The 144,179-nt window shown below is 40.2% G+C and overlaps 1 protein-coding gene across 6 annotated transcripts; it reads left to right on the forward strand.

Moving 5' to 3' along the window:
- Positions 1-62,606: 62,606 nt before the first annotated feature.
- pbx3b (pre-B-cell leukemia homeobox 3b) lies at positions 62,607-117,483 on the forward strand (the record flags this gene model as incomplete). 6 transcript variants are annotated; one of them, XM_079222689.1, is made up of 10 exons in its annotated part: positions 62,607-62,854; positions 63,467-63,540; positions 106,227-106,468; positions 107,468-107,658; positions 108,717-108,852; positions 109,647-109,676; positions 113,521-113,686; positions 114,817-114,929; positions 115,762-115,851; positions 117,391-117,483. In XM_079222689.1, 10 exons carry the CDS (start codon positions 62,607-62,609, stop codon positions 117,481-117,483), a joined length of 1,383 nt encoding a protein of 460 aa, XP_079078815.1. The 6 variants fall into 6 exon arrangements, with proteins under 6 accessions (XP_079078815.1, XP_079078818.1, XP_079078816.1 ...); XM_079222692.1 differs by lacking the exons at positions 114,817-114,929; positions 117,391-117,483 and adding an exon at positions 114,277-114,354 and having other exon boundaries at positions 115,762-115,808; XM_079222690.1 differs by lacking the exon at positions 109,647-109,676 and having other exon boundaries at positions 62,658-62,854; positions 108,717-108,873.
- Between the last annotated feature and the right edge of the window lie 26,696 nt (positions 117,484-144,179).

The following is a 144,179-nucleotide window of genomic DNA, read 5'->3' on the forward strand; positions in this document are numbered from 1 at the left end:
TATTAAATCTACACCCAATCGAGTTGACAATCACATCAGTCAAAACAGAATGACAGGGAGGCTCCGCTAAACCTTCCGACTGTAGGGGCCATTTGATATTAATTTTCTTCAACTGTCGCATGTGTTCTCAGGCGAGCTTTGTCGAATGTCCGGTTTTTGTTAAACGCTTGACACAACGTTCTGTCTCGCGCCGTTACGTTCTCTACCAGGCTGTGATCTTCTCCATGCATGTACAATATAATAGCTCATCCTGTAAACATGAGAACAGATTGAATAAAGAATACTTTGCTTTCCCTTGGCCCTGGAAAACAGTTCTGTCATGTGCTGTCCACGCTCATCTCAGCTCTGGGCTGGCTTTGGCGCCTTTATTCAATGTGACAGAGGAGAACTGGGGACTCTTTCTCCTGGCACCCCGGTACGCGGCACACTGACACTCTCCTCTGAAGTGCCACATTAATTCTAATAAAGCGCCGCCTTACCAGGGCCCATGAAGACCAGGGCTGCTGGGGCGGGGGGGGGGAGGTGCGACGCTCGTATAAATACCAGGCTTAATGAAGGGAGGCAGTGGTGGCGCAGGTGGTGTGGCAGTGCAGGTGGCACCTCTCGCCCCCGGGCTCCTGGGTGAGTCCGCTGCCACTGCCGCTCTAGGGGGCACAGCAGCAGAGATTGCATTTTAATTACCAGGTACACCTTGTCCTCCTGATGGGTCACCGCCTTGGTGGGAGTGAGTATGCAGACGTTCCTGTTTTCAGACCTGCTTTATCTGTACCTGCATGTTTACAATGAGATACTCTCCCAAACGTTGTAACGCAATGCTCAAGCGTGAATAGGGATCGTATTGTTCATGCTTGGCCTGTCACCACTCAACATAACTAATTCTGTGTATGGGAGAGGCCGGCATCCTCCCTGAATTATGTGCACCTCTCTCCCTGTGGGGAGGTATCCATCCAGCCCCAGTCATTGCTAACCCTCCCCTTGAGGAGCTCTATCCACAGGGAGGTCCACACCTGTTTCCTCCCTCCTCCTCCTCCTCACTCTAGAAAAACCATCTCTCGCTTTCTTCCAGTGGTAACTCAAAACTGTTGACATTTCAAATGCTTCTTTTGTTGGGGATCGAGTTTTGTGCAAGTGGCGCACCTGGGTGAGAAATGGATCATAGTTTCCCGGCACCCATGCCTTCTGTGCGTCGAGACCCTGTACAGATGGGCGATGTGAGGGCTTGGATTGGGGGAAGGGAGGGTTGTATGTCCAGGACATGTGAAGACACCACCCCACCACCACCACCCCTCCTCCCTCTCTGGGGATGCCTCTGTCAGCACACACCAGCACTCAGCAGCACAGATGTTGTTGCATTGTCTGGAGCTCCAAAGCCCGGATCAGCCCAACTGGGAGCTTCTACTCATTAGCTATTGTCTCTATGTGTCTGACTAGGCCTTTGATGAATGCAGCAGTTAGCCGAAGATCAGACACCAGACAGAGAACAAAAAACAAACCATCTATCCCTCTGAAAGAGGCAGTTAAAAAAATAATACCCCACTATGTTCAACATCTTCAAATGACCATTGTTGATTTCACGTTTATTTAACATTTACATTTTCTCATTAAACGCAAACATAGTTGAGGTGGATATCCTTGCTCATATAGTTTGTCTTGTAGCTTTTTCTGCACTCAGCAAACATAATATATCATCATAAGCTTTGTGTTTACCATAAAGAGCATGAGCTGTAAGCTCCGGAAAAATAAAAGGGCACCGTGTCTGCCACATGGAAGCTCTGCTTCCCTCTTTGCTTACTCAACCCAGAGAAAGGCCGTGCTATTATTTATTTATTTCCCTCTCCCCTTCCCTTCTTCTCTCTTTCTGTGCATGCACCCAGCCACCCAGCCAGCCGGGCTATGAACACATTGCGGGGCCTGAGGGCAGTACTGTGGACAACCTGCGCTGTGTTCACATGGCTGAGCAGAGAGCGAGTGAGGAAGACTGGCACGCTGAAACCAAACAGGTGTATGATTCAGAGGCGTGAGCTGTGAAGGGTACATTTTTTATACAAGTCGATGTTGCTTTTGGAGCAAACAGCGGCTTGGCGCTGTCCCAGGAAACATTTACACGCATTATGACTTTTTCCTCTTGTAAGCCAGAAAGCGTTTCTATTGTTTCATGGCAAGCTCATCAAAGACCGTGAGCAATTTTGCATCCATGATCTTACTTTATGATTAAAAGTAAATGGCTTAAGTGCATTCATCAATGTGACAAGTACATATATAAGTAATGACATGCCACCTAGAATCTGGATGACGCAAGTAAGTGGGCAGGGCTGTGTTGTCCTGTGATATCTGTGGGTTTTCTCTCGATAAGTTCTCACTTTGTGTAGGTGGGCCTCTTTATTTAGCTTCACACAGCATCACTGCTTTTGTCACCGTTCTATTTATTTATTTCTTGCTGACAAAAAGTCATCACTTCCTGTGTATTAGTATGTGGAGAGATAGAGCCAACACTGGATACTGGAGAATTTCAGAGTTTCACAATGTCACATATTTATAAGCATACGTGTTGCTTGTCAGCTCTTTGGGATGGATTTTCAGAGCAGCTTCCTCTGTGAACTGGCGCAACATAACCGGAGTTCACGTTGAACAGCAATAAAGTCATACAATTTAAATGCAGCCTTTTTACTACCCCACTTCTATTCCATGACAATCAAAGAAAGTTAAAGAATCAGCCGTTTCATCCCCTTTTCACTGCACTTCTACGAAAAGATTTCACCGGAAAGCGCAATATTTAATAATGTGGTTTAACAAGAAATCAACTACCTCTCCACACTTTGGAATACAGAAATGACACAATGCCCCGGAGGAGTCACTAAGGAAGCGGACATAAATCTCTGCACAGTCAGTCCTTGAAGGCTAGACCTTGAGGTTAAGATAAGAGACCATGTTAGTGGTTATTAAGTGAAAGTTTCCAATCGATAGCCAGAGAGACGTAATCAGGGAGGGTTTAATTGCAGAGGGGAAGACATCTATTCACGTTATTGCAGCAGCTGTCCAGAAAAGCTTAATTTTTTGCCCCAGAGTCTCCCTCCCACATCTGACACCAACTGACCTCCTGAAAGGCTACCGCTCGCACCGCATAGAGGCGTCAGATATTCAGTGATTTCACTCTTGTTTTGTCACATTTGTATGACTCATCTCTCGACAGTACAACAATGTATTAATGACGTCAATGCTTTGCAAAAAAAATGTTTTCCCTAAATCATTATTGTTAAAAACATATTGTGCTTAATTCGTAATTTTGCTTTTGATGCATGCTCTTGAAGATACTGCATATAATACAAATGTTCTTTTCTTTGTCACGAAAGTAAGAATCTAGTGAGCATTGGGAGGAAGTTTATATTCGCTCCAGAAGGAAAAGGAAAACTTATGAATGCAACTCCTTTTTTTATGACTCTGAATTCTCTAAAGCATTAACCTTTAAAGATTAGATTTACATCTGCATTTGTCAACCTCCACCGGCTAAACCTGGCAATAAACACCTTAGAGACTCTAAACATCTCCCATGACCTCAGAAAATATTTGACTGTAGCTATATATCCACCATCAATTACCAATCATGCAAAAATGAATCACGGAATACAACGGTTATTCCTTTGCTACATACTGTCCAGTACATCAGCACAGGAAATAAAGTACAAACCGAAGGATTTAAAAAAAATGTAACATCAATCACTGGAAAAGCCCTTGTATTTCTTGCTAATAGGGCTCCACTCAATAAGGTGCTTAAATATAAGGATTCAGCGTTACAGATAAATTGGATTCTGGCAAAGAAAATTGGGTGCATTATTCAGTGCAGTGGTTGTCTCCTTTCTTATTTAAAAAGATTCTGCTACATTATGTTGCATGATCATAATAAGAATAAAGATCCATCCATTTCTTCACCAGCCCTGTTCCTGGTTCTGCAGCAGCCTGTTCATTTCTGGCTCCATGTGCTGCTTGATCACCAAAATCCAAAGGCGACTTATTGCAGGGAATTTCATGGCATGAAATGATGATGATGATGATGTGAATGGATGGCTGATGCCGCGTCAAATCCAGTAGATGTCAGTAAATTGGAACATATGTTACTTAAACTATAACATCATGATAATTCTCCTCCAAGATGGCTCATAAAACTGGAATTTATTAGGCTAAATCTAGGATGATGATAACATAGATAATTTTTAATGGAAGGTTAATGCGAGAATCAAAAGATAAAAATGGACCCTTTGGCCTTGTATCAGCTGGATCCGACAGTGGCGTGTTAAAATCGGAACAATTTTTATGCACCGTGGGGTGTTCCCCTTTCATTACATTTTATAGCTTAAAGCATAAAAATATACGGAACGTTTTCATGGGTAATAAAATCCCAGATCTTTACATGATAAGCACAATGGAGACACAGTGTAAAGGAAATCTAGCTTCTGCAAAATATTCCCTCTGCTATGTGTCCCAATGCTGTCCCACCAGAATGAGGAGTGTGTTCAGCTGCTCGCGAGCCATACCTCCTCCCAGCGGGGACCGGAGAGCCTGCTCCGACACAAGCACAGAGCGCTGCTTCTATTCCCTCAGACGCACTTTTAAAATAGGCCACATTGGAGAAAACATGACTTTTCACTATTCTAATAAATGGGAGCCTGCCTGTTTATTATTAATGACATCCCAGCACACTTTTCAGATTTGGTTGGTGTTACGCTATGTGAGTAATTTATATTCATGCCAGCGTAAGAGCCTGCGTGTGTATGCTTACTGTCTTTTACTGTCAGCTATGTGTAGTAGTTCCATGAAATTTTAATGTTTACCAGGTCAGTTCTGACCTTCTTAATCCTCCTGGTTATTAATATGGTAAAGCCAACACAGAGGAACAATTAATCAAAAGCCCCTCTTTTCTTCCCTTTTTCAGCTTTCATACATATTAATTATACAGCTGCCTTGGGCTGAGGAGTGCATTAACATGTATGCACCAGCACAGAGAAATAAGTCAAAAAGCAGAGCAACTCAACGCTAGGTACTTCCCCAGGATTAGCCTTATGAGGCTGAGTGGCAGGAACTTGAACATGACAGAGCACTGATACACTTTCTTGTCCAGACAATTATCTGTGCCCTACTTTTAAAGCTAATTCTACACGGGCCCCCCAGGTTGTGTATGAAGCATCCTGGTGGGGGGGCAGCAGTGGAGGGTGTCAGTCACAGGAGGACCAGACTGCCCCGGAGCAAAGCTGCGGGTCCCTTCTCAGAGGGTGGGGGGGCGGGATGATTGAAATAGAAGTTGAGATGTAGGACACATAAATAAAGCGATTTTTTTTCCTGGAATACACTTCCCTCTCCTCACATTTACATAATACTCTACCATGCACACCATCACTTTTATCAGCCCCAAGGTTTATGGAGTCATGTGATGATGCATGTAGCTGCAGGATTGGCCATGCAGTAATTCACATCAGCTTCTTAAATATTAGCAGAACAACTCAAAACATCATGTTTTTTGTCGCAGTACCTGTTCCTAATTATTCTTTTTTTGTGCTCATCATATTCAGAGGATGAAGGCCTGTGTATGCTCTTGCTGTTGCTATTGTACTTGCACACTGCATGACCTCCAAGGAGAGATGGGAGACAATGCAAGCGTGCTGGATGAAAGGGCATCGGAGAGCGGCTGCGTCCATGGGTGGGGGAACAGGGAGGATGGGAAGCAGATGGCAGTGGCTCCGTCCCATCAGCACAACAGAAGGGGGACTCAAGATGGCCACAGGCCCCCCTCACATTAACAGCGTTCAGGGAGACGCCTTATCATCCCGCCAGCGTGATACGTTTTTAACAACATACAACCTCCTCCCCCCCCCCCAAAACCTTCCTCGCACTATACTGGATATGCTGAATCAATCATCTGGGTACTTACAGTATAACATTAAAGTCAAGGGTAGAGGCTATCGCATATAGCCTAAAAATGGGATCTAGGTGAGGAAATATATTCCTCAAAATGAGACAGAATAAAATCAGCTTTAAGATGACGGGGCACGACCTGCCTGACGCGCCTCGTGGTCGACTATGAATGAGGCTGCAGCGCCTATGAGCAGCTTGTCTGGGAGATAACCTTCAGCAGCCTCCCATCCCTCGCTTCTCCTCACAGTGTGAAGAGCATGTACTGAATAGGTGCTAATTAAGCTTCGAGAATATAGAGAAGATGCCATACTGATGCGGCTAGCAAGAACACACACTAGTACACTTAGTAATGCACAGTGCGCAGTAATGCACAGTCTTTCCACTCAAGACATCACAGTTCACTCAGAACATCTAGTAGTACTGGACAGATTTATTTTCGTGCATTTCCCTAAGTTGAAAGATATTATTTTTACTTGAGAAATGTATATGTATATAGACACAGTAAATCAGAGGTTGAATCTAAATTGTTCATCTGATGACTTTTCCCCACGCAGCATAGTTCATCATACAGGCCAGAGACGGAGGAGCAAAAAAAAAACAAAGATTCATGCATCTTTGCGAGTAGAAATTAATAAAAACAGTATGTCAAGGAGCCAGAAAAAATGGTTTCTCCTAATGGATTTTCCACAGAAAACAGCTTTTATACAATCAATCTTTTCTTTGAAAGCCCAATTATTTAAGTAATTGTTCCTCACAATTGCCACAGGAATTTGTCCTCTGGATGCTGTAAAAGTAAGCATCTTTTGTCACTCTTTTATTGTAGTCATTTAATTTCTGTGACACATTTCTACTTAACACCCTTTGTCTACATTTATAAAACTGTTCATTCTCTATTTGTCAAAGAAACCACACACACACACACACACACACACACACACACACACACACACACACACACACACACACACACACACACACACACACACACACACACACACACAGGGTTTGTTGTGTTGTTATGGCATAATCAAAAGTCATACAGAGTGCAGTGTCACTCAGATGTGGAGCTTTTGTTTACAGTCTGCAATAAACACCTGTTGACTGACATATTGTCATTTCTACAGTATATGGTAATGACTTTGCAGCATGATATCTTATCGATAAACTGGCAATGTTTGATTTAACAGTACCATCATTCATTCAGCCTTGATAACGACACAGATGATGGTTACACATTGAAATGGAATGACTAAACATTGAACAATAGAAATATTTAATATGTAATAATAAAGATATTATTGCATCCAGTACAGTTTTTTTTATTTATGATTTTTTTTTTACTTTTTCAATCTCTTCAAACAGTTATTAACATGCAGTTTGGCAGTTAATATATTTGTATGTAAAGTATGTTATTAATGCCTGTGGATAACATTTATTTTTAAGACCTTTTCATTTTAAACATCTCTCTCTCTCTCTCTCTCTCTCTCTCTCTCTCTCTCTCTCTCTCTATATATATATATATATATATATATCAAAATGGCAAAAGTCGCCTTACTCCCGCAAAATAAATATAATAACAAGCAAAACACATTTTTACCTCTCCCAGAAATATGTAGTATAGGTCTTCTTAAAGGCTTTACTTGCGTCATTATTATAATTTTGTTTTGCTTGTTAGTGTCCAGGTTACTGACAGCGTGCAAAATACTGCTACAATTAGGCCTGGCAGCAGTGCCAGATGTTTCTCCGAGAGGAGAGAGGGAGATGTCAAAACACCTGTCTGATCACCATGGTGCACATGCTGGTGCAACCAGCAGCACTGAACCAGTCCTTGTTAGTTTAGTCTCCTCTTCAAGGCCCAGTCTTGGACTATACAATGGAAACCTCTGCTGACAAAGACACTGCAGATTTTTTCTCAACATTACTGAACATGAGTTAACTTTTTGCTTTTTCTGACCGTGACACATTTATTGGATTTTGTGCTTTCTGGGTGTGCAATGCAGAAGTTGACAATATATATATATATATATATATATATATATATATATATATATATATATATATATATATATATAAATAAAATAACTGGGTAACAGCATATTAATACCTGAACTAGTAACAGGTTTTTCTACCTGTCACCAGCATGTCGTCACACTGAGATGTCAATGTAAAAACATATATAACAAAAAAACTGCAGGCTACACTAGACGATAAGCATTACTCAGTGTTTCAGCTGTTTTCTGGCAGAGGAAAAAATACACATGCGTAATTGTAAAAACAGTAATACTAAGCAATGAACATTATAACCGCATTAACCTAACATTACGTCAGGCTTTTATTGGTCTATGTGTTCAATAAATACTTCTAGTAGCTTGTGGGCCAATATATTATGTAGTGTTACTCATCCTTCCAAGTGTTCAGGTCAGTTACTATGGCAACCTGTACAAACTGGGGATGAGATAAGGGCCGGAGCCATGGCCTTGAGGGAGTCGTTAAGCATCTGTCTCCTGACTCCCCCCTTCAGTCTGTGTATGGAGGAGGCTGCCAGGGAGGCAGCACATAAACAACAAAGGTGGCTCACCCTTGCTCCCTCTCCAAGGGCTGACCATCATCACGCTGCGTTAACAGTGCCACCCATCACCGCTGAGTCCGACTGGGATAAAGGAGATAGTGCTGGGAAATCAGGCGTTGGATGTTTTTCTGCACTTGTTTGGACATTTAAGGTGCTTTCTTTTTTTTACATAAAAAGATAATGTTTACTCACAGGTTCACCTTTGAAATCCCTCAAGTACACTCGCGTTTATTCATTTTCCAGCTCTCAAAAAAGTTCACATTCAAACCATAGAAGCAGAAGACAGAATGAAAGATGATCTTGCTTTTTTCAGTCACACAATCACACAATGAGTAAAAAGAGCTACTTTTCACACTGAGAACAAGTGAGAGATATTACTATGGATACTTCGGGTGGCCAGGATTGGCGGTTAACTGCTCCTGAACTCGTGACTGAGGTATGCGTGCTGAAAAATGAAATATTGCTTTAAATTATTCTGACTCCATCGCTGTACAAGTGTGAAGACAAGAGAGATGTCAGAGGCTAAGTTCATCAGTGGATTCTGATGAGGTTGGTGCTGCTGCAGCAGCGAGCGAGCACGCCTCACTGAGTTTCAATGCAGCTGCGCTTTTCAAGATGTTCCAATCAAGATGTTACCGTCTCCTTTAGAAAAAGTGAGTTTTGTTACGAAACCAAAAATTGCACAAAAAAGTCTTAATAGTGTGGTTTGGGGCAAAACATTGAAATGTAGTATTGGAGTCTTTTCAAATGGACTTTAACCAGATGTTTAACTGTCCTCTGGTATTATTCTCACTCTGTAGAAGTCCGGTGACCCACAAAAGACATTTCAACATCAGGGTGGAAATAATATGTATTATTTTAATATTATATCAAAGACTTTTGACATAAAGGCAATATATACTTGTGCTCACAGTCTCCTTTTTTTCCACTCGTCAGCATGTGTTTGTGGACTGAATCCAGCTTTTCTCCTTACTGAATGAATTAATCATTCTCTAAACACACAAAACAGCAAGAGTCAGCTAACAAGAGGCCCCTGCTGGTTGACCACAGCATGTCAATGTCAATAACAGCAACATTTACTGGACTCAACACCACCACACAATGAGGACAACAATTTGGAGGCCTGCTACTCTTTAAGATACTGCCACTCAGGATCGTACAGGGGTACCTCTTATGTTAAAGTGTCATGTCGCGGCCTCGCTGCTGTTTAAGCTCGGAGCACAAAGCATCAAGGCTACCGTCCACCTACAGCCTCACCTAGCATGAGGTGGACCTGGAGCAGCCAGCCTTGCTTTAGAAACAGATGATAAATAAATCAAAGTGCACTAAGCACTGCTTCCACATGGCAATCGCCTCCTTCATAGCGTCTGCACCTCATCAATCACACCATTGTCTGCTTGAAAGGCGAGCCTTGTAAATGTCATATCCACTCAAACCCAAGGAGAGGCGGATCAGAATGCGGCTCAGTTTTTTTTTCTTTTTTAATTGGATAGTGTAATTAAACTAAAAAACCTTGCTAGGCTGCCTTTTGACAGGACAGATGAAGACCCCTTTTAAAGGGGCTATGAAACATATTTGTTAAAAGGATGAGGCAATATGTACCATATGATTGGGTGCCCTTATGTGTCATATACTTTTCATTTATGATTAAAACGGCAAAAAGGTTTTTTTATGAAAAAAGAGAGATTCTTAAAAGGTTTCAATACATAAGAATAATTAATAAAATTTGCCACCCAAATTATAACATTTCTTGGAACCAATTGAAAAAGAAAGCCCTCGTATATTATATACACCAATCAGATGCATATATCAAAGCATATGTTCAGCTGCATTTGTGAAACATTCATCTTGGGACCAAGCGATTAAGAGAGGTAGAGCTTGTTCTTGATTAAAGTAACAACCGAGAGAGGCCAAGCTATAATATTGATTACATGCACAAACGGGATACGGGTCACTTTGCTACCCACACATGCTTTCTATTTAATTTCATTAGCGGCGTTCTTTCCTGATGTACTAATGTTACACAAACACCAGAGGAATACATGCACGCATACACACACAAAAAAAGGAAAGGAAAGAAAGCAGCCACTAGCTGTCACTTGTTTTGGGTCATAAAAGCAGTGACACACACATATGCATGCACACACGCACACGAACACACACGCACATGCAATATGCCGATGCTTTAGAGTTGATTTTGATGGTTGCCGGTGAAAACCTGGCTGAGAGGGCTCTCTTGAGAGGCAAAGTAAGGCCTCCGTAGGAAAGATCGATAGGACAGGGGTGCACAAATAAATCAGCGTGCTCTAGTGACGTCTGTCATAAAGCTCCCGCCACAGTTGCAGCTCTTAAGTTTATGGCGGCGTTGAGTGTTATTGCAATCTTTTGATAGCCTTGGTTAATTTATCTGATTACAAGAGCACCCAAAGAACAAGCTTCAGGCAACCTCAAGTGTTGCATCAAAGCAGTTCTGGGGTTTTAGTGTATCCAAAGCCATCAATGGTAAGCAATGAGGTGAGCGTTTTCCTTTTTCTCTTACAAAAGGACTTCCCGAGCTGGCTAAATGCACCAATGTTGTATAACTTTCTAGCTGCTGGATCTATTGAATATGTGCAATGTAAAAGATTTAGGAAACAATACCACTTAGTTCAGTCGAGGAAAAGAGTGTGATTGACGTTACTTTGACTGACTAGCAACTCATGTGAGTCACGTGACTAGCCACAATGCTACCTAGCTAGCTCCAAACACTGTGAGCTAGCGGCTAATTAGTGAACATAGTCAAGCATTTAACTGCTAATATATCCTTAAGGAGTTGGCAGAGACCAAAAGCAGAGCTAAAAGGAGAGTGAATACCCAAGTGGCAAAACAACATTGATCCAGAAATCTTTTATTTTTTTTATTTTTTTTACAATGATTGTCACTTTACAGCTAAATATGCTGGTCAGAACCTTTAACACAGGTCAACAGGTGATGCCCTCAGTATAGAAGTGAGATTGGAGTTCTGTGTTTTTTTTATACCTGTTTTCACAGAGAATATCTTCTGCTTTATCATTTCACTGGTGCTATCAGCAATGAAACCTTTCAGACATTATTGAAGTGAAGATGGTCGACCTTATCCAAAGGGAGCTTTTGCTAGAGTGAATGAGCATTTCAGCTACTTGGTTTTAAATGAAACTGCATAAAGGGCTGCCCTGCCATTCTATCTACTGGCAGCCAGTGAGAATTGTGCTAGAAAATCTATTCTGGAGAGCCGAGCCCTTTCAATTCAAAGGGAAAAGACTGACTGCTGTAGTGACATCAATCAAACTGGGACGCTGCGCTGGCTTTGCTACACAAGTGGAAGGTCCAGAGTTCACGGGTTAAAACAGGCAATATAAAAAAAGGTAGAGAGGGACGGCTGAGCTTAGGGCAGACTGTTGTTGGTCTCTGCTATCTCTTCAGTGGAAGTGTTGGAGAGGTACCCCCCTCCTGTATTAGCTGGACTTCATTAATCTTCATGCCATCTTCTTTAACTAGTCATGTAGAACGGCTCAATAGAAAGCCGTATAATGGGGAAGGCCCAGTGCCAATTACTAGGTTAACATAGTGTTCAGCCCCAGTGCAACAAAGGAATGAGATGGAGGAGGAGAGCTGGCTCACAGGGAAAGATGCACAGCATTTGAATTGACAAGAGATACAAAATGGAAGTTCTTTCGGTCTTATTTCACCTAAAGAAAGCTCAAAGGTGCCAATAAAAATATCTTAAAATAGCATGTATATATTTCAATGTCATTCCTTTCCAAGAAATCACATTACTAATAGTATAGTCTGGCATTCATGTTTGACATCACATTGATAAGCCAGAGGTGATTCAATGGCAGACTACTCTGCACATAACTGACACAATTTTGTAAAAATACAATATAGTCTCTCCTGCTCTTGCATTTGTGACAAGGTGGATTGTTTGCATTGTAAAGCAGCAGAGGTAACAGACAACAGTTTTTACGTCTCAGAATAACACATACACAAATTAAATGGAATCAACTTTTTTTAATAAAATTAAAGCATATATTTAAGTTGAATTAATTAACTATTCCAACATCAAATTACTAGTTTTGAATGTCAGACAATGTCGGAACTTAAAAAATGAGATGTTCTGGCTTGATGTCTTTTGACTATAAGTTATTTTTACGTTTAATTAGTGTACCGCTGAGTGTCCACTCAGCTCATTAATCGATACTTCTATAGTACTGTAACAATGCATCAAATTATATTGTGAAAGCAATGAGTCTGTGAAAGGGGTCACTTATAGCAATGAACTTACAGAGAATTATCACCCAACTCCACAGTGGTAGAACTGTAGTAAGTTTCAGCTCGTTGTTTAGATATGTAGCTGTTTATCAGCAGACAGACACACAGTTAGAGACTTGATACCATTATAACACAGAGGAATATGAAGCAGCTAAAGAGACCTAAACAGAGCTAAAAGAGTGTACATTTTGTGTAAATAAACTGTAAATAAAATGTTTGCCATAGTGTGAGTTAATGGGGGATCTCTAACTCACACGATCGAGTCCTTGACGGGGATCCATTTGGACTCTCGCTCTTTTGCTCGGTCTCATCCCAACAGAGACCCTGCTTTTCGTAGTTTGAAGAAAATGTATATTATGTAAACTTGCTTAGTGTTTTTATACATGTTAAGAATCATAAAAAAACAAATCACAACGAAGATTAGTATTTGACAACGCATCAGCTGACTTACTTTAATAGTCAACTTAAGTTCCGTTACTTCCTATTTTAAGGCAACAGGGAAACATACATTTTTAAGCTGAACTGGCTTAAAGTATTTTACAGCGCATGTTTGCAGAATTGTTTTGTCTATGGTGTAGTGTGGTAACTCTGCTCTACAACAATAAAGTCAAATGACTTCAATAATTTACATAATAATAATGTTTTTTTTATTTCACTATAGTTCTCAGACAGTAAGTATCACTCATGTCATCCTCATCCTCCATTTACTTTTTTTCTTTTCTATTTGACTAGGGGGGAAGTTTGCTGTGCAAACGACTTGTCATGACTGCTGTCAGAACAAGTACAGTGTTAAACTGTAGTTATTTAATTCCATGTGATTAAAATGGGACTGGGTCAGTTTGGGAAGGGCCTGTAGGCTACAGCTTTATTCAGAGGACCAAGATTAAACTCGAGTAAAATGGAAATGTCACACCGTCATGGAAGATGCTGCGGGAGTTGTGAGAAGGATAATATTATTGTGATGTGAAGTGATAATTCCATCCTGTCCACCCTCATTATCCAGCAGCCTTGTGTATTTCTAGCTCGCAGCTGTATGTGTAAGTGTGTGTGTGCTGATGCCCTTTCCCTTCTCCACACACTCAAATTCACAAAACAGGAAACACGGGGAGAAACATTTGGCATCTTCAAGTTTTATTGTTGTCAAGGCTCCCAAATTGGGGCAGAGGTAGGACATGTTTATATGAGTGTGTGTGGTCGAATAAAGGGTGTGGCCTTGCATGAGTGTGTCTTGTGTGCGTTTGGATTGGTGATGATGTTGTGTTTGCATAAACTCAAGTATACTCAGTATCAAACATAGTTCCCCTCACTACCCTCACCTCCACAACAACAATGGCACAAAACAAGGCAGAAGATCCCATTCTGAATTACATGCAGAGGAGCAACACAACAGCCAAAATAACAGCAAGCATCGACAAACAGCAACAAACCATCCACATGCAACACAAAGAAATTGAACAAGAGGATGATCCGGAGAGGCTCCACATTCTTGCAGACCCTAGCAGTCCAAGATAAGGTATATTTTTGTCGGGCAAGATAAGGGAGAGAAAGCAAACATATTACAGGGCTCAAAATTCTATATCTATAGCTCCTTTTCGTGAGTCCAATAATTCATTCATTCATGGCCTCTGTTTCCTCTGCCTCTTGGAACATCTGCCTCATACATACATCACTGCACTGATAAAGATCGCAGACAGAATTGGTAATACACTGTGAATGGAAGACTGCAGCGCTGATTAAATAACTTCGGTGGCACACTAAAATTGAAGCGGCCATGGGATGAAAGGGGACTTATCGGGGGCTTTATTACAGGCAGTGGAGGATGATTTTCGGTTTAGGGTGATGTACACAATTTAAGACACAATGTCCGGCAACACTGCCAGGGGATTTAAACGAGAAAACAAAAATGGCCTTTTTAACCTCTGTCAATGTATTTCCCCCCGACATACACATAAAGGGGGAGAGAGTATTATCCCAGATGTGCCGGGAATGAAAATAAATCTAAGGTTAGAACATGTGGGGGAGAAGTTTTTGTTGAGAACTTTATATCATCAAAAAGTGTTGTGCTTGAGAGTCTCGTGGATTTTTGTTACTTTATAACTGTGTTCCTTCTCAAAAATAATTTTGAAATTATATTTTTCCTGATAAAAGTGTTAACATCTTCTATGGTTTACTTTCTGTGGCACTTTATTCAAAAGTAAGGGTGCAACTTCATCTAAATCAAGTCATACTATCTCTCCTGAGTAGCAGATTAATTGTTCCTGGCATATTATAGTTGGACATAATGAGAACAGGGTTTACCAGCAGTATCTAATCTAGTCTGGTAAGGACTCTTTTAATAAATCACATTGTTTTCTCTATAAAACACAGAATAACGTGTAAAAGATAGCATTGTCTTGCACAATTGATGATGGTAACAATACACAAAAATTAAATAAAACATTGTCATTAGACCACATATGGGAATATTTCATGTTTTATGTTATATGGGTTATGCATGGACAAATATGTATTTATTTGTTTGCAAAAAATAAATAGGGTAATTTTACTTGTGTTTCCAGCCAGATGTAATAAAAGTCCAATAACAAAAATCCAATCAGAGATTTGAGAGCAAATCAATCCTTATGTTTTACATCTGGCAACTCTGAGACTCCAAACTGAAGTCACATTTTCTGTTTTCTTAAACATCTGTTAAAAATCCTGTTTTTTAAGCAATTTTCACAAACATGGGGAGAGTCTTGATGTGTAAAGATGATAAAACCATGTAAAGTATGTGTTTTAGCTGTTAGAGATGGCCTTGCGTCTCCAAGACATAACATTACAAACAATATACATCGGTTTCTTGTTATTTCCTGTATGGTATACTGTTAATGCTTCAGCCTACAATTCACAAATTTCCCCTCAAGGGCTTTACAGTCTGTGCAGCATATGACTCTCGCTATCCTTAGACACTTGGTTTGTGTAAGGATAAACAGAAACCCCAAATAACATGTATTGAGAAGAGAAAAGAGGCTGCATGTTTAGTAGATATGCATATGCATATGCATATATGAAGTACTAGACATTGGGACACAGCTGTCAATTACCGTAAAGTGAAATGGTCAAAACGTTTTATTTTGCTACAGCTTTTAGTAAAACAGTTTGACTCTCAAACAACTCTCAAAGCACTTTTACAGGAGGTTTAACAGGAGGTTTCTTGTTGTCTTTCTTCTGTATTTTTTTAATTATATAGGAACACTTCCTTGCAGAGTTCCTGACAAACCATAAAAGTAAGAATTTTATGTTTCTATTTTTGCCTGCACTTGTAAAGATTTCACTCGATTCAGATTCTATTTACATGCGACTCAGAGAAAGCCTCAGTGGAATTTACCCGGAGCAGTTAATCCACCCTGATGGTCTAACAGGGATTGTCTACACAGTATCTCCACAGCCAAATCATACAGTATGAAACTGCATCAAATGAACAGATGGCAGTGACACGAATTAAAAGCACAGAACAATAGTAGAATATAAACCAGAAATGACACCCAAAGTGGCTGTTGATTTATAGCCGTAGCGAGTTTGGTACTGGGCTTCCATGTATATTAGTGCTACAAATCTGGGTCCATTTAGCAGGGAGATGCTCATACATACATCACCGACTCCTGCTCCAAGCCAAGGTCAGTCCTTATTGCATCAATCTTTTCAACAGAGGCTACTCCACAGAGCAGCAGTTTTGTAACTGTCGCAGCTGTAATGGAATCTTTTTTCTTGCGCTTCATCTTTCTCTTATCACATGAAATATATATTCAACTTCTCTTCTTTCCCTCATTCTCTTGATTCTTTTTATTTTATCTGTAAAACATTCCCCGAGACCTCATCCCTTTTCTGGGGGGACACACTCCAAGTAGCACAGATTTTAACCCCCTCAGGTCTCGATCGCAGCAGGTCACTTCGGAATAGCCTACATAGATATAACAAAATGAAAATGTAAAATACATTAAGTAAAAATAGATTTGTCTCATTTATAGGATGCTTTGAGTAAGTGACATGACATATATTAAAATCTTTCCACTTCCCTGTGCTGTATATATTATTCACAAAGTAATTTCCCAAAGGTTTGGTAGACATAAAAGCACTACTGTGCTCCACTTAAAGTAGAAATAGGATGTTTCTTTAAGTAGGTATTTTTTTAAACATGAAATGTCACTCTTCCTGAATTTGATTTTAAATGTCATAAATACCTCTTCATTGTGTTATGCCTAATGGAAGCGGGCAAACCACTTCAACAAGAGAAGAGTCTGAGTTGCTGAATTGTGAGGTGCCAGTTTTCGACATTCATGCTGAGTCAGTTTCTGTTGTCCTGATTACTCATGCTACAGCCTCACATAGTACTTTAATAAATGAAGAAATAATAAAATCAATCATTTTAAATAGCACTGGACCATTTACAGCGAAGGGAGAAAAAAAGAGCAGACTTTTAATTGATGAACTTGACCCGCTTTTCCCTGATAACAAATTTCATTTGTTCTATAAAAATTATGCTCAAGTGACATTATTTGACGGGATCTTTATCACCTGCAGAGTAAATAAGAGTAATTTATGCTGTTTAATTTTGAGCATGGATTATAAATCACTGCTCTATCATACATTATGGAGCTTGCATTGATGAGGGAAGTGAGAGCGGCGGCCAGCTGATTGGGTTGTTAAGGAAGCAGTACAAAGCAACAGCAACAGCAGAGACTCATTCTCCCAGCATGGTTCTTTACAGCCAGGCGGATTGATGCAGATAATAAATTATGATAAACACCCTGCACAGCCAAGTGGTGAAAGATAGACTTTTAAATAAATTATAAAGTATGCATCATTAAAAATCAGACAACAGCGTGATGCAGAAACAGATTATAGGTATGTGTATTGTCTTCCTTGTAGTTCAAGGTAATAATCATCACTGTAAATCCAGTTGTGTGTTCCTGCTACATTGCTTTTGCAGTAATAACAACATGATTAGATGATACAATAAAGTGCAATGCATAATAATAATGAAACAAAAAAGATATATTTTACTTTGATATGACAAAATGTAATGCATATTAATACGGACGTGATTTCATCTGCAAAGGCTGATTACAGGCATCACTCTCCTGCAGTTGAAGCCTCGCAGCGCGATGCAGCAGTCATACAGTAAGCCGTCTCTTGGCTGAGAAGATCCTCCGATCCTCTGTCAAAGAGATGGCTTCTGACAAACATCAGTCTGCAGTGATGAAGACATGACAGCTGTCACTCATCTCCTAATAACGGGGAAGCAGAGCAGCTCGCTCGCCGTGAGTTTGACCTGCAAGGCCACATAGACACACACACACACACACACACACACACACACTTGATTTATCTATCTATCGGATTTTATTACCACATATAAAATAGCAGGGGGTGAAACTAGTAATATTTAAAACAGCAGTGGAGCATTGAACATCATAAAAAAAAGCATAAAAACATTCTGCGTAGGTGGAAAGAAATTGTTTGATTTACTTTTTTGTCAAGTGGTCAGCCCTCTTTTTATTTTAAAAACATACATCGCAGAAACAGACAATTACGTAATTACGACAAACAAGAAAAATGGTTAAAGGTTAAAAGTAGACTTGAAAAAGTGTGTTTTAAGTGGAGATTTTTGAAGAAGGGGAGTGAATCTGAGTTCCGGATGTGAGCAGCAGAAAATTATGAACATATTGAGTGGACAGTTGTTCAGTAATGCTTAGGTACATTATCAAAAGTAACAGACAGGTTGATACCCTGAATAGAAAGGCTTTGTTTGCTGTGTGATTTAGTTTAGATAAAATTAAAATCAATGTCATGTCCTTTTTGCTCCATATATGATGATAACAATAACAACTTGTGTTTTTGGGATGGGACTTCATTTTGTGAAATACTGATTCTGCAGAGCTTGCAGCAGGAGACAGTTATTTGTTGCAATGTAATGTTATCTAAAAACGTTTGTTCTTGTCTGACAATTGTGTTAACCTTTACTTTGGGGGTTAAAGGTCCGTATGGGCTGGACACTTTTCCTGTAATGAACTAATAAGTGGTTAACATAACATAATCAGAGATGCATTTCTGAATGTGCACAATTTGAAATATTATTTGGGTCTTACATTTTGGAGTTTTGAAATGTAAAGTGACTAAACAACTTGGTGTAAATTACTTTACAACTGCTGAGTTTTAACTGGGCTGTAAATTCAGTCCACTTCTCTGAAAACTTTAAAAGTTTACAATTTAAGTCTTTTGCCATCTTACTTCTTAAGTGTCCACCATAAAGAACGACAACTGCAATCAGTTAACGAGCTGCAGCACAATCCTGGTCTCAAGCCTGGATGCTGTGCCGCACAGTGTCGTGTATTCAGATGAAAAAGGATTAATAATGCTCTTCCTCCTCTTGTCTCATGCTGCAGAGCTTTATGAGTTCCTTCGATCCCTGCTTTCAGAAGCCATTAGTGCTCTTCCTCTTGAGAGATAGAAGGCGAAGCCTGGAGCCATAGTGAGAGTCCGCTTCCTGCTCTAACTAGAAATGACACAATGTCAATAAGTATACTGATTATTCTGCCCATTTGTTTTGCGCAATGCAGTTAACGAGCTTTATTATACAAAAGACATTGTGAAAACCCAATAACCATTCTTTATCATTTGTTTTGATGAGAGTAATAGAGTGGCTCATGTGAATGGCCTGCTCAGTAGAAACTTCTGTTCGTGGAGCACACAATGGATGATGTTGCCCATCTGTAGCGGTTGTAGCAGGTAGGAAGAGGAACCCGCCTCTGTCCGTAGTGGGATAGGGAGACTGGCCTCAGTCCACTCCATCGCCTTGAAGTGTTTGTGTTCCTGCATCAGCTGTCCTCCCAATTCACCATTTATCTTCCCTGAACTGTCCTAACCTTTTCAAGCTTTCACTTATGACAGATTTCAGATACAGTGGGCCAAGCCTCACTGGGAGCCAGCTACAGTATCATACACACAACTGTCAGTATAAAGCCTACACATGGCCTGGCACACTGAATTGGCCTCCTCCTATACAGCCACATAAATCTCAGCAGCATCCGACAGGTGGGAGGAGGCTCTGGCAGATGTAGCCATGAGGAATGGAGGTAGTGATGTCTCAGACAGGTCCTCTTCCAACCTCTGGCCCTGTTACTCCACGGAAAGCAAAAGGGTTGTGGAAATCTGAAACAAAGGTGAGATTTATTGCACACACAAAACTTTGGCAGCAGGAATCCCAGTCTGAACCACCAACTGTCAAGAGTTTAGTCACACAAATAAAAGAAAAGAAAAATTATATATATAAAAAAAGAAAATAATTAGGAGCAAGAAAGAAAGTACATTTCTTTTTATCGTGACCTAGTACAGCTTTTTAATAATAATAATAATAATAATAATTCAACAAAAAAGCACGGTACTTATCATTTTATATATATATATATATATATATATATATATATATATATATATATATATATATATATATATATAGCATTAGAAATAAACACAAACACAAGTATGTGGTTGCTGTCTTCAGCTGATTTTGACATGTAGGAGGAAATTCCCTGGTCTCGTCTTCTGTTACAAGACCAAGAAAATGATAGAAATATGAGATCTCTTCTTGGATTTGTTCTCCTATGGGGATAGCTGAGAACGTCATTTCTAACCGAGAGCCTTAAATGAGCAGCTCTGAAGCGTACTTGATTGACCGAACCTTACAGCCTGTCATCTAATCAGCGAGCTAACCAAGTCTATGCTGTACTTACCTTGCCATTCACTCTCTCTGTTGTTGTTGGAAAGCTGATAGACCAATTCACTTCTCATCCTTCACAGCTACAGTAACCAAGCTAAGACTTTTTTATATTTCGCTTGTGAATACTTTATAACCCCTCAAGTAAAAGAACATCATTAAAAAAACACCATTATCTCTCACCAGTCACAATGTGTGAGAGTTAATGGTGTCATTTATAAAAAGCTTAACTTATCCATTGGTTTACCTGAAGTATGTGTTCCGTCTCCCCTTCTTTTTATTCTTCAAGCAACTGTCAAAGTTAACACCAGAACTGACCCATTATACAGTTTGCTGATGACTCTGTTGTAATATGTCACAGTTTGGCTCTATGCCTTTTGACTTTCTGTGTGGAGACTGGACTGTGTTGTATCTTTTAAAGATCTGTTTGTAGAGGATTAGTTGTTTTGGGTCTTCTGTTTATTTCTTACTCGTTTCATGTGATTCATTCAGGCTCAGTGTTCCCCCCCTTTAAAGTTGTAAGTTCACTCTCTCCTTGTGTCCTGTGTGTTTTACTTCCTTGTCGTTTGCGTGTTTCCCCACCTGTGTTGATTGTCTGCCCCGCCCTGATTAGTTTCACCTGCTCATCAACTTGGCAGTCGCCAGACCTTCTGCACACCTGTTCCCACTTTCCCATTAACCAGTTACTTCATATACCAGCCCACTTAATTTGTTCTGTCTGTTTGTCTTTCTTTTTCTGAGGAGGTCTGTAGCAGTTTGCCATTGTCCTTGTTGCCGTTTTCTGATGTTCTGCCCGACCAAAACTAAATTGAATGGTCAAGATGTAAAGAGTCTTTTCTTACGTTGAACGTGTCAAAAACCGCTGCCATGATCATTGATTTTAGGAAGACTGCAGTCAACCTAAAACTGATGGACATAGAGGGGAATGAAAGGGCCATACTGGAGTCTCCTACTGAGGGACATTGAGTGACTACCTTTAGACCGTAGACACAGAGTTCCAGCTTAGAGGACAAAACGATACAAAGTATATTTACTTTGCACAGCGATTAGCAAATTCCACTTGGACTGTAACCTCAGCACTTAAACACTTTATGCATTTGGCTTCAGCTGTGTTTGGCACTTAACGAATTTTGTGATTATGTATTCTAGGATGAATGTGTTTCTATAGTGGGTGCAACCAAATTTCCCTCATGGTATCATCATTTTGGCTTGAAAATTAAATAAATAAAGGTAATAGGGGAAGAGATAAGATCTAAGTGTGTGGTCGTGGAATGTGGGGCAGCTCTGTGTCACTTACATTTGGATTTCACTACATGGCAACGTGTCATGCCACACAGCTCCAGTCACATGCGTGGTCACCTCCTGTGGGCAAAACAGTGAGTGTAACGTGGGTTAGTTACAAGAGACTCAGGCTTGTTTACTTATCTCTAAATGAGCGATATGACAGGCTGACTGACGACCAGCTCTTGAATGTTGTTGGCCCTTCTTTACCATCCGGCAATTATCTGACAACCTTGATTAACATAAAAAAACACCCAGCTATAGGCTTTATGTAAAGTACTATTCTTTTTATTTTTTTAAAATCTGGCTTCCATGACAAAACATGTTATACAGACCTTTCTCACTGCATCACATTTTCATCATGTATTGTTTGGTCTTGACAGTACAACATGTATTGGGTTGAGGAGGAGGGCACAATGTTATATTTCATTTTATTAAAAAAAATCAAGGCTCTCCACAGCATTATTACTTGGAGCCAACAGCAGTTTTTGCTTTTATGTTGACGATACACTATTATTATTATTATTATTATTATTATTATGTTTATAATTTTCCGAGAATAATTGATACAGTCTTAAATGAGTGACTTTTCCGATGGGAAAATTATCTTTGTTAGTGTTGATTATTATTATGTAATTGTTTTCAAATAATAAAAATGCCACAGACTGGTCTTTATAGCAAGTTATCAGTCAATTGCATCATAAAGAACACCTTAAAGGTATCATCAAAAGCAGCTAATCACCAAATAATGTGATGGGGTTGGTTTTAAAAGAGGCGCTAAGATACACTTGTGAATTGCCTTTTTGATATATGTAATATTATTCATGCAGAATGCTGCATTAGCTCAAGAAAGCACCAAAGGTAGCAGGTTGGCAGTAAGGATGTTTGCTCTGCGGCACAGTGGGGGTTGCTGGGGGATGTGGGGGTTGTTCTAAGCCATCTCCTTGATGGGTTTGCATTTCAAAAGACCTTGGTCCAATCCATTAGGGGTGTAGGAAAACAAGATGCTCCTCTCCAGTTGGACTAATTAGGTTTTTTTGAGGGAACCTTCCATATCCTTAAATTGCTGTAGGGATCCAGATGTGTAACTGGGCTAATGACTGACTGGCTAACAAAGAAAAATGGGCTGGAATTCTTGAGCAGCATAATAAGTCACCTTCTGTGAGGCAGTAGTGAATACTCATTGTCCATGTAGCTCTGCTCACTGTGCCCACCTACAGTAAATAACCAACCTTGATCTACTCTGGGGTCAGAGCATATGCAAGCTTCCCATTAGATGCACTCTAAATAGAGTGATTACAAGTCCATTTACATGTGGCAACATCCTCTGCACAGAGACAGAGGAGATGAAAAGTGACCATGAGAGGATGGGAGTGGCCCAGAGGGTGAAGGGTGAGAAGGCGCGGCAGTGTTGTGCTGAAGCCGTGTGTCTGCTTTGAGGAGAAGTAGAGCTGACAGAGGCCACCTCAAGAGACTCTTCACTCTCCATCAAAGAGCTGAGAAGAAGAGGCAGGGTCTGTCAGGGGTTCCCAATTCTTACAGAGCACCCACATGCTGCACCTCCCACCCTAAACACCTTTAGTCAGTCTCACAAAGCTCCTCACGCTGCCACAAGCCTCCAGACTCATTGGTAATGCATGACCAATCCCCAGCTCAACCACCCAAACATCACCAGAGTTTAGCACTTAGGACATGACAGACACGTCCAGGGGCTTCATTTCCACACAGTCTGCAAACACTGGGATCATGTAGCATGCAGTGTGATACAATCTTATTATAGGGGGTATCAGATGAAATGTACAGTACTGTTTCACATCACAATTATCAAACAATATTGTATTATATCTGATAGAAATCCTAAACTATTGAGACAATGAAGATAAGAAATCTCCCAGTGGACACAGCCTGACCATATCTGGACAACCAATTTGACTTGTTCCCCCTGCAAATTGAGATTCCTTCACCTGCTCCCCCCTTTTGAACAAGGGCTATCAGTTTTAATTTTCAAAACTTTCTCTTTTCCGTCAAAATTGGGTAAGAGGAAAAAAGGGGAATATAGAGCAGAGACCACCATTCCAAGTTTTATCTGCTCTACAAAATGCCGTTATCTTAGTGCGGTGTCAAGAACTCTATCTCTTTTTTTCCAGGTGACAGGCACAGACGAGAGATAAGATTGGAAAAGAATCCCACTCCACTGAGTAAATAAATAATCAATACTCATCTAAATGTAAATGAGAAAGTAGCCCCCTTTGATAGGAGGGTTTTTATCAACCAACCAATTTTCTACAGGCACTCACTGGGCCTCAACCAAATCACCATCATTCAGCTCCCATGTAATGGATAAGAAAGGGGAGGGGGGAAGGCTATGCGGGAGAAAAGAGGAAGGGTCATCTGAGATCAGCCATGTTCAGAGGGCTGCATCAATAGCATAGTCCCAGTGACTACTGTATGCTCAAGCTCATTTTTGTGAAGCGATTTTTAAATACACAGCAGGATTCCCCTTATTATCGCATGACAAATAATGCTACACAAGCTTTCGAGATAATAATGATGAATGGTAAAAGAATAAAGATTGCAGATTACAGATAGAAACAGCGTGCGCTTGACTTATTGTACTCTTTCTTCTTTTGTCAAAAGTGGAAGAAGCTAAATTAAAAGAAGTTTCTTTTGACATAGCTTAAGAGATAACCTGATTATTTTACCATTCGTCACATCAGCTTTCTGTACCTGAATAATATGTGAAAAATATTTTCCCACATCGAACCTATAGCTCTATGTTTGGTGAAGCTAACTAATCACATTTGCTGTCAGGTTCAATTCCATCAGAATGTCCCTCCAAAAATCAAGAAAGACAAGTTCATAGACGCTACGATTATTTCTCACTCTCTCTTGTGTTTACATTTTTGATACCTCTGCACTTTTCTAACCTTTTTGAATGTTGTATACGCTGGATGAGATTAGCATTTTATTGTCATCAGAATGCACTGCTCTGACTTTAAATTGATCCAATAAAAACCCTCAAATACCATTTTCCTCATCCTCATTGCGTTAGCTTTTATTTCATAACTCATAGATGTCAATAATGGAAACCATTATATAGCAGTATACTCAATAACAGAATTTTCCTGCTTGAAATGCATGCAGTATTGATTTCATGTTTTTCTGGGTCCATAAGGGCAAGTAGCGTGGCGGAGGTTGTTTTACTGTACTCAGTCAGCAATGCAGAAACAACGTGGAGAGCTTCACAGCTAAGAAGTACAGTAATGTATAAAGATTTTAAAAAAATGAAATAAAGGACAATGCAGACACATTTCTTACAATTTTAGATTTTTGCCATCAGTTCAACATCGCACATTTGCATACATTATGCACATGACATTTTAATGCTCAGTAACATAAAAAAAATCAAAAGAATAATGTGTTTTTTCAGATTCATGCCATTGAAACTGTAAACACTGCTATGTCTGTTGATGCAGCATGTGAGTTATGAGCTATCGCTGTGCAGGAAAATGCTTATTTTTCAATTACAGTCCATTGTTTTATAAAGTCTAAAATGAATGTGGACAGCAGTATTTTTACAACAGCTAGTCTGAGGCTGGTACTGTACTGACGAAGGCTCCAGGTGAAGCTGTGGTCTGTGGCCAAGCTGTTTTTGATTTTTATTGTGCTGAATTGGAATGACAGAGCAAAGCATTTCAAAGAGTGTGTCTTCCATTTCTTCCCTGGGATCCCTCCAAGCTAGCCTCTCGTGTCCCATGGGAAACAAACCCATCCAGCTAATATGCCATAAGCTGACAGCACTCCTCTGAAATGTGTGTTAAAGAGCCGGGTTTGGAAACATAAAGGCATTCTTCAGAAGCTGACGCAATTCCTTTCGAAAATCACACCTCCCAGTAGAACGCTCACAGCTCTGTTAATACAGGACCACACGCACATAATACAACATTATCCATATGAAATACATCGTCTATTAATAACAAATGACATAAACAGACAAAATGTTTTAGATGAACTTCTAAATTCAGCACAGGGAGGCAACAAAGTCACAGTGATGCTTTTAGCAGAAATAAAAAATGTCATGAAAATGGACTATACAGTATTAAAAGCTTCTGGCTCACTCATATCTATGCAATTTAGCTAGTACATGAAATTGCCCCAAGTTTTCCAACCTCAGCTGTAATCCGCTCAAGGAGGATTTGCAGACTGTTCCTCCAAACCATTTTAAATCAGACAGAACTGCGAGGGTGAAAAATAACAATTTAAATGGATATCTTGACAGAATAGTGCAATGTTGATGTTACACCACAGCTGCTTTTGTTTAAATCCGGCACATTCACACCTCTTAAAAATGTTGCATCACCGCTGCTTTATAATCTCTATGCAATTTCACTCTTTGATGGTTTAAAAGAATACAAATTCAGCTTCCTGACTTAATTTCATAAGAATTACTGAATATCTATGAGCATTTATCACACCACACAGGGCAAGCTGAGCTGCAACATTTAGACTTTATCCACACCTACTGAGACGCCCCGTTGTGCCGTTATTCAATTTACACAAAAATATTAAAGCCAGAACTTTTAAGTACAAAAGGCAATATTGCTGTTTCATAGAGCAATCTCTCACAAGCACATTGTTCAACAACAGAATCACCAGCCATTTAAAGACCAATACCAGAGACCATAACGCCTTTATAGTTGGTGTTGTCAACTCAATTTTCAAATTCCACCCCACACTCCGGCTCTTCTATTGAAGTGTCATCTGATCTGCTGAATTACTGACAAGGCCACAGTCATCACTGTACTGCTCTGCCTCTCTCTCCAACAACACCCATCAGCAGCTGCATTACCTTCACCCAAACCAGGGAAATAACAGCTCTGTGGAGAAAAAAAGATGCTTGGATCCAGTCTTTTATCTGAAGGACTGTGTTTCTGCTTATTCTAGTATTACTGGGCTGTAGCCCACAGTATCATAGAACATATTTTGTTATATTTATTTAGATATAGCACATATGACAGACTACTGTACAGAAACAATCAGAAAGCTTCACTCACAGTCAGTGGGAAGTATTAAAAGATATTTCAACTCAAACAATGATTAACTTTTGTATTTTGTGTGTGTGAGTGTGTGTGTGTGTGTGTGTGTGTGTGTGTGTGTAGCTTTTAAACCTCTCTGTTAACATTTACATCTAAACGTTCTGCTTTTTAAACTCCCCTTCTCTCATATGTGCCTTACCAGCTGCCTAGCAGACTGTAACTCAACTCTAGTTCGGCAAACGTTTGTGCTGCAGCTGTATCGGACTGCATCATATTGAAAGGTGTTTCTAACAGGCTGTGGTATTGTGCTGCATTGTGTTGTCTAGGTCTACCGAGCCTATTTAAACAGAGGTGGTAAATCACTACAGTTAAATCAGTTATTTTTGGGTCAACAGGAATGAGCTCACTTTTACAGTAGTAAGACCAAGATGACCCACAACTCATCACCTCACACTGAAAGATTCGGCAACCTCACCTGAGACTCTGGTCCCAGGGGCAGCAGAACAGCGGAGGGAGGTCCGCTGGGAAAATATGCAGCTGTCTACCTCACAAAACTCAAGGACGGCGAGTATGGCAGGGAAAGGTTGGCGATATGACCACTGGGTAGGAGCGACAGACAGTCAAAGAGAAGAGGTGCAATGAGCTGGTTGCACTCTTGCTGCTCATTGCTAAGGTTGTCACTTGCTCAGATTCAGTTTTGTGACAGAATCAACCAAGGACACGGGGACTCTCGTGTATTTGCTGGTCAGTGATAGTGACTGTTATTCCCACAGTGGTTTGTTGTAATTCAGCCTCTTATCATAAAAGGACAAGAGGATGGCGTGCTTCCTTTTTTCTGTCTAGGAGACGATTTGCATTTCACTATATTTCCACTTGCCTCTTCTATTGAGTGTAGAAGCAACAACCCCATTTTTGATGAATTAATAGAGTCTCAATTAGGGTGAATGGAACCTTTCAGACTAATCATTCAAACCCTTACATCAATACCACTCAGAAAATAACCCAAAATTTCACAGGAATTCTTTCAAATTTAGAACCACTTCCCTACGTGTGATATCTGAATAAAACTTCTACTTCTCCCACATATTTCAGTAGGAAGCCCCTCTGTGCTTCTTGGTTTGTTTTTGTTTTTATGTAAAATGCCCTTTCTGCCTTAGGCACCATCCCATGGCAGGTTTTGAGATAACTACTGTATGAAACTGCTTTACCAACTTCAGCCCCTTGAAGACTTTTGAGGTTGCTCTATTATTCATTATCAAAAAGTCAAATTGAATGTGGATGCACTTATGCTGAGAGAGTCAAGAAGACCTTTTGAGCTGCAATACAGAGGATCCAAAATAAATGTAACACATTATGTGCTTGCAGAAGAGTATCTAATGGTTTCAAAATGTTACTAATGTCAAATATATGTGTATGTTTTATAAGAAATCAATAAAGGTTTAATTTCAATGACTCAAAAACTGTATTTAAAATAACAGAAATTGCACTTAATCATTTCTGACAATAGTCACAGGTACAGTCCTCATTGTTAGGACATAGGTGGCCGTTTGACCATTAGTTGTGCTATGGAGCAATGTATTTATGAGTGGGCCTCTGCTTTGTTTGTATCACATGCAGTGCCAACACACTCCTGCACACACTTTCACACACCAACAGTTGGCGGCTGTAATGCACCAAGAAACATCAAGTTGTTCCAGCAAGGAAAAGAAGACGGCAAACTAGCAAACATGATGCAATCGATGCATGATTTAGAAATACCGAAACATATCAGCTTTGCACATGTTTTATCAGGAAGGAAATGCCGTCAATGCTTTTATTAGGCCTCAATGCTGGTTGGCATCTAGCACTGACTATAAACGTTACTTGCCTAAAAAGAAAAGTCCATTATTTTCTTAAATTTAAAGGGTCAGTTTACCCTTCTAAACATGTAGATAGTTTTAGTCGCTGAGATTTATCCCACACTAAGACATAAGATATCCTCAACACCTCCACTTTTGAACCAACATCTCTTTTTTTTTTATGGACATTTTTTATGTAAATACAGTTCACAGTGAGGTTTCTGGATAACGGGGCTGCATTTCTGTAAAGAGACATTGCTGTTGAGTTTCAGTGTGAGCCTCGCAACATATATTGAATTCCCTTCCACTGTAAAAATGTGTTGAAAGTCTTCATGGAGGTTATCTCAAAACCTCAGCTCATGCAATTGACACTATCTACATCACTGGATACCACAAAGGACAACTGAGAACATTTGTGGGGTTTATTTGAGTATGGTATGAGTGCACTGACCGTTTAAGTTGCGTGCTTGTACATACAAGGCTTGTTTTTCAAACCGATCCTCCTCCACACATCTGCTCCTGGTAATGCCGTCTCCTAACAGCATTCCTGATGCTCAGGTGAGTGTTCTCCTGGTGTGAATTGCAGACCTTGTGCTGAACATTGATGCACTGCCTCCATTACCACCCTGCCTCCTTCCGAGGAGTCGACGCTATTGTTTATGACACTGACACATGCAGTAATGGGTATTTCACTTCTGCACCTATACTGAGCGTGTGTTGAAACTGGAAACACAGATAAATATGGTGCGTATCCACAACATCAGTAAATTCCTATTTCATCAAGTGAAGCATTAGACTGATCACTAGGAAACCACAGTGTAATGGTAGCATTGCTCATTGGGCGCACCGCTATTAGAAACTAAAATTATAACGTTGTCTTAAAAGAGCAGGAATACTCCCATGGGTAAAACAGTTGCTTCTACAAACTCACTATCACTCTGTGTTTGGTCCCTCTGTTATTTCTAGGACTTAAATGTTCAGGGAATTCAAGGCGCAAAACTTCTGAAAAGATTTAACTGGAACCTCTCTTCAGAAAAATCATCAAACATGTAAAGATGTGTCTCAGGGGATTTGAGAAACTTCAGACATACTGTACAAGTCAGATGAATCCTCCGGTACAGTACGTCCCTGCAGACTGGGAAACATGGCAGCTGTCACTAACAAGGAAAGTCACATGTCACTCTTCTCCTTTATGTTCAAATACAAACACTGACTCTGATGTATTAGTGCCAGATATTTTCAATTATCTCGTGTCAACCTTTATCTCTTCACATTTACTGCCGTGGAGCCGGATTGATGCCTTCCTTTTTTCATATTTAAAGCCCTGTTGTACTTCAGAGGAGAAGAAGGAGGAGGAGATCACAGAAGTTTCATCCAACTTGTATGTAGGTGTTTTAGATTCGGGTAGCCTCGGGGTATATGGTGCACACTGTTAAATTCTTTAACAATGCTCTTAGCGGCTCAATGATTATGAATAAAAACTAAGGCTCCCAGGAAATGATAACTTCAAGAAATCTTGTTCACCAAACAGCTCATTCATTTCAAACACAGAATCATCAGTTCAGATAAAGGACTGATGGAGTTTGCAGATATAGAAACATATTCTGTGTAGTCCCATTGTTAATGGTATACATTTGTATTACAAAGTAGCTGGAGAGCACAGCATGGCTTTTACATCTCCTCACTAATTTTCTATTACTGTCCAACAAAAAGCCTTTTTCTGTTTACATAGCAAGCTTGCATCAAGTGGAAGATTGTGCACATATAATTACCATAATGGGTTGTTCTCTGGATGATAGTGCATGCAGAGACTTGCTGAGGGACAGACAATGTGGCAAAAACAGACAAACCCTCAGTATATCCTCATTTTTCCAGGCCCTCTTTAGTACATGGGTGTGCAGCCACCCCAGGAGCAGCGAGGTTACCCCACATCTGGAGAAATGAGTTTGACCCTCTCAAAGGGCACAGGAAGTTGCCCCTGAAAGCTGCAAACAAAAGCAGCAGTGGCGAGCAGGAGCCCAGAGCGCCATTCATCGCGGCTAATGACTTGTTCATTAAGAGTGATGATGGATAAAGACTTCTCACGCTGAGATGAAATCAAGATTTATATGCGTTGTTTCCTCACCCAACTTGTGGGAAGATCATCATCATTTAATTCTATCTCTGCGGCCGGTGATGGGCATCCAGAGAGCGGGCTATCAAACGGTGCAGTCAGCTGGCAAAATCCAAAACGTGCCGTTGGCACATCTGGAGCTTGCCGTCGCAGCTGAGGGTGAGCAATGGCTGCTGGCGGGTGGCCAAATTACAGGCAGAGACGCTTCAGGACTCCACAGCCTCCACCCTGGCTTCTCCTCGTTTAGATCATCATCATTATTTATTTGCTTATTTATTATTTTTTCCATTATGTGTGCTGTGTTGCATTTCAACAGCACTTTTTTTTTTTACTCAGCATCAGCGTATTAACACACTGCTCTAGACCCTCGACCCACCTCTTTCTGTAGGTTCTTATCTCTAGCTGGAAATAGGCCCCAAGACACTTCATCAGTGTCCTTCACCCTGCTATCTGCTGCTCCCAACTTTTATTAAAACTTCAGCCTTTATCAGCTCCTGGGTAATTCAGGCATGACAAATTGGGCACCAGATGCCACCTCCATTTGAGCCCGCTGTACATCTCTTGCTCCCCTATCAAGACAATGGGAGGTGGCGGGCTGCAGCATTGTGGGATATCCACCTTCAGCCCACCACATCAGGTTACTTCAACAAACTTCCGACATCCATCTGAATGCTGAAAACAGTGTGTGCCATGGAAAAAGTTATTCACTATGCATCCCTTCTTCATTAGTGCAGTCCACTCACTGCAGCCTATTTGAATGTGTAATCTTATTCAGGATTATTCTAGGTCCTTTCAACAACCAAGTCCCAGACTATGATTTTTTTTTTTTTACTAAATTAGGTCTGATTTGAAAAATTGTCTTTTCTTCTCATAAAATTGTATTTTGCCGTAAAATATCAGAATTTCTGGCTCAATTATACAGTAGTCAGACACAGTGTATCCTTGAGAAAGATATACTTGTTGTTTTTCATTGTACTGGTTTTGAAGTCACATAATGCATCCAAACCAACAAAATGTATCGCAATGTGTTTTTTGTAGGTAACACATATACTTTTATGGTTTCTACCATGGTGTAGTGGAGAAAAATCAACAGGAGTTTGTTTTGTCATGTTGAAGGGTGACAAGTGACTTATTTAGCGATGTCGGAATCATTATTTTGTGTGTGTGTGCCTGTGCATGAACTGCTAAGCATTAATCTATCTTTGACTTGAGAACATGTACACTGTACAATCATTAAAAACAATAAATAAATAAAACATATTTATAGAGGCTTGTCTTTCAGGGCCAGAAATCCACAATTAGCCTTCCACAGTGCTTTTGGATGCACTCATCGTGATGACATGGACAAGAGGAGCACTGGACAGCTGATATTTACTGTCTCCTCCTCCTGCACATTTCATTTTGGGCATGTATAAAGATAGGACATAATTTATGATGCATTTAAAAAGAGGGAATGTGGAGCAGAGTTGTACGCTCTGTTAAATAAAACCACAGCAGCTCCAGGATATAGAAAAATAATCACTCAATGCTGTTTGTTCATTTATATCACAGAGATTAATAATCTGCAGGGTTTTAGCTGACTGTGGTTCCTCAAACTGACAATAGACATCTACTCACATGTGAAATAACCTAATTCTGAAATAAATAGGTTTTCAAGTTGACAGCATTCATTGCCCCGCACATAGTGAAGCTAGTTGGATCAGTTACTGGAACTCTTGAATCGTATTCATAGTGATAGGGACAGTATTCATGGGATATGGCCTCAACCTAGACCTGCACATCATCTGCTCCTCGGGGGATTCAGCGAGGGTCCTGCCTGTAAATAAGAATCCATGATAGAGGGGCAGCAGGCGTGAAGCATGAGATTGGAAACCAAAGGCATCACACTGGGCAGTTGGATCTTAGTGATGTTTAGCAACACATAACTCTACACATAGACCCTGAATTTGGCATGAGCTAGTACACACAGGGGCAGCCATGCATGTGAGCACTCTGTCATGCACTACATTAAAGTGAACTCCCCTTTTCACAAATGTATAATGCCTTTAAAATGTGTTTGCAATAATCAAAGCCTGCTTACTTGGTTAGCACAGGGGATGTGTTGGGAAGGAAATGCACACAAGCACCGCAGCGTGGATGGACTCTCATCTATTTAATTTCGCTTTAACATCTACTTTTGGTCCTTCCGTGCCCAACACAGCGGTGCTGGCCAAGATGCCAGCTGTGTTGTAGGGCTAAAATGTGTTTTAAGCGCTGCTGCAGGATGGTAATGTGTTGTGCAACCTGCCAGCCCACGAGCATCCTGAGGCAAATGGGAGAAGCAGTGGTTAAAAAGCAGGCTTTTTTTGGGCTACAGCCAGGGAGTAATCTACCACATAAAGGCCTGGCATAACCGGGGGCTATCATAAGGGATATGCTTCCCAAAAGACGTAATTTATTTTTTTAAGAGACCTCCTATTATTTGGTGTCAATGAAAATTGGCACTGGAAGCCTCTTTAATCAATTAACATTTTAAATTCAAAAGCACTTTACATAGCCATGTTAAGTGAATTAGCAAACAATAGATTACTTTGTCAGTGGTGTTGCCACCATCATATAACTACAGCGGAGAAAACGCTCACACTGAACAGGAAGTGGATTCTGACCTCAAAGACATGCAGGACTGGGACGTGCTTTTTGTTCACACATTTACCTTTTTGGTTTGAAAAATATACCAACTCCCTAACTGAAAAGTCTTTCTTTTTGGCAATTTGTTATGTCAAATATGTTTGCTGGGTAAACTAGACTTGGGTACAGAAGCCTGTGATGAATAGTATCCATTAAGCTGGAATCTTACAAACCTTAAAGTGAAAACATACCTAAAACAAGAGCATCATTAGGAAAATGAGCAAGGACCTAAACCTGGAGTGTTTCTGAGCAGAGATGAATGATGGCATCACACCTCGGTCCATTATAGACTCTATTTATACACAGGGACACAGAGGAGCAACACTGGTTCCAGGATTCTCTCCAATTAGGTTATTACTGGTCGGGGAGCCTCTCTACTAAAGGAAATAGTGTCTTTAATCAACCATGAGGAAATCTGTTATGGAATAGTTGACTTTTAATGTTGTTTCTTTTATATGGAGTTAAAGCCCTCCCTTATGATAATTTACCATTAGCATCCACTCTAGAAGTAAATGTAAAAGTAAATATTCTACTGATTATTATTTCTTCCATGTATTAATTGTCTGCTTAAATTATTAGTCACAAACTACATGGCAGGCATGTCACTCGTTGGAGGATATTGTACAAAATAAAGAGAGAGAGATTATGTTGGTGACATTGCTACGGCATATTTGCTGTGATATCTATGATTCAACTCTTTCCTCGAAGGTTTTTCTTTATTCCCTTATTTTTCTTATTGTCAACAAATCAACAATGCGCCAGTTTTTCTCTTAATAGTTTGTGTCTGTAGCTCTAAGTCCCAAGCTTTTTGTTTCATATTGAAGATGTAAATCTTCATTTAAAAAAAGTCAAGAATATATGTTTTCATAAAAAATAAAAAAAAAGGTTAAGTCATTTCCTGAAACAGCCAGAAACTGTAGTTTCATGCCCTTGTTCTGAAGGGTTAGTAAGGGATATGAGCATCAATGTGTTGCCAATAAAACATGGGGCCAATGTGAGGAATAGTGTGGCCCTTTGCACGCAGTCTGCGTGCGCTGAGTGACAGGTCAGCGTGCAGCCCTGGAATTCCCCCGCGCTCTTCCTCATCGTGGGACATGGTGGCCTCACTTGAAGTAGAGCGAGGAATAAAGGATTGCCTTCTGTATTTTTTCATTAGACTTTTCTTTTGTTACTGAATACATAAATCCATTGTGGCAAGATGCAATATGTATCATGGCGCTCCACCTGCGGACGTCTCATAATGGCTGCCATGTCCCTCCAGTCAGGGATGATAAGTGAACCCCCCGTGAATGTTAATGATAGTGATCATTCTGAACCAGACCGCCTCTTCGTCTTCGCTCACTGCCCGGGTGTCACACACAGGGTGGCAAGGTTCAAGGGACTAAAATGAAAACAAACACTCAGGGAGATATATAAATAAATAAAGATGGAAATGAATGTATGAGGTGCTAAATGAATGCATGCTGCACCTGGGAAACAAAATAGGTTTGCCCAGATAGATGCATAGATTTTTTTTGGATTACTTTTACTTCATGCAATGTTTTGTTTCATATTGCTGATTAATTATTGTGTCACTTAATGCAAAGTCCATGCTGCTGTAAAATTTGTTATGCAGTAATACGGAGGACTTATTTCATTATTTACAGGGCCAGTAAACACTGGGGAGCAGGTGGGTTCAAACAGATGTGGCTGTTTACATGACCGCCATAGTCTGGGCTTCATATCTGGTCATTGCTCGTAAACAGCTTTGACAACATGCACACTTGCAGGGCCAGACAAAGGCTTGATTCAGCTAATCAAAACTGACAATTCTGATATCACAATGAGCCTTTTTCTATCAAGCACTATGAGTCAAATGGGAGATGAGCTTAAGTATCTCAATAATCTTGAACAGCACCCTCACAACAGAGATAACCTGGAAAGTGGAAGGACTCTGCTGCTTGTTACCAAAATTATAGGAGCAGTCAAACATGTAATGGGAACCTCATTTAATCATATTTTCACCCCTCTCTCTGCAACTTGCTCCGTCTCTGTCCCCTTCAGTGTTCGGTGGATTGTTTTGACCAAAACAGCAGCCTCTCCAAGCAACACACCCAGCCCAAGTAGCAGGCAGGGGAGAAAGCAAACACAGAGTCCGTGCCAGCTCATCCCCCTCTCTACATCACACCGCTTCCTCCTTGTCTAACTTTGCCAAAGTCCTTGGAACTTGCCAAATCCGGTCATGCCTGCTTAGCTTTCTAGACTGATTGTGCCAGAAAAGAAAATAAGACACAGATGTATACAAACTCTTGGTAGTGCCAGTGGAGAGACAGCTAATGGCTTCATCTCGACCCTCCCATTGTAGCCGGGCACAGGTGGGGATAATTAGAGATCTCTCTCTCCGCCCCAAAGTCGATTCTTTTCCAGTTGTGACAACTCAAAGGAGGCTAAGAGGCTAGGCTTCTCCCCTCATGAACCTCCTTACCCTCATCACAGCCTTGGTACGAACATCAACACCTCCCCCATACAGCCTCTCTTATATAGTTAGTGACAACACTGGACCAATTCCAACATTGGTTTGTGTTGGCAACATTGGAGGAAATTCAGAGTTTTCCAAATAGACATCAAGAAACATCCCATTGGGAAAACAAAGCTCCTTAGCAGACCTTCTCCTGTCAGGCTAGACTGTGTCATAGCAGCGGAAGAAGCACAGCAAAACCACAAGCAGAGACTCGTAGCCAAGACTAATCTACTGCTCAAAACAGCTCACACTTGGTAGACATAATTCTTTATTTTCTTTTCAGTAAATAAATCTGATGCTTTTAAGCTTTTGGAAAAAGAATACCTCCAAGTGGTCCATGAAAAACTGTTGGGTGTCTCAGTCCAGATTGCTGCCTCATTTAATAATTTATGTTCCTGAACTCCAGATGTTTGAATGAGCTCCAGAGTGTGACCTTCGTACTCTCTCTGGGAGACTTTGTGATGAAATGATCCTGCATGAGCGGTTCCTGATGCAAAGCGGAGCGCTATCATATAGCCCATGTGCTTCAAAAGCCTCGAAAAAGCCCTTTTTCCTGCGTTAGCCTGAGTGACAGCAGAGAGACATGTGTCTTCAGATGAGAGGAGGCGAGTCTCATTACGCCGTATTTGGTTGACACTGAGTGATTCAAGTGTTCCTGGACAATTCAGACACACTGATATAAAACACATTAAATGTCTTTCACAGCACTTTACCTGACACTGTTCATCTACGCTCATCTGTTATCCCTGACGAGCCGGCTTCAAGTCTAGGATCGGGACGGTGGTGAGCAGTGAGTAAAAAGGAGCTGTAATGGAATACCCCCCAAAAAAATCCTATTAGAATATGAGCTCTTAAGATGTGAACTATAAAATATTTCTTTAAACTAAATATTTGAGAGTTCACATCTTAACACACTGAACACTGGAGGTCATTTTCAGTCGAGCTCATGTTCTAAGGCAAAGACAATTTGTAACTTTTATGTTTCTCATAGTAGAATATGTTTCAGCTCATAAGAATAAAATCTGGGTTGCTAAAAATACACGGCAGCTACCAGCGTATTTACACTTTTGTCAAATTTGATAGAACACATGGAGATAAAATCAAACACATACTGTTATTTAAGCTGATAGTGTCTGACAAGGTAAACCTTTCAAAAAAACATTATATTTCATCTCGCACAGTAATCATACATGACACACCATAATATTAATTTGACATACTGCATTGAAAAAAAAAGAACAGTAACACAGGTAGGCATGTGTGAATATGATGTACAGTTCCTCTCAGAGTGACAGGCACAGAGACAAGATGACAAGTGAACCTGAAAGACAATCACTGTGACAATGAAGACTTGCAGCTCAGTCAGGATGAAGGGGAAGCTCCATCTTCTACATGCAAAACTCCACAAATGAAAGTTATCTGGTTCGTTCCCAACTATTATATATATATATATATATATATATATATATATATATATATATATATATATATATATATATATATATATATGTGTATATATATATATATACATATATATATATATGTGTATATATATATATATATATATATATAATACAATATGGCTATGCAATGCATGCACTCACTAGAACATTAAAAAAAGTTTTTCTCCAAAACTATTACTTCTAGAAAAAAACCTGCATTAGGACATATACCTGAAGTCACTTACGTTTAAAGTGAAGGTTTGTCACTTTGTCAGATTGGGAGTATAATCAACAACAAAAAAAAGAAGCAGAAGTCAGCACGCGGAACCGATACTTGTAAGTCCGCAGTCAGAAACTGTTAGCCTACATCCCTCCTCTTTGACACCACAGCGTTGATTCTCATTCTTGCTGCAAAGAGTTTGAGGTGAGAGTGAGACGAGGGATAGAGATATGGCGGAGGCGGTGATAGGGCAGGTGAGTGGAGAGGATGCCAAGCCCAGTGGTCAGCGGGTAACAGAGAGAGGGCGGCTGTCACATCCTGCTGACTTAGCCAAGACAGATGAGACAATCAGCAACCTGAGGCCCAGACAGTTCTTCAACGCTGTCCGCATTCTGTGTTTGAGGGCAGCTATCCACAACACCTCAAACCGGCACTAACCTTTCCTCTCCTGCAATGTGGAGGTGAGGCTGCTGCTCGGAATATTCTTCAAGTCTTGTGAAGAGACTTGACATCTTGACTATTGCTAATTATCAAAGTTTCATGCATTTTTTCAAATGGTCCCAATTGATCAATGGGGGTTCTATTGTAGTGACAAACCCACAGAACATGTTGTGTTTCGTGTTTAAGAGCACCATGCTATTTTTAGGCTTCTGCTCGAAATTGCATACCCAAACTAAAAAGGGTGTATCTCTGCAACCACTAGGGCTATTTGGTTACTTTTTGTGTTATAATAAACAAGTATAATGTGAGATTTTGTTCAGATGTGTAAATATCAGTCTATATGTTACTGGTTAAGAGTAAATGAAGATGACACACAAAAATTAAAGGTTTTCAGGTCCGCCTAGAAAAAAAGCACTTTCAGGATGATTATTTATTTGAAATAATACATTTGTAAGGTTTTAAGCTCTCCCAAATCATAACACAATATGTGAACATTATCTCTGCAAATTTTGACTTTGAAAAGTGAAGCAGAACAAAGTTAGAGAGGGTTTAGTGCAGAGAAAATACAGGCGAGAACACAGTAAAAAACAACGTTTAACAACAATACTTTTTAATAATATTATATATACATAATATTTTGCTGCTCACAAGTAGCCAGACAATCTGTTTAAAAAGTGTATGTTTAGCAATACAAAATGTAAATACGTTTTTCTTCTTTTGTTCTGCTCATATTTCTAACTTCATTTGTTACGTTAGCCTCACAAGTCTCTGTGAACTAAACACATGGCATCAGTCTCTTCACTGCACAATATGAAATATATGAAATGTCTTGAGATCTTGGGTTCCTCGCCCAGTGTGCTTTGCAGCACTAAACACGATAAAGTCCTGTGTTCCTCCACTAATAGAGGTAGAGCTTTCTCTTGAGAACAGATAACTGACAGAGTGAAATGCTGATAGCAACATGTAAACTTGGACCAGAGCAGAAGTATTGTAAGCAAAGGGGTTTATGGGAAATGTGGTCTTGATTTTGATAAGCGCTAACATCAATAAAGGTGGTGTGAGACAGGGGCAACCAATCATCTGGACCGTTGTCTCATTTATTTGTGGTAATTACACCATGGTGCCACAATTAATTTGACAATGACATATTGATGTTTAGGAATGCAACACACTGCACCTTTCATTAAGCAGTGCTTCAGATATTTTGCCGAGTACTTAGTGGACATTCAGTATTACTGCTGCTAACGATGACCTTGTATGTCCCAAATAAGAAATACAAAAAATGTAAAAGTTTTGAAGTGTGTGTGTGTGTGTGTGTGTGTGTGTGTGTGTCAAAAAATGTCTTAAAGGCCACGCTGGACCCCAGGCCAGCTTCCAGCCTCTCTCCTAATTGCATTGATTTTTAGCACAGTAAATCTAGCTGTGTCACAATCTGCACTCCCCAGGCATGATGTACAGCTCCAATGCCAGCCTGCACGTCTGCTCCCAAATTTTCTGGCTTAAAATCTGAACAGTAATGGCGTGATTAATGGTTGAATTAATTAATTGCTAAATGTATGCTAATTGTTTAATTGGTTGCCTGATCTATATAAGATCATTTATAAATGAAATGAGTTGATTTACAAAGTTTATTGATTAAATGTGACAATGAGTTATACGACTGACTACCTGATTTGCAATTTTCCCAATTAAATTCACAAAGTGTGGTTTTGCAAAGTGTGCCCTATCCAAGTGATCTACACCAGACCTGACACTGCTGTAGTTATTTATGAAATCAGACAGCTGATAATGATGCATTAATATTAATGCCAACTGTAAATTTTCATATTGCTCTGCAGATACCAGTCCAAGAACATTTGTCATTGCAAGTCCATCTATATTTCACATTTCTAATGCAAATTAAAGTGGAAGTCCTCGGTGAGGTCAAGTATCTGGGAGGAGGCCGATATTTTGGTTTAATGAGCTACAGGTGAATTATCTTGTGTGACATGTGAAGGACACTTTTAAGGAAACATTCGTGAATAAGCAGCATCTCTATCTATCCTCTTAAAGACCTTAAAGGAATGCTTCTGTAACACATGATAGGTGTGTTTCCCAAAATGTCTCACCATCCCTTGAAGCAAAAATACTAATGAAATACATTAAACATCTCCTCTTTTGCAGTATTTGTTTAAAGGTTTATGATCATGGATGTACATTTTTGCCGGCTGTCTCCTCTGCTGTGATTTATAAGAACTGCATTAAGATACAATACAGAGAAGCGCTCACTGTGTTCTGAACCTCTCAATGAAATAACAACTACACAGAAACAATCATTAAGGCACTACGGCTACACTCCACTTCCTGTCTGTAAATTACCACTTTTGTTGTTTCTCCCTTGGGGGCTGGGTGACATGAAGGGATGGCTGCTGGGAAATATAGCATTATGGCAACCGATACGACTGCCCCTTTAGGCGTTTAGATATGTTCCAAGCTCATAAATGACCCAATGACCTCTGATTCCAGGTACTACACATTATTATTTGTATTACAATAACATAGACTGTAGTTTGAATCAATGAATTGTATCTATTTATTTTAATGTTTAAATGCAAATTGTTATACGATTTATGACATCTCCTACTGAGAGCTATTGAATGCATGCAGACGCATGTTCTGAAGTAAATCAAATGTTTTTAAACCTAAGCTGTTATAAGATGAAGAGTAGCTGTCACTCCTTTGGTGATGGGCTTCCCTTCTTGCAGTTGGGTTTCAGTTCATGACAGATCATACTTTTTGCTAATGTGCACTGATGTAAACATTTTAGATAAATACCGTAGGTAATAAATTAAGCGGTGGTCCAATCTAACTTACTAAGCTCAGCATTAGATTGATAGTAAGGGTAATTTACAGTATTGAGCTACAGGAAAACGCTTTCAAATAACTACATGGTGCACGGGGCGGTCTGCTGCTGAGTACCTGGACGGGGTGGCAGCGTGTGGCAATGCGACACAGAGAAATTGTATATGTTGAGCTGTTCTATTGTGGAATAAGACATTAATAGGGCCAGAGAGGCACACTTTTTCACCCAAGACAGTTGTTCCAACTTTAAAATCATTAAAATACTTGGACAAATAGATGCTTCTTTTTTTTTACCTTCACCCTCCATCTCAATAGTGATTATAGCTATGCCATACTGAAGCTGGCAGGGAGCCAAATATGAGAGAGAGAGAGGGAGAGAGAGAGAGAGAGAGAGAGAGAGACCAGTTTAGCGTATTTGTTGTGGTCCATGGCCAAAATGTCAATGTATGAAGCACGTAAAAGTGCACGTTTGTCTGGACTAACACTGGAAGTCTTTCTCATGCGAGCAGATGAATTCCAAAAATGAAATCCAGGTTTCCGCTGAATTCAGAACTGCCAAGAATCCTACCTTTCAGACACATTCATCTTCGTCTTTGTCTTGTCTCCCACCGTCTGTTTATTCTGGCATTCATCAGCGCCATTACTGCCATGCCCGTCAGATCCCTCCGAAGGAAATGAAAAAGCAGTCATTTTTACGGTGCAGGCTAAAGGTTAGTACATGTAGAGGGAGCCTGGCTCATCACTTCTTGCATGCATCTCTCCCATGCTGGTATATTCTGTATTGCACTGAGCATGCAAGAGCAAAAGTCCAATGAAAGTTCATCAAATGCTTCTGAATTTTGTATCTGGCTTTTAGAAAAGGTTACGGGGAAAAAGTTCAGAAAACTAACAGACGCTATGGGATTTTATTTTATAGGCTGTCAGGATTAGTTCATGATGTTAAAATGACCACAAAAAAACATATATTCTACCACAAAAAAAGGGTCCTCAATTTAGCACTCGACACTTTAGAGATTTATTCTTTGAAAAGTCTTTCCATGTGAGAAAGTCATATTTTCCGTCTCAAATGCCTCATTAGATTATATCCATCCCTGCAAGTAAATGAAGAGTAATTAGCTCTGTTAAATTCTCCAAAAGGCCACACTGGCAATAAAAAGGAAGGATTATGCAGGTGGCAAACATTGTACTGTCTTCAGGAGATGAATGCACTTTTGCTAATGTTGGTGATGTTGGTCCAGAGGTTACATGGTAGCTTGTGGTGATTTTTTTTGGGCCTTTTTGTAGTTCCTCGGAGGTGATGAATGGCAATGGGTGTAGTGCCAGTAGCGATGTCTCTAGAAGTAGCTTATTCTGTGCTGCCAAGCATGATTTATGACAAGAAAGGGAGGGGGGAATCTCTGACTTCACCATTTGCCCTCCTGCACTTTTCCATATCGTCCAAGAGGAGTTTGGGGGTAGTGGATTGACACAGAAACTGCACACATCTGGTTTGGAGATATAGCCGGGCCCTTTTCAAGCCAACAAGCATTTGAAGGAAATAGGTGGAAATGGAAATATGATGTGGCGAAAGAGGTATCCACAAAAAATATCATTATTGCTTTTTTAAAGCTCCCACATTGTTGGATTTCAGTTCAGTTTTCAATAAATGTGGATAACGAAGAGGATACATCTTTTTAGCGTGTGTGCTCACATGCAGAAATATTGACCGGCTGGCGGTTCTACTAGCACTGCTGAGTGCAGGTTTTCTGAAGGGTGTGTCAATTGAAATATTGCTCCAACCACCTGACTGACTGGTTTATTTCTTAGATGGAAATCACGGCATAATGTGATGCATTTATGGGAGCTGAAGCAAATCTGAGCCAACAGTATTTTTCTTTTTTTATTTAAAGAAAAGCAGTGGCATTACTTTTGTCCTTTTATGTATTGCAATACAACTGTGCTATTTGTCCTTCTTTATGTAATTTTCTTCCACTAAAATCGTCTCATTCACACAAAAAAGACAGGGACTTCTACATACTTTCTGAGGTCTTTTACATCAAATTACTGATTTTTGTTATTGTATAGAGGTTATAGTAACATTTTAGCTGAAAGGCAGCCTTCGTAAATTGCATTTGTTCCTTTACTGCACTTAGGTCGTATTTTGAGATACATATACTTTACTTGACTATTCTGCTGTCATATTGTATTTTACTACATGTTTTGTACAAAACACACTTTTTACTCTACTATATTTATTTAATAGATTTGAGCTGTACTTACTTTGCAGATTACGTTTTAACAAACATAGCCAGGTTTAGTAATTTCAATTTCAAGCATTTAACACATTTTCAGTCAGTTTGACCAGCAAACATTTAAAAGTTGCTCACATGTTAATTCATCAATAATATCCTAATATAACACGGACTGGGGCCATACTGCTGCATTGTTACTTTTTGAAACTTTAATTAAAGGTTTGAATGCAGGACTTGAAGTATTTTTACATTGTGCTATTGTTATTTTTCTTGTAAATAAGTTCCAAAAGGTTACTATTTTGAAAAGACAAAACATAACCAACAACAAACTTCCTCTATTTAAACATTATTATCTATTGTTCCAATCTAAATCAGATTATTGCATTAATTTGATGATACTTCAAAGCGGGACAAGGGTATGAGGCATAGATGATAACGATGTGTACATTGGCTCAAGTGCTGCGTTCAAGCTCTTAAAGACATGGTAAATACTACAACCTGATGCCAAAGAGCTCCTCGACTGCAGCATACACGTTGCACTTAAACAGATTTGTGGCATTAAATAGGAATAGTGTCCCTGTGACTTAAGGCCATTAGTCCATTCAAACAAGAGTTAAAAATGTACTTTGGTTTGTTTTTCCTCTCAACCATAAAGCTCAGGCATCAACTGACAAAGTCCCAAACAATCACACTCTAATATGTGTGATAAATGTAATGCTAATGATGCAACTTCAGTCTCAAGTAATTCTGTCTGAGCCTTTTATCCTTCAGACATGCTTTTAAGGACCTTTGTCTTCCTAAATAATATTCATATAAAATCAATGCGGTTAAAATGTTCAAGGAGGTTTTTAGCACCATAAGGATGAATTAGACATTCAGAAACTCTATTAATTTCAGCAGTACGAGGCGTCATATTTAGATTTAATAGAAAGTTTTTAATGAAGCAGATTGGAAAAGGGATCCTTGCCTCCATTACTAGATGATGGATAACTGAGAAAGGTTAGCACCAACTCATTAACACTCTCTTAAATTACGAAAGTACTTGCCGCTTTTTCCTTTCTCCACCTTTCATTTTTTCCCTCAAATGAGATAAAATAATATTGAGAGGATGAGCGTTGAATCAAGTCCAACCATAATTAAATGCACTGATGGGGTTAAAGTGTTCTCTAGTGCTGCTTGTGTTTGAACATGTTGCTGTAAGTTAAGATCCCGTTTCAATCCACTCGGCTGTCTGAGGGAGTGTGATGGATAAGTGCAGAGATCCATGTGTTCAAAGAAAAATGGTAAAAAGTACAAACTTGTATGTGTTGCTTATAACAAAAAACAGAGTTGTGTTTTGAGTCAGCAAATGAAGTCATCTGCTCCAAATTAATATAACATCAGTAAACAAGGCTTGAATTTTGTCTATTTGTGTAAACGTCTTGAATATATACTGCCTGCCTTCAAACCTGTCAGATGTGTTCTCGTGGCAGGTTAAGAACTACAGTAGATACAGAAAAGGGAGAGAGTGGTAACAGAGCATCTGATAAAAATAGAGGTCATAAGGTATTCTTCATTTCGCTGAGTGCCACAGAATTGGAGTCACTTGGGATGTTGGTATATAGGACACCCGCTGCTAAAACACAGGCACGCAGCACCATGATTACGACTTGATCCTTCCTCCACTGAAAGCTCATGCTGGCGGAAATCAAGTACCCCGAGGCTTACAGCTCGCAGCCCAAGGCCTAAAAGGTAATAGCATGAAATATAGATACGGAGGTGACAGATGTTTACAGTGCGTTGCGAGATGGCATTGAGACACAACACAGTGGCTCCCTCCATTGGAGAGGAACCTGATGAGTGGTATATAGTAAAGAGATGGAGTGATATAGGAGGCGCTCTGGCAGTGTTTGCAGGCAGATCATTAGGGCTCCTCTTTAACTCAACCCCCAGTGACAATCTATTGCTCTCCTCCCCTGTCAGCGAATCATTATGGTCTGATCATTAGTGACATCGCCACATGCCCATCACTCAGCCTGGTGCCATATTGGCAGATGAACAGCCTCTGCCCCAGGCCCACTAATCTAGAGACTTCAGACAGGGAGGATGAAGGAATGTTCACCGAGCATCAAAAAGACTGGACTCATTCACATTAAATGTGGACCTCTAAGCACCACTGTACACAGAGGGGAGCAATGATACGTGTAATAGTTACACTTAAAATGAAGTGCACATAATTAGTGTCTTCATTTTTTATTTTTATTTTCCTTTTTTTTCTGACAGTGAGTGTAAGATATTTGTAGAATTGACATCCAGGTATAAGCTGAATTAGACATGACTGCTTCCATGTTGGTGATTCTTTCATTAGGTCACAATCTCTCAGGCCAAGTCATATGTCCGGCTTTTGACTCACACCCATCTCACCAGTGTAAACTCATTATTGTTAATCATGTTACTATTGTTTCTATAATTAATGTCATTCAATCAATAAAAAAAGTAAGATCAGATCAGTTAATTTATACTTTTACCACCGTTGTTTTAAAATGTATTACATATCCATCCGGTCCACCTTGCATACTGTACACTCTGCATTGTACATGTATTTATTTTTGGTTCTTCTTTCTCTCATAAGTTCACATTCATAACAGTGACATGAGCAAAAAGGAAACAAGCATCGTACTTCAACATGTACACTAATACCAGTACAACAAAGTCATTAGTTTTAACATAATATTCATGTTTTGATTGATTTCATGGAGAGGAACTCCAGCGATGCTGTATGTTTTGAGGTGATGATGCAACGAAAACAGAAATGCATGGCCTCTGCTCTGTGACCTGTAAATAATTGATAAATCAATTTTCTTGACTAGAACACCAAATAATGAAGGAACGCAATTCTTATCAATTACATTTTCGTCTTAATTGTTGACTTCACTTAGCACAAAGCAGCACAGCGAAACTCCATGCCATTTTTCAATTAAAAGGTCCAGATGTTTTTGGAGGCTTCAGTAGACACAGGCAGTTGTGAGAAATGCTTTATCTGCATTGTAATAATCACTAGAACATCAGCTCCAGGCTGCATTTACATACTCATGTTTTATTCCAGCCCTCTTTTTAATGCACCGCTTAATTATACTGAGCACAGACAATGTCAGACCCCCATAGCCCCAAATTTATTATTGCACTGTGTGAAGCCCCTCATCACAACATACCACATCATCATTGCTTTCACTGTATGAAATACATACATAGCTCTCAGCACTGAACACACGTCAGATCACACTTTATTCCAATTTTCCTTCCCTGAGATGAGTGGAATGTCGAAAATACTTATGTAATATTGGAAAGAAAAGCAACATTTACAGTGGAAAAAATCTAACGATTTCAGAAATGTTTTCCTAAAGTCTGTCTGGATAATATTGCAAAATGACACAATGTATTCTTCCATATCAGTCAGTAGTGACCATAACGTGTGAAATAGGAGCGGTGTTGCACGGGGCAATAAGCAAGATCTCTGTCCAATGGTGAACTGCAAGCTCATTAATATCTATAGGGCGTCTAAATAATTGCGAGAGTTTGCATTGTTATCAGCACACCATTTTAGTTGAGGCCTTCATTCAGAAAGCTGACATGTGCAGTGGAAAGAATAAGTATTTAGACTTTTTATTGTTGTAAGACGCTCCATTACAGGATACAAATCCTGCATTCATAATGTTGAGTAAAAGTATTATTAGAAAAGTGTATTAAAAAGTATTAAAAGTACTCAAAATGCTGAATAATGGCCACTGTGATTGTTACAGTATTTTATATTACATTATGGGGTTATTTTTAGTGATGCATTAATATAAGAAGCATTTTGAAGTTGTAGTTGTTCAAGGTGTAGCAAATGTTTAGTACTTAATATACTGTTAGGTAGTTTATTGTATGACAATGATCGCAATTAATCCATGTTTCATATCTTCATATCTACAAAGTAATGACAAAAGCTCTCAAATATATGCAGTGGGGCAAAATACTGCAATATTTCCAACAGATGTGGAGTGTATACGTATGTGGTAGTACCTAAACATTTTATTTATTCATAGTACTTAAATAAATGTAGTTAGTTACATTCCAGCACATTTATATCATACACACATTTGACATCTGGTAAGAATGTATAATGTTAGAAATTAGTTTTACATTTTTAAATTTGGTGAAATATTTACTTAAGGACATTACAGGGTTATGGTTTTATCTGAATTCACCTTGAAAGACAGAAATAGAAAAATACAAGACTAAAAATAAATCTCTCATCCAAGTTTTAGTTCAGTCAATTCATATACAAGTTGTATTCATGGTTTGGTTCTTATACAAGGTGTCTCCTCATATCTTTGGATAAAATAGACATCCTAAGTGCACAGTACATAAAAAAACACTTCTTCGAGCAATACAAGCCGACATCTCCAGTTTGTTGAGGTCACATGTTCCGTTACAGTGAGCAGAGAGTGGATCTCCCCCCACCAACAACGCAGCCCTGCTGCACACCAATCCCTCTGAGAACTGCCAAGCATGGAAGAAATATTCTTATTTAGATGAGGGCTCTGCAAGGGGCAGAGTATGGCATAACAGAAGAAGAATACAAGGTACTGTAGCATGCATTGAGAGTGACTCCAATACCCCTTTGCAGAACGCAATCAAATCTGGCAGTCATGTGTAAAGATACTTATCTGCCTGGAGAGGATTTCAACACAATATTTCTTGGAGAAATGGAAATCAATGCTGACAGCAACTTGTCAGTGTTATATATTCAGAACATCTGATCTCAATAGAGGAACTTCCTTGAGAAACAGAGAATAATGAAGAGATATTTTGTAGTGAAAGGTCAATCCTACATTGTGAATAGTCAAAACACAGGGCAGAAAATATGTGTTCATGCTGTAAGTATTCTGTTGAGGTTTAATATTTCAAGAAAACACACTGATCTTGCAGCATGCTTTTTACTCACTTTATATTCCATATTGGTCCTTGCTTTTGTTTGGATTTTGGTGCATTCCACTGCTTTACAAATCCAGCATATTTCTGAATTCACTAACAAATATCTCTTCTCTGGAATGTTTTTTCCAATACGTTTCTGTACAGAAGTCCCTTGACATAATCTATAAATTAAGTGTCAAAACTAACCACAGTAGAGATTCATGAAATATGAGAATACTCCAGTAAAAAGAGACTTTGGCATGGACAAAGGCACTTTATGAGCTGGTATTCCTGCAAATGTGGAATTATCGCCCAACCAGCGAAACGACTTCACAATTTCAGCAAGCAGCGTTAATCAGATTTTCCCACCAGAGCTGTAGTTCATTGTCATTGCTAATGGAGCCTCCTCTGCAGGTTGTTGCTCTTCACTAAATTAGTGTGAAGTCTTATCCCAAAAACATTGACTAATACTGCACTTAATCTTAGAAACTCTCAACTCCCGTGAAAAATCTCATCTGGAATGACACTGATGCATCGGAGCGTCGCCCCGCATTGCATTCATCATGTTCCTGACAAAATTAATCTTGATAGACTGAAACCAAATTACACCTGAGTTCACACCCATTGCTCACCACAACCGCTGAATAAATATTTATTGATGATACGTGTAATTTCTTCTGCATGTGGTAAAGTAGTTTAAGAAAATAAAGATGACATCAGAAACTTTCAAAACCAAAATGCAGAATATTTTAGCAGATTAAAGTCAGATAAAGAAGATGCTCCCAGGGAAAATGTAGAAAAGAGCCGAGGGCATTTCCTCAAGGTGGAAAACTTGAAAGACGAGGAAAGGCAAGTTGTAACGGAAACGTTTTAAAATGGAAACACTGCAATGTGCCTTGAACAGACTGGAAGTTGGAGTTATGAATCATTTCAATATAAACTGACCTCTGAAGACAGTCTTTTAAGCCATTTATCTCAAACTTCTACCTTGATGCTGCTTTGTGGTATAAAAAAACTAAAATACTTAGCAAATGTGTGCTACATTAGAAATGTGCTCGGACTGCCATCTCATAGATTAACTCAGTGACAGAAACCAGTTAGCAAAAGGATTACTGTTTGTCACTGCATAGAGCCATTAACTGACACTTACTAACATTAATCAAGTGGCATTTGGTGTGATTACAGTGCACATATGGCTATATTTTGGAATGCAAATCTCTCCTAAAAACACAACTATTTTATTTGCAGGGTACTTGATAATTTGATATTATTCTAAACGATCATGAAACCATCGGCGTTCCTCTTTTAAGTAGCTTTGTAAGCTATGCAAATTGTGTCTCTCCTCTCCGGGGTGAAAAACACCCATCTTTAGCCCTGCCAACCAAAAACAGACATGCACAGCTCACGTTATTTATCTTCCAAATGAACTCATTTTTCACTACTAATTAAAACATGTTGAGATGAGGAGGAACATGGAAGAAGGGAAGCATTTGTTTTAGAACTGCACAGTCACTCATTTAGACACGTGTGTTTGGCTTCGGTTTAAAGAAAGCAAAGTGATGTACGAACACAGAGCAAGTCGTTGTCATTAATAGCGAGAAGGAGTTGTTTGTATTGTTGCGCTGATGCTGATGCTGACACACCAAACGGATTGACAGGCCTTAAAAATATTGGGAGGTTTGCCAACCTTCTCGGGCCCCATGTTTTAAAATAGATCATTCCGTCACTTCTTTATTGTACCTTAATCTATTAGGTACACAGCAAACCAACAAGAATATTTTTAGATGATGAGTTTTATGGCTTTGTGTTAGTGATTAATTGAATGAAAAGGAGGCATTTCACAAATCATCCCTTTAATTAGTCTGCAAGCGTCAGAGTGACGACGCTGCCTCTGTCTGAAAACACGGAGACGAGGCTGGAGGTTTCAGCCAGAGCTCCAGCAGGGGCCGGGGGCTGTTAGGGCTTTGTAGGGGGGGCATTGGTTGGGGGTGCTGGTGGGGGGCCGGCCTGCCCCCGGCAGCCTGCGCTGCACACCCAGGTGCTGTTGTCAGCTGGAGTCCTGCTCCAGCTGCTCACCAAAGATTGATTTAATTATTTCCATTCCCTCTGTCTCTGTATTTCTTTAATTCTTTGTCTTATACCTTGTTGCCTTTTGGCTTCTCTCTCCGTCTTGACTCCATGATGAAATGAAAACCTAAAGGTCTATTTTTACCACAACAAAGCATGATATATATTCAATTATAATCAGATACACAATCTAATCAAATGTAATGCTCCCTCACTCAGTTCCTCACATTTCCAAGCAGCACATTTTACACACTTTCGTCAAATTTTGACTCCCGTATCACTTAATCTACTTCCTTTCATTCCGGTCATTTTCACACATAATGAGACAGATTCATTTTATAATTGCGGATGTACTGTATTGTTACAGTCCATAGGTGCTGAAGGAGATTTCGGCTACGCTCGCTGACTTTGAGGTCGTAGGACTTGTGTTATCCATTCTCAATGTTTTAAATTACTAAAGTTCTTTTTCTCTTATCTGATCTTTTAAAGGGCAATGAAAAGGCCCATCTTTTCACTGAAACCCGTCCTCAATCACTGTTAATGTTAACTCCATGTACACATAAGAGGGCTGATAAAGAATCATTAGTCTCGTTAATGGAATCACAGGTCCAATCCCTCTATCCTTTTCTATTGAAAAGCGCTCTTCATTTCAAAGTTGTTCTGCTTTATTAAAGCTCATTACCATTTCTCTTTTAATAAGCACTCTTTAAAGTCATTACCTGCAGTGGAGTTAAAGGCTCAGCTATTAAAAGGTTACTTTAATGTGAATAATGGCCTCCCGATATACTCAAGTTAATTACTATTGGATACTGGATCTAGTTTAATCTAATGCTTAAACCTTAATGAAAGATATGTCACGGTACAATGAAATGGTAAAAAAAAATTGTTCCTGATCAACAGAACTATTTGTTCTATCTTGCCTTTTGCAGGCAACCTAACTCCATCTTCACCTCCAATGCAGCCTCCCAATATTGAATTGTAATGGTTACTATTTTTCTCAGAATATCAATAGACACATGTTTAGCAAGGTTAATTGCAATTGAAGTCAATCGTATTAACGCTGTCTTCATCAATCACTTTTTAGAACATTCTGTTGCAGTCAGTTCCAGCTCTTTCCTTTTGTTCCTCAGGCAAAGATGTTATCATTTTTCATGTGAAAAGGAAACAAATGTGGCAAGTGTAACTTAACCCTAACCCTAACGCACATTTTGAGTTATTTTCTGTTTTTAAAACTTTACAAAAGGCTTTTTTTTTAACTGACAATCCAGTTTCCTATAATAATAATAATAATAATAATAATAATAATAATAATAATAATAATTTTGTATATTACAAATTAGCAGCAGCAACTCGTTGCTTTGGGGGGAAGATAATTCAAAATAGCATTTCATTTTACAATAAGTAAACAATTTTAATATATCTGCCAAGTTGCAAAACGTTAATATATGTTTTGTTTGTTTTCTTGCAGCATGCAGTCATAGCCACTCTATAGCATGAGTGTGTCTTACTACCAACAGCTCTTTGTTCATACAATATTTTTATATTAACAATTAATCACATGAATACTAGAATGTGAACGTCATCCAACCCACAAAACCACATTGGGCGTTTGTACCGACCTTCTAAAAGCTACAACCCACAGCTGTGTTTCTTAAATCAGCGCCCCAACCGGTGGCAGGAGATCAACACTTCATCACAAACATATTGGCTGCAGTTTTAGACACATGGTCCACATTGATAAATGGTCGCAGTTTGGGTTAAGTTTAGGCAACAAAACCACGACGGTTGAGGAGAAGATCGAGTAACAGGAGACAGTACTTCAAACACTTGAACACACGAAGCGTACTTGACCTTTGGTAAGCACAAGATCTAAGTTAAGCTTATTAAATACGTAACGTAAGTTAACTTGTAGACATAAGCTAAAATGAGTAAATGTTGGCATTTGGTTTCACATGGTTCACAAACAGTGGCCTCTCTTCCATCCACCTTGGTTTTACTCTTTTGTCTGTTAAATATGTTAATCGTCAGCAGTGAGTTGAAGCTCAAGGCATATAGGTTACTTTTCAACAACCTTCTTTTCCTAATGCGAACCAAAGTGCTTTTGTTGCCACATGCAGGACTCTGGTCATTTTGTGAACTGAGAAAAAAAAAACATCCCCACTAAAAATCCTGACAGCGATTAAGCTTCACTCAAAACTTTACTGGGAACACATTTAGTAGTATATATACGTAATTTCTAGAGGTCAAGGTTGCATTCAAGCCAACAAATTAGTGCAGAATGAAAGGCCCGTAGAGCTCACCAAATATGTGCACATATTTGCAAGAAAAACATTCAAAACCCAGAGGGTACACATCAAATTATTCACTGCCCAGAATTCCCTATAATCCTACCTCTGTAATATGAAACCTTTGAACTCTGTGTTATCTTTCTCTGTGAGGGCACACGGTCAAATGATGAAAGCTGACCTCTTCATTTCAAACAGATTTAATTCACAAGTGAAAAGCCTAATTGCGGTGATTCGCACACAAGGCCAGAGGTAAAGGCTCCTGAGAAGCATTAACCTTGAGATCTTAGTGAGGTACACTTTCCAGAGAAATCAGCGCTGCAACCCGGAGAGAGAATTGAGATAAAATGTGGAACAAATTGTACCAAACACATTAGGTCAGGTGCTGCTGATGTAAAGCCACAACACATCTAACAATGCTGCCAAAACAAACCCTGAAACACCTTTCTTCTAATAAACTCAAACTTTCCACCTTCCTTCCAGGAGACTGACATACATAATTAATGCATTTCAAGATGCTCTCGCTGATGTACTGAAAACCTCTCAAATCAGCAATTTTCCCTAATTCACATATTCTCACAGGAAGACTAATCATAGCCACGATGATATCACCATTTAACAAATTACATGTAGTCCTAATGGCTAAAGAGCAGATCCCCTTAATGTTTAAGATAGAGAAAGGAACGCATCACTCTTAAGCTCCATTTTTATTTTTCTGAAGTGAAATATGAGTCGTGTTCATGCACAGAATTAATGTGCACCAAATGCACCACATTAACATTTTCCAGTGATACGTTTTCCTCTCTCTTAAGGTCATGTGGCTTTAACTGGAGGCTTAGCAAGACTCGTGTGCATGTGTATGACCCATTTCATAAATCCCTTCCCCTCTTCACTGAGATAGTGGATACTAAATGTCACAAACCAGTAGGTCATCAAATCTCTTTTCCTCAACAAACTGCATTAAAACAATGATAAGGAATAAGCAGCGGTGGTGTTGGAGGGCTTCACCGTGCTAAAATACTCTGATGACAACAAGCATTTTCTATCATGTCAACAACAAACGGCGCATTCATGAATAGGTTTGTGGAAATGTGGTGGACAGATGTTGTTGTAGTCGTTGGTCTCCATGCTTGACAGATTATTTGCAGAACTTCAATGTATCTTTGAAGCCCAGGGGTCGCCCACTGCCAGCCAAACAGAAATGGCACTGTCAGACAAAGGATGGACAAGCGACTTCCAGCAAAGAGCGCCATGATGAAAAGACACAACATTGTTTCTTGATCAAGAGCATCAGGCTTCTATTGAGCATTGGCTTTTAAGATCAAATATTTCAACTGAAAATTGGCTGTAGCACAGGCTGTATGGTGGAGTGCTTCATAAATATTGTACCGTATGTTTCACACGGATGCCTTGCTAACAAGACGAATGGGACATAGACAGACATTCACCTGGAGATGTTTGAAGAAATCTGACAATAAAAAGTGTAATCTTGAGACTTCATAGATGCTAAAAATAGGATATATTGCTTTTAGCATTTATTAAAATGCTCCTGATTACACAAACCAGGCTGACTGCTGAGATGTACCTGATCTTTCTTTTGCTTTCTTTTTGTTTTCATTTTTCATGTCTTTGAGCTCTCCATCCAGGACACATAAGAGAAAAAAAAGACAGCTATTGGTGAGTACGGTCACATTCGCTCCACTGCTTGTCAACGCTCCAACATTAATGAACTCACCGTTGAGTACAATAGGATTATTTTCTATCTGCCGTGTCTTCATGAGAAATAAAGGATGACAAATGTTTGGAAAGAGAGGGGAAAAAAACTGTCTTGACTTCTGCCTGACATGTGTGTCAGCATGTCAAAATGAAACGAGAAGTAAACCGCATTATTACTGAAAAAGGAAATTTAAAGCTTATTAAAGGAGTTTTCACGTAATAATCTGGAACGAGTTGTAAAAAGGCATTTTTTTTATGGATGGTTTACAATCATGAGAATAATATTGTTATGATGCATGCGTGAAAAATCTGTTAAATTCAAAGAAATAATTCATCACTTATCCACCTGCTTGCTGAGAGTTGAGTGGGACGAATAAAACACTCAATCCGTATAGTCAAAATGAAGGCGCAGCCACGTAGCCTAGCTTAGTTAGCACAGAGGCTGGTAACACTGAGATAAGCTTGCCCATTTATTCTCCAGAGGTAACAAAATGTCCCGAGGAGCTCCTTTATTAAAGTCTCATCATATCTTGTGTTTTAATCCTTACAAAAACCAGAGGGTAAAAACAACCCTGTCTTCAGTCTTTGTGGTGAGCTATTATAAGCTAGCGGCTGCTGGCGTAGCTTCATGTTTACTGTACTTATAAACATGAGGTGGTTTCAATCTTCTCATCTCAGGCAAGAAGGCGTCCTTCTTCACTGACGGAATTCAAAAATTAAACAAGCTTTCAGTGCCGTATCAGTTATCAGCGCATAAAAAAAATTAAATTAGCATGACATAATTTGATTCTATTGTGCATCTAAAATCCTACCTTGTTGTTCAAAACTGGCATTGTATATGTGTGTTTGACATAAGTCCACCAAAATACATGGTCCGACTAGAAATAAAACTATATATATTCAGACGACTATGGACTACATTTTGATATCCTCATGAAGACAATTTTCACCATAAAAATATATGAAGAATTAAAAGGTTTTTAAGTGACATTTAGAGACCTCATGTGACCAAGAGAGTGGATTGCATCCTTCTCAGAACTTTACACTAGCTTCCCGTATGTCTTATAATAGATTTTAAATGTCTTTTCTTATTGCATTTTCACATTATCATGTATTAATAACAATAATAATGTTTGTTTTCTTAATCTCTTTTATATCTTATTTAAATCACGTTCAATTGCCTTGTTGTTGAAAGGTGTTAAAGAAATAAACTTGTAAATCTCTGCAAGGAAGCCAATAATTCAGAGCCTCAAACTTTAACTTTGTTGAAAACATTCATGCAAAATATACCTTATGTGTCCTTTTGCCATTGTTTCATGACATTTATATCCAGAATGTAATGTTTGTTCGCACCCAACAATTTGTATTCACCAAAGACTTTCAATACAATGGCAGTTAGATAAGAAAAGCTATTTCTGAACAATGCACAATATACTGCTCGCACTACACTCTTTCCCTCAATGGAGCGAGAAAGATAGTATTACTGCACCTCCATAAGAGCCTCTTAAAAATAATGAAACTCTGATGCTCGCCGCTCTCCCTGCTTCCAACAACACTACATTTGAACTGTATGTCAACAAAGCAACAAAGTCATCACTATCTACAGCGAGCGCTTGCATTTTGCTGATGAATGGAGAGCCCTGCCAGATTACTTGATTTGATAAGCAGTACAACCCATCGGTAACATAATACATCACAAATTGTTTTGTCAACAATTTATGATACCATTTATCAAATGACCATCGCAGTGGGCTGAGTTATGGTGTCATAGCTGGCATAATGTCAATACTCATGCTGAGTTGAGGGCAGTCTGGCCACAGTGATTTAGACACGCTACACTCTGACCTCTTCGGAGATTTTCTCTTCATTACCAGACAAATTGATGTTGAAAGGGGGAATAAAAGTTGTAAAATGTAATGTTTAAATCTTATATCTAATATCTATATCTATATCTATATCTAAATATATGAAGGAGATAAAGTAAGTGAGATAAAGCCCAAAGTCAATGTTGTGTAGGTCTGCTGCAGTTCGACTTCAGATTCAAACGGTATATTTTAAGATTTCATTTTGACTTTGAAAAATACATTGAAATATTTAATTTAACACTCAATATTTATGGTTTGAATGAAGACCTTTAATTTTGTCAGAATTTGTTAATATATATATTCTTCTGTTTCCCTTTCCACAGCAACTTCCACCAGCTTTTTGTCGCATTAAAAAAGTATTTGAAATCTGCCAAACAAACAAATTTTGCAACAAAAGCATTGAAATCAAGGTTGGATTTTATTCCACGCTTGAGAATCAATTTGAGCTACAGCCTCGTCGACAATTAAAATGTGCGGCCTTAAAATGCCTCCCCAAGCCAATCTCTGGTATTGACCACAATATATGGCCCGTGTCCAAGCCACCAGTACTCACTGGCCAATCTTAAAGGTTACTGCAACCACTACATGTACCCACATTAGCAGGACACTCACCTCTCTGGGTTTATGGCCTGTGTAATAATTTTAAGCAAAGAGAGAAGTGCATTCAGTGGAGACAGTAACAGCGAGCGAGTCGAGGGAGGACAAGTAGAGTATGATTGATCGTGGTGAGCAGTGTGGCTGTGTACCTCTCACCCCCCCTCCCTGATTACTGCCTGCTCCTGATCTCTCACATCTGTCTTGACTTCCTCAAGAAAGCGACTCCTAAGATATGATACTTTTCACTCTTGGGAATAAAACTTTGTCTAAAGACTGATTTTTTGAAGGAACATCCTGCTTTACATGTGTGCAGAAATACACATGGATGGAGTGTACTCTGAAATTGATTGATTAGGAGCATTTACATGTTAGTGGTTAAGGAAGAGGAAGCTTCTCATTTTGGATGTTTATCACCTCATATTTTTCAACATACTACAAAGTCACCGGCTAAATTCACTTCTGTCCCACAAACACATTGGAGATCATCAACTCTCTAATTGTGCATTTAACATTCTTAACTGTTTATTAGTTTACCTCCCACACTAACACTTGAAATTATTTAATAACCACAGGGGGAGTTAACTACACTCATTAGCAGATGCAATATTTCCTACATAGTTATCTACCTTTCAAGCGCACTACTGTAAGTGCAGCTTGTGGTGGGAGGTAACAATGTACACTTACTCAGGTGTACTTTTCTCCTGGTTTATTCTTTTACTCCACTACAAGTCAGTGGAAATGTAGTGTCTATTAAATGATAATATCAAATCTATCTATCGATTAAGAAATATGTTCCCTCTTGACCCCCTACAACAGTAATAACTATCCATTCTGAGTACATTATTTATTTTGCTTTTGCTACTTTTTCTTAATTTAGGATTGTAATGCTTCTTCCTTCAGTGCCTAGCAGACACAACACCTGATACTATACAAAACCAAGGAGCAGATTCAACAAATATTCATGCTCCCTCTCTCTGCTTTCACGTGTGCAACCGTAATGAAGACAAAGTGCATGCACACCAGCGACAAATACCAGGAAATAAATAAGAATAAAATATCCAAACCCAATGAAAGACTGTTCATAATTGGGTTAGTAATGTCTCTGGCACCGTCTGCTCGGCCATTTCCTCCAATCTCCCCGAGCAACAGGGGATTATACAGGCGACACTCAAACCAGGAGGTATCTTGCTGCAGTGTGACAGGCTGCCGTCACCAGGCTCCAGAAGTCTTTCTCCGTCTCCGGCTCCAATTCTGATACGAGGAAGCTCAGAGAAAAGACGAACATCATCTGCAGATGTAAAACACGCAGCAATACCACAAATCTTTGAATGATTTGTGACCCCTTTGTGGACAACGAAATTGTGAAATCATGCACCCATAACTTCTCACTTAATCTGTATTACTCTCATCACAACAGAGCAAGCCACTCTATCAGTAAATGCTAATCTCTTAATTAACAAGCTAATTAGGCAATTACAGCTTTGCAGAAGGATGCCTAAATGAAATATGACAACACAGTCACTTTCTACAGCACCTGTGGGTCTTTTCAAATGTCACAATGAGAGCCATGATGACAAAGTGTTGTCTCTACACTCATAGGTGATAATTATTATGCCTCGCTTAGCTCATTCGTATAAACATTGTCATTATATTTCACCCATATATACAATGTGTGTGGAGGCAACTTGTCAAATTACATCTTCAAAGAATTGACCTGCAGCATTTTCAGGACTTTTTGTATTTACAGCAATATGGTTTTAAAAATGGAGTGTACAGAATACAGCGGATAACACAACCTCTTGGTTATGTAAACAAGGTTTTGTGAACCAGTAGCGCCACAGTGTCTTACTGTCGGGAGCTGTCACATACGGAAATGAATTATGTTGACATATGGCTGAAAACAACGGCGAACAGGCCTGCTATGCAATGCAATGAAGAATCATGCACTGCAACAGAGGAGAGGAGCCGAAGCTGTACCTTTGAGCTCCTCTTGACAGGTATGTAGTGTGACTTGACAGCTCAGTATTTCAATGATAAATGCAGTAGTCCTGGGACTCCCATTCACTAAACTCAAGAGTGTGTTGCTCTAATACTTCAAGGTCAAATGAATGAGCAGAACCACACAGACTGCTAAGGACAATCTATTTATTTTTTCCAAATGTTGAAATCTTGTTATATTACGATTACCAACTTCAGAGTTTGACATATACATTGTGTCTGTGTGCATCAAGCTGCTTTTTAATGACAAATACATGATGCTGAACATTTAATCTATGCAACTATTTGTATTCATTAATTTTGATCAAATTAAATGCCATCTAGTTCCTGGAAACAAAGAAAAAAGACAGATAGCAGCAGGGTGATGTTCTCCTCGTTCTCTAGTGAGGGAGTTGAAGAGTTATTCTAAGAAATAATTCATTGTATCTATGTTTTTGCAAAAGGTGTTTCCTTTACTGAAGATTAATCTGTTCACACATTTCTAATTCAAAAGAGAAGAGACATTTCCTGAGACCTGGTGATCCATCTATACTGACCAAGAAGAACATACAGGATTTCAGATCACAATACCAGGATAATATCTTAAAGAGGACACCTCAGTATTCTAATGGTATACATTTTTTGTAATAATAAGAAAATGTAATATGATTTGATAGAAATTGTATTCGATTGTCAATCACAATTGGAGATCATGTCCATTTTTTTTTTACAGAGAAATGGGAATTAAACTCTACTATGGGTAGTACTGTTTGTAACATCACTGTAAATACACTGAATACCTTGGAATCATTACCACAATTAAATTATAGCTATTTGTTATTCATAAAACCAGTAGCTTTCTGTCAAAAATATGATTATCTGCTTGTACTTAATCTCACTGTCACCATGCAGGTGTGTTTTCTTTGTTACTTAATGTCATTGAAGAGAATAAACACATCGTATTTCTTTCAGAATTTCTTTGACTAATTTATTAACAATCCTGTGAATATTGTTTCCTCCGTTTGTGTTTTCCTCTATTTTGTATAATATTGTATAATATATTTAATAAGTTTGTTTTTCTTTTGCTGTAAAGTAGTCAAGCAAATCTGACCCAAATGCTGCCATTGTAAAATAAATAAATATTGTAAAATACAGCACAGAGACAGTTACATACTGCCTGTGATGGCCAATGATGCTTTGTCGGTTTTCATGTTGAAAACATTGAATAAGCACAACATAATCAACAGGCTGAATAAAACTACTTCCAACAACAAAACCTCTTAAACATTAAGATGTGAGGGGGGGGGATTTCCACAGAAAGTGCTCACTGCCATCGCGACTGCAAAAACAATAAAGTTATTTCTTCCCCAGCAGATCAGGTTCCTCAGAATAAACTGCCGTCCATGAGGATGACGTTTGACAGGACTTCTGTTTAGCTTGTCAGTGTGCAACATCAAACAGAGAGGCTGAAATTAAAAACCAAAGATGGAAAAGTGTTGCAGACAGCTACCAGCTCAATTTTCCAGGGATAATGCTGATCATTGCACATTTCCTCAAGGGGAATTTTAGGCGGTTCAACACATTTGTTAATCACAGCCTGTTCATATGAGAGTTGTAATATGCTTATAACTTATCCTTGTATTATATATTATGCAGTTATTTTGTTCCCCTGTTTTTGTTTGTATATTTTATTTATTTGTTTGTTTGTTTTCTCCTCCATTTGCTCTTTTTGGTTATTTGTTTGGTTTTGTTGTATTCATTGCCTCTTAGGTATGGTCCTTTTTGTTTACCTGTATTTAAGTTATGTCTACCTTGCTTCTATGTAGAGCACTTTGTAAACTTTGTTTTTAAAGGTGCTATATATATAAAGTTATTATTATTATAACTGTGCCACTGCACTATGAATCCTGTGGTTTGCTGTAGTAGTAGTCCCTTGCTTTATCCTCTATTTTACCCTAAATTAGAGCATGATTTACAAAATGAACATGATGCTGTAATAAATAACACCTGGAACTAGCGATTGAGGTCATAAACTCATGTTAACAATATTACTGAGATAGTAAATCAAGTGATACGTAGGCTCATTTTCTCATAGACTTCTATATAATCTGCCTTTTTTTTTTGCAACCAGAGGAGTCGCCCCCTGCTGGTCAGTAGAGGTAAGGCAAGTTTACAGAGCCTCCACATTGGCCTTACTTGTCTCACAAACCAACTTGATGAGGTTTTGGGAAAGATCATGTTTGTGTTAAACTAAACTCTTTCTGTCAGAACATCCTGAAGGCAAACCTGCTCCTGTGCATTCAGTATTGAGCACATTTGTATACTGTTTATGTTGACTGTGTGACTTCATGGTCATCATAAAACCCAAATCAAACAAATACAAATACCTTGTCAGAAGTTCAGCCTCCAGGTCTGTAAAACTCCAGTGTTGGACAATCCAACCTGTCTCTTTATTCCTGTGTGGTGAACATGAAAGGCCTCCAAAAGGAAGGCAGCCTTTTGTATTATCTGTTTCCTTACAAAGTCACGATCTAGATGTTTATTGGAGAGGTGCACAGTAGATTTGCTGCCTTGCATCCAGCTCAACAACTTGTCTGCTGCCATAGCAACTGCGGAGGAGCACAGAGCAGCGCCGCCTGCTTGTGCAATAGATGTCACTCGCAGCAACGACCAATCAGAAGTTCCCATCCTTTTGTGCGAGCGGTGTGAAGATGGAGGGATGGAGTGGGTGGGCTTTCAGCGTCATGTATCTGCCAGCAATAGGACACACTGATCGTCAGTCTTCGTCATTCTCGCCTGCGATTGGTCGAGGAGCTTTACTTCCAATAATATAAACATGTCTGCTGCTTGCCTGGCTTGAACCAAGGCTTACAAGGGACTGTGCAGTTCTACATCAAACTGTATAAAACTCTCATTATGCATTTGCCTGTTTTGTTGCAAGGCTAAATCTGTATTATTGCTAGATAATATGCACATAGCTGCACGTGCACGCGTGAGGAAACGAGGATACCCTGCTGTCGCTGCTGCAAGAAAGAGAGAGGGGATTCTGCCGCGCTTTCATCAATATAATCACCATCCTAAGTACTAGCTCTTAACATTTTGTTTTTCGGTGTTCAGGCGAGAAGTGACAAGAATATAGACCCCTCCTCTGCAGGGCGGAGCGTGCATTTTCATTTCGTATTTTGTATTTTTTTTCTTCTCCTACCCCTGTTCCCTGCTCTGACACGTCTGCACTGAGTGAGTGGCATTGGCACACTGTCAATCGCTCACTACCGCTGCCATCAAACAACATAAAACACACACAGGCAGAAGCTGGAGCTCATAAATTTCAGCAGGGCAAGATATTTTTTTGCGCATCGCCTGTATACAGCGTTGTGTCCTAATTAATTTCTTCTCGTTGTGGCTTTTTTTTTTTTAAACCGTAATTTCCCAACTTTTTTTTTTTACATTTCATATTTTTATAGACATATTTGGACACCTTATGCCGCAGATTGTGTATTTTTTTTAATGCTGTCAGTTGTCGCGGGAATCATTTCTGCACATTTATAGTTGGCAACACCTGCAAGATTTTTTATTTGTTTACACATTTCCACATTGGATATTTTTGTTGCCGGTGCTTCAACTAGGAGGATTTGGACATTTTGGAGAAGGAATGCGCCGGGAATCCCACGAAGAGCGCTGATAAATGAGAGATCACCAAGGAGCGTTTCTGCTTCTACTACCCGTCAAATCCCAGAGAAAAGACAGATTGGCATGAGGATTCGTGCGGATACGATGGACCATCAATTTTGACAAAGAAGTGTTAAGAAGAAGAAACAAGATTTATGCATTTTTCTACAAACACAGTTACGCGTTTTGGCACTTTGGACCGCGCGTAAAAAAGCGAGAGGACAGCAACTTGGACACAAGATTTACGCTTAAACATCACTGTTATAGGCTTCTTTTTTTAAGACAAACGTGTGTAGCCTGTGTCGCTGAAGAATCACATCCGTGAACCCTTCTTGTCTACGGCACGTGTTATAACCGATTTCGTATATGAGTTTTTCAATTTGTGTCGCTCAGTGCACAGACTCTTTAGCGGCTACTATGGACGATCAAGCCCGGATCATGCAGTCGATCGGCGGGGTCAGTCTGGCCGGCCACTCGGTACAAGGAGGCATGGCATTGCCGCCTCCACATGGACACGATGGGACAGACGGAGACGGAAGAAAACAAGACATTGGTGACATTCTCCATCAAATAATGACCATAACTGATCAAAGTCTGGACGAGGCGCAAGCAAAGTTGGTTGATTTATATGTTTTATTAACTTCGCCCCCCTCCCCCTAAAAAGCACAAACGCTGAACGCATCATTATTGAGATGTGGCCCGCTTAACTTAACTCCCTCATGCATAACAATAGGCTAAAGTGGCTTTAATGATAATCATACTCTGAGGTGTATTTACTGCCTTGCAAATAATAAACACAAGAGAAAGTTGTCACAGAGGGTACAACAGCATTGCATTTAAACTGCTTATGTGCACTGCTAACAGAACCTGAGTGAGCTTGTATTGTTCTAAAAGTTTGTGTGCACACATGTCGTCTATAAATGTTCATATATTTTCAAACTATATATATTTTCTAACTATAAATTGAAGCTCTTGTCTGTTGGCTCATTATATAAATGACATGTCATTGGAGATTATATAGTAGTCTAACCCGACTAACTAACCAATACTTTTTTTTAATGTATAAAACCAAATTATTACTTTTAAGAGACGTTTTGGTTGAAACATTGCAAGGCATGACATAGTGACAACTAAACCTAATATTGAATCCATTTGCTTTTTATGTCTAACATGTGATTCATCAGTGAATTTATTTCAGTATTTTATCTTGTCTTATACTGAAACAGGAAACATGGACTGAACTGTCACAGAATGAAACCAGCACTCTTCAGCGTTCTCTGTGAAATCAAAGAAAAGACAGGTAAGATCTTTTTGTAAAATCATATTTGAATATGGACTCAATGAAAAACAATATTGGACCCTCACTACAATAGCACACACACACACACACACACACACACACACACACACACACACACACACACACACACACACACACACACACAGACATTCTCACCTCCCAGTGATCTGATGGCAGCCTGCATCCAGGTTACAGGAGACCTCTGGCCAAATTAATCAATCACTTTTTTTTTCTTCTAAATATGTCATTGTGTCACGCAGAAACACTCTTGTGTCATAGAAGAGGGTAGATTTTTTATGTATTTGTTCCCCCACGGTTTCGGCAGGAGCATCTTTTTCCGGCACTGGTTGCTTGGATTTAAAAAGAGAATGAGCCCCAGCTTTCACCCTCACTGCCCTGGCACTGAGCAGGATGGGGAATCCCGTAGCATATGCTCTACATAGCTGAGATCCCAATGAATTCATGCTTTATAACCTGACACAAATTGCCAGGCAAAAAAGCCTTTCAATCAATAATTGTATGGCAATTGCATGCAGACTTCTGTCCGACAAATGTAATAATTGTAAATGAAAAAAATAGAATCAACTTGAAGAAAATGATTGAAAATGATTTTTGAAGAAAGTTGCATATTAGTCATTTGCTTTTAATAAGCATCAAGTCTGCAAATGTCTACAACCAGTGTTGAAAACCTTCCTTGCGTCTGCACGCATAAACATATATATACGAGACTGCTGAAATTATAGCCAATGTTTTCATGACATAACTTTTTTTTAAAGGCCAAACTTTGATATATATTGTTTTTATACAGACACATTTCTGTGCATTTTCCCCATAATATTGATGAGATAATCTAAACTGGTTCTCTTAAAACTATTAAATGAAACATAATTGATTTAGATTAATACAATATTTTTGCAGACTATATTATGTCGTATATTTATGTGATTGTCCTGTTCATGAAAATAGAAACATAGTACTGTTGAACCGATGCTTCAAATGTTCACACTACTGTCCATCACTATTTACTTTGTAAATATAATATTTGACTGTTCCTCAGTCAAAGGAAATATATGAAGAATACAGTGCTGTGGTTTTGGTGTAATTTAGCAAACCTGATGCCTTGTCATATTTGTGACCTTTGTGCAGTTTATGAGGAAATTGGCTTGGGAGAGATCATAAAAGTTTATGAACTTCCCCAACACAGGTGGCGTCCATAGGGACAGGCAGAGTGTCCACAGTCTAGCCGAGGTTATCTACTGTGTGTGTGTGTGTGTGTGTGTGTGTGTGTGTGTCTCTGTGTGTCTGTGTGTGTGTGTGTGTGTGTGTGTGTGTGTGTGTGTACCTGTTGAGTTTACATAATGAAAGAGACAGAGCGAGAAAAAACAGAGGCTGCATCGCACATCACACAAGATGCCAGCTTTTATTTTCTATGTGACCATTGATTTGATGTGAAAGTGTTTTCCAGTACAGAGGCTCTGCTGCATGTCTAGAATGTAGTACTCAGAGAAAAAAAATATTAAGGGATTTTATTTATATACACTAAAATCCTGTTCAAATTACTCTACACGTTACTTTAATTAGGTGATCTACCAGTTTGTTAGTTGGAACTTGTATGACGGCTCCAGTTTAAATGCTTCTGCTGTGAACTAAGCTCTCAAGTTTAAATAAGCCACTAAATGTGCATGAAAAAGTAAATGAAAATGAAAATTTTTTTGTGAAATATATACATTCACAGGTACGTTTTTATGTGCCCGGGAATAAGTGAGTGTGACAAAGAGATGAGACAGTGGAAGAGAGGGAGAATGTGTGTGTGTGTGTGTGTGTGTGTGTGTGTGTGTGTGTGTGTGTGTGTGTGTGTGTGTGTGTGTGTGTGCGTGCGTGCGTGCGTGCGTGGTTAACCTGTGGTTTAGAGTCACAGCCTCCCCCTCTTAGCCATTGACAGAACTCAGCTGGTCTGGTGGCCTTGTTGACCGGCCTGTTTTCCCAGCACAGTGAGTCTTTCACTGGCTCCTGTAGCATCGTTCACAGGCCTTCCTTGGCCCTTTCGTGTCCGTTCACATTGCCCAGGGGTCGCCGTCTTTTAGCCATGAGATCCACCGCTGGCTGGTCTTGACTTTTAATATTACATTTGAAAGCGGTCCAAGAATCATCGGTGTAATTACTGCGCACATGTATCATGTTATGGAGATTTACTAGTGAGTTCATGGTTCAGCTTCAAAGCTTTTTTCTGTTATTTTGTGATCAGTGGTGAGACACAATCTTACTCTGGATGTTATTGTAAAGATAAAGAAGAGCATTTTCTTGCTTTTTCAGGGTGTTGGGAAGTTTCTGCCACTCTTCTAACTTGTTATTGTAGAGCTACAACATATTTCTGCATTGCTAATGCCCTAGAAGTATTAATTCACTTTGATATGCTAATTAGAGAGCATTATGCAAGAAATGAGATTAAGTGGCAGCATGAAGTCATTTGCCTGTCACTAAATTGAGTGTTTTTAGCAGGAGGGGTTTTTCCCCAAAAAATTTCTTGGTTTTGCATTTAGAAAGGCTAAATGTGATGTTCGGTTGGCAAGTGGAGTTCTTTGTCCTTCAAGATTTTCTTTCAAAACATATATATTATTATAGGAATTCAAAAGTTGGATTATAATGTTTCAAACTGTTTCAGGACAAAGGATACATTCATGTACCTTTTTTCCCTGTAGGCTGCCTGAGAAGACAATGAATGCATTGAGTGAAAATTGCCTGTGATTCAGATGAGCTGTGCAGTTATTCCTCTGTGCTGGGGTTTGTTTTATCCTGCTGGCTACTCCCTTGTCTTGCTCTCGTGCTTAGAGGAGAGGCTCACAGCAGCAGCAGTGGGAGCGGCAAGAATAACAAAGGTGAAAGATTACCTCCATATGGTATTTCTGACCAGGAAAAGAGAGGTTCTGTAGCAAGACTCCTTTTTGATGTGAGGTTTAATCAATAGAAAGAGATTACAGAAAACTATTACAGGCTAAATCACGGAGTGCCACAGAGAGGCTTAGCCCTCTCCACAGCTCTCTCAGCTGCATGGCGCTTCTTTTGGCTGCGTATTGACTTGTTGTTTTCCTGACCTTTGACTCATCAGGTTCAGAAACAGGGGGTCTAGAGAGGTAGGGGAGGGAGAGAGTGTGGCAGATTCAAGCTGATAAATGGTCCGATCCAGTGTTTAACGCAGTGGATTAGGGAGGGACTACACGCACACTCCCGAGCCAATGTCGGCGTTTTCTTGCACATGTTGGATTTGGCTTCAGGAAAACGCTAAACATGCTTTCATGTATGTTTATTAGTTCGTCTGCATTATATGTAATGTTCAGCCAGGAAAGACTGTGTTAATTAAATACAGTTCAGGATGAGCCTGTAATTAACCACATGCAAGGCCGACTAAAAGCATTACCTGGAGTAAATAGAGTTAGAACTGAGGAGGTAAGCATTTCTGAAATCTACAGGAAACATTCATTTCAATGTTCCCTGACAAAGTTAATGACTTCTCTTATTCCAATTGGGGTATTATTCATATCAATGTTTAATAATAACAACACATATTATGATTATTAATAATAATTATTATAATAATTATAATCTATGTTTGAATTATTATTATTATTGTAGCAGCTAAAGTAAAATTATCCCACTTACAAGTCAAGGAACATAGAACAAATATTCAGTTTGTCTAGATTTTTCTACCTTCAGGGTTTTCTCGGTCCTGAAGACGCTCCAGTAAATGCATGACAGAGAACAGAAAGCTATTCAGCAGGAGAGACAATTGATTTTGGCTGCTTTTTGTCTCAGAAAGCCCCAGTGATGCGGCTGCAGTGACTAGATAGTGTTGTGCCGAATGGCTCGCACACAGCTGGGTTCCTGACTGGCTCAATGGCAGGGCCACTAGTGCTTCCTCCTCTAAAGCATGAGGGGGACCGGGGAAGATGTGGCTATTATCTAAGTAGCTCCCAAATACCCTCCATTTCCCCATCAAGCAAAGATGAAAAGAAGACGAGCCAGACAAAGAGGAGAAGGGTGGAAAGAGAGTTTATACATCAGGTTCATTTGGAAGGCTAAATGCTTTCGTGCTGAGGAGATAGATGCCTCTGCGCTGGTGCTGCCTGGTGTCTGCACGCACGGCTCCTCAAATCTTTTTTTTGTTTTTTTTTGTATGATGATTCAGTGGTGTCCCTCCATCTGCACACACACGAGCACCCATCTTGCAAACGTCTCCTTCGCTCCGCCTCCATCGCTCCGAGCGTTTTTCTGCCGGCTCCTGCGCGATCAACAGCTCATAATTGTTTTTTGCACATACGTTATGCAAATGAGTCTTTATGGCAACTGGCACAACAATTAGCATCCTCCAACAATATTTTAGTAGGTTAATTGCTAAATTTCTGAATTGTACATCTGAGTTGTTAATTAGGCATGACAGAGGTGGTGAAATAGTTATCTTCAGGCGGTGGCAGCCAGCAGAGGCTGCTTGGGATGCAAAGAGGAAGGATTGATTGAAATGAGTTTACAGCAGGATAGCAGCGTGTCTGTTTGAGACTCTTCGCATGCCCCTTTTGCTTTTTGAGGCGTTTGCCTGTCAATGAATGTAGAAATATAAACCCGGAGCAGGCAGGGAGAAGCTGGATCAAACTCTGACCCCCTGTAGAAATAGATTAAACGTGAACGATACAACTTGTTGTCGTGTCGGCATGAGTTACCAAGGATTTTTTTCATGCATCACTGAGGCTGCACTCTTGTCAAAACAGTGAAAGACCTTTGACCAGCCAGACATAGTTAAAGTAAATGTTTCTTTTCCAGAAGTTGCAATATGGAAATGTTCACTGCATTAAAGTTAATGCCAACAACACACACCTTTTATATTTCTCACTTTTAATTTCATGAGGCAGAATTACAAAAACAAAAAGTGTTTCTTTGTACATTTTTGGCAAAAAATAAAATACACTTTTGATGCTCTTATGATTATGAGAAACAAATGTGTCATTTTAAATGATATGGTTATAGTTAGGATAGCATACTTTCAATTACCTGTTTTTATTTAGAGCAAAAAAGAAAAGAAAAAAAATAAGTTTTTAACATGAACTTTTCCCAGTCTCATGTGTCATGATGTTCATTACCGTGTCACTCGATGGCCGAGTCTATGTAATGCCATGGAGCCGGTTATTAGTGTAAAAAGGGTTAGAGTGAAAGACTGGTGCAAAGCAAGTCCTCTCTCAGTAATGACTCTGCTATTTATAGGCCCCTATTTCATTAGCTGTAGTGTTTCAGGGAAGAGTTTTCCTCATGGGACAGTAGACACCATGATGTTCATTTACTCTGTACACATTACATGTGGACAACTAAATGACCTATCATTTGTGAGTGCACGAACACTGAAAACAATCCGGCTTTTGTCGCTATTTTTTGCTTCTGCTCGAGTAACCTTTCCTGTATTCTTTTATTTTGACGGATCTACTGTTACTTGTTACATGTTTCTGGAGATAGTTAAATGCTTGTATTTTTTCATGATGGTTTTGTCATGTGTGTGTGTGTGTGTGTGGAGCTGTTACTCCTACAGGTGATGGATTTCTGTAAAGGATTTGAGGAAGGAATTAGAGGCAGAAGTCAGTAAATATTTTTTTTATTTCATTTGCAATATTTTGACACAGCAGCAGTCTGCAGTTTGTTACTTGAGTTAAACAGAAGGATACGTTGTCGTCACCTTTCTTTTCTTTACATACGATTGCTTTCCAAAAGCAGAAAAAAAGGAATCCTTTCCTCATTTGCAAGCTTGAAAATGAAGCCCGTCTTCCCATTGTTCTATATGCCATTGTTCCACATGTTTCATACATTACAATGATAAATTGAAGGCAGGAATGGGAAAAAGACTGCAATGCAATGAAATTTTAATCAGCGTCTTCTGCTGCTTTAATAAGGCAAATAATTCTTATTGGCTGCTGTGTTAAGATTTCTAATATTTAATTCATAACAAACCTTGCATTATTCTGCTTTAGCCCTAAGACAAGCTCCACTCTACTGCTTGCCAAAAGGCAACTATGGGAAAAAATAAAGGGAGCATGGGGATATAAAGGGAACTGCACACTGAGCATTTTTCTCGTCAGTCGTGGCAAAATACTATCACATTGTTTTCAAATTGTTTCTGAGTTTAAATATTTATTTAGAATAATTTTAAATAATGATTATGCTGGAGGTAATGATCAAGAAGCTGGACTGCTACTGCTGGTGATCTGTGCCTAACACCTGAAAATGCCTCCTTGTTTAACTTTGTCAGCGGTCAGTAAAAGTATGACTATTCACAAACATCATTTTATTTTCTTAAGCCCTTGAAGTATATTCTTGCGTCTGAAGTAATGGAAAGATGGCGAGGGGCCAGCAGCTAGGTGCTGGTTCATGTTACAGTGAAACGGCGGGCCCTGTTTTCGTCTCTCGGTGAAATGGCTTAATTGGTGTCAGAGCCCCAGGGATAAAGGCCTCTTGCTCTGAAACACAGCCACACAGGCCCTGTCTTCCCTCAAACCAGGAGGAACGGCCAGCGTCTGCTGGTGAATGAGGACTAAGCCGTGGCATAACAATACCAAATGATGTTTGGGATGACAGAAATTAATATGCGCTTGCTCCCAGAAAGCTGTGATTAATGACGGCGAGCAGGGGAATGCTGTCCCTCCTTTTTGCTCCTCTTTGATGGGGATTGAAAAGCAAAAAAAAAGAAAGAAAAAGGTTTCTCCTCTCTTTAGAAAGTGGAGGTCATCCAGAGTACATTACTGCTATTCTTCTCTTGCTTTTTCCCAAAGCAGTAGGCAGGAAAGGACGGAGCACTTGTGATGGATTTTGGAATGATTCACTAACATTGGTAGCTGGTGTGTATTGTCCCATGGCACGTGGCTCCCAGAGACACTACCTGTATATCTTTACCACACTGCTCATAATTTCAACCGCAATAATTAATAGCTGATAGTTACGTATATATTTTACATAACTCATTCAGGATCATTTGAAGAGAAATGAAGCAGTTCTAATTGTAATATTAGAGTCAATAACTGATTTGAGTCTTTTTTGCATATGGAATTTAAACACACACATTGATTTGGAGCCAAAACGTGTGAACAAAATGGTGGTGTGCTGTTGTCATGATAATGATCTGTATCTGTTGTGTCCTAGGAGGAGACACATGAATATTTAATTGTGTCTGCTAGAGAGATCCCCAGACCCTTCTGCTCATTTCTTACTTTCTCTAATGTGTTTCCACCCTCCCAGGTACTTCCTCTCTTAGTAATGGAGAATTAAAGCGTGCATTAAAATGATATAAATTGCAATGTGAGGGATTTCTAAGGACATTTGTCTCCCCACAATGCGGTTGAAAATTCAAATGGCAAGTTTTGACAGCGGACATACTGCTGACATGGCATATTTGCCTCACGTTGGCTCCTCAAATAAGCATTTTCTCTGTCACAGTGATTGATATGTATTAAGCATGCACTTTTTTACATCTGGAAGATGATGTGGGTGCAAGGATATGAGTTTCAAACATTGAATGAGTCCCCTTGATATTGATCTATTTGTGTTGCTGGAGTGGCAGGTGCTATACGAAGACCGTGTCAGCTTTGATTGTTTGTGTCAGTGATCCGAGCCGACATTGAGCTCTCTTACTGTTCGTCACTGCACTTCTTTTTGATGAATGGCAGCACACTGCACAGATCCTCAAAAAAACATGTCTACACCGTCTCCCCAACCCTGTGAATCAGCATTGGTGGACAGAGATCTGTATCGCGTGTGTGCGCTTAGTTTTCTTCATGCAAATATGTGGGACCTGCATTCTTTTTGCAGGAAATGTCCCGAAGGTTGTCTTTTAATGCAATTATGTGAAAGCTTTCCATGTGAATGTAAACATCAGTTGTTGATAGACAGGAGGTGTTTCTCTCTTTTTTTATATTTAAGATGAGTTCTTAACCTGTGTGTGTGTGTGTGTGTGTGTGTGTGTGTGTGTGTGTGTGTGTGTGTGTGTGTGTGTGTGTGTGTGTGTGTGTGTGATGGCAGGCCTGCTAGGTTGTGGCGTGAAGGTGAGGTGCGTGATGCTCGGAGCCTTTGTAAGTATGCAGAGCACGGCAGGCGTCTCGCGGGTGCTGAAGGAGAGCATGGAGTGGCAGAGTTAATTTATTTAATGACTGAGCGTCTTATATCTCCCCAGCCCTGATTAGAATCCATGCTTGATGAGGGAAGCGATAGAGGGGTGTGCACTGCCCCTAGGCCCTAGCACGTACGTTCATGGTTTTCTTTCTCCAGTGTCTTTTTTCCCTGCCCCCTTTCCACTGGGTTTTGCACAAAACAAAAGGAAAAATGCACCACCGAGTAGGATAATTTCCACTTCTGTCTGTTGCGATATTTTTGCGATTATGTCGGTAAGGGTGATCATTGTGTCGCACATTGACAGGGAATGCAGCTCTGAGGCTGATTAAATGTGTGTGTTTGTGTGTGTGGCGTGCCCCGTGATAAAGACGAAGTGCTGTGGAGCTCTATGAACGTGGGAAAGCCAAACAGAGTGTGTCACTTTGGCAGCACGGCCTGTCAGCATTGGGGAGCTGCAGTTGTAAAAACCATGACCTTCCTCTTTGCCAGCATGTCTCCTGCAGAGCCAAAGCGCTGCCCTGTAGTTCTGGGTTGGCTGTGGGAGGGAATGCAAACACAGAGAAAGGACAGGCCGTGGAAAAAAAACGGTAAGAGCCATAATTGTAAAGAGGGGGGGTGGTTGAAGTAATGAAATACTTCTTGGAGCTATCATGACTGAGAAGGTGAGGGAGGGAAAGCGAGAGGACTGGCGAGGAAGGAAAAAATACTCCGCGGCTTCTAACATTTCCATGAGCCATCATCAGTAATGCCGCAGCAGCCTCACAAACCAGAAATTATTTCTTCAGGCATTGCTGTCAAGTGTTATTCAAATAACACTAGCCTCACATTTGAATAACAGCCGACATTTTGAATTAATTAATCAGACAAGATAGTCTGGGCCTTTTCTCATTAGTCTACGGGTCAGGCTGTGGAAGATATATGCGCTGGTGATGATATACTTGTCTTTAATAGTGATTTATGGAGATTTTGGATTGTACGCGATTTGTCAAAGGGCCTGGTAGCAGAAAAATAGGACAGTGCATATTTCATTACCTAATCTTTGATACGTTCCATGATGCTAAAAGATACAGCCCCCGTTGTTTAGATGCACAGGAAGCTCTTTTACATTCACTCTTCTTGAGTGAAGAGGGACACAAGCACACGCTCGTTTTTGCACGCACGCACACACACACACACACATTTAATCTTCTCTCATAGGCCTCACCCATTTTACTTTTCCTATGCAATTAAGCGAGGGCTGTAAATTATAACTGTGTCGTACTTTAATTATCATGGTGTAAAAATAGAGTTCCTGTCTTTGAGAGGAATTCATTAACTTACTCAATATTCCATGTCAGTTCAGAGAATCACAAGATTGGAGCAAGGTTTGTGTTTAACGTGCTTTAAAGCAAGTGTTTTATTTATTTTGATGTAGTTTAAACTAGGTAGAAAAGTAGAAAATAATAAGTAGGTTTACATATAAATGTAGACTACACATTTTTCATTATTTACCTTAATATATAGACTGTTTGCTGGATGGTGTGACATTTTTATTTTGTGTGGTCACGAAGGTGTAAATGAAAATGTGTATTTCTGAAAGTGTGCTAACGATGTAGTGTCACCAGCTATATTGGGCGTTAAATAGTAATGAACCAACACTTTTTTTTAACATACACAGGTTTTAATTATCCAAAGTAGACATGTGGCACATGCAGTGTGCATCCGTGATTTTGTGCTAGTCCAGGTGTATGTGTGTTTGTGTGTTTGTGTGTGTGTGTTTGTGTGTGTGTGTGTGTGTGTGTGTGTGTGTGTGTGTGTGTGTGTGTTTGTACACAAGTGTCAGGAAGCTACGAGCTGTTGCCATTCCGGTGAGCAGCCCACACAAAATGCACCAACACCAGTGTGACAAAACATTCAAATAAATTGCTGTCAGGCTGCCGAAACACCAAGTGCAGCGATTTTTATCTGACATGTGGAAGACCCAGACATGTAGTCCTGACAAGTAACGGCGGAGCACCTGTGAGAGACAGGCGATAAAAATCAGGATATGCCTGATTCTCGGCATAACAATACCTATCATTACTTGATATTATTACTCTTCTTTTAGAGAGAGCTCAAGATGGAAAGATAGTACGCACGTGGTGGCTGCCCTAAAGTCTCGATAATAAATGATCTTCGGCCGTTGTTTGTATAGGTGCATTTAAAATGTACACTGAAATGGAATTATGCAGTCATGACATATCAACAAGTACTGAACCGGTTTTTATATTCATGTATTGTTTGTTACTCAAACTGCCATGCAAAAAATTGCCATGCAAAAAAGTATTAAATTCTGCAGGCTCATTGTACACAAAGTCCAAGGTTAGGACATTTATTTATTCTAGTCCAGAATCATTGTTGACAGGTGTTTTATTTAAACAACACAATCACAGTCACGTGTACGATAATTGTGTCGGATTCATACTTTTTTTTAAAGATACAATTTATATTTTTTCTCTTTATATTGCACTGCTAAACACAGGATTTTGAAGCTCTCTGCAGTGTGAATACAATTTAGTCCAAATTTGTTACGACTCTGATTGACTTTGTTTTAAGCAGCATGGAGGCACAAATAAATACTAAGGGAGCCTGTGTTGCTTCACGTATTTTCATTGTTTCTACAAAATTGACTCAGTAATTTTTAAATCCAATTGAGAAGCGTAAAAATAATGCTTTTCAGAAACACTGAAACAAAGGACTCACTGTGGAATGTGCCATTCATTCTCTACTGTATTGTTATTTTCTCCCTTATAGGTTACTAATGAGGAATCGGCCCTCATTATGATTTTAAGGATGAGAGAGGAAAGCTTTTAATTAATGATATGTAAATGGTTCTGAATTGATTATGTTAGAATATCAAGAGAGATGGGTAGAAGCTGTGGTGTAATATATTTTAATTAAGAATTAATTAAAAATGATGGCAATTTTATAGAGGCTCACAGAAAATAGAAGAATTTATTCTCTGTCACAAGTAAATCAACCCGTGATTAAATAAACAGACACATGCTGTATTCATTGAAGTTATATTTATAGTTTGCCAGGAAGAATTATCCCGATTATTTAAAAAAAAAGATCAGTGAGGTATGTCAGTGGTCGACCACAAGCTGGGTTCTCTGGGGTTAATGGTGATTTATCTCATTCCTAATTCATGAGATCCTCCTGGTCTGTGTTAGGTGGATCAATAAAGCTGTGTTTCCTTTTTGAATTCAGTGTCTACAATTAGATTTGCAACGTGGAATACAATTATAAGTAAGACATGAATGCCTGTTTTTATCACTTGTGGCAAGTGAATGTGCACCCCAAAATATATCAATCTGTTTATGAGGTAAAAAGATTTGTTTGAAAAAGATGAGTTGTGACTCGACATGCACCCTCGTTAACCTTTTTAATTGCTATCTGCTTTCTTTCATTCATTCTTCAGGGCAGAGGAAAACAGACGACATTAGCTGCATTAACCGCGTGCGCCACTATTAAAGGGAGAGAGGTCTTTGTTTTTCCGCAACGGTGGCATGCATGCTCTGTGCTAAACTCCGCGATCAATGGCAGAGAGGCTGCTATCACAGCTCTCGGAGCAGGCGTAGCTCAGGGGGGAGGGAAGGGGGGTCCCTGGTGGTTCATTTTGATTGGAGCGCAGAGTTTTGTGTTGAAAGGCGAGGGAGAGACAGGCTGTTGGAAGCAAATCCCCCTGGATCAGTTAGAGCTTTGCAACAAAAACACCTTGATATTCCTGGGAACATTTGCTTAGGAAAAGGAATGAATTTAAATAAACGGGCAACAAGAGAACGAATGATCTAAAGCGTTTCTGAAGGTTTCTACGTTCAGAGAAAGCTTGTGTATCTCAGGCTTAGAATTAATTCATAATCCACTTTTAAAATCACAGTAAAATGCTGGAGTGTAAAAAAGGGAATATTAATGCAACTGTATTTCTTCGATATGTTGTTCCACATTTTTAAAGAGCTTTTTTTAGATTCATAGAAATATATGTTAGAGGATTGTGTGATTAGGGTGACGGGCAGACACAGGCAGTGTGTGAGTCTGTGGCAGCGGAGAGCCTCTATGAGCTAACCAATCTGTTATGGGCGGCAGGGAGGATGTGCTGCTTGAGATAGAGCGAGCGTTGAATGGATTATTAGTCCGAGTCCCCCCAGGTCACATGTAAAGGCTTAAAGGCATCATAAACAGTCACAAGTGCACACACATGTACACATACACAATGTGCAGAGGGACGTGCGTTGAGAAAGGAAAAAAAGCATGCAGGGACACAGACCTCTGCATGCATGCACGTATACAGTGCATGCACGGCAGAGGCTGGCAGAGCATCTTCTTTTTGGCACCTGCAACTAGTTGCAATACATCACTGTCAATATCACTTCCTCCACCTATCCGCATTTGTGCGTTAGTTATCCACAGAGGCCTTTGTCAAAAAGTTGAGCAGTCTTGACACCAGCTCCCTAGTGGGAACAGAAAAGGTGGAGTTGTGCTGGGGGATGTCATCGCTGGCTGTACTCTTTGCACCCAACAGCATCCTAATGACAACTGAACATACAAACATTATGACACAATTAATTCTGTAATTGACACGAAGAGAAATTCGGAATGGCAAAAGCAAATCTTTTTTTTTGGTTTCTAGTATTTATCCTGAGTCACACAGATAAGTGCTGTATTTATGAAATGAAGGCAGAATAATGACAATAAAACGGCAGGTTGAGGTTTATTTTGTTTAGGGCCTCTTGTAGTGAGTGTATGCGCTTGTGTAATTGACAGTGAGTGTAGCTTGTAAGGAGGAAGTGAGGGCACCGCGCCTCCTGTGTGAGCTCACTGTGAAGACGAGGAGAGTCTGCCTGTGGCACTGCTAGTGGTGAACACCAACAGCTACGTCCACGACAGAGAGGAGGTGGGGGAGTAGAAGGGGGGTGCAGGGGAGGGTCAGCGTCTGAACTGGCTGATGGGAGCCAGAACATGAAACAATGCCGGGGGAACGTCTGGTGGGTTCGCTGCACAGAATTACAAGCGAGGGAGCAGGCCTGCTGAGGCAATTACAGCTTAATGGGGTCATTTGGAAGGCAATTGCCAGGGGTTAATGTAGTATGGAGAGATGAGGTGAGATTGAAGTGAAATTTTTGGCTAGAAAATGTGTTCAAATGAAAAGGGAGCAGGCAGACAAGTTGTGCACTGATAGGGTGGGAGGTTGATTGGGGAACTGGAATGCCAGCTTTCACACAGGGCAGACGCGATAGACGCGAAGCCTGGACGCTCACCCGGGTGTTAGCTACACCAGACCACACTGTACACACAGGTGCTTTCTGCTTCCTAAGCCAAGCCTGTGCTCACTCTTCTGGCCTGTTCTTCCTGTCTAAACCAAGAACAAGAGCTCCACTGTGTACTCCTGATCACTGTCCTGCTTTACTCACAGACATACAGTAGCTTCTGTCGTCTGGAATTACCTGCAATATCATTTCCTGTATTGGGATCACCAACCAGCAGGACACAAATCAGAATGCAAAGCTGTTTCTAAGTGACACAGAGAAAGATGTGTCAGAGAGACTACAAGAGGCACCTTAGAGAACGAGGATAAAAAGGATCATTATGCGCTGTTACGTTAGCCAGTTCATTACCTTAATTGCCCAACATAATCCGGTGCTGGAAGGGTGCACTGGAGCTTTGGGAAAGAGTCTTTGCCAGGACCTCCTAGGCCAGGTCTCATCTCCCTGATCCCCTGATCTGTAGCAAAGAGGCCGATCGTGCTAAACTTTGATCAAAGCCAAACTTATTTAAGGTCAGCCATGTGAAATCCCCTGGGAGCCTCCGTGTTCGCCCAAGCGGACTGCAGTATAGGAAGTAGTACAGCTCTGTGCCTTGCTGCTGCTGCCTGTGACCGTGTTGGATCACTGGACAGCAATAGCATTATCATCAGCCCTTTCAAGTCTTGGGCATTTTTTTGCGATTATGCTCAACAGTGGAACTTAACATCATCCATGGGTGGAGATTCCTTGAGAGTTTGCTCTCTCACTCTCACCCTTCTCTGTCTGTCTCCCTCTCCCTCTCTTGCTTTCTGTCATCTCTGTGAAGTCTCTCCCCTCTCTCCCCTCCCTCCCCGTCCCCTCTACACAGGGTTTTGGCCAAGAGCCGGCCACTTCACTGAGGCAGATTTTCCCAGGCTCCCCAAAGGCTATTTTACCAGGATTCCCATTAGGTCTTTACCCATTACCAATGTTCCAAATCATTTACAGAAGAATCTATTTACTTTATGTGGTAATGGATTCATTTGACATGGCTTGCTCTAAAGAAACTCAGCATTTAACATGCACTTTCCCCCCAATTCAATCCCCTTCTGTATTTTCTACGTTTGGTTTACTTTTATCTGTGACAGTGGCGCTTTTCTGGTACATGCCTTTAAATCGTCCCCCCACTATGCTTTCCATTACAGTGCAATATTGGACATTGTAGAGGTGGTGGAGCATTGTGTCAGTGCTGCAGGAAACACAAGTATGATGCAACTCTGTTGTCATTTAAGAGTGACAAATAGACAGTGGCAGACCATCAGAAAGGGGGAGAGAGTGGAATGGTGTCGCTGACAAACTGCTGTGACCTTTGGGTCCTTTGGCCTCCAGAGTGCACGACACATGCAGTGTTTACCTCAGGTCAGCAGCAGTGTGAACATGCTGGTCCCCCATGGAGAAAAGCCCGGCCTATTTCTCTCATCACATTTGAATCGGAAAAATCCATAATCAGTCAGATAACCTTCCGTCAAATTGGATGCATGTGTCTGGAATAACAAAACAAATGGGATGCAACGTCTGTTTGTCTTTGTACATTTTAAAATACTATTAGTTGGCCATGCTAAATCCCACTTAATTCACAAACGGTCCATAAAGCAAAGCAACGGCAAAATAGAAGCATAGTGCCTGAAGCTACTGCGCACTTCCCTTGCCTCTATTCCATGTCACCAAAGCATCCCATCAAAGGCTGCCTCCTTCCTGTTGTAAGGTAGGGAAAAAAATCAATGCTGCAATCTTTTCTTTTTGCCTCCTCCAATCCGTAATTGAAATGGAAAATCAAATGAACGGCAAGCAGATAATTGTTTTATCAATATTCCCTGCCTGCCCTACAAGGGTCAGTGCAGAATGATCATGAGTCGGGGATATGACGAGGACAAAATGTGAAATTGAACAGCTAGGAGGCAATAAATCAGCCCTGACAACTAAGAGTGACCAGCATGTTGCTGCAGCAGGCAGCTCTCCCTTCAGAATTTGTCCTATAGCTGTCTACACTAAATGGGGAATATTCATCTCATTATTGTTGCACTTAATATTGCTATCAAATATTATTCTTGGAGTCCAGACGGGAAGTCAAGGTCACTTGTGCTATTATTGTTGTCATTGTTAGTGTGTGATATTGGAAAAAATAATAGAGGGCAAAGCCATATGGTCTGCAAGCCTTATGAAGACGCAAAGAATACATTTAGTCATTTGTTAGAGTTGAGGAAAGAAGCAGTTTGCTGTTTGGTTTCATTTTGACATTGCTATTACTGCTGCCTATAAATACGTGTACAATTTTGACAACCACCAAAGAGTGTTGTACAAAACACCAAGACAAATCTGCCGTTCCTTATCGTGACTAGTTGATGCAATTAATTATCAGATTTCACTGTCAAACTGTCGATGTTTGCGGAATTGTGTGCAAACTTAAGTCGGAAAATAACAATGGACGGATTCAGATATAATACAATACATTATTAACTGATGATACCTATGGTAACTGTTAACAAATAGCTGACATTACAACTTTGATGATCAAGAAATATTCCTCTGAGCTTTGATGATTGCAAACTTAAATTCTACAGATTTTCGTTTTGGAGCAGAGACAATAATGTAGTGATATAACTAATAATTTAGTGACATAACTAATAATTTAGTTAATTATCCATTAATTTCGGAAAATAGTGTTGCTGTCTAAACTCCAAAGATATTCAGTTTACTACGATATAAGACAAAGAAATGCAGCAAACTTCTATAGTAGTAAAAGTTGGAGGAAGGTTGGAGAAAGGCATTCATGCATAAAAACTGACTGAAATTATTAATTGACAATCAATATTTGCCTTTTATATTTATGTCAATCAACTTGTCGATTAACGACTAATTGTATGGCAGCTTATTTGTCTTATATGTCTTTAAATAAACCCATCGTGCTAGCTTTCTAAGTCTTGTAAAAACTGCAGATAAAACAGTTGCCAGAAAATCGACATCCTAAATCATGTGACGTCCCTTCCCATCTGGCTCATCCAGTTGCAAGGCATTGACAAAAATATGAAATTGATTTGGTTGAAGGGTGTTAAAGAGCCGACAGGAGAATGTCACAAACAATGAATGGTCACAGCTTGGAGGAAAATCAATGACAGAGGTTGAAGCCAGTCTAGAGTGCTACTTGGCAGTGTTGCACTCGAGCTGGAAAAGAGCTGTCTCCTGGCCTTGGTTGTCTGATCAAAAGAAAGACTTGATAGCTTTAATGAAGGAGGATAGAAATGACAACTGAAATAAAGACGTTGCAGCCAAGATTGTTTGAGTTCAATGTAGGTGGTGGCTATATGCACTGTTTGAAATTCATTTTTAATTTGCGACTGTGAGAAGACTTTCTATAGCCATGCTTCATCTGTATGCATAGTTGTAATGCAGAATCACAGTGACTCCCTGGTAGCTCGTAGGGCAATGCTTGTCACCTTCTAAAGCACTGTAAAGCATGTACTTACTATCATGTGTACATATCATTATAGTGTTTGTAGTACAATTTTACATTGTGGAGATCCATAAATCAGACTGGCCTAGAGTCAACGGATGAGAAAAATGTCTGTCTTTTACACAAGTTATGTTAATTTTACGATGTATATTATGATCTTTGGAAGGAGGAAAAAAATGAATTGTCAGAGTGTCTTTCAAGTGGACACAGTGATGAAAATCCCCCCTACTTTGTTGGGATTGCAGTTGTAAGCTTTGCACCATATGCTACTTTCCTCTTTAGCTGGGATTATGCCATCATTATTGCTGATAAAAGCTGTTTACTGCCTTGGCTCCAAATCGATGCTCGGGGCGCTCTGAAACTGGCATTCCCTCTCCAGAAGAGTTCATTCCATGCCAGCTGCTCAGGATTCAACCTCCTTTGTTTAAGATTTCACAGTTTTTGTAATGTTTATTTTCTATTTAGTTTCTACCCCCATTTTCCTCACACATGAGGTTTGTCCTGCATTAGCATATGTTTGCAACAATTTGACATTTACATTTGATTTGCTTACAGCAGATTGAAGGTGTCGAGACATGGTTACACAATACTCTTGGAGCTACAATGGCAGTTAACACAGTAGCCATAGACTATAAAATACAAATAACAGAGCCTGTTTAAAGGGTTTGTTTTCTATCCCAAAATGCAATCATGGCATTGAAAAGGCTCTAAATTCAGAGTAGTATCCTAAAGGCTCTCACAGTGTTACCAATCAATGGCATAATCAGTCAATGCAGATTCAGCCCGACAGCTGTGTTAAGATAACAACTGGTTCTCATGACTGTAGCGGCCCCAATGACCTTGTGTGCCTCAAATTAATAATGTAAAATCAACACAAGACAACCACCCCCCTGGTTCCCATGCAGACAATGATGAACTACCTTCGCCTTACCATCAAAGGCCACTCAGACGAAGTCATGTTTCAAGGCCTAGACCATAATGTCACGTTTTTTCTTTTTCCCTTTTTTCAACTTAGGCTCCATGTCCCTTAAATAATGTCTCTCACTCTTCCTCTACAGCTCCCTAGTACCCAGGGAAATCATACTGATCAATATTTCCCATTTGAGAGGAACTGCAGCAAACATTCACACAGGATTTACTGTAGCCCTCTGTTAGACTTTAATCAAGCTATAATTTAGATCCAACAAACAAAAGGTTCTGTTGAAAATAAAGGGAAAGTGTATTTGCAATTTTACGGATTTAGTCCTTTATACATTTTATTACTATATAGTCCCTGTTAGCCTTATAGATTATGTTGTATTTGATTTATCTATTTCTATCTATCGATCTATCTTTTTACATTTACTTATTTTTAGACTGTGTGTGTTGGTGTTCATGCATGTGCTTGCATGCATTCATAATGTCTTCACAGGGCATAAATCAGAACATGCTATCTCAGTACTTCTTTATATTGGTCAAGGGCCATTGAGCAAAACAGCTTAATGTGCCCTTAACCATTTCAGTCGTGGCAGGAAGTGAAAAGACTGCTGACTGGCTGACACTGGGACCGACACCCTCTGCAGTCTGTTTATAGTTTAATAAAGTGTGTTGGATTTTCTGAAGAATGCTCCAGAATAACAGTTGTTCAGTTTAAAACAATGGATGGATTTGAGTAAGATAGCTAGTTTTAGTAACAAAGGTGTTTTATTAAACTGGTTGTTTTAGTCGACGTAGACAACATTTGCACAGAAGTACCTCTCAGGCATACTACAACAAATTAATCGTATGGTAATACGTATAGCAACATTTTTGCAAACAGTATTTGACACCAATACAAAACTTCACCTGTCATCTTTTATCATGCTTTTGCTTACGTCAAAACTGTCAACAGTAACGACCATCACATCTGTGTAAAAATGGCGATACACTGTGTTTTGAACAACCTAAACAAAAGGCAGAACACAATGATAGATAAAGTGTTTATCTGGTCTTCTAATGGCAAGGTTTTGGCAGTTGATACTCCGTTCGTACCTCTTGGGTATTGTGGAGCAGCTCCTCGTTCGTGCGTGACTGTCGGCACACAAACTCAAGCTTAACCCTATCGAGCGAGCGCTCCCCGAGCTCCCAAAGGTTTGGCAAGCTCAGACAGGATGTGGAGGACCGTGTGGAGCTGACGCAAACGTGTAATGAACACACACAAGCACAATTACATGGGATATATACAGTACCCTACATATAAAAAGAGAAATTGGAGATATGTGGCCTACATTGTTGTTGTTGTTGTGTGCACCTACATCTCTACAAGCCAGTCTGACCTCTGTGCACATTTTATTACTGGAACAGAGTCCAAGACATGTGACTCTGCTCTGATATCTACTTAAACTGGATGACCAGAGCGCAGACTGTTGTTGACTCTTCTCCATGGCAGGTGGTGACAGAGCATGTGTGGTCCCCATCACAGGTGTGTGCAATTAGCCTGACAGCTAGTTCTGGATTGTCATAGAATAAGACCCTCAACTGTTTATGTGACCGTGTGTGTGAGAAGTCTGCCTTTCGTACACAAGTTACTAGCAAACATAAACTGCTGTACCTCCACGAGAGCGTTTAACAAAGCAATGTGGCGCAACAGTGTTGTATGATGTTATACAGCGCACGGTGTGGATCCAAACTGCCTGGTTCTTGTTGTGAGGGAGGAGAATCTGTGTGTCATTTATTCAGCTGTAATGGGGAATGGACTTGGAAGAGAAGAAAGGGTAATGTATTGGAAAATATCCCTTTCAGCACCTCAGCGTTACTTGTCATAGGTCAGGCTTAAAACGTAGCTTGATACAGTTATTAACTCTAATCCGGGCATAAACACAAATCCTCAAGCACCAGCCCAATTAATAATTTGCATAATTAACATGCATTTTAATAGAGGCTGGTCTTGTCGTTGCCAAAGCAGGGATGGGGGTAATTAGGGCTAACGGAGCAGTGCCTAGGGCCCTTACCCGCGGACGTGCTGCAGTCGTTTCCAGAAAAGGGATTGACAACTGCAAGACAAGCTCTCTCGGCTTAGAGCAAAACCCCCTTTGACAGAATTAATAGTTGACAAACTGCTCCTAAAGCCCTGGCATTGTTTCTGTCAGTTGTTTGGTTTGATGTCACTGTTAGACATTATAAATCAATAGTGTCAGGATTTAGGAATGTTTATCGCCATCCATGGTTTATTATTTCATGTGACTGTCATGGACAAATAGTATTTATCATAGCTGTCTATAAAGTACTGCCCAGTGTTGGTTTACCCAAACCCACACTGCTCTTGCAGGGCCCATTCCAACGTCCACTTACATATTTAGAGTAATTTATTTTCTCAGCCGTAGGCCCACATTAACCCTCTGCTTTCTCACACTCCTCTGAGACTTATTGTGGCTTGATTGCTGCGCCTCAGCTGACACATTAGCACATCAAAAAAGCTGATCAAAGCTAGTTCAAAACTGCATGTTGCATCTATTTTCGAGCCTGAAAATATTTTATCTGTGAATTTGTTTTCAGAAGGTCTTAAATTCAGATAAACAAAACTGACAGCGAGTTCTTTTCATGTTTTTACAGAACATTTTATCGTTGGTTCCTCTGTCTCGGCAGAAAATGTCCATTATATAGTTAGTTTATTCATAAATAAGTAATTCTTAAGTGAAAAAGTCCAGTCCTGCTTCATCAGTGTCACACTTTTATGTGATAAATTTACAACGCACTCATTCAACGAGCAGGCTTTGAAATGGTCCTAACCTTTTCAACAGTGCCACACTCATCAAAAACAATTAGAATCATCAGTTTTAATGAGATGATTGATTAGTCAGCTCTCACAGACACTTTGTCAACACAGAGCAATAACACACTCACTGTATTCAGTGATTGATGCTATCAGGTAACATTACTTACATTAACACATGGATTTGCCTTGTTTACATTCTCCATCACAATGAATACGCAACAATGAAACGATATTGAGCGATATTCTTTGTGTTCAACAGTCACCGTTCAGGTGTATTGATGAGTTTCAAGATTGTTTCTATTTTGATAGGCACTAATGCATTTGTCTCCTAAGATGATTTGGTTTATTTTTTAATTTTAATATCTTTTCTGAGACTTTGAAAGGATTTCAGTGAAGACTAAAAGGAGAAAAGAGAGGGTAAGCTGAGCTGAAGCGGTGGTATTGATCAGCTGTGCTGTGGACTATAAGGTCCACTTGCAGCAGGGAGGTCATTAGTTACTCCTGTGTGCTAATTCATCCCTGGGTTGAGGCGTATCCGTTAGAATACTAATTCACTACTATGATCTGACAGCTGGGGTAAAGAAAGGGGCAAGCAGGCTGCTGCAGAGAGAGGAGAGGAGGGGGCTGCAGCGGCCTAGTGGTCTGGTCTTGTGTTTTAGCAAAGAGGAGGACTTCAGTACATGGGATGTGGCAGAGTGTGCTACGGAAAAAGGGGTGCAGAACTGACCCCTGCTGTCTCTGCCCCCCAGCAGTAATGATGTAAAAGAAAGATGACATTTGGTGTCCACATTTAACTTGCATTTGCAGTCCACTTGAGGGGTCCAGTATGCGTGACCTACCTTGATTAAGCCTGGGGCTGCCTTGGACTGTACCCTTTAGACTGAAACAAAAAGTGGAAGCTCACAGGAGAAAGCTGAGCCTGTATAATTGGGCCAAGTAGAGCTGCGGGAGGCAGCCAGTCTCCGCTTTGCCTTTTGTATATTCATGACCCCCTCGACTTGATTGATGGAAGGATAGCATTTGGTGACACTGTCATTTGCAAGTTGAAAAGGTAGTGCAGTGGCTGTAGCAACGCTGTGGCTGTGCCTCAGAAGCGGCATCGTAAGGAGGCTCATTTCTATGCTGATGATATCCAGGCCCCTCTCATTTTCTTTGTCTCCGTCAGAAGGACATCTGCTGACAACACAGAGTTTAAAAGTAGCCAAGTTGAAATGAAAAGAGAGAGAAAGAAACATACATCTGCGTGTTGCATGTGAAAAGCACATGGCTGGGCCGTGATTTTAATCAGCGCAAAAGTTTGCTGTTTGATATCTGCATAATTGTGTTTTATATTTCAGTGAGATAGAGCATTTTGAAGCAGATGGCTTAAGAAATATATTATATAGTAATGGGAAGACTCGCAGAGACTGTTTTTTTGTATTTTGACTTGGATCTCATGCAACATCTGTCAAAGGATGTAAACGAAACATTACATTTCACTGGTATTGTTATTTCTAAGCAGCTACTGTACTCCCTCTAAAGTTCTTTCATTTCTACGGTTTTCGAGGCTGTTATACCTCTAGATAACTACAGACTGTTGACTTAATCTTCTGTTCTTTACTGATACAGATTCCATTTTGGAACAACTTAACAGAAAAAACTAAAAGGTAGCATTACATATGGTATTGTAACCATTACTGACTTGGCCAACTACATTAACACAGTTGTTGTCTTTGACCTTTTTATCCAGAGTGACTCTGCACCTTCAGTAGAATTCTTTTCACAAACATCAGGTTTGTTGCATTAAACCACACTGTGATGACAAGGAGTTACTCATTGTTAGTTTTCCAGTAAAACTAATTGCATGTGGCTTGCCATAAAAGTAAAATTTATTATTATTATTATTATTATGATAGTCAGATTCTACAGTAGGTTTTAGTTGCCTGTTGTTACTCATTATCATGCCACAATCTCAAGATATTGTCAGAACAAAAGCATCACCCATGTTGCTGTTCTTATTTTCAGGTTTTCCTCTCAGCAATAAATTTGCATGGCATTGCATCCAAATGTGAGTTCTGGAGACCAATGTTTGTTGTAAAATACAATTTTGCAGCTGTGTGCAATTTTCCTTTTTTTTCTGTTTGATTGCAATGATCCATGTGGCAAAGTATAAATGTTGCCATTTTGCCAAGAGCACAGTAGGAAAAACAATGGCAAAAAGAAAAAAGAAAAAATGCGAACTACAGGCTCTGACCAACAAAGTGCAGTTGCATTCTTTAAAACTTCAAGCAAGGAATTTAAACGTGACCTGTATTTGGGATTTGATATCAGTAATGTAGTCAGTCCTTCAGTTACCACCAACTCTTTGAAGACGCTAATAATTTCACTGTTACTGCGTGTGGCTATTAGAACTGATCTTTCGGATTTCTTTGTAAAGAGTTGTTGCATTTAGGCTAATTTGCATAGAAAGGGGTCAATGTTGTACCTAATGTGAGCATATTGCCTCATTTATTTACGTGCAAATAGTGTGGGAGCACCGAGACCCTATTTGCTTGGCAGCACAGTTTAGTGGCTTTGAAAATTACACGGTTTCTTTTTGTCTTATTTGCTCAGGTTTAGCTGTCGTAAACTTCATGCAATCCTTTTGTGTATTTGCCTCTTGGTGTCTGTTGTCAACTTGGTCTTGAAATAGCCTAACTATGACATTTGACATTCAAAATTAAATGAGACTTTCAAAGCCAGACCATGCAAAGATGTCTTAAGCTGTCCATTTTTTTTCTCAAGCTGTGCTGCGCTTTGAATGTGTAAAGAAGGACGAGGGCTGGTGACAGAAATATCACTTTCCGAGAGACACTTCTATCCCCTCAGCACTACAACCCACACTTATCAGAGCCACAATTTATAGCTGCGGTGTGAAGCGTTCGCCTGCAACTCCCATCTTTATATTTACACCAATTAGCACATAAACTCTAATTACCGAGATCAAGGCAGCCGGGAGTCCATAAATGCAAAGCGACACGGAGAACCAAGTCAGCTGACAGAGAGGGAAGGTGACGATAAATACTGAAGTATCAATTAGGCATCAATGACGCAATGATGCATATGCATACTGGGAGGTGTCACACAGAGGGAGATGGGAGTGTGAAATGTGTGGGGGCAGCAGGGTCCACAGAAAGTTGCAGAGGCTGTGGGGTCTTGTAACTCACACAGTGCGTTGACACGTCAACTGTACAACACGTTTCCACATTAACACCACAATCAGGCACTTGTCTTGTGTCTCAGTGAAAAGTAGTATTTATCACAGCACCGCACTGATTTTAAGCTAACAATTAACACATATATATTAAAGGGGCAAAGTCAAACGGTATATAAGTTGGTTCAAAATAAGAACAAAAGAATATGTCGCAGCAACGGGTGATTACGGAGTCATCATAATCGGAGGGCAAATTTGACAGTTTCAAACTTGTGTTTAATTATAAGGATAGAAAAAACTTAATCACAGCAGGAGAAAATGGAGGCTTTGTATAATGACTTGGAAAAGATTGGACCACGCTCAAACCTCAGGTTAATCCAAATAAATTGAACTTGATCAAATACTATAGCAGTAAAAAAGTATGGCTCTGCACATTAATCTAACAAACCCATAAAACAGGACTGGCTCAGCTCTATAAATTAAACTCTGGCTGGAATAATGCTGATCAGTGGAAATTCTGCCAGCATTGGCTCAAGCCGCCTCTGTATGTCTAAAGTCTTGTTATCCCCTTGTCTTGATGTAGGATGGTGTTATCTGTTCCCCTCTCCTTGTGCAGCTTGGAATATTATTTTTTTAGGATGGTCCAATGATGGATTTGCAAAGAGGCTGTTTACAAGAGAGTGTAGAACATTAAAGAGCTGCCAGAAGGGCTATTAACATAAATGTTTAAATCAGACAGACAAAGTTATGCACCCAAAATTAAGATGTTTCCTGCATTAATGTGCCACATCTGCCTTGTGTCCGACAATTGGTCCCCTCTCATCCCATCCACTTCTCACTCAGTGACCACTGGTTATAGAACAAAGACAGCGAGTAGCAGATATGTGGGGCGCAATGTCGCTGCTGAGGCAGCAGCTTTCAGAGACCCCACCAGGATTCAGAAAATAATTGTCAGTCTTGTATATTATGATGGAGTCTGTGGCGTTACTATGAGGTCTTGCAGACCTGGGGTGAAGCACCAGACAGTTTACTTCTTCTTTTTTTCTCCTCTATCAACACATGGCTCCACTGCTGATTTAAAGGCTTGTAAAAATGTCTCATTTTTAAATACTGTTTGCATGCAAGCCCCTGGAAGACATTTCATACTCAGCAGATTTACATTATGGCCATTATTATGATTTTATGATGCTGAAGCCTTAAAAACTATTTCCCTAAAAATGCCTGGGAACCGTCAGAGTGTTTGCAAGTGTAAATATTTGCCTACGCTATGTCTGAGTTTTTATTCCACCAGAAGCCAAAAGGTCCCATACTTAGACAACACTGGTCACTTTTTCAAAGAGATAAAAGCTTTTCCCAGCTGGGGTTAAGGACATGTTTGTCCTTGACCCAAAATCAATCTCCCAGGCTTAAGTGGTCTTCCCAGAATTTAGAGAAACAATGAAAAATAAAGTGCCACGTGAACAAGGAACGACCTAATCTTGAGAAATTTTGCCAGAGTTTCATGTTTCTTACCTCTTTGCCGTGAGAGCAGATCGAATGGATTATTATGGCCCTAACAGCAAGGATAAGATGACAAGGGTGAATTAAAGTAGAACTAGCCTTTACTTATCCTTATCCATTTCATTATCTTGTGTTTCAGGACATCAAAACTTAACAGCATTTCCCGTAAACATCTTGCTTAATCTGCTTCATGTCTTGGAGATCTTGGAAGCACGTTTGAAAGCAACCAAATGTCGCTGAGACGAATAAAGCATGTGAATTGATTCCTCCATCACCTGGATAGGCTGTTGATTTTGCGGAGAGTTATTACTGTTTTTCTAAGTGTGTCGTGGAGATTTGCTGGAGGGCTGAGTGATCGATTCAGCAGCCTGGAGCATCCTAGTGTGTTTATACATGGCTTGTATGGCAGCTTTCATAAGACATTTACCCCATGATTTGCGATGAGCTTATGTGTGAATAATTAATGGCAATTAATCCTTAATTACAGTAATTAGGCAAGTCACAGGAAATTAGGCTGCAGCTGGAGAAGCCCGTGCCTAGGAAAAGGAGGACTGGGGCTCAGAGAACGTGCCATTTAGTGACAGTGGATCCGTGGTGATTGTGTGGCAGGCCTGCACCAGTGGGCTCGCTTGCCAGCAGAGATAAGAGAAGACACAGATGCTGCTGGCCAGTGAACCTTGCAGTGGTGAGCTAGGCATTGAAAGCAATCACAGGCACAGAGCACCAACACAACCAATAAAACCCAACTATAAATGTCCCAGCAAGGTGACCTCTGACCTAAACAGTGCTTAAATGTCCCAATTTGCTCAAAATTACATGCTAAGAGGTATAGTGAGCCACTTCAACAGCTTGTGACTGATGAGCTAAGAGTAATTGGTTAATGCGACACATAAAGTTCCTTTTTTCTCACTTTTATAAAACTAGATTTACCACTTATTGGGGCCCCCGAGGCTGCAGACTTTAGCACCCAATATGTTGTTAACACCAAGTTTATGAATCTGCCGTGGCTGGAAGGAGAGACACTCCAAGAAATATCTATTTGTACCTCTAATAAAACAATTAGCCTGCTTTGAATTATTAAAGGAAACTACAGCCGGCAGAGTTGTTTGGTTGCTGATTTCATTGTTTGGTAATGGCGGAAGAGATGAGGTGGATCTGTTCTGGGCAAAGATGGAGCAGAAGAATGGGGACGAGTCTCTCCGCATCTCGCTCGGAACTCATTTGTGCTTTTCCATGCTTGCCTTGATGAATTTCCGCTTCTTTCTGCTCCTGTTGCTTTCAATTACACTCTTATTCACAATCCTAATTGATATGCCAGTCTCAGTAGATGAACCATGGACTTTTTACAGTCCATTTTTCTATTCTTAGACTAACGTTTCCCCGTGACAAAATGGGAATATGGATACCACAGATGTGAGTTTTGTAGCCTTTTGTTTTTTCCACCTTTATTTTCCAACAATATAATAATTTATTACTTGATTAAAAACATTTTTATTTGGTAAAATTGTATTAAAAAAATTGGAGTAATTCACATGGACTTTTTGTGGGCCCTCCGCTGTTATGGGCTCCCACAATCGTCACCTCCTTTCATGCATTGCATACTTTTTCTTTTTTTTTTTTCACGGAAGGACTTTTAAGCTAACAGGGAATGTAAGTGAGTTGAGGAGGCATCCAACTGTGATATTACATTAACCCGTAGTGCTTGGCCATGTCTGTCAGTGACTGCAGAATAAAGAGAACATGCTCTGCTTTACTCTTTAGCCTTCAGAAGTGCTATTAGAAATAATGAGGATTTATAGTAAGATAAAAGACGCTCTCCTTGCTCCTGAATTCTGAATAGCCGGTCATATTCCACCACCAAAAGCTAAATGAAGCTCATTGGATGCATACACAATCATACTAATATGATCAGTGTTTACATTGCATTATGTATTGCATTGCCTTTCAGTTTGCTTGTATTCATAAACAACTAGATATTGCCTTTTGCCAGGATATGCACTCACACTGTATATGTAATATAATCTTTTAATCAAAGCTCAATAGGTTATGTTCCTGAGCCATTCAATAAGCAACTGCTTTGCTGTCACACTCAGAGGCCCTTAGCTTCTCCTTTATGTATAACATGAGCAGGAAGCCCCTGAGTGGTTGGGTAACAGTACCTGAACACCAGCAAGGATCCTCACTAGCACGGGGGGAGATGCTGCTAACGGTGACAAGGTCAGCATGTTCTACAGGCCCTGCACATACATTCCTCACTATAAGTAATATAAATGAGGTTGTGTTAGCCGTAAACTCACAGCATGTTGCCTGTAAGCTAAAGGGTAACTGTGCAACAGCAACGCCTCCAAATGTCCTCCTGAGCAGGTCTGACTACACGGGAGTCTGCAGAATGAAAGACGAAGCCACCTGCTTGAATCGCATGTCTCGTGTGATGGTTTTTAAAGATTTCAGCAAATCATTCCAATTACATTGTTTGTTAAATTGCAAGCTGAATATATGTACATACGCTGCTATATTTCTTTCTTCCATGATAAATGTGACAGAATGTGGTTTATGTGCAACATTAGCATGCATCTGGAAACTCATCCAAATGTGTTGAGCGTACAGCTTTAAGTGGGAGCAACATAGTTTGTGTTGTTAGGGGCATTCGTGTATCTACAGTGGTGTTTACTCACATTGGCAATTAATTATTAATGCAGACGCACTGAGAGGTTACAGTGATATGGCGCTCAGGCTTTCCAAGCACTGTCTATATATGAACAGTCAACATAGTGAGAGCTTCAAAGGAGCCCTCTGAAATGTTTCAGACTCTCATGGAGAAAGCTTATTACAGTTGAAATGTTTTTCTAGGAGCCCCAGATATTCTTTGTGAATGCTAAAAAATATGGAGTCTTTTTTTTGTTTGTCTATATCAAGAGACATGCGAACAAAGAGACAGTCAGCATTTGCAGCTCCACTTGGTGTGAGGATTCCAGTTCACAAGCGAGAACTTGTTTGTGCAAAGAAAATTGTTTTGCGAAAAAACAGTGAAGAATCGACGTACAGCAAAGATGCAGGATTCCATATACCAGTCCAAGAATATATACACATATTTATTTTTCAATACATCTCATCACACGTGTTGAGATGCACGATGCAAGGCTAATCAATTTTTCCCCATTAATTTTGGAGATGTAATGTCCAAGTAGACGCAGGCTGTGAGTGCTTTAAAAAAATGAGTTTAGAGATAAACATCAATTGGCAATCTGCTCTTTTTGAGGCGTCTTTGTTGCCTGCAGAGCCTTTCTGATGACACCTCTGTGGATCTGCTAATGGAGGAGGACCTGTAAGGCTATCCCCTGGCCTTTGTCTGACCCCTTTGTGGAGCCGAATTCTTCAGATGTTTGCAGGATCAAGTCACTTAATGTGTAGCACAGACAGAGGAAGAAGAGAACAGGGAGAGCATGGAAGAGGGAGCGGGGGGCGGGGAGGGAGGGGGGTAACAGACAAGCGCCTCACTCTGTCTGAGGGCAGAGCATTCAGCGCACAGGGTAAAGAACTGCAAATGTCTGCCTGTTCTGTTATGCACCATTGTTTCATACAGAGCTCGAAATAGACAGGAACAGTGTAGCAGGCAAGCTCTGGCAGGCGGTGCGTTTTATTACTGCGAGACCATAGACTTAGACATTAGTGAATATGGCTCATTAAATGGCATGGAATGTTACCATTCTACATAATTCCTCCTGTATCGTTGTTGTAAATGAAATCCTGCTTCTGTCTCTCACTGCACTCCAGTCACTCTACAGCCATTACAGCTTTCCCATCAGACCCTAGCACTTCTTGAAAGCAGCTATCTATAATTTCAGGTCTGTGTCACACACAAAAAAATCGTGCTCTACAAGCCTAATGGTACGGCATGGTTGATGTGGAAAGGATGTAGCGCAAATAGGAGGAAATCTGAAGAAATATTTGAGAATTAGGCAATGATGTATTCAGATGGTTGGAGAGACCAGGGTGGGCAACACATATAAATAATGTATGTGGCAGGCCTCTTGAACATAAGCTGGAATTTGCCGCCGCACTTTTTGTTCTCAATCACCTCGATGAAACAATCCTGAAGCAATGGCTGTGTGAATGAGACCACTGACAAGCTGATTTTCCACCCCTGGCATGAGGCTGCTTTCTCCACTTAATGTTCCCCGATAAAGTGTAGCACAGAAGTAAACTAGAAGAGCCTCCACTCCTGACACATGTGACAGTATTTGCATCAATTATGCAGTCTACAGCTGCGGCAGGAGGGAGCGGGGGGAGAGAGAAGGAGATAGGAGAGAAAAGGGTTTGTGACAAGATGCAGAGGCAGAAATGAGAATTTCTCTTTAAAATGCATTCTTTAGAAAATAACATTCAAGATCATTTACATGAAAGCAGCAGCAGCGGTGAACTCTGCAAAGCAGCAACAAAGTCTGTGGAGCGTTTTGACACTAAAGACTTTGGCAAACAGAGTACAGTAAAATGGAGAGTTCTTTGTCTCCTCTGTATTCACTGTACGCAGAATATCTACCCTGAAGAGTAGTGGAGGAGAGAGTGAAATGAGGAGAGAGACTGGGAAAGAGCTGAGAGGTAGGCTTCAGTCCCATATTGCCAAATTCAACCAAAGGAGTTGGGTGTGCAAGGCCAATTAAACAGTGGTCTGCAAGAGCTGGTCTAACAGAGGGAACACACTCCCTCAAATGAGCCTCTCTAAATTAAGAATCTAATGTTTTTGTTAAAACAATTTGCTACATTTGACGATGTTATACTAGGCTGGCTAACAACAACGTTTTAGAAAACGTGCGTGACAAACAACATTAGCAAATCCATGAGGTTGCGATTCCCTTAAAACCACAGTAGTAGAGGGAGATGCCTGCTTATTGGCAGAGGACATAACTTTGAAACAGTGTCCCAGTTTCCAACCGACTCCTGCACACGTTTTATTTCACTGTGTCCAACCGCATTTCACATCCTAGTTAAGAACACTTATAAATCTGCTGTGCCATGGTTTCTAACCTCTCATACGCATGTGAATCCACACACACACACACACACACACACACACACACACACACACACACACACACACACACACACACACACACACACACACACACAGACACATCACCAGGCCTGTCACTGCCTTTTATCCATCGTCAACCTTCAGCTGTATGGTTTATCCGTAGTGACACTATAGCAAAGTGCTTGACTGCTTTTTGCCAACAGACTGCAACACTTTAACTGTACTTAGTCATGCATCATTATGGCAGACTCAAAGCAGTGTGTCTGGGAACGCCTGCAGATGGTGGAGGCTGAACCATTTGGAAAGGAAGCCTCTGTGACAATGATGCTTATTGCATGAGTAAGTGTGTATGGACACAGGGGTGTATCTGTGCTGGATAGAAGGAGAAAAAAACAGTGTTAATAAAAAGGGTCACTGCTGCTAATTCAACAGGCTTGAGTAAACATTCTCAGTGCAGTATGTGTTTGGGAGATATGATATATGAAATCAACATGTGAGTCTTTGTTAGAAGGATCCTTTTATGTGTGTATTGATCAGTCATTGTTTACTCCAATCGATGCCGACTTTGTGAAATGCACCTTCCTCTCTGTTCTTCATAGTGATTTAACCCTCTCCACGTCGCATTTCACCGCTTTGTTCTAGTCTTCAAACCTTCCTTCAGCTGAAAATGTGATAGCATTACTGTCACTTGTCACTTTCTCTTTATTTCAACAGATGACAAAGCTTTTACATTCTGTATTCTGCTCCACACATGGGTATTTTCAACAGATCTCCTCTGCTATTGAAAGATAAATGTTAACTTCATTCAATAGAAACCTCATTCAAGGATCATTCAAAGCCTGACTTCTATATTCTTTAAGGAAATGAAGAAACCATTAACGAAATATTCACTCACGGAGAAAGAGAATCTTATCTTTATTCTGCATGACCATGCAGAGCCATATTCCTTTTGACATCATTATGTAAAACCAATTTCTCTTTCATATCATTTCCGCCGTGCTGCATTACCACATCTATACACTCGCTATTCTTTATTACAAAGTAGGTGGCCTAGAGGAAAATATATGCATTCGTTCCCCATGGCATAAAATATGCATATAGGTGCCTCATTTCATCTCCAATCTGTGTTATTCCTTTTTAAATTCACCGTTGCCTGCAGTCCCTCTTTAATATTTAATTTGACAACTTTTTAATCTGTCTTTATGCAATGATGAAGTAATAGTCAGCTGTCACACAAATGATTGAATTATACAATGGGATTGAAGTGACTCATAGGTTGTAGTCTTCATTATTTGTTTAGCTTGAGCTCTAACGTGAGCTTGAGGGAAAGAATATCCTTTCACACACTAATGTGTCTTCCATCTTTATTCATCTTTTCTCCCACACCCACCACATGAGGCAGAGCTATGTATAACATTCATTCATCATTCATACTTTGTTTACTAGCTTTTAGTTTGAAGTGGATCAAAATACCACAGCCTGTTGGTAGAGTATTTAAAAGACAGCCTTTACTTGTGTATCCGTACTACTTGCTGCTTTTCCAAAGCCCTTCACTTATTAGTGGGACCACAGAGCAATGATAATTACTCCCAATCTTTTCTTAGCTCCTCTGATCTTTAATGATCACAGATTATCCATCACGCTAGCTAAATAATTAGCAGGAATGTCTCGTGAACAAGCCGCCGACAGATGCTCCCAACGCCCACAAGGTGAACGCGGGCGACCTTTCTCCTCCGCGAGGTGACCAGAAAAGAATCATTGTAGAAAACAAAACAAATAGATAATGGAGCAACTTAAATGAGCGTTGCAGCAGATAAATAATCGGCTCCTGCTACCTCTGTAGCACCACCTCTGCCGGCCTCTCTGGCAATCTGGCCATGTCGGGCCCCCACTGTGGAACAGCATGGCACTGGGAGTTGTGGTAGCCAGTGCCCCCATAGCCCCAGGCTGCCTCTACCTTTGGTATGCTACTCAAGGTTAAAGGCATCCCAGTTGGGTGTTTAACAGTGTTGTACTCAGTATCGAATGCTTTTTTTCCCCTGTCTTTTTTGACACTATCTGCACTGTCGAGAACTATACACAACTGTTCATCTTTGGAGCATTTTTACATCTACAATGTAGATCTTAGTTCACTATTCCAGCTGTAATATGTCGATAGCAGACCTTTAAATCCTTACACCTCTGTAATACTCTTTTAGAGTAGCAGGGGTAAGTGAATTGAACCGTTTTACTGTGAGGATCTGCTGTTTGCCTTACACATGCAGCTTTTGCTGACATTCATTTTGAAACCACTCGGAGCACTTGCGACTTGAGTAACAATGCTGGGGGAAAAGTGCCTGCTGAGCTCTACAGTGAATATACCTCTGACCCAGACCGACGAAAGGGAGATTTATGAAATCCACATGTTTAATACATTTCATTTTGTCCAAGGGATTTGTATTGCTTACCACAGTATTTTAGGGTTGAAACACTCTGTATAGTCACAGCTTGTAATGTCTGAGGAGAATAAACCTTGTCTGGTTCTGGCTGCTGAAGATTTGTTTTATAGCACCTCCTTTCGCCTTACACACATCAGCCATGCGCTGTCTGAGATATTGCATTTTATTGTGCTGAGGTGTTAGGTATACACACCCTTAATCTTTAATGCATAATCCCTTGAAAATCCGCTACATAAATGAAAAAGATAACCCCCATATCAGCGTGGTGACGGAAAATGAGATAGCTAGGTAATTTAATAAAGGATTGACGCTGGCCCCGGTGTGATAAGGTGTGTGACCTCTGTGTATTCATTGTGCAGCACGGAGCAGGTGAGCCACTGCTTGTAGAAGAGTAGTTCCTCCTACTCTGAAAAACCCATCCCGGGAGTGTAACATTTGTGGTGACAAACAGAAGGCACCATATGGATTAAAGCGTAGGCAGGGTCGTCACTGAAATATTTGCTTTCCCAAAGTGTTGACACAGTATGGGAAAAAAAAGGAGAACCACAGCTGCACTTTCCCGCTGTAATCAGGTAGCAGTAATCGCAGCAAAGTGTTTGCTTACCTAATGGCGTTTCCATTTTGTGTGTGTCTGTATCATCGGCTTCCCATTTGGAGCACAGGCAGGAAAGTAACCTTACTTACCGAGGCTTTGTGTTTGTTCTGTCTGTCTGTGAGAAACAACAAAAAAAGACAAACCGATTAATCGTGTGAGTAAGATAAGTCTTTTAAAAATGTCACGGTGTGGTCAGTCGCAGCTACGGGAAGCATCAAGTTAATTTAGCAGCTGACCACATCGAGTCATAAATACTGCTCCCAGGGAACGCTTGTTTTACATCAAAAATGCTCTTGAGTGTAATGTTGACAGATATAGCTTGTGACGAGTGATAGTCAGAATGTATGAGCGCCCATTATGCTGCTGTCAACCTCTGGTGCCAGACTGAAAATAAGCAGTTCACCTCTGTTTTCATTCAGGAGAGTGCAGCAGACAGCACCGGCTTCTCCGCTGTATTTATTGACTTGTTTTACTAGCCTGAAACAGGGTGCTTTTATACAGGCCTGCTCAGTCTTAAGACTCTCCAGACATTTACATTATTCCTGACTGAGTTACACACACGGATAAAGGAGCACGTCCGCAGGCCTGGTTAGATATATGCTCCCTCTCCAACTCTCTTTCTCTCTTGCATTCATACACACTCATGCACCATTTTATTACCCCACCATTTTAGATATTGTTACACAGTACTTTTCTTCCATTACTGCTTCATATTCCCAACATTGAATCATCTTTGGTAGTGCAAGTGTTTGGATTCATGCTTATTAAATGGCTTTCTATATTTTAGAAGTGTATGAAGAAAAAAAAACGTGCACGCATGTTTGAATACTGCATTTAGAAAAAAAAACATATCTTTATGCTGAAGCTGATCCAGTTGTGGAAAAGCATAGATTTTAGGAGGCTCTAAAAATCCTCTCTCGCTGACTAATCTTCACGACTGCAGAGGAAGATAATGAATGCCAGCACCAGAGTCACAGCCAACACCATGATCCCCCCACCCAGCCTAAACCTCCAGCAGTATTTAGATGATATTTCATTTTAGAATAAACCTCTTTTCTCTCCCACTGTGAAGATATTGAACTCTTTCACACAGATGTCATCTTAACCAAAGCTTATTAAAAAGATGGACATCAAAGTTGTTGGTGCCCATTTATCTTATAGCACTCTAATTGGCCACCACAGGCAAGAGCACAACTAACTCCAAAATAGGAGGCGTCGAGTGGTTGGACTAAAGAAGAGGATGTCTAAAGACCTCTCAGTGGATTCATTGCCAATAAATCCTCTAGAATGAAAGCAGAGCTTTTCTGGGGGGAGTATGGAATTTTGCAAATACATTATGAAATGTGATACGCTGAATTAACTGAACACTTATGGCTACAGGGTTCGGTTTCTTTGTTCTGGTGAGTTTTCGTGGCTACATTATCCCGGGCCTGACCTGCAACTTCAATGTTTGCTTGACATGAGGCAATACACTCTGAAAAGGTCACACAGCGCTGTAGCCATGGCTGAAATGAGATTTCATTTTGCCAACTCCATACAGTACACTGCATTGTTTTGAATAAGCAGTGCGCCACAATGAATGGAACTGATTCTTTCGCCAAAGTCACTGCCACTCCATCAAACACCACACACGCAGGCCTGAGGTGAATAATGTGTTATGTTTTCCACTCAAGTGGGCAATAAAAACACAAAAACAAAGTCATTAATTGCCCACATACAGTAACCAAATGCCATCAAGAGCCTGTGCTCTCATTAACCTGGCACCTAATTATCTGCCTCCAGTATGAGTCCTGACAAGCCCCACCATCTGAACCCTCATCCCGGTTGTGTTGTGTCAGCACTCGCCAACCGCAGCCAAGGCACCATTAGGTAGAGAAGACAAAAGCTTCTTGCAGCAAAGGTTCCCTCTGCACGCGCCGCCACAATGTTCCTCCTGTTAATGCCTTCCCTTCCAATTAAATCTGCAACTGTTAATTATTGTAATTATGAGAGTGAGCTCCGAGCCCCCTTCCCCCTTCCCTCTTCCCTCTCCTCCCTTGCCGGTGTGCAGAGACGCTACGGGAGCTGTTGTGTTGCTTCAGTGGCGCCTCGTCTCTGCTCCAGTGAAGCCCTAGCAGGGAATTGGATGCGGAGGGGGACTTGGTACACATGACAGGGGTGACGTGAGGGAGATTGCACGGTTCATCTTGGATAACTGGGCGCGCAAGTCACAGCCGATGGCCACGCCTCCAGTCTAACTCATTAAATGGTGTGTAAAGTACATGCTGGGAATAATTAGCACCAAATAACCTTTTTTTTGCTACATTGTTCGCGGGTTATCGCACCTAACAAAAAAAAAAGGTGGAGTATCATCCTTAGGTGTACAATAAAATGATTCAGCTGGTCAGATGGAACGAGGGAGATGACTTTCTCCCAGCAATCAGTCATTTGCTTTGAAACCTCCAGTTATTTCACTCCTTTCTTATGGTAACAGGAGATTCTATTTTTGCCATGTTTCTTTGAGAGACACTTGATATGGATCCGAAGTGATGTGTTGAGTATAAGGAGAGCTGAAAAAGAGTGGATGGCAGGCCGGCTGCCTGTTAAGTCTCTGCGTGTCTCAACATCCTCTTTGGCCTGCTTCTGTCACAAGCTGTTGTTTGGCCCGGACCTGATCTGCACAGCCACTCCTTGCACTGCACTCTGCAGCCCTATAGCAGTAACCTGCAACATCAGGCTGGGGATGCTTGCAGAAACAGCACGAAGACACTGGAGGTGGATGTGTTTTTGTGAGCTTTAGCGGCCCTCACCAAGAGACGCTTGGAGAATTGGCATGTCAAGAGCAGTCTTATTCCAGTATAACCTCAGTTGCCTCCTAGCAGAATCCGTACACGCTAGCACAGCTAGCAAAGGATTCTGGCTTTACAATTTGGAGCTGAATTCTCTTCTATAAAAGACACTGAAGTAAAGAGCAGCTCCTTCTGCTTCAGGCAATGCAGCCTTTTCGTGGATACACTGCAAAATCTAAATGATGGACTGTCAACTCTCTTGCAGAAATGCCACTGCAAAGAATAATCTCTCTGGCAGTAGATCATGGTTGGCTGTATGCTACCAATGCCATTTATTTGTTTATGTGCGCATGTAGCCTTCACACGCACATATGCAGACATGAGTGTATGCACATGAACACATATAAACACACACACACACCCAGACACACACATACACATACACACATTTACGGGCACACGCGAAGACACACACAAATATAGAACTCATACACACAATGCTTCAAGCCTTAATTCTTTAGTTGGGAGCATACAGTGAAATATATGGGATTAATAATGTGAATAGCATTATTTTTTCACCTCTAGCCTTTAAAATAATGCATGCTTGGCTTGGTGTCTGGATGAAGTTTTGCCTGCATATTTGCCTGGTTATCGGTGTGTACAAGACCTGCTGTGTGACCTGGTTTCATGCAATCTCCATCTTCTAATTAGGAGGCTGCAGAAAGGCTGGAACGAGAGGAGGAGTGATTAGTTGCCTTTGGGTATTTCATAAGTGGCTTTCAGTGCCACATTTGCATTATTTGCTTGGGGTCTGAATAACAAATCAGCCTACCTTTGCAGCAAATTGAGGCTAGCAGCTAAAGACCATCAGTACATGAAATATAAAATGAAACTGAAGAAAAGAAATAAGCAAAACATGCTAACACAATATAGGGGGGTAGAATGAAATATTGGAATACAAGACACAATAACTGTCTCGGACGGTGCAAGTCTGACAACAGCACAGATATTACAATATTCTTTGACTCTCCTATTGAGTATATCTTCCTTTATGTTCGTCTGAGATGGCTGCCTGACTAACACACGAGTGTCTGGGTGATTGCGGCTCATTCTGTGACCAGCAGACCATGTGAACCATGTGAGCCCTATGTTGGAGCCCCATGCTGTATGTGTCCTGTAGGGTCAGTCAGTGTGCTGATCTGTAGCGGAGGTCCTGTCCACTCATTTGGCCAGTCTCCCCTACCGCTGCGTGCGGCCGCCACCGCCAAGCCTGGTCAGCCATCACTACACCACTTGGCCGTTTGCCCACATAGAGTCTTAGAGGGCAGGAAACAAAGCAGGCGCTCAAACGTCCACATATAAAACACACATCGCACACACATGCAGGCATGATCACAGCGAGTGACAGTGGCTCTTGTTTACCCAGCCCTCCTCACCCTCCCTCCCTCTCCTTTCATCCTCTCCCTCTAGTCTGTCATGTTGTGTGTCACTTCCCACAAATGTCAGTGCCACCATGGGACAGTGATTAATTTTGGTGTGCTTGGCAAAATGTCTTCAAGATGTTTGTTTGGGATGTCTTTTCCCATCCCCTTCGCCCAACTCCTCTCCCTGCATGTCTTTTAGTCGTGGGTTGAGAGTGGCAAGCCCCCGCCCTCCTCCTCCTCACGCCCCTCGCCCTCGCTGTCACAGGGGGGTAGGGGCTCATCATCATCAAGGGACAAAGGCTACCTGAACTGAAAGAGATCTTCTTTTCTGACCAGAGCCACTCCCCACCACCACCTCCATGCGCTGTCTGTTTAGTTTGTTCTGGTGGTGTATGATGGGAGAAGTCTTGACCTAGCACTGAGGGGCTGTAACACTTCACTGTCAGCGTGGCTGATTAGCTTATCACTCACCACACTGGGAGGAAATACATCATCATTCTAGACAGGGATTCCCCAGTTTTGGGCCCATTCCTTGCCGCCTTTTACTCTGCATTTAATCACCAGACGCTCTGTACCCTCCGGTATTTCAGCCTCACCTCTACAGCCAATCCTTAATTATTTTCTATGAGATCCTTCTTCCTTTCAGGTGGGTTTTTACTGAAATCAGAACAGCTGCATGAATGTGTGTAAAAGCACTTAATCAAGCGCTCGACAGGCTACTCTTCAATGCAGACCACTGATACTTTCAGACGAGAGCAGAATGAGCCATCCTCCCAAATAATTCATTTCAGCTCACTCAACAAAGAAAGTGAAACACAATGTGGCAAATGCGCTTTGGCTTCCCCACAGTGCAGTATCAGGTATGGTAATTACTCTGCCATTAACATTGGGAATAGTTAATGTGTATTAATGTGTTAATGGCATGTTAATTACTGTACATGCTAGAGAGAGCCCGCAGGCATTCTCTCAGATTCTTTGTGCCATGTGGATGTAGGCCAAGCTTAAAAGAGCCTTTAAGAACATCAATGAAAGAGGATCCTTATGTTTCATTTGTCAGAACAAAAGATTTTCAATGGTAATTTGATCCAGCTCCCCGCTTCTGGAGCTGAAAGTCACTGATCCAGGCGCCACGACAAAGGAGATGATATGAAGTCAAAGGAGATGTGGAACGCGGCTGTAGTGACACTGGCCTCTTTGTGAAATGGATACTCTAAGCCCTCTGTAGTCTCCAGTGTGCTGCTTTGGCAGCGGGTTTTAATAACACGGTGGATTAGAAGCCTTGGATCCTGAGTGCCAAGCCAGAGTTAAAGCTCACCTTGGACGAGCCTCAGTAACAGGCTAGATGCCACGGTCCTCCTCCTCCTCCGAGCCGCCTCTCTGCTCACAGCGCTCTACTCCGCGGCTTTAAGAGAGATGACCTTTGCAAATATTGACAGAAAATAAATTCTGTTTCGATTAGTTAGCTTTGGGAGACCTTTGCGGATCAATGCAATTAGATGAACAAAGTGTCGATACGTGGCCGGAGCTGTTCACTGGAGGCACTGGGTAGGAGAGGAACTGGAAGAGGTCAGGGTAACTTGTGATGAACAGGATGTTTTAGAAACAGTGGTGGAAGTAACAGAGACTCTGTGTGCATCGTCAAACACAGTTAAACACACGTGCACTTTACTGCAACGCACATTCTGCAACCAGCTACATTTTAGCATCTCAATAAAATAATTGAGAAATTGCAACAACAACAACAAAAAATACCTAAAAAGACAAATCTCTGACTTTATCTGCAAGAAGGGCTGCTCTGGAAGTGTATTGTGTGGCATCTGACAGTGCATTCAGTGCAGTAGAATGAGGTGGAGGAGCCCAGAGCCACCCCTTCTCTCTTCAGCAGGCCACATTAACCCAGCAGGGCTCTGCCTTTATGGCTCTCCTGCTCACACTTCAGTGATGAGAGTAAACAAGCAGCGGGCCAAAGGTCAGCTAAGCCCACAGAATAAAAGAGGGCACAGGGGGGAAAGAGGTGGGAGGAAAGGAGAGCGGCCCGAGGCAGTGCTCAGATCACTGTCAGGGCTTCAAGCAGGGAATGATGTATGAGACAACAGCCCAGAACCGGAAATGATTATAAACAGAGAACAGGGGAGAGTATATGAGAGAAAGGGGCTGCATTGTCTTTATCTGTCAAATTTGTTACTTCCTCTGATCTGATACGGACGGTGAAACCTGTAAAAAAATGAAAAGAAGAACCACCCCTGACTGATAGGGATGGATTAATCACAGTGTCTGCTTTTGTCTCAGCCACAGAGGAGGAATGAGGAACAATCACATAGGCAAGTGCCTTTTCCCCAGCTACTACACCTGTATTGTTGAATGACAAATGAGGCAGATTAAGGACATGTTACATTATTATAACAATTTCAGATTTTTTTTCTTTCTTTTACATCATTAAATTCGTTCTGGTAATTAAGTGAGCCGGCATCATCAGAGTTGTGTGAAATAACCAGACCGTATATAGATTTTTCATTCTTAAGTTTGAATAGCTCGCAGGCTTTACCAAGGTGACACGACTCCCGCACTTTCTCTTTGCACTGAGATTAATCCCACTTTGACTGTGGAGGTGGATTAGAGCTAAACTCTGGTGCCCAAACTTGTTTTAATACCCATATCATCAGACAAAAACAGGATAAAGATTTGAGCAGGCAAGCAGCATTGCAGTGCTAGAATGTGACTGTGGCTTTGCAAGTTACTATACAGATTTGTCAACCACACAGCAAATTAAAGATGCTATCTTGCTTGAGCCTATTTTGTGGAAGTTGTGTGATGGTGTCGAGCTTAGACAGTGAATCCACCATCTTTAGCCCATTCAACAAGGGTGCACAGAGAGACAGAGAATCATTGCACCTGTTTTTTCAAATGTATTTTTTCTGGAGGCTGTTTCCTTATTTTTTTTAAATTGTTTGTATTTAAGACAGACGCATCATCCCTCCCAAAATGTGAGTTATGAATGGCCAGTAGTAGCTGCTGTAGCACAAATACACCCTGGTGGACTCCTGCGTACCGTCTGCTTCTCAGGGCGGCACAGTAATCATTTTTATCCTGCTGATTTCCCAAATAGAAATGGACATGTATGATAAAAATGTCACGGCCACTCCACATGTCAGTGGACTAATAGGATTACATGTCACTTTCTAATGTCTCGCTCCTTTTTTCGTTTGCCGTGAATGGCCACATTATTGCACAAGGAACTTTGAGGTTATATATGGTAAGAGACTAGTAGCTCTTTATGGCCGGTGATTATTTAGTTTGAATGAAACAAGTGATTTATGCCCATTTAGCAGAAAAGCCCTCTAAATTCCCTCAGCTGCATTTCCCCTGGATATAGAGTGAGTGGAGTAAAAGTGACAACTGGGTTTGGTGTGGAAATGTACGCTGTGTCCCAGAGTTATATTTAATATACCTGACATGAAAAACATGCCTACCTACTTACCACCACCCGCAGCACAAAGGAAAGTGCAGCCTGCTGAGCTTCACTTGAATCAGAGAGTGGGAGGAAATACTGAATTAGGAAAATATGAACCGTCGTGGCAGACAAACCACCAGCTATTAGAGCATGTTGAGATATGTAGGCCGGCACCTGGTCAGTCAACATTTGAATCATGTGCCATTTTGTTTTCAAGCTGCACAAACTGGAATCGAAACAGTCGAGCCTGTCCAGAACGAGAGCTTTGGGTGGAGTTGCGCAGATGCAGTGTGATGTGGATGAGGGTTTGTGGAGCAGCGGCATATTGTCCACATGGATGCCTTGGCTCTGCAAGCCTGATGGAGCCTTGTCCAGCATCTCAATGTCTCCAACACAAATAGCCACATTCATCCACTCCTCTCACACCATTACACCTCAAAGACTCAAAGCCAGCCGATCCATAAATAGAGGCAAATTTGTTTTTCAGTGGCACTGCATTCGAACAAAACGCCAGCAGAGATGAAAACACCAGGAGGAGTTGCTAAAATATGATATGTTTCCTAATTTGTTTTTATTCTGGAATGTGTTTATAAGAAAGATAGACAGAAGAAAGAATTTTTCTTTCTAGTATTTTCTCCAGTGGCAGGCGTGCAGGGTCAGTCGGTCACCGTGTGGTAAAAGGGCTCCTTTGATTGCATGCCTACTGGCTGACACAATAGAGCCACTAATCTTCTTATTTAGAATCCAGTGGCTGGCCATATCTTAATGAAGCTGTAATGAGCTGTTGAAAATCCTTGAATTGCGGGAGGGATTATTGAATTGAAACAACTCTGGTAATCATAAGGTTCGAGTAGCCACTCAGTATTTACTGCCCATTGAGCCACATTTGTATCCACTTATTAGAGTGGATTGCTCGAGCTTGCTTTTGTTGTAGTTCTGACCCGCAGTGTTCTTTTGTTTGTTTATTCTATGTAATGCCTGGCATTGTGGGTACATTGCGAATGCATCAAGGTGAGCATGTATGCTATCTGCTGGGTGATTAGGACTTGCTGACAGACCGGAGAGACAGAAAACCAGAGGAAATAAACAGCAGGGTCTGAGAGCGAAGACAGAATTCACATACAATTGGCTCCACACTCATTTTGCTGTATGTAGATTTTTACTTCACCAGCACATTTTTATTACTTCTCAGAATATTGCAAAATCAGGATAGTAAAATTATACAAGATTCAAACTGTATAAGCAAATAGAAATGAGGTTACTTTTTGGAGTTTCCAGCATTCACTGTGTCAAAGACAGAGACACTCACTAGAGGTATGGTTTTCTGTTTAGCATCCTTTCGCAGTGTAGAAGTGCCACTTCACCATTGAGCATTTGTCAGTTTATGGATGTTGCTGTCATGTCAGCCTTCCCGTACACATATTGTGCAGCGCAGTGTGTAAATAAAAGAGAACAGGCGTAGACATGGGCGACAGGAGCACAACACATACACAACAGGCACCCAGTTCATACCTGCAGGGGAATCATCACACTATACTAAAGCAGACTACGCAGACATAACGCTTTTAATTGCTCTTAACAATTCAGTTTGGGCCTATTTCATCAGTTCTATTTATCATTGTTCTTGTGTTACTGTCCCTGGATGGCATTAGTTGACCCTGTGTTCCTGTTTGTGTGTTACTGCAGGTCTCAGCATCCGTGGTGCCCAGGAGGAGGACCCCCCAGACCCCCAGCTCATGCGTTTGGACAACATGCTGCTGGCAGAGGGCGTGGCAGGACCAGAGAAAGGTGGCGGATCTGCGGCCGCCGCAGCTGCAGCCGCGGCCTCCGGAGGGGCGGCCGACAACTCCATTGAACATTCCGACTACAGAGCCAAACTCACCCAGATCAGACAGATCTACCACACGGAGCTGGAGAAATACGAACAGGTGAGGAGACTTTGTAATCCTGAGGTTAAAACGTCCCAAGAACAGCGACAGGATTAATTTTTTTTGGTTTGGCTTGAAATACCACACTACTACCTCCAAGAAAATGAGAATAACGTCAATCTTTTTATTTTTTTTACCATTAAAAAAGGTTTAAATAACCATGTGACTCCCACCAGCTATTTAGCATTTCAGTTGGCATTCAAATAGACCTATGAGGTTCACACTGCACATCCATGTAGAACATCCAGAACAGCATATTCCCTGCATCACCAAGAAAAAAGCAGGGAATATGCTTGATGGGGAGAATATGTTCTCAGTTTGGGAAAAAAAATATCAGTTTCATTCACTGTGTTGTAGCTGATTATAGAGATCCAAAAGGAGAGCCTTAGTCCTCTGTGTTAAATGAAAGTATGATCAGCTCCTTCACCGAGCACTTTGAGCCTGCCATTAAACACAGGCATTATGGGCGAAAATAGAAGGTGTAATAGTGATGCCTCAGCAAGCCAGTGAGGTAAATTAGACTAATTTACTCCGTGCTCTCTGAGAGAGGAGGTGGGTACGCAGGGGCACACAACACTTCGCCTGGAGTAAATGCATCTTTCTTAAGGGTGTTTCCACGTTTTAATTATCTAAATGTAAATACTTAACGAATTTTGCTCAGAGTAATGAGCTGAAGTGTGCACTACGTAAATTAGTTATTCTAATTAATCATGTATGAACTACTGGTTTAACGAAAAGCTGTTTGAATTCGCTCTGCATTAGGGCCAAGCCAAATTGCAAATCTGCATTTATATTCAAAGATGACTTCACCTATTATGTCATCAAAGACACAAATAATATACAAACACCGGACTCTGTTTAAGCTTTTAACAAAAAGAGATATGAAAAATGTACACAACTTTAGAATATCTGTCAAAGAGCTTTTGTAAGTTCACTGCTGTGACTTGGGACATTTACAGAACTCTTGGCTGCACGTTGTGTCTCTCTGTCACTTGGCAGGCATGCAACGAATTCACTACCCATGTGATGAACCTGCTGAGGGAACAGTCTCGCACGCGGCCCATCTCTCCCAAAGAGATTGAGCGCATGGTGGGAATCATCCACCGTAAATTCAGCTCCATCCAGATGCAACTGAAACAGAGCACCTGTGAGGCTGTCATGATCCTGCGCTCCAGATTCCTTGATGCCAGGTCAGTGGATTGTGTAGTGTTGTTTTATATATATTTAGATGTGTGTGTGTGTGTGTGTGTGTGTGTGTGTGTGTGTGTGTGTTTGGTATCTAGAAACTTCCGTATGACCCATATAAGCACATTTAGTGCGCAAGGTCAGTTTTAGACTGTGTGCAGGTCAGAAGTTTGTTTTTCCTCTCACTTTTCTGGCACAGCACACAGTAATGAGCACTGCAGAAATGCATGATTTTAATTATGTCCATGTCCCATGCATTATCCATTGTCAAGACAATCATGGCCCCACACCTGAGAACAGTTAAGTCTAAATGAAATGTGGGCTGACCCATGTGTAATGGATGGAGGGGAGGTCATCAGCAGGTGTTGTGGATTTACTCTAATCACTAACAGTGTGGTGCATTGTGGGCACTCAGCAGAGAGCGGCACAAGTTTGGGCCAAACAAGCCAAGTGGAAGCACATTTGCTTGCCCACTGCCTTGGTGAAGCGCAGTAAACAAGGCAAAATAAGCAAATGCTCAACAACATGATAAGTAGTGCCCTTGGGAGGGAAGGGGACCCAGATCTAGTTAGAGTTTGCTTGTTTCTACTGGAGAGCCCTGGGGCTGTGGCACTTCAGGAACAATGCTCAACTGTGCATGCCATGATTTCTATAATGTACCGAGATGCACTCCGACTGGGCTTTGCGCTCCATCACAAAGCCCACCCATCCGCTGCACTAAACTCTACACATTACACGCTTGGACTGGAGATTGGAGACCAACAGACCAAATTAAACATTGTATGTGTTTTGTGACTGCGTGTGTTTGTTTGTCTGTGTGTGTGTGTGTGTGTGTATGGGCTTGTCAGTTTATTGGTCAGAGTCTGTACTTCTGTGTGTTGACGAGACTCTTGGAGCAGGACACGATATTCTGCTCCTGAGGGCCCTTAGAGCCCATTCCTCATTATTTTCACCGTTTATGTGTGAGATTGATTGTGCAATTTGCGCAATCCAAATGGATGAGTTAATGCTGGTCTTGCTAATGGCCGTGCTCTGCCTTTCTCTTGTTTTGCTCCTCACTCAGGCGGAAAAGGAGAAACTTCAGCAAGCAGGCGACGGAAATTTTGAACGAATATTTCTACTCGCACCTCAGCAACCCATATCCAAGTGAGGAGGCTAAAGAGGAGCTGGCGAAGAAGTGCAGCATCACAGTTTCCCAGGTGGGTAGTGCTCACCTAACAGTAGCTGGTTGGTAATCAGGGTGGGAAAGGCTAAAGCCTAGAGGGATAGTTACCGTAGGTCACACCACCAAGACACAATGTCCTTAGCTAACCTTGACATTGTGGCTGCCTAATGATGCTTCAGTCAAGGCTGGTCCCAGTCAGTCAGAGCATGGCCACAGGGAGGGAAGGCCTATATCATCTTGGCCTCAATCAAAGCACTATGCTGTCCTTCCTTAGCCGCCCCAACGCTGGGTCCCCTGCCATTTCCCCCTCTCATTGCCATCCACCATGTGTGCTCTCTCTGTTGCCTGGTCAGTCACTCAGGTCATAGGCTGGGAAGAAAAATGGCATCATCCATTACGTTAAGAAAAGCAGTTAAAGTCTGGTGCTTCAAAACACTCGATGAGACTGGCTATCTATTTGTATGTTTGCTGTGACCTTGCAGGACTCTGCTAATTCACAGTTATATTTTAGACTTTCCCACTTGATATATAGTAGAGCCTCCTTGTTGGGTAAACCTGAAGGCAATATCTCTCACACCTAACCCCCACATCCACAGTATTATTATCCTGTGCTCTCGTTTTTTCTGCTATGATTGTGACTACTATCTAGATTTTTTTGATACTCTATTGTTCTATGGTTGTCCTCATGAGACACTATATCACAGAAACATGAATCTATACAATAATCTGCGGTGTTTTTTTCTGTGTGGGGAGGGGGTGTTGAGGGGTATATTGAGTATAGTCATGAAGAGTCAGATACTGTAAAAGCCCATTCTTTTTTGCCTTCAGGGGGTGGGAAGCACCATCACAGTATCACAGGTATGTCATAACTTCTCCTGATCCACTGTTTTCATTTTTTGTAACTCTTTTGTTTATGTATGTAATAGCCTCACAGTGTTGCACTGCACAGAACCTCCCTCCTTCACACTACTGGATCAATGCTAATGTTATCATGAATAGCAGTATTTCAAGTTGTTTTTAAAAGAGTGGATAAGCAGCATTTACATCCCACCTTCAAGTCACACAAGAAGTATTTTTGATTGACTTTGAGTTTTTAAGCTACACCCATGTCCTCACCATATTATGTGTGTACAAATGTGTCACATACAACTTTACTTTTTGGCTATTGTTTACCACATGATTTATTTTTGTTATGTTTGTTGTAGAGCGTTGACTAATTGTGTGGTCTTTTGAATATTTCAAACTGCGCTCTGAGATTATTCAACCTCCAAACCCCCGCCCACCCCGTGATCGCTGTGTGCTTTATAGCGGTTAAAGAAATGGCCACCGAGCCTCTCAAATGGAGCTCCACTCTGTTTTTCGAGTGCCTCGCAAAAACAGGCCACCGTTCCAGTTCCCATGAGAACAAATCAGTGTATGCAGAAATTAGAGGGCTTTTAAAAATTCACTTGAACTCATCTCAGGCCCCATTAGTGGCGTACTCCTCGACCGGCGGAGGCCACGGCAGACATTCTTATTGACTTATTCTTAGTGCTTTGGCTCATTTTAAGTGAGTAACAAAGTCGGAGGCTCGACATGAAGCCGAGTGCGCCGTAAGTGTGTTATCCCTCACCGTGCCTTGGCCTTTCAGAGTCGCAAACCGCTCGCTGGGCCCACTCTGAGGGCTCGGATAAGTCATTTCTCAAACACCCACAAAATCCTTTTTGCGGGCTTTGTTGATTGCACAAGCAGTTCATTAAGTAAAAACCATCCGTCGTGAATGGTATGCCAATATCAGTCCGCAGCTTTGCTTGATACATCATCGCTGACGAAACACCCAACATAATTTCAGCAGGGATCATTGAAAATGCAAGTGATGCAGTCGTCTTCCCTGAGAGCAAAGCCTCTTTACCTCAGGAGATCCATGCAGCTCACATCCAGCTTTTTAGTTGTATCTAAATGCTGCAATGATAACCTTGAACAAAAAAAAAAAGAAATGCCAGTGTGTCTGATTTGTTTAATATTGAACCCTGAAAGTACAATGAGCATTGCTACGATTACCCAAGTGGCTCTGTAAAGACAGGACGCCGTCTTATTCCCTCTGTCACTCTGCATGAGCTGAGCTGGGCTCCTGAATTAAGGCATGGGATTGGATGCCTGTGGTTTGTGTCAGGGTTTACCGAGGTCATATTTGAAATAATGTGTGTGAATGGTTCCAGATTCCTCTGCAGAGACTCGTTTACATTGCTTTCATTTTTCTTCTGAGTCTTTTCAATATTTCAGATCGTAGTGAATTTAGAGAAGCTAAGACTTGAGCTCTTATTCATTATTAATGTGGCTTGTATAATTGATGGTATCACAGCTAGTGAGACCACCTTTGTATTTGTATTTAAAGCTTCAGGCATTGTAATCTCAGATATATTGAGATCATAGACAGATTGTGCATTGCATTACATTGACTTACGAGGAGCATTGACCTGAAATAGGGTGAAATAGTTTGAATTATTAACCACAGCTCCAGTGGGCAGCAATGAAGGCAGCGGTATCGTGTTCTTGCAAGGAGCCTGCATGGTCATTATACAATTGCTGCCTTTGAGGCTGCTGATGTCAGGTAATTCAATCTCACAACCTGGCTCTCACCACACATAGGAGTCAATTGAATGCATGGCCTGCCACAAGATAAAAGGGAATTAGTTCTGTAGATTGGGTTGTGCTCCACACCGTACAGTGCCGTGCATTTGTTCAATATTTAGCTGAACCCGAGAATCACTGGAGCCAGAGTTCAGTGGGCAGGAGAGAAATGTGCTCGAGCTGAGAAGGGTGGTGTAACGTAAGGATTTGAAGACTTAGGCTTGTAACACCATATAGTGGCAGAATACAGTCATAACACACTTCATATTCAGATACTACAGATTCAAGTTTATTTTTCAACTGTACCTAACTTGTGCAATTATCCTATTTTAATATAAAACTGTAGTATTTACATGTATCACTGTGATGATTGGTTAAAAAAAAAAGTATTCTACCACTGTCAACTTTCAGACTTAATGATACAAATATGTGCAAACACCCCATCTGCCATTTTAATACATACAGTTATGTGTAATACACTGTTTGCATGAACATTTTGTTAAATTAAACAGACTGATGAGCTTTTGAAAACATTTTTTTATGATTTCGAAGGGTTTGTAGGCACTTTGCGAGCTGTCTAAAAGAGCGAGAACGTTGCCTTGGCTTTGGCCCTACAATCGACTATAAGCAGGTTAAGTAAAAAGGATGATGGCCAGGGCTTTCATTGCTTCCAATTAAACCTTGCTTGTTAGTTTAACCTCTAGGTAAACCCATCAAACAATTGATGTCAAGAAAACCCTGCCAACAGTGGGCCTCGCCTGAATGGTCATTAATTTTAATTGCCTAGATATTAAAGATTTAGAGCACAGAGACGTGCAGGATGGAAATGATCTGATGTCCTGCAAATCCAGTCAGTTTTTTACACCACAGCATTGGCGGGCTGCTGGGGATATTAAAATTTAAGCACATGGGTGGAAATTAAATAAAGCGTCATTAGGGGCAGCTGCTCTTTGGCTGGTCCAGCCGTGGGCTGCAGGGCCTGAAAGGGGAGCAGCAGCCCAGCGACAAGACACTCTAATTTATAGAACCATTAAAAACAAGCATCATGTCATTATTATTCCACTGTTATTGCAGAGCCAGCATTCACACATACGGTTCACTCCTCATACAACTTTCCAGCGTCTGACTGATTCAACAAAATGAGCATTTCCGACTGTTCTAAATGTGACTTTAAGACATTTATTTAAATTAAATTCTTCCTCCTGCCTTCAGAGTTAGATTTAAATTTGGTAAAATATGTCTCTCTTCTTTAACACATCAATTAACACTGAATGACCTGATAGTCTGTGTTTACTGTTTCACATGTCTGCAGATCTTCACCTTCTAACTCTTGTTTTTGATAATTACAAACATAAGTTGCTTTCAGGATCACTGAGCATGCATGTATACACAAACACAAACAAACAGAGGTGTTTCATTGCCGTTTTTAATGTTTTGAGCAGCTACCTAGGCCAGCCATTAATTAAAGCAGATTGTTTATTAGACTATAAAGTGATATGCATGCTTTAATCCTATTTTTATATAAATATTTAGCACAGATATACATTTTCCTTTTTTTTCTGTTAATGTGAAATGTTACATGCTACCTTATATTACTTTTCCCTATAAATATTGAATCACTTAAATTGAGTAATTGTCACTGTATTTGCATAAAGTGTCAATCATCTTGACTCACTGATCTGGAATCAGTGAGCATTCTTTAAAGGGTAAAAATGTATATATTTTACAGAGAAATGTTGATTTGTATCATGTCATCCCTGATATGAGATAGATAGATATATATATATATATATATATATATATATCATACATTGACTTAAGTGTCTGTGCAAAAGGAGCCCCTTGTGTTTTAGTTTTGTCAGGAGACAGAACTGAGAGCATGTCATGCTCCCATCCATGAGAAGACACAAGTGGCTCCTGATTATGGCTTAATTAGCTTGTGTACCCGGCGGACATTACTGCAGGGGCTGGGAATTGGGTACTTGATGGACCCAAACATGACATCTTGAAACAATCACACTGCTCAGTGCACGGTGTCGTGGCTGCTTGACGTCTGACTCCTCTGCTCCTCCTCCTCTGCTCTACCACACAGGTATCCAACTGGTTTGGCAACAAAAGGATCCGGTACAAGAAAAATATCGGCAAGTTTCAGGAAGAAGCCAACCTGTATGCCGCCAAGACTGCTGTAAATGCAGCACACGCTGCAGCCGCTGCAGTGCAGAACAGCCAGGCCAACTCCCCTACCACACCTAACTCTGGTAGGCACTCCTGCATATAGACAAGAAAAAGATCTGCCCTCTATCTCAGCCCTTAACCTGCTGCCTACCTGCCTCACTCTCTCATGCACGATTCACACAGGCAAGAGTGACAGGCTCTGCTCCCAGCTTGGGGATCACAGTGTCTCCTGTCTATAAGACAGTTGATGCCAAGCAAACTCATGCATAAAGAGAGCGTTCCTGACTTGTGAACCGAGAACACATGTATTTTTGGCAAAATAAAAATAAAGAAAAAACAAGAATTCAGAAGGATGCCAGTGGGATTTGTTTTCCCTTGACTTTCTGTCAACTTCCTGTCATTTGTAATGTATGTAGTCCCACTGGATGGTAGTGCTTTTTTGTGCTAAATAAAATGACACATAATTGCTGGGAGCATTTTACCCTAAAGTAATAGCATTGTATCAAAAGGGCATTATATGCAGTTCATATTGAATGAGAGTCACATAAAAAGAGGAAGCCAGGAGGGCATGTTTAGTCCAGTTTAATGAGTAATGTAATGCTGAGTTTGGACTAGGTTGACCTGCGTCCGGATGTGGTAAGCTTATGAAGTGGTCCCTTTTTCTTGCACCCAGGATTCCAGATGAAAGATGAAGAGTTTCAGCTGGATTCTGCAGAGAGCAAAAACACTCTTTTAACCAACATGTTTACTGGTACTGGTCTTTTCATAAGCTTCTTATTGTCCTTGTCATTTACCATGTGATACCTCCCTGCCAACGTTAGATTGGAAGTAGGTGATGTGGAACAATTGGGAGCTTAAGCGACCAACCACATATAGAACTGGCCACCTTTCCCCCTTGTGTCGTGTGATTTTCATTTCATTTGTGTCGACTGCATTTGTAAAAAAAAAAAAAATCCTCTTCAGTTCTTCTGCATATCTTCCTCTTCTGTTTGTTTCTTTGCTTCCCTTCCTTTCTCTCCTCCACCTCGTAGTTGCCTGCTTTATAGGAGTCTTTCTTCAGTGTATTTGTCTGCTTGAGTTGGGTCTGTGTCTGCAGACACGTGCGTGGTGTGTGTGTGTGTGTGTGTGTCTGCATTGTTTGTGTGTGTGTGTGCCTGTGCTTTCCCTTTATAGCCTTCTCATGTATTCAGCTACTTACATCCTCCCTTTCCAGGTTCTTCAGGTTCTTTTAACCTCCCAAACTCTGGGGACATGTTCTTGAGCATGCAGAGTCTGAATGGGGATTCTTACCAAGGGGCACAAGTCGGAGCCAATGTACAGTCACAGGTAGGATCAACAATCGGGGACAGTTCCTGACTACCAGTGCAGAGAGCTGTCCTTGTCTTGCCTGTGTACTGAGCCATCCACAGTGCAGTCTGAAGCACATTCAACCAAATATAGAAAACACGCTGCTCATACGAGGGGCAGTTTCAAATTACCACAGCGAGGCCTTCTCTAACCTCAGATTGACTAAAGCGTTTACTGACTATTTCGCTTTGGATGGAATATTTTGGCAGCCAAAATATAATCCCACCCCACTGCTATCATGCCGCAAAGCAATTTCCTGGTTACTATTCCAAACACCTTAAGTAAAACATTTTGTGAATGCATTTGGCTTTGACTTGAACTCTTGGGTTGGTATTGGGTTATTTGCTACTGTGTTCTCCCCTTTTTTCCTGTATTTTATATTCCTATCTTCCTGTCTCATCTTGTTATTGTCTGTTGTGGATGTCTTTCATTTTGTAAATTTAACACAGCTGCACAACTGACACGCGTGTAAAAAACAAACAAACATCTATGCTTACACATGATTAAAAGTTAAAATGAAAGTTAAACCATACATAGCATATCATTATATGATTGTCATGAAAACCTTTGTTTATTATTCCATAGCCAGTATTTAAACTGTAGTAGTTTTGAGCATGCTTGTAATGTCAGTATGCCTTTGCTGTTTCATTAGAAAATCTATTAGCTGCGTTACAAATGTGCCGTCTCAGGATTCCCTTTGTGATTTCACACTAGTCAGTATCTGTTGCTTCACCGAGCATGTTTACAGTTAGTGTTCACCTGCTTTGAGACACCGAGTTGACCAGCTTGTCCACCTTGTCTGTCCCCTCAGGTGGATACCCTGCGCCATGTTATCAGTCAGACGGCAGGATACAATGATGCGCTTGGGGGGAACACAATGTATAGTCCACATGGGTTAACTGTAAGTACAGCTTTTAACGGTTGCTGCCCGGTTATATTTGATATCCTATTTATTATATCTAATGAAGGTATGGTACATTTTATTTGGCAGATATGTTTTCTCAAAGCAGACCTAGCATCGTGTCACTTTGTCACCTGATATGAATGCAAGTTGCCTTTAATAAAACACATTGCAGAGCAATCTACAGCTTTACTTTAATAAACATATTTTAATACTTTGTGTGACTCAAACCAAAAGAGGCACTTTTTTTTCTCCACATGGTATCTGTTGCATTTAGCTGTTTTGAAATGCTTCACAGTATATTTCATAGCCTTATCTCCATGATAAAATATGAACATGTGATCCCTGCAGCCTTTTCCACACATGAATTCCATCTTTGCTGATGAAGCATGATATGGCTCCTTTTTGTAAAGCAGCTCACAATCTGAGGCCATCAGAGTAAAGAGTAATTCCGTTGATGAGAGAGGATGAAAAGAAAGAAAAAGAGAGAGAAATGGTATCAGACTCTCTCTCTCTCCCTCTCTGCACTATAACAGAAGCTCAGTATTTGTTCTCTTCACACTGTTATGCCTGTTGGGAAAAAAGCATGCATATTTACAGTCTAATATTATTTAAAACTCAAGTATCAAAAATAAGGTATGAGCTTTACAGCAGTGTTACTTGAATAACATTTTTGATATATTTATGCAAAAAAAAAAAGAATCAACACATTTTATGTAAACAAATGGTGGGGGCTGTTGCCAGCATTCATTGCTTTTGGTGTCATGATGGCTTTGCTGAAGCCGTAGTGCTATAAGCTCTTTAGACATGTCAGCTCCTACCAGGATCAAGCGTTTTTCACTTTCTCACAAGGTTTCTCACTTCCATGCGCCGTGGAGACCTGTGCCTACTGGCTCACCAGAGCTCAGCATGATCCCTGCTAAAACAGCAACTGACGGCACTGAGCAACCAAGACGAGAGAGAATCGGAAACAAAATATCGTAATAAATACAATATTTTTGTATTTTGTATATAAGTCAAATTGTGGCAAAGCTCCTATATTGTAGCAACAAACCTTGAAGTTCCACATAGATATATTAGCATAGACTAACCTTTAGCTTTGTTGGTGGTGACGTAGAGGGATCCAGTAAAGGCTAGGTCATGCCTGGAGCAAAGCAAAGTCAGGCTGGCTAAGACTGGCTCTCTTGGAGAGACCCTGCCCTGTCACTTTCACTCAGCTCCCCCCACCTCACCCAGCCCGAGCCCTCCCTCTTCTTGACTGACAGGAGAATATGTAGCGACAAGCTGTCGGCCGCTGCCGAAATCTGCTTAGACACTGATTCCGGGGACTGCTCCTATTGGTCGGGACACGAGACAAATGTGTTTCCAAGATGCTGATGCTACTTTAATGCAAAAACATGTAAAACATGTTTATCAGCTGACACATTAGTGCAACCAGGATCTAGTTTGTGTTGCGTTCCATTTTGGGGATGAAAATGTACCAAGCTCATATTGCAGAGAATGTGATTGTAATCTCAACCTTTTCCATTTGTGTCCCAGGCTAATGGGGGATGGCAAGATGCAGCGACTTCGTCTTCTGTGACATCTCCGACAGAAGGACCCGGAAGTGTGCACTCCGATACCTCGAATTGATCCGTTATTAATGCATCTTCGCCTCAAGCTGGGCATGGACTCTTTTCACTGACTGCAGAGGATATCCGGAAAAAAAAAAAAAACTTTTCACAACAGATTGGTTTGTCCAGTACCTTAAGATTTGCCACACAAATGACATCCTCCATAATTAACACGCAGTGTTTCCTGATCGTTCAGTGTTTTATTTCTGTCTCCATAAATGAGATGTAATCACCATGCTCTTATTTGTTTGTCGTAGGGGTAAGCACACATGTACAAACGGAAAATGGCTCTGAGATGACACTCAGTAAACTTTCAGGATAATTAGCTCCTCTGAACTTAAAGTACTGGATGACACTTTCACATTTAATTTGACATTTTAAATGCAGCCATTTATTTGATTCCTGCTTTAATTACTACTCCCATTTTGATAATTGGGTTCTCATTCAGTTCTTACAATACATATATTAAACCAGCTGTTTCTTTGACTGTAATGTGCTTGCAATCTTGTCCAGCAACTCAACAATGCTACTGTTGACAGCTCAATGGCAGCTTTGTAGTTACTTTCAAGATTTATTTTTGCCTTACAGCCGTGTACATTAGTAGAAGGAAATGGCTATTCAAACTCTGGAACATAAAGAAGTATAATTGATTGCTTGACTATAACATGACAGCATTCCATATTTTATCATTTGATGTTTAGTATGTACATATGTAAACATTTTTTTTGTACTGCTTATCAACACACAGTATATCATCCATGGCACACAGGAGCAGGCCCCGTTACACAGGAAAAGTTGTACATAATATAGCTCAAGAGTAATTATACATTCCACAAATCAAAACACAGCTTTATTACCTCATTCAAATTCACAAAAAAACAATAATTTCCAACATTTCTGTAGCTTAGAGTGCTCACTTACTACCTCTAAACAATATCGCCACCATAGTTTCTTTTGCCCTTATTTAATGTTTTTGTAGTTATTTTGATTACATCCTGTGACACTGTAAACTCTACATCCTCTATGTAATCTAATGTATATTTTAATCTTTTAATAAAATGCTGTTGCTGTACTGCAACGTAAAATGACAAAAATAAAAAATGAAAATGATAACAATATTAATACCATGAGAACGAGACGGGGTGGGGGGGGGTTGAAGAAGAAGTTGTTGGTCTGTGGCTTTTAAGAGGCGGTGCGATGAACATTGTTGATAAATTAACACCAAACAGTAAAACTGTTGTAAATATTGAAGAAGAAAAAAACATTTTGAATGTTGCTCATCTTGTTACTAAATCATGCAAAAAAAAGAGAAAAAAATCACTATAAAAACTGTAATGCATAGAGGTTTCAGTATTCAGAACTGTACATTTCCAGCTCTGTTCAACAGGGTTCAAAACTTGTTTTCTCTCTTTTCTATTGTATGTGATTCTGAAACTGAAAAAGTCATGAAAAATGATTTGTGGCAGTGATTCTAATGTATTAAAGATGTTTAGTGTTACTTTCTAACCAGACTACACCCTGGACTGAAAAGTCTTTCTTGTGGTAGTTGTGTAATTTCAAACATGAATAAACCTTTTGCTTTCATGACAGCAAGTTGTGCTTTCTTTTGTTGAGTCAGTGGGAGAGGCTCAACACTTGTCTCCTTCACAGACTGCCAATTAATTTAAGCCTGTGCATCTGCTGTCTCATATTTGTTTCGGCCCCTTTTTCAATGATTAAACGTCATGTATGTTCATGTTTTTAAGAAATTCTAATGTGCTTATTTACATTTGCTTTATTTCATCATTCATCAAAAGGTAAATTCATTCCAATATTTAAAGTAATGTATGCATCATTTGCACGCAGTGATCCCTGCATTTATATGCCCTGCACAAGGCCTTTGCTCCTGCTTTATATGGAGAATAGAAGGTTGAGACTTAACCTGGTTTGCAGCTACTGTGGAGCTGACATGGTTAGCGCAATTAACTGAAATGTCAGGCACTTCTAATTCCGCCTTTTTTGTCTGTCTGTTGTGGAAAGGCTGCCTTAATGGATCATTGGTTACCAATTCCACATGGAGATTGATATCCATTTATTCTCATTTTCTCAGTCAAGTTCTTCATTTCTGTCTTCCTCCTCAGGCTCGAGTCCAGTGTTTGTGTCTCTCAGTCATGGATTTCTGAGTTTAAACACCACTGAATCACAGTGTGCTATACCACCACAGCTAATTTAAAGTTCTCTCTGAGTGTGTGTGTGTGTGTGTGTGTGTGTGTGTGTGTGTGTGTGTGTGCACGCCTACTGTTTGTTTTGATTCCAACAGGAGTGTTCATAGACAGGAAAGAGAGAAAAGAGATGTAACAGCATAGCATGAGTTTAATTCAAGCGCAAAGCACAGACGGTTTCCCGGGAGAGCATATTTGTCCACTCAACCAGTGCAGAACCTCATCGAACACCTTTCTCTGGAAATCATATCTTCATCCTGATCTCACTCGTGCCACACATGTCCAAATGCATGGAGATACTTTTTTTCATAGCAAATTAAATTAAAAGTCGAGTGCATTTGATCAAAAAGGAAACTTTAAACTACTTTGCATAGCACACTTTTTTTTAGGTTTAATAATAATTATTGAGTTCTGCTTGAGGAAGATTTTGGTTACATTTCACCATTGCTTAATTTAACATTTAGTGCATCTGCCCGAGCTAGTTTGCTCCTTTTTAATGCTGTTTAAAGCCATTCTCTTCTAATAAAATGAAGTGTGCATGTGTATGCATATTCCCTCTCACAAGAATTCTGAAACTATTTGCCATTTGAAGTCCAGTACTGCTGTACCCTGCCATTGGAATTACAATCTATTTGCTCATTCTTTCTTTACAAATAGATGCAATTGCTTCCCCAAGACTTCAGCTATTGGATTTTAAGTACTGCACTCAGCAAAATTGCCCCCAGAACCTTTTAAATAAAGAAGTTACATTTTCTGAGATTATGCCTATTAAAGATTTTTCTAAGGTTCATTAAAGACGACATGTTCTAAGTCAAATTCACCATGAAAAGCATGCATCATTAAATATGGAAATCCAGAAATATATTAGCAATATGCACATAGCTAGTGCCAATTAAATTAGAGAAAGATATAATTTATATTATTATGGTAGAGTTCATATTATATTAAATATAACATTATTTCACGGTTTGATTTATAGCTTATAGTGCATTGTTCACATACCCATGATATACTGTATTTCAATAGAGAGGTTGTTGATATTTCAATGTAAGAAAAACTGTAATTGCATCACAGTATAGCTAAATTAAATTGGTAGGAGGTTCAAACAGGAATGCTGAAGCTGGCACATTTATACTTGTCATTCTTAAAGGCGACTCTATTTACACACATAGCCGTTAAAACATAATTAGTGTCTGCAACTCATTTTATTTTTTACTTAATTAATATTTACCACTTTCTAAAAGATAATATTCAACATGTTGTAGCTTCAATCCTTGATCAAAGACTGGGATCTATACAGTATGAGGAATACACAGATTTAGTTCAGTTTATTCAATAGAAAGCAATGGCTTTTCCAAAAAACATTGAAATGCTTACTTTATACTTGTATTGCTACACTTATCTACAGATCTTGCTTATATTACTTGTATGGATCCTCTGTGTGAAGTCAGTATTGGAAGTAACAAGACTTAGCTTACATGTTTTAAAAACATTGGTAACCTTTTCGTTTAATTCCCACTATTTACACAATTCAAAACATAATGTATGTAATATGTGTGTTATACACACACTAATCGGAATCAGAATCAGAAACCGTTTATTTGCCAGGAATGTTTATACAAACGAGGATTTTTTCTAGGCGGAAGGTGCATACATTAGACATGAGACGTTAGACGAGACAAACAACAATCAACAATCAACAACAACAACAACAACAGGGTATTAAATTAAGTATACAGTAGTACGCAGATAAGAAAACATTTTAAGAGTTTATGAACAATTATATCTTCTCCTGAGCCCTATTGTATGTAATTACTGTTTTATTTTATTATCCTTCATTATGTGTGTATACACCAGCCTCCACATACTGTATGGATGACCAGAGGAGGAGGAATTATCCCTTTGACAAATGTATTTATAAACACTGATATCCGCTTAAAACTATATGGTGAGTATTAAACCATTTATTCAATGTTACCAATTTTTTTTTAAACTTTGACGCAACAACACTAAACCTAGCAGTGAAATCCTTCATATTGGTTGTCATTCCCTTAAATTTATATTTTTGTTATTCAGTCCACATTGCAGCTAATTCACGGTGAGAAGGTTTCTATCAAATTGCGATGCTGATCCTAGATAATATGCTTTATTCTTATTGTGAATTAAAAAAAAGTACTTTAGTTGACTCTGTGAGATATATATTTTAAAATCCATGCTTCCCCTTTCCAGATTTGGTTTGGATTTTTTTGTGTGTGGAATAGACGCTCTGTATAATTATTTTAGCTGTGTAGAGCTTGCTTCATGAGACGCCAATAAAGCCATAAGCATGAGAGAAGTACAGTAGTTTGATTTACTCAGCAGCAGTATAATGGACCGCAGACTGCCTGCACTGATCTCTTCAGCAGCACTGACTTCTATTACGAGATGAGTCCTGAGTGGCCTTTGAGCTTAAAACAGTGGAGTTAATTAACATTTGATCCTACCTCTCCTTACATCTTGAGAAGTTCATTTGCAATTTCATGTTAGTCCATTCGCCCATTTTGGTGCTCAAAGATTGCTTTACGATCACACAAAGCCTCATCTCTGAACTGATGGTGGCTTATCGTAGCTTGTTGGGCAAAAGCAAGCAAGTGAAGGCTTGTGACAGGAGACAGATGTTTGCCTTACCTCTTAGCAGACGCATGTCAGCAAGCAAGGGATGCCTTTGTGCTGCTCAAATAAACTGACACCAAGTCACGAAAAATAGAAAACAGCAACAAACAAAACAAAGACAGGACCTGTATCTGTCTTTCTCTGTGTATGTCTGTCTCTTACACATGTACACATATTGCACAACACTAATGCAATATATACATCATGTAACTTTATTAAATCAGTGGCTGCATTTATTTAATGTTTGGACCTTTCTAATTCGGTTTCATAAAGACTTCATTACCGAGCCGAATGTATCATCAGTCACTGAACTTACAAAGCAGGTGCAAATCACCGAGCCAGATGATAGATGAAACCTATGGAGCACCATTTCATATAAAGCCACTAAAGACTCAAGTACCATAATATAAAACTGATTGTGGTGACAGCTCTTAAATTCATTTGATATATAGGGGTGCAGCATCTGCTTTTGATTAAAGATTGTTCCTTCATTCATACTTAATCCATACTCTTACTTTAAAAAAATAAATATGTTAATATGCATAATTTGTATAAATGATTAAATAATGTACTTTAAAGGCAGGGACATTGACATAATGCAAACATGGCACTCTGAAAAGATTACACGATAAACGTTACACTCAACACTCCCACTAATGTTTTATTGGGCTGTGACTGGAACAACTGGGAAGCTTTCCACATAAAGATCTACTCTACCACAGCTGAATTGAATGCATTGGTTTTAAGTGATTTCTGTATTTATTAAAGATCACTAACTAATATATTACATTCAAATTGATTACATAAAATTATTATATTTTTAAACATTACAAATATTTCATGAGAAAAAGAAAAGCATTTAGTGTGTTTGTTAAAGCTCAACCATGTGCCCAATGCATTCTGGTGAGAAACATGCAATGTACATATATGTTTTGATGGTTTGCAAGACAATTGCAGATGAACATCAGGGCATGCAAGCATCTAATTTCAATTTGCATGTCCATTATTAGTTTACTGGTGTTTTCTAGTTGGCATACATGAAACACATATATTTTAATAGTTGTACAACTAACTGTATACATCAGTTTACCTAAAACACTATGGACTCACTGGGCTCCGTTTGTGTCTTCTAAAGAAAACTCAAGAACAATGTTTCCGCGAATCCGTGGCTATTAACTGTGAATTTTTGGTATTGGTGCATGGTATGCCAGCTAAGAGTTGGCAGGGCATGCCCATGGACAACTGTATAACTGTTAAGGCTGATGGAAAATTTGATTAGGTTGGCAGGGCATGCGAGTGCTGAGTCAAGGGAACACCCTAAACCTGTGATTGGGCAGCAGCCGTAGCATGAAAAATGATCCCATTGCTGAGAGAATGATCCGGTGACGGGTTGAGGGTGCTAAGACTGGAAAAATGTCCCTCCTTTATACCTCACACAGGATATGTCAGGACAGATATTTAAATGAATTAAATTAATGATGTACTTGATAAATGTTGGATCCTATTGGCATATAGTGATGAGGTGTCCACTCTCCAAGTGGTTTAAAGATTACATGTAAATGTGTTGTCCTGTGTCAGCACCGAGTCTTCTGTTTACTGTTACTTCCTCTCTCTCCCTCAGTGTCTGACTCTTTGTCCCATGTCTTTGCTTGGATATGCGTCCTGACATCCAAAAGCAAACGATCCTGTTGTCAACTTCTGGAAAAAAGATAAAGCGACTGAACCAATTTGTTATCCAAGATTTGGCAAGTGGGTCATTGCATAAATATACCAGACAACAGACTAAATTAATGTACAAGTTTTAAATAAAGGTATAAAGTGACAAGTCTACCTTAAGTGACAACATGTTTGTGACTAGATGCCTATGATGTTTTTTGTTTTTTTTTAACATGAAATGCCTTGTTAAATATCCTTTGCTACATGTTTTCGTGCTGAAGGTGGGATGATTCAAAGAATGACGGCAACATGCTGAGAAAGACGATCAAAAGCGTCTGCAAGCATTCAGAGTAGTTTTGAGCCGCTAAAGGAACAGTACAGTCAGAGTTATATTTGAGGTTTATAACCTGGATGAACCTTATTGTTCGCCCTCATCATTGTTTGCTGCAGCAACACAGGAGTTGTTTCAGCAATAGGTTTACATCCAAGAGTCTGCAGAGAGCAGTCATTTGTTCTTGGTGCAACTAGATTCTGAAAATGAGCTCACTGTGGAATTGTACCGAACCGTTTTAGTGCTTTTTTTTCCAGCTGCACAGATCATTGCTTACGGTGTAGCTTCTGTATGTGTTCTCGTGTGGCTTTTTCTTTGTGTGAGCCAGGTACTGGTTGTGTTTCGTTTCTTTGTGCTGTAGTGTCTCTACTGTGGAGACATCATACTATCCAAACTACCATCAATACAGTTATAAATAAGCATAAATAACTTAAGTGTCTGGTGAGTTATGAAGTAAAAGGGATAAGAAAGGGGAGCTGAACACAATTGCACAAAGACAACCACCCAAACATACAATCAGTGCATCTTTTGTTATCTAGCTTACAGCTGGAAGTTCGGGGCGAACATACAAGGACTGCCCTGTCACCCCCAGGACTATTTCTTACCAGTCACTCCCCCGCACATCCCTTCACACTTTAAATACACATGTCACTTTAACATTACACTTTAACATACACTTTACATTGCTGTTATCTGTTTGTCTGATCACTTTATTTCATACTTAATTTAATATCTATTGCACTGTTGTTGTCGTTGATTGTTGATTGTCTCGTCTAATGTCTAATGGTATGCACCTTCCGCCAAGAAAAAATCCTTGTTTGTGTAAACCTGGCAAATAAATGGTTCTGATTCTGATTCGGATTCTGAACACCCAGCGGGCAAACTCAGGTGAATAACGCAAAGCACAATATTCTCACTTTCTGGTAGAACACATTCTCAAAGGTTTTATTCGACATTGCAGAAAATACACAATTTATTTTGTTTTTTGCGATTGTTAGATGAGATGATCAATACTATTATCATACCTATCTGCACAATATGAGGCTACAAGCAGCAGCTAGTTAGCTTAGCTTAGCATAAATAATGTAATCAGGGGAAAACAGCTTGCCTGGATACGTCTAGATGAGTTGTAGTATTACAGTGAGTGCGTTATATCCTCGACTATTTTTATAGTACAGTGACTTCCTGTTCCTGACAGCAAACAGAGATTCAAGGAAGTTGCTGCTCCCACACTAACTTCCAATAAAATTGCAACTGATCACATTTATACTTGGTAATTGTCTTCCTAGCGAGGTTAGCTGTTTCCACTATTAATGCTGAGCCAAGCTAACTTGCTGCTAGCTGGAGTTTTATATTTAGAGGACGGAAATGAGAGTGGTTTCAATATTCTCATTCATCTCTCAGCAAGAAAGCAAAGACAATTTGTTAATTTGACTGAAATCTATCCAAACCTGAAATCCACCTCCCAGCTGCTTTGATTTTGGTAATTACTTGAAATGACAATACATTTTTTAAACACATTTTGCCTCCTCCATGAACTATCTAGTGCAGTGTGGCTATAGGCTACATTGTGTAATGGGAAGTCATTAGCTTTTGGTCTGATGCAGTTTGTTTTCAGTCCCTCGCTGCTACATTTATATTTCATATCTTTTGTTTCACACTGTATTAACAGCTGTGGCTTGTTTTTGCCATCTGCAGACAATTACTTTAGTTTACTTGGCTTTGTAATAATAACATGTTTTCTTCTTGCTACTCTCTCAATAGACAACATACTGCACATTCTTGACAGGTGCTGAGGCATTTGCTCGGGAGACATGGTGAGGAGGATTATTACTGCATTATTTAGATCTCCTGAAATAAACAAACACATTCCCTCTCTAGCATCATGTGTGACTACCAAGTCAGCATTGTGTTTTGCTTCGCTCCAGCTCGGAGCAGCCAATTATGATTTACGTCAACTACCAAGAACCTCAGTGCCCCTTTTCGCTACCAACAAGACCCACTTAGTGTTGAATATTTCCCCCTCCATACCCTCTCATTTGCTCAGTATCTTCTCCTTTTATGACCTTTTTACATTCACCTTGCCTTGTTCTACCTTCTTGCTATCACCACAGTGGCTCAGGTTCCGCTCCACAGTCTAGTTTCAGTATAATAACTTGACACTTCACATTGCATTAGTCTTAGTCCCGACAACAAGGTTATGTGACCTATAGTGTCAGAGAGCATACACCATACTTGCCTGGAGTAGCTATTTATCAAGACAGCTTTGGGCCACCTATGATTCAGAGCAGAACAAATACAGATGTGAGGCGGTTTTACTGAGGACATATTTGTCCAGCAACCAGAGTTTTGGCTACCAAACGCCATCACACAGTCGCCTCTTACAGGACCTGAATGGGACATTTAATCCTATATAAATTGCAGGGATTTATATCAGTACATAGTTAAAAGCATAGATGTCATTTCTCTAATAATGCAGTACGGAATATTTTATGTTGTATTCCTTCATAAATGTATGCGTCTTGTTTTTTTTTTATTGATTAAGAACAATGAGGTGAAGTGTGGAGGGCCATGCACTGGATGGACACAGTGAGGAGAGAAGGAGGCTGCCTCCGAACCCAGAGGAAGTCATTAGGAGACCAATGACCTCACTGGTGCAGCGCTTAAAGAAGCTGCCCACGGGCACGATGTCATATTTTACATGCCATCAGTCATTCTAGCACCCCTGGTCATCAAACCTGACGAGCATATAGATATTGACCATTTGAGATCATGAAGAGGAAACATGTTTAAGTGAGCTGAACATTTATGTGGACGTTTTGTGTTTATTCCAACGGACACCAACCATGTTGCTGTATTCTGCTCAGTTCATAATGTGGTATCAGGAGATTTAAGATTAACAGATTTAAGGCAAGCATATATATGTTTCACATGACCACAAGTGGTCATTGCGAGGGCTATTAATGCTTGAATTGCATGGGGGATATTTTGGTTTGAAACCTAAATACAATTTAACCATCTAGATCTGAAGCACTGTTTCTGATTCTCTAACACACAACTTCCAGAGCAATTCTTCTGGAACATTACACAACACTACATTTTTTTAATAAAACATGTTTTCTCCGACACCGTAGAGTCATAAATATTATCTATATATACACTTTTTTTTTACAATTGTACATTATATCCGTTTGTTTTCTTTTCAGTAGGCATTTCTTGGTGCATTAGCTCTTAGAGTACGTCATCAGACAAGGGTCATCAAGCAAGCTCAGATTGAATTTATATTACAGCCACAGACAACTGTACAGCACAACACATAGCAGCAGCACTTTGACGAACTGACATTATCATGATGATTAAACCAGCAAAAAAAATAACTGTACGCTTACTGGTAAGCCAGGTAGAGGCATTCAAACAACACGGTGTACATTTGCATTCATCAAAAACCCCTTGAGACTTTTCACATGTCTCTGCATTAAGCTTCAATGTGCTTCAAGAATCACCTCAGAAGGCAGTGTAACCAGTGTGGCTACTATGTTGATACAATCTGCACCACTGTGCTGCATAATTTATTTTATTGCACAAGAAGTAAACCTCTATCACTCTTCCACACAAACGCAGCATTAGTAAATGTGTTTATCTTGTTTATTTCTCTCTCTCTCTCTCTCTCTCTCTCTCTCTCTCTCTCTCTCTCTCTCTCTCTCTCTCTCCAGGTCTCTGGGGTCCGAGCCGCCCCTGTCTGCTTCCTGGTGGTGTCTGGGAACCCAGGTCTATGAGGCACCAGGATCATTTTCCCTCTGTAGCTGTTGTCACGAGCATGGACCCAACTAATTCATCTTGCTAATGGCAGGTGGGTCAGTTGAGCGCTATAATTGTGATTTCCGTTTTCTCTTTCTCTCTTTTTTGTGGCTCTAGTTCTTTGATCTAATAAAAATAGCAGAACCTGCTTTAAAAGAAGACATCTGTACCTGCCATCAACACGTTTTACCATATCATTAGGAAGATATGCAAATTCACTTGTGTTTTTAGTTAAAAGAAAAGAATGACGAATTGTAAAGATTCTGAGTTTAGTGTTTTCAAATGCCACACACATTCTGTTGAACTGGTTGTGTGATTAAAGACTGTGATTTGATTTTTAAAGTGAATTAAGAAATTAGGGTAGGATTTTATGTCATTTAAGACCTTGAGTGGCACTTAGATTGTATCTGTGTTGCACAGAACAAACTGCTGGTCATGAGATAAATAATAAAAGCCTTTTTTTTTCCTTGAATGGTCTGGATATAATGAACTCTATATGCTTTTTAAAGAGTGAACAGATTTTCTTTCTTTTTTTACCAGAATGAAGTCAGCAGCCAGTTGGAGTCACTGGGGCATGAATCTCCAGAGAGCAGTGGACATGGAATGAGCCCGGGCTGATTTCAGTCAGGAGGAAGGTCGTCACCACACAAATGAAAAACATGAGAAGTGGTTGAAGGTCTAATCAAGTCCTCAGACTGCACTCACTGGGAGCAATTAAGTTCCTCCCTCTCCCTCAGCATAGGTAACCAGATCCTTCTATTGACATTCTCAATAAAAGGTCATTTACTGTATGGATAAAATGATCAGCCTCTATAAGCCTGAGAACCTTCTCGAATAAAATGAACTTGCAAATTGTGGTCAGAGATATGACCAACAATTGCACGATGTTTACAAAATTGACAAGGACATAAAATCGAAAAAAATATTCACATAAAAGAACAAGAGGAGTACATTTAATAACATAAATGCTTGCGCTGTGTGTTTAGAATTTACATGCATCTTCACTGCATGAATTTCAAGACCTTGGCACCGAGTCCAACCCAACCGCAGGAATTCATTACCATCATTGCTAGCCTGACACAAATTAAGTCCTGGTACTTTCTGTCTTGCCTCTCAGACCACAATACTTCACCATAAGTCATCCTTAATTTGTATGGTTGTCGCAGGCACTTGTTGTCAAGTCTGTTAGCTTGCAGCTTCCTTTGTCAAAGCCTGTCAGGACTGTGCAGACTGGCAGAGAGAGAGAGACTATTTTCACACTTTGATTCCACCTAAAACGCCCAAAAAACGCCTGTTTGCTGCTGAGCCAAAATGTAAAATATAGTCCTTGTGAATGTGTGTTGTACTGTCTATACATTTTGCAAGAAGCATGAAATAATAGCGTAAATACCATATTTGATACCACTAGCAGAATTCTACACCGTCCAAAATGTAAGATGATGCCGTTTAAGCTTTAAAACACTATTTCAAAACAGGATTTTATTGATGGTGAGAACATGTTTCCTGTCTCTATTTTTCAACCCCCCAGGAGGAGTAAACCTGTCTCTGTTTCTTCATTGAGCATCTGGCTTTTACAACACAAACTAAAATTAAATGCAACTTTGATGCTTACCAAGTAAAATGGAAAAAGGGGTGAAGATTCTTAATGATACTATAAGAGTTGCGAGTTGCAAAGGATGCAGAACATATGTAGATTTAGGTTTCACTTGTGAGTCAGACTGTTTTAGACTGTTTTCCTTTTGCCATGGTCATAAGGAGCAGATATAAATTCTCTCAAGTGTGTCGATCATCTTAAGCTTTAACACAGTGAAACAGAGTAACACATGTTGTGGCCTTTCTTGTGGGCAGCTCTTGAAAGTTAACAGCCATACGTCCCCAGTCGGTTGGTAAAATCCCCACCTCACAGTCAACGCTTTACATTATGAAGAATCAGATGGCATCTAATAAATAGCTTTGCACATAGGTAAAAACAATACTTTTCACTCCAGGGGAAACACAAAAAGGATTGATGATGTTGGTGGGGAGTCAGCCATCATTTCACTTTGAAATTATTTTGATGCCACCCCTGTATCTTTGTTAATTACTTCCACAGCCATACACAGATTCCCTTGGGCTCTTTACCAAAAAACAATAAACCCTGTTTCACACTGACTCACCAATTGGCAACAACTGAAAAAGAAACAGGAATAGGGTAACCAATTAACCAGAAAACCCATTTGCCCTGATTGGTAACACTTCAACTTTTCCGTTAGTGTTTGACTTCAAGACAATAATGATAATAATAATATTTTCATTTTTATTATATGCTTCTTCAATCTTCTAATATAACTATGAACATGAACACTGTTTTATAAGGTGTAAATCAGCTGACGTGTATCGTTCACAATCAGGAGAAGCCTATTGCCTAAATAAGAACTCTGCAGTCTATTCTCAGTATAAAGGCGGTGTCTACCCCTTTTTCAGCAACATATTAGCAATCTGAAGCTAATTCATTATGCGCGTAACCAAATCTAAACTCTGTAGGGGACAATTATTATGTTTTCCATGAAGAGTTTCCTCAAATTCCAGTTTTAGATTATTCACTTCCTTCACATTTCATGGTTGCTGTTTTGTCTAAGATTTAGGTAATTTAATACATACGCAATTGAGAAAACATGAGATTCATGTTTTACACTTGCATTGTGCAAAAGACATTACATTTTGGGGGGAAAAAAATCCAAAGCAATAATACACATTCAGTGCTGCATGTATCTACCTTCATTTGTTGAATTATTGTCTAATGTTATTTTGAAAAATGTCATCATTTGCACATTTTTACAAAAATCTAGATCGCAAACTAGATCCGGCAGAAATGCAGAAAGCCGTATCTAACCTTAACTTCTAACACTTGAGCACGGGATCTCTGTCTGTCTGTCTTCAATATTAATACACTTTGAACTCAGGGCCCTGCAGACTCAATGAACACATTTGTGCATGCTCGAAGATCGGGCTCCATCTTGGGAGGCAGGCGCCACTGTGCCACGCACAACTTTAAACATAGTTTGAGAGACTTATGTCGAGTGTGTCGTCTTCTACAGGAGACATACTGCAACTCGGCTCATTGACTGATGTTCATTGTTGCTGCTGGATGCGCGGTATTTAGCCTTCTAAAGCTACATGCAGTATAACCACTTCACTGGAGTCAACAAGGACCAGTGGATCACTTGTAGGACAAGCGGCAATCTGCCATTGCGTCTCAAATTACCGCCGTCAAAGTAACTCCGCGAAGCCGGGCAGGCACCTGTGCATGTGAGTGCATGTGAGTCTCTGTCTGTCTCCCACTTGCTAGCTAATGGCCGCAACTCTAGACGGCGCTCTTTTTGACTGCGTGGTTGCTGCTGATAATGCACAGAGTCCTCGTGGAAGTGTATCTGCTCCCCTCCGGTTCCCCCGATGTTAACTCTTTTATTAACTCTGTCAGCACGTCATGGTTGTTTGCATTGTTCGTGCTGTCTGCACCGCTAGCTGTTAGCCACCAGTGTTCCGTTGACATAAGTTCCCTTAGCATGTTTGCCTTGTGAGAAGGCCGACTGACTGAATAACAGATATGCTCTGAATACTATTCATAACTTATTTAATAGTAGGATTTTTGTATACAATAATTATATTCATAATGCTCAGTAAAAGTCCTGCATTCAAATGTTTACTTTGGCATTTTCAACACAATGATTTACTCAACATCTGTTCAAGGGGAAGCTTTCAAGATACTGCTAGATCAATAAATAAATGATAATCTATCATATTTTAATTGCAACATAACCAGAAACATTTGTCTGTCAGGCACACAGTACGTAGTATAACGTTTATTTCAGGGTACAATGACTTAGAATAGTAACATGGTTCAATAATGTTGTAGTGTTCTCGTGCAGGGTGTTGAAACTCTGGACTAAACACTGAGTTAAACCGCAATCAATGAAGACAGAGTCGTAGTAAGTTTCACCCATTTACTGTTACTCTTTTCCCTCAATCATGCTGGTGAAAACTGCAAACAAAGACAATATAAATATTCAGTGTACATACGTAAACATAACATTTAACAGTAGAAAATATAAATATACATTGCATCTTTATACAGCACTCACGACATTACCTCTACGATGCTTCCCCGTGGATGTGAGCGGATTCTGGAGCATGCGGTCCACTGTCAAATGTTACTCAACCCAAAGTACTGAAACACCATCTAACCGCAAGTACCTGCACCGGAAGTGACTAAACCGGAAGTCCCACCCCGGTAGTGTTGTCATAACATGGCACGAACAGGAAAATCATGTTACCAATAACTATGTCTTGAAATAAACCCCATTAATTAAACAAAAATAAAATAGAAAATGCCGTGAAGGCAACACAAATATTCATATATAGTCTAACCAGCATTATGAATCTTGAACTCTTTGGGGCCCTTTCAGCTGAGGGCCACAGGCAGTAGCCCACCTTGCCTATCGATACAATCTGCCCCAGGTGTTTTTCACGTCAGCCAGACTGTATTCCGCCGGTGTTTCTGAGTAGCTGCGACGGGGTGTGTGACGCAACCTTCTTTGTTATGACAGGTGTATTGCTGAGGACCAAGAGAAGCCGTGTCCAGTGCAAAGTTGTTTGTATGAGCGGTTCTTAAGAAATCTGCGAGCAGCAACACCACAGGCCAATCAAATGGCCCGTTCTTAACCAGCATGTTCTGAACGGCTCTGCACTCGTCAAGTAGGATTTTCTTCATTGTTTTCTAACAGTCTGAAACACAACTAGCAGCCTAGCAGGCAGTGTTGGGTTACAGAGAATATTGTTTACTTTGGCTCTGTAAGTGAATTGGGTCCAACTTCAACATGAAACACACCATGCTCTGGCTGAGCTTTCTGTTGTAGCACTGTAGCAGAGAAACAAATGCCAAGATGTTTGTTTACTAGATAGCACTCTTGAGTTCCTCACATTTGCAGTCATTCCAGTTTAATGGTCGTTTAAAAGCATTACGATTGTGTGTGTGTGGGTTGCAGAGGAAAGCAGGTCCTAATGGAGTCACAAGGGCCATAATCTCATGTAGCACACTGTATTAGTGATGGCAACAACAGTTTGGGTTAATGTAAAACATTTTCAGTATGTTACTTTGTCGTTTTACAAAGCTACTACTTCCTTAAAGGAGTATTTCGGAAATAGGCATGTTCACTTTCTTGCTGAAAGATGAGAAGATTGATACCCATCTCATTTGTACACTAACTGCAGCTAGCAGCTGCTGAGTTTAGCTTAGCGCAAAGCCTAACAGGGGGTAACAGCTAGCCTGACCACAAAATCCATTTTAAAGCTAAAGCTCACTGAATAACCGTACAACAAATACAATGTAGAAACATAGTGGTTTAAAGGGGAGGGGTTAGCCTATTTTTGGACGTGACCCGTGTTTCTCTGGAGTTTTTGCTTTTACTCCTGCAACCTTCACTGTTATGTTACCTTTGAACAGAGCCAGGCTGGTTGTTAAGCTAAGCAAAGCTAAACTGGCTATTTAAGTCCTTAGGGGACATATATGAGAGTGGTACCATTCTCCTCTCCCACTCAGCAAGAAAGAGTAATGTCCTACAGACATTTTTTAAGCTATTACTTTATTTTACATATTTAATAAGTATTGATATTGCCACAGTGTCTGTGGTATTCAGTGGAGGAAACAATGCAGCGGAGTCTTTTGAATAAGTAAAGAGACACTATTACTAACACATTCATGTTTGGCACTATCAGCAATGAATCATAGATGTGCTGAAGGGCTGTATTTATCTGAGAACAGGACAGGGACTGAAGAGGGTTATCAACAGCTTCACACATCCACTGATTCCCTTTGAAGTGAGATGCACTATAAAGACGTAAGAACAAGAACAACGACCAGCAAGAAATGTTAGCAAAATTGTCATGTTGTAATTATTTATGTCGTGCATTTAAAGTAATTACTGAGGTTCCCACAAAACAAGCCAGGCTGCGCGGCCTTTTAATTTTTTCTGTCCACGTCAACTGGTTTGTTCTGAATGGCTTCAATGCAAAAAGTCCATTTCAGCAAAAGGTGTCACAGCCATACATATTGTTATGTGGTCATAGTGCTTACTTGCAAAGTGCCAGTCTTATTCATGTCTGAGTGGGCATATGCCACACAAAGGGCACCTCACACAGAATGGATTCTCGTCACTGTGTAAGTAGAAGTACAGCGGTTGAACTGATGACATCACATGACATCACAGCAAACCTCAACATCAACACATAGCTGGCTATCTTTGGAAAGTGATGATGATCTTGGCTGTGCTTCTCATCAACAGTGAGAAAGATTGCAATGTACAGCTGTCTGCGTGCCACATCCATTTGACATGTTGACACAGTGGGTCCTTAAAAGTGCATGTGTCAGGAACTAGGAACTAATAGCGCAATGTCTAACTTCAGAAGATTAGCCAAGCAACAGCATAAGTTGTGGCTGCTCTGGTGTTTAGAAGCCGTTTTTGAAAAATGTCTGTGGCACTTGTACGTGAGGAGAGAGAAATGAAGGCGACGGAAAAGGCTCTGCAGGAGTGGAAAATAAGTGAAATGTAAGTCATAAGGTAGCAATATTTTGATAAAGTAATCATGCTTCAGGAGCAAAGCTCGGACTCCGATATCAGCCTTTGGTGATTCCACGGAGCTCCACCGAACATGGCAGCATCAGATTTACAAATTGAAAATCATTAATAATTCTAACCAGGATGTGATAAATCTGGAATCACTCCCGATGAACCTGGACACACTTTCATAAATCAAAAAGATTACTTGGAAATTTTTTAAAATCTGATGTCAAAGTGTCAGGCTTACTAATGGTTTTTGTAGATCACTTACCGTGATATATCATTAATCTGAGATACATTTGAAGTGTGTCACCGGGGCCATATGTGATCCCTCTAATATTAGGAATATGCTGGTCTGTGTCAATACAGGAGATAGCAAGGATAAAAGCGGGTGGGGGTGCTGGAGAGAAGGTTGCCGTGGGTTACATTTTGATAAGGTCTTCAATGAATAGCATATTTTGAATCAGTTTACACATCATGAACCAACAATCTGCACATGTAGATGTTACAACAGTTCTGGTTGGCGGTGTGTTTTGATGAAGGTGTTATTGATGATGATCATACATTGCAATCAAAACCTATAACCTACTGTAGAAATGATAACGAACACGTGTGTTTTAATGCAGCTCCCTGCTTCCCTCCTAAATCATGGGGATATCCACACAGTGAACTCTGAATCCCCAAAATCCACATCACTGCTGAAACACCTTCTTTATTCTGAGAGCAGTGTTGCTGAGACTTAGGAGTGCTATTGTGATGAAGGAGGTATTGACCGTGATGGTGAACAGGGCACCTCTGTAATCTAAATGTCATTCACTGAAAAGCATCTCCCACACAGCCAATGGCTTTCATCTGAATGTGCCTCCAAAAGATTCAATTACTTTTTCTCTCCTTCTATTCCTTTCACCCTCTGATCTCCACCCTCCTTCCAATGCACTAGTTGCTTATGTGCTGTGATTATAGTCATTATGAAGCAGCCGTGTCTGTAGTGAGATTTCATCATCAGCAGACATGCTCAGCCAGCTGCCTCTGCAACTAGGTCCAGTTGAGTAAAAAGGAGATGAAATACTGAATATTTCAACTAATCTTCCTAGTTTACCATAGTTCTTTGCACTCCAAACATAATGTGTGAGTGTATCACTAATACGCATGAATTCTGTGCCACATATTCTGTAAACATTATTCACATTTAACATGAATGACTCCATGTATACAACTCTATAAAGGTTACGCACTGTAATGCACAGCCCTGACTGTATTTCACTACTCTGGTGAGGCGAGAGGAGAAGTATGGCAGCCTGAGGATAAAGGGCTGTATCAGACAACACATCTGCTCTTTTCATGTTCGGAATCTGTTTCTCGCACGTCTCCGTCTAGGTTTCAGCAGAGGGGGTGGAGTTTAAACGCAATGGAACAAAACTCATTTTTTGACAATGACATCAAAGGAGATGGCTTTTGTGTTTGAAGTGGAACATGTTTGAAGTGTTCTGAAGACAGTAGAGTGGTAGGGCAAGTTCATTGTTGCTTCGCTCTGGGGATGATTATCAGCTGCTATCGGCGTGAATCTCTGAAACAACTGTCAGCATGACATGTGAATAATGATCTCCCTTTTTCACCTGCTGACACCAAATCCACTCTGACACCTAAATACCTGCAGTACTACCAGAGTTCAGACATGCCTTTCTTCGTTTTATCTTTCGCTGCAGTTTTAGACAATTGTTGGAAATGATTGAAATTATGGCAACATTCTTTTTTAACATTGCATTTATAAGCCCCTGCTTAGTTGATTAGTCAACTAATGTATTGTTTTGGTCATAGTCGACTAAGATCTCTTTCGTCAATTAGTCAATTTTAGTTGTTTTCATGCTAAACAACTCATTTCCAAGAGTTCTGTTGATTATATCAATAAATCGATTAATCAACAAAATCATTTTTGCTGACTGAGAATTTCTTTAGTCGAGGACCACCCCAAATATTAACAATGAATAAATGTTTTGTTGACAGACTTTTACACAAATATAATAATGTTGTAACAACGTTTGAGTTGTTTATGTCTTGTTATATTAATTTAACTCCTATGAAGCATTTGTAACTGATTCAGTCAATGAATGCCTGATAGAGGAACATATTTTATCACACTGTATAACACCTCTATATACAGCTTGTAACCCGCTGTTTAGAAACTGTTTAGAAATAATTTATAACACAGTGTACATTTTAAATATATAGATATATACATACAGAATAATAATAATTAATTCTAAACAATTTCAAGATATTAGCAAACCCTTAAAAATGTTCGTATATCTTTTTACAGCTTTGTTATAGTGTGATTATAAATCATGTATTAATTGTTTTTCTAGTGCTTATAAATAAAATACTACGATCATTTTGCACAGTTTTGATCAACTTGCTTTAGGTTAATGAATATAATAGACCAATCTTTAAGTGTTTATATACTGCTTATGAATGTTAAATAGCATTTTTACAATTACAATTATTATTATTATTATTCAAAAACATCTGTTATGGATAAACAAACATTCTCCACGTTAAACATACTTGTTTGCAGTTGCTACCAATGTCAAATTATAATTTGTTTATGACAAGAAATACCATGTTTTCCTCTTCTCTCTGACGATGGTGCGAGTCAGAGAGCAATGGCCAACACGGCCCTGAAATATAAACCAGTCTCTGATATTAGCGACCATCATATAACTGTGTGCCCTTAATGGTTACATTAGCCTAGTAAAATAGACACGTTAACAGTTCTCCCAATACGCGTAGTGAACTGTAGATTTAGTTGGGCCTCTAAAATCCTCCTCTGCTAACTATTATTGTACATGGGTTGGCAGTCTATAGTCCAGCCTGTAAAATCTTTCAGGAAGGGTCATTAAGGATATTTCATTATCTCCATATTGCCAAGGTCAGGTTGTCCATATATCCACTTTACGGCTGCTAGGGGAATATTCTGCGACTGTAGTATAATAGACCAGAAAATGTCCACACCAGGAATGATGGGAAATCAATATTGGGCCCAGCTCATCAATACAAACCCCATTTTCACAAGCAGGAAGAAGGTACTCGGGGAAAAAACGTTGAGGAAAATAGATTGAATCAGAGCAAGAAAATAAAACAATGTTTTATTGTTAATAAAATGTTTGTTTTTTGGTGTACAATTTTCTGGGAGACTCGTCACAGAAGAGGTTTAAACTGGTTTGGCTTGATTTTGTTTTAATCTGCCAGCAGTGGATCAGGCAGTCCATAAATGTCCTAGCACAGTCGTGTAACCACGTTAAAGCAGAAAGAAACATGGGTTGTGACAATGATTTGCCCCATTTGTTACAGCAGTGACAGGGCCCTCAATCTGCCTTTGGTTTGTTAGAAGAATGTTGATGCCTTCAGTTTATTGCAGGGTAATGGCGAGAAGAAAAGTAGGATGCCTACAAACAAAGAAAAGCTTATGTCATTACGAGAGGATGTGGAGTGTAAACCATTCAATCATTACTAAAGCAATGCCACTGTCATACGCAGATAATGTTCAACCTATTTTGTATTAATCAATCAAAGCCAGAACGTAAAACATACACTATACTCTTCTAAGGTGCACGGTGTAAATATTATAATGTGAGATTGTCAGTACATGTAGGCTATTTGTTAAATAAACATAGCAGAGCATGTTGTGGCCCAACAAGGAATTCACAATGTTCTATGATGGAGAAAAGAGAAAACAGCCTGTGGTTGTTTAACCAGCCAGTGGTAGCCTTGGGCGTTGTTTGTTTATGCAGCACAGCTTCCAACAAATGAATGTAACGCTGGCAAACTGATGTTGGTAAAAAAGACTGCATACAAAAGCATCTACCCTCCTTTCCAAACGAATGCTAGCATCAAAACAATCCTAAATACTAGTGATGGTTCTTACTTCTCTTTCTCCATCTTGTACACCTTTATTTTTGCACTGGATTATTGTATGGCACAAACACTGACTCACTACAGTTACTGTACAGTAGACACATTGTCTTTGTGTGAACATTACACATTGTCTGCTGCATGTTAATGGCTTATTGACCATGTATGGTGTAATGAGACCTTGGGTGCAGGGGCAGTCATGATATATGAGGTTGAAAATTGGCCTCTGCTGCACTGATGACCTAATTTCAATATTCAGGGACTTGGGGATGGAAATGACACTTTTCACATTTAAGTGCTTTGTATTAGCCCCTGGCTTACTGTACCTCTGCCTAATCCCAGTCCATAGACAGAACCACACGCTGCACAGAGAGATTGCATTGGCTGGTATGGACCCGTCAAATTACCACCATTCATTGTGGTCACAGCAAGGTGTACACCCTACAACCACCAGGCAGCGTGCACAGAGAGAGAGAGAGAGAGAGAGAGAGAGAGAGAGAGAGAGAGAGAGAGAGAGAGAGAGAGAGAGAGAGAGAGAGAGCATTTAACTCCTTCTAGGAGTCACCTTCATATTTTCCCTTCTGCTGGCTTGATGCATGCATTCAAGAAACTAAAGCAGGGCCAGATTCCAAAAGGGCTGTGTCTTCAGAGATAACCTTGAGGATCTATGGCATTTAGCATTCCGCTCAACCCCGGCCATGGCTTCCTGAAAGCGGTCATGGCTTCGCTAAAGCAGGTATTTCGATCCCTAGCCTTGTGTAGGGGAACATTAATACCCTTTCATGCTAAATGGGAGAGTTTTATATATTTTTTTTCTTAGGGGAGAGGCTTCAAACTGGAATTTAAAGACTGTCATTGCATGTTAGGCCAAGAGGGAGATGAAGCTCAATGACCTATTTGCATTTCTGTCTCTTAGACGATGAAGAACAGGAGGATGAGGTGTATAGCGGAAGGTTGTGAAAATGCAGATTTATTTATCATTCATCCCTTATTTCTCTTGTATTAGTGAGTGGAGGTGTCATGTTTGGCACATCGAAACTCTATGTTCTGCCAAAGAGATGTGACGCCAAGAGAAATAGGTGTTGTTTTAACCTTGAGCCTGATTTAAGCAAACATGAATATATTACGTGCAGTATCCCTCATCCCCTAGCTGACATGCTCACACTGTATTTTTGCTATGCTACTGTATATTAAGTGCAGTTTTCTACTGCAGACAGGAATATGAAGTGTCAGGTTCTGCACAAAGGACAAGTGAACCACAGCATGGCAGCTTCGACTTTTTTCTTTGACAAGGAGGAAACAATCCTGAAAGATGCTCTGTAAGCTATAACAAAACATACACTTAGATAGATAGATAATTTATTTTTTGACTCACCTAAGATACCATACAAGAGCAGATGGGACAGTGTGCTGGCCACAACTACTCCTACGTAAAGTGTGTGTGTGTGTGTGTGTGTGTGTGTGTGTGTGTGTGTGTGTGTGTGTGTGTGTGTGTGTGTGTGTGTGTGCGCGTGCGTGCGTGCCATGGGGACAGCGCAGAAGCTCACGGTGCTCCGACAGGTCCACCGTGTGTGGTGTTCTGCAGCATCAGCAGCCGGACAGGGGCCAGACGGTGGATTTATGATGCCAGAGAGCGGAAATGACCTGCTTCTGTCATTGGGTGTGTGCCCCATCACGAGAGGCCCTAAACTATATTGGCACAGCGCTGACAGACATGTTTGTCATCCAGTCAGTTTTGAAGATACCAAGCAAGGGGTATTAGTCCTTTGACAAGTCCTTCCACTCAATCTGTGTTATTGTGTGTGTGTGTGTGTGTGTGTGTGTGTGTGTGTGTGTGTGTGTGTGTGTCTGTCTGTCTGTCTGTCTTTTCTGCTCCCTCTACTCTTTCTCTGCCTTTTTACTTTTTAGAGCTGTTCTTTGGCACAACGCTTTACCCAAATTAAATCAAATTTCTTAAAAGGGATTTAGAAATAGTAATTCTTACTCTCTATTATAGTGTTAGTATATTTAATTATTTTTATTTAAATTTATTAACTATTCTGGGTCCAACATACAGTCTTCACAAACTGTATAATGAAGGTGCCATCAACTTCCCAGGATAAAGTGTGGAAGTGTTGCATGAACAGTGACACCTTCTGGCATTCTGAAAAGACAAGGCTTGACTAGATTTAGCCAGTTAAATTAAAGGAAGGGGAAGTTAATATATGTGTTTTTAGGTGATTAAAGTGGCAGAAGATATGTCTTAGTTCTATACATATTAATCTTAATTGTTTTTAATTGATAAGTTGGGTGTCGTGTCAGCAACACTTATAATGTGTAGCACTATAATGCTAACTTTAGCTCTCCATATTTATCAGAGATATACTGCACTTGCAATTCCATGCAAAAATGGACTCCTATGCACTCCTGAGCGGAGACTCGCTAATCATCTTTTGTTTTTCAAGACATCGTCATTAATTTTGTCGGCCAATTATCGTCTAGTCTTGACCAGGACTCACTGACAGCAAAGACATTGTATCACAATGGGACCTTTCTGGTTAAATAAGGGATATATCTGATCAACAATCTGCATTCAGCCCATATGGGGTTTATTTTTGCACATGATGCAGGTTGAACAGAAGCTCACAGATAGTCATGTCAGAGATAGTTGTTGTAACTGGATCAACTGGACAACTGTGATCATTGCAGGGACGTCACCACATGGTTATATAGACTTGGAGAATATAAAGAAGGCTGCTACTAACATTGGCAACAAAGACCATAGACTGCTAAGTGGGCAATTAGAGATCCAGCTGTAATTTAATCAAGATCATATCTTAAATCAATCTTTTGTCAGCGTAAAATGGATGAAAAATGCTGTAACAAAAGCAATCTTGCAACAGTAAATCACTCGATCAGCTCATTTACTAGATGCACAGCATTTATTTAGGGACTAAAAAAGTGCTCTTCATTAAATTATTTGCACCACATCTTTATAGGAGTAAAAATGTCCAACCGATTTTTTCTGTTGCCTTTTTGGCATTAAATTGTCTGACCTACTTATGTGATTTACACAGCAGACACCAAATTATGTTTATATCCACTTGAACTTCCAAAGATTTTCCTCCATCACCAAGCAACCATCTACAGAGCCTTGCCTCACCCATCCACTCCAATGAATATTTTATAAAGATGCAAAGATTTTTCCCATCTCAGTGTGTAATCAAATGCACACAGTGCTGCAGGGATTTAAAGAAGAGATATAAAGTCACATCTTAAGGAAGAAATCCATTTTTCTGTAGCCTTGCATTCATTTAGGAATCAATGCGCCTCTCAAGAGACTGGCTGTGAATCACACACATACGCACACAATTGGAAACCTTTTTGTTATTATTCTGATCTTCTGAGCTTTAAATGCTTCCAGACAGCAAGCATTAATGGACTGCGGATACTTAGAGGGCTACCGTGTAATGGTGCTTAACTCAACACTTATGAAACATGTTAATTAGGAGAGAAAATAAGGTCAAAGCGGTGAACAAAACACAGCACTCAGACATAATATATAGATAGTTTGTATTCATAGTCTGTAAGTAATAACTAGTATATTATAGTGAAACAAAACAGACTCATATCAGTTGATACATTTAGCCATGACTTTAGCTGTTCAAGTGAATAATGTAATACCTTTTTTTATTCTTGCGCAGAGCTCATGTTTGTCATTGACTTACATTTTTCCTTTATTTTGCAGAGAAACAAATAAGAGGAAAATACAGAGAAAGTGATGAATGTAATACACATCTATTTTTCTATAATTTTGTTCTAATATTTTCAGCTCAAGCATATTTCTATTGTGTGTGAATTCACTGCCCTTTTAATATCTGATCCAGTGTTTTCCTTTGAACTATTGGCACAGTGTGCAATCCATTTGGGTCCTCTTGTTATTTTTATTGTCATGTTTGGAAAGCTGTAAAGCTGAACAGTTTTAATTAGTACTCTGCACTTTATGGAGATCATTGTTCACGCTTGCCTAATTATGTCGAGATGGCCCAAATCTCCATCAAAGGAAGCCATTATCCTACATCGATGGTAAAGCGACGGGATTCCATCTTCAGCCCCTAGACAAGGCTATTACTGCTCTGCCTTGGCTTGGACACGCTAAATAAACACATCAATTTCATAGGTCTGGAAAGTTAGAGATTGTAGTTATCAGCTGCTTATGGCTGATGATAGAGATACTGTACTCTGCATCACAAGTGTTTTTTCAACGGATGGATCGACCAGCAGATTTGTTCACTGCAATTTCTCTAACCTCTGTTTAACCACAAAGCTACTTCCTGACGGGAAACCAGTAGAAACAAATTAAATGCTATACTTCCTTTTACATATTCCTTTGTAATGCCTGCCTTCTTAATGGTGGTATTTAAGAGCAGTGGGGGAGGGGAGTGATTGGTGATGTAGTTTTTTTTTTTTTTTTTTTGCATGCATCCTTGCCTGGGAGCTTAGTGGATGTGATGGTTTCAGATTTGATTAGGCAGCCCAGGGGCCTCAGTAGTCCAGCCCTGCAATAGGCCAGCAGGGGCCTTGTACAGGCGTCTCATTGCTCACCATGCCTCAGTGGTGATGTACACATCGAGTGTGACCGCCCGCTTGATTTAAACAGCAGTCCAGCCTCGATGTGGGAGTGCGCTCACTCAGTGCAATATTGTGGCCCATTCATCCAGTAACCACTGGACATTGGTCTCTGCCAAATATGTCGAGCTTGCCACCACATTTGTGTTTGGAGTGAGAGAATCGATGGTGTACAAGCGCTGTGAGACTTCATGCTTGTGTGTCACGTTCCTTTTACACTGCACTAAACACAGTGAACACATATATTGACAAGAGCAGATTCAATGCAGTGTCACAGCATTAAATACGATTAATACAAATTATATTTTACTTTTCTCTTCCTACCGGCTACATGATTAGTATATAAACGTATACAGAGCTCTTAAGAAGCCCTGGTTGTACAAATATTCAACTCTGAAACAAAGTAATTAATCCTCTTCTTTACAGATATAAGTTGAATTCATAAACAATGAAACACACTTACCTTAATGCAGTCAGGGGTTAGTTTGCTCCGGCTTTACTTTGTCTGGTTTGACCAGTCGGAGAGTATAGTGGCTACTACTAGCTAACGTTAGCTAGCTTTAAAGAGATATGTTTAGTATTTATCATCGCTCTGTACTGTAAGCTTGCTTTAATGCTTGCACCTGAATAGTGTAGTGTTTAATTAGTCTTAAATTGAAAACAGGTGCGTGCATGTGATACGAGCGCACAGAAGAGTATCCACAAGCAGAAAACATCCTCACCCACAACCGGATCAATGTTTCTGTTGTGATATTCACACCACCAAGAGTTATCTTAAAATTAAAATATTGAAAATGTTGTCCTCTCAAAATGATATAGGCTTCATCAGAGCTGCCAACTTTTCAAAAAACCTTGGAGTGAGATTTTGTCGGGGGTGACCAAAATTTTGCCGCGCACGCAGCCACACGTTGGTGGCTCAAATATCAGGAAATTGGAATTAATTTGGCATTGTACCCATGTTGTA

This window comes from Taurulus bubalis (assembly GCF_910589615.1).
Source record: "Taurulus bubalis genome assembly, chromosome: 8".
Lineage (NCBI taxonomy): Eukaryota > Metazoa > Chordata > Actinopteri > Perciformes > Cottidae > Taurulus > Taurulus bubalis.